At 41.3% G+C, this 119,648-nt stretch overlaps 4 protein-coding genes across 7 annotated transcripts; 2 read left to right on the plus strand and 2 right to left on the minus strand.

The window, feature by feature from the left end:
• Positions 1 to 650: 650 nt before the first annotated feature.
• IQCE (IQ motif containing E) lies at positions 651 to 28,916 on the minus strand. 2 transcript variants are annotated; one of them, XM_062588198.1, is made up of 23 exons: positions 28,850 to 28,916; positions 27,823 to 27,870; positions 27,128 to 27,170; positions 25,753 to 25,893; positions 25,316 to 25,447; positions 24,301 to 24,371; positions 23,519 to 23,632; positions 22,777 to 22,827; positions 22,179 to 22,249; positions 21,878 to 21,950; positions 21,429 to 21,478; positions 18,495 to 18,652; positions 17,935 to 17,990; positions 17,401 to 17,612; positions 16,532 to 16,636; positions 15,599 to 15,701; positions 13,263 to 13,403; positions 11,509 to 11,532; positions 10,292 to 10,405; positions 9,089 to 9,219; positions 8,454 to 8,587; positions 6,895 to 7,005; positions 651 to 4,168 (listed from the first exon to the last, which is right to left on the minus strand). In XM_062588198.1, exons 1-23 carry the CDS (start codon positions 28,889 to 28,891, stop codon positions 4,038 to 4,040), a joined length of 2,256 nt encoding a protein of 751 aa, XP_062444182.1. In that variant the 5' UTR covers positions 28,892 to 28,916; the 3' UTR covers positions 651 to 4,037. The 2 variants fall into 2 exon arrangements, with proteins under 2 accessions (XP_062444182.1, XP_062444183.1); XM_062588199.1 differs by having other exon boundaries at positions 652 to 4,168; positions 8,454 to 8,572; positions 13,287 to 13,403.
• A 310-nt stretch (positions 28,917 to 29,226) lies between these two features.
• On the plus strand, positions 29,227 to 38,448 carry BRAT1 (BRCA1 associated ATM activator 1). Of its 2 annotated transcripts, none has more exons than XM_062588495.1 (13): positions 29,227 to 29,410; positions 29,671 to 29,825; positions 30,550 to 30,697; positions 31,631 to 32,003; positions 32,103 to 32,222; positions 33,385 to 33,476; positions 33,743 to 33,861; positions 34,343 to 34,529; positions 34,924 to 34,997; positions 35,541 to 35,640; positions 35,923 to 36,021; positions 37,050 to 37,228; positions 37,469 to 38,448. In XM_062588495.1, the coding sequence occupies exons 1-13, from the start codon at positions 29,233 to 29,235 to the stop codon at positions 38,198 to 38,200; spliced, it is 2,556 nt and encodes an 851-aa protein (XP_062444479.1). In that variant the 5' UTR covers positions 29,227 to 29,232; the 3' UTR covers positions 38,201 to 38,448. The 2 variants fall into 2 exon arrangements, with proteins under 2 accessions (XP_062444479.1, XP_062444480.1); XM_062588496.1 differs by having other exon boundaries at positions 30,553 to 30,697.
• Positions 38,449 to 59,253: 20,805 nt separating this feature from the next.
• AMZ1 (archaelysin family metallopeptidase 1) lies at positions 59,254 to 66,974 on the plus strand. Of its 2 annotated transcripts, none has more exons than XM_062587845.1 (6): positions 59,254 to 59,557; positions 60,257 to 60,424; positions 61,321 to 61,449; positions 61,869 to 62,032; positions 62,188 to 62,364; positions 66,411 to 66,974. In XM_062587845.1, exons 1-6 carry the CDS (start codon positions 59,254 to 59,256, stop codon positions 66,972 to 66,974), a joined length of 1,506 nt encoding a protein of 501 aa, XP_062443829.1. The 2 variants fall into 2 exon arrangements, with proteins under 2 accessions (XP_062443829.1, XP_062443830.1); XM_062587846.1 differs by having other exon boundaries at positions 62,257 to 62,364.
• A 5,818-nt stretch (positions 66,975 to 72,792) lies between these two features.
• Positions 72,793 to 119,281, minus strand: GNA12 (G protein subunit alpha 12). Its single transcript, XM_062587847.1, has 4 exons — positions 118,847 to 119,281; positions 105,697 to 105,912; positions 81,112 to 81,162; positions 72,793 to 80,089 (listed from the first exon to the last, which is right to left on the minus strand). Exons 1-4 carry the CDS (start codon positions 119,165 to 119,167, stop codon positions 79,520 to 79,522), a joined length of 1,158 nt encoding a protein of 385 aa, XP_062443831.1. The 5' UTR covers positions 119,168 to 119,281; the 3' UTR covers positions 72,793 to 79,519.
• Between the last annotated feature and the right edge of the window lie 367 nt (positions 119,282 to 119,648).

Consider the following 119,648-nt stretch of genomic DNA (forward strand, 5'->3'; position numbering starts at 1 on the left):
CAATAGCCTGGTTAGACACATTTTTCTCCTGCAGGTTATTTTGAACAATCATGATGGTTTGCTCTGAATCTTTCATCCGATTTTCATTAGTTCGGTAACCGATCAGTGTGACTGTTGCAACTGCAAGCAAGCGGCATCACAGGCATAAATGAAACTTCTTGTATGTTGCACAAAGCCATAAATACATCTGAGGCAACGGCATGACTTTTTAGTTTTAGAACTACTTTGACAGGATTCTTCTTTAGAACGAAACACTGTTGCCAAGACTGAATGCAAAAGTCTTACCTCTGGCAGTTCCAAAAGGCTTTGGTCAAGGAGGCCATTCACTCTACTGATGGGGTGATTTTGAACGTACACTAAGGAGAAATTTCACACTCTATATGTTTAGGAGTTAACTTTTTGCTAACCTTTGCTAACCTGTTTGTCTTGCAGAATGAAAGACACAGGACTAGTCAGAACTGGCTCAGCAAAAAAGTTGTAAAAGGTCAACCTCAGTGCAAAGTGAACAGCAGAAACACGGCTCCCTTGCAGCACAGGCCAGAGCAGCAACACAAATGTAGTAACTGCAGCAGGAATGCAGGAACAATGAAGTTACAAACTTTAACTTTATTTGAAAGTTCAGCAATTGGGAGAAAATACATCACAATTCTTTTAAGTATTAAACGATCCAAAAATAAATTATGTACAAGATTTGCACAGTTCTAAATATTAAAATGATCATAAAAATTAATGGCTCTTTCTCATGTGCCAAGATTAATACTTTCACATTTCAACTATCTTAAAAGTTGCTTGTGTAGGGATTATTTTTATAGCTATGTAAAAAAACCAGTATGTTTATCAGATTTGGATGCCACAGTCAATATTTACACGCATAGGCACTTAAGGACAAAAAAGAGATCATCAGGAATGGCGTTTCATGAAAGTCAGATTTCTATATTCACATACAATCACCACCTAAACACTACTGTGAATTCCAAAAGGTTTTAAGAACGTAACATTAACGCATACCAGTAGAATGGGAAAGTACACTATTAGATTAGGTAGGTTACAATGGAGTTTAATTTTAATTCAAGACCTTGACGCCCCCACAAGGTTATCAGTACTTTCTACAGAAGTTGTTTTTCAGAAACTGAATGTATTTGTATAGGGCCTATCTTGACAGGTCAGAGCCACATAGATTTTATTGTCCTTGCTCCCTGTTGAGTTGAGGAAAGGTACCATTTACTCTGAAATTATATTTTTCTTCCTTCATTGTTCTACACTTCTTCCCAGATTTACAGGTACTTGTATTCAGACGCACAACCACAGAATGAAACCTACAGTGTCAATCAGTATTCCTTTCAACATATTCCACTAAAGTACAAACAGAAACAACATTAAAGGCTACCAATACTGTGAAGGTTTCTCTTTCTACTGTATCGCACTAAACTTCTGATATGCAGTGATCATACAGTTAGCTTCCAAACTAATACTAAAAACTTGCACTCCACTCAAGCGAACCTAAGAATTTTTTGTGGCTGTCAGCAGACTTGAACTTAGGAAGTTCCAGACAGATTTTAATTCATTCCAGCAGATTTTTGCTCCTTTTCACTCTGATTTTTCTCTGTGACTTTGGGTCTTACCAAGATGCTCTTCCCTCCCTATCCTGGAACATGCCCATTAACAGTATTCCTGCTAGCAATATCCTCAGTTAAAATGGAAGCCTTTCTACTCTGTTTCTACTTCCTAATACTTTCACAATAGTTCTTTACTACATGATAGTAAAGTAAAAAAATGCTTTCTTCATTTTATTTGCCATCCAAGTATTTCCCTAAAGGATAACAGCCACGTAGCTATTTTGTACTAGTCTTGGTCCTGGCACACAGTACATACTACTCACTCCTTAAGGTTTAAGTCCTAAGCTTTAGTTACTCTTTCTGGAGGTACCCATGACAGAGTCATGGATGGTTACAGACTTGATATATTATACATAAGCAACTCAGTATCGCTCTACTTCTATTCGGGAAAGCAACTCTTTTTCACAACATGACTTTCATAAAAAGAAGGAAACAGCTCTCAGCTTCTGCCAAGAGGATTTTTTTTCCCTTTTGTTCTTTTATTTATTTTTTATCCTTTTGCAGATGACAGTCATGTGACTGAAGTAAAAGCAGCAAAAACTCACTCAATGAGAGCGTAAATGACATTCTTCAGACTGCTTTGGTATGGAGAGCTCCCAAAACCACCTTTGGAAATAGCACAGGCAGCATTTCCACTGATGGGATTAAATGAAATCAGCTGTATTGTGCTGCAGCCATCCAGTTTCCTCTTTGGCTGCAAGTACTGGCATGAACTATGATAAGCCTCAGATAGTGCTTCATTGGAATCAAAGAACTGAGATAGCTCTGACTTATTAGTATTCTGCAAAACAGTGGCAAAAGATTTTTAATTTAAAAAAGGAGAAGGGAAAAGGTGATAAAAATCTTATATTTAAAATTGTGCTTGCTGTTTATAAGAGACTTCTTGATGACAAAGAAACCATTAGAGTCTCCATCAACCTTCACTGTGTGTTTGTAAAATTAAACTCTCCTTCCAGCAAATATCACATAATTTATTTGGTTCACCTTTTAAAAAACATTCTAATGCTTAGGAAGGATGTTGGCATGATAGCCTGGGCTGTAATGTCCTCTTTCCAGTCAAGAAGAGCTACAATGTGCACACCAGATCAGGAAAGACTACTCTGACCATGTTCTCGACAGCCTTTTCCATCTTTGCTTTTTCCATGGAGTCTGCTAAGAACAATGTCAATTAGTGTTATTTCTGGAGGTAGCTTCAAGGTAAATTATAAGACAACCTACCCCCTTCTGTAACTAAACCACCAAACTGTGTGGATTGTGTTTTGCATACTACGCTTATCCCAATCCACGTCCCTCAGAATATACCAGTAGTGCCTGTGCTTTCCAGCAGACAAGTCTCATAGTTTCACCTAGTGAGAGAAGGTGGCTGGGCACTATGAACCCTTTCTCATCCGGTGACTTGACTTACTGTGCACCTGCAGTACAGCTGATGGATGCATGTGCAAAGATAGCACTGAGAGAAGGGATAAACAACAGCAAAGCAACATTAGACCTAAAACCACTCAGTGCTCAGTGAATGAGCAATCTAGCGACATTAAAGTTTTAGTCAATTGATATACACTAAAATAGGGCATAAAGCAAAGTATCTTCTACGTCAAATGTTTCCACATGTTAGAGATGACCCTGCATTATCCACTTGTATTTGTGATATGTAAGCAGAAAAAGCAGTCACAAGGCCATCCTTCGCAGAGCACTCCTGCTATTACGCACCTTCTCTGACAAATATAAAAAACAGATTACACGAGCAGATATTTCAACTACAGAATAGTATCATACAAGTTATAGCAAACACATTTGGAAAAAGCAATAAATAAAGAAAACCCTGCAGATACAGTAGGCCTAGAATAGCCTGACAACAGAAGTGGCTTTCTAAAAGCCTTAACAAAGTCTGTACACACTGCAAATATTTAGTACAAAACTCCCAAAGCATGTATTAAAATATGACATAATAGCATTTTTAAATAGAGAGGACCCTGTAGCAAATACAAGCTATTTCCCTCCACATACATGATCTGAAAATTGAAGCTAAGTTATTTTTCACTTTCTGATTAAATAAAGTATTCTAGTTGATCTGAAACAAAATTACTTTGACATGAAATAGCTTAAGGCCTTATTGTTTTCATTTAAATTTGGCAATTGAGTTTACAGTCCTCATTGCAAGACAAAACATTAAAATGTTTTATTTTAATTTCTTTTAAAATCTGAACTCCCTCTTGGTACCGAAAGGATAAGGATAGCAGTCAGTCAGTGGGTTTTAGCCATGTAGTCTGCAGAGAAGACACATCAAACAGAATGATTTATTTATGGCTGAAATAATGACAACCATAGGCTAATACTCTCCCTTTTTTCCATGCTTGATATGCTTTGTCTTGGCATAAATATTTTTGTGAATCAAAATTCAAAATCATGAGTCCATTACCAAGCTTAAAAATGAGTATGGCTTTTCTTCATCCTTCGCAGTGGAGAGACAACAACAATATCATCAGAATCATCTGAGTGAGCTTCATCCATAGACAGTGTGAGTATGGGCTGTGGCTGCTTCTTAGAGGATCTGGCTGAAATAATTGCAAAGGAAACAATAGCATCAATAAACAACACTGACAAAAACAAGCCCTTCTGGGAACTGTAATATTCTCTGGGCCATTAAGTTTCCAGAATTATGAATAACTTTGATCTATCTTTTCCTGCATGTAACTATTTCCTTTCTCCTTTAATGAAAGAGCACAGCAAGTGTTAAGTTGACATACTGACCACGCGTGATTTGTGTTATTGTCTTTAAATCTTTGCCAGTGGTTACACACCATGAAGTAAAGCAATCTGATACTGCAGCCATTTCAGGTCATAAAAAAAATACTTATTAGAAGGCCAGAAAAGGAAAAAACGACCCAAGCATGCTTAAGCTAAGCAGAAAGGTCATGATGAGAATTTCAGTTAGACATGGATAGAGAAATGGGAAAACAATGAGGAAAAAGATGGAAGCTCTCAGTGGCAATGTCCTTCCTTCTTACATCTATGAAATACCCAAAATATTATTCACATGCTATACTACCATACTTAACAAGGAAAAAAATATATGACCACAACATGTATTGCACTTTTGTTTTTCTTTTTTGATTCTTTGCTATTTTTTGGATAGTTCTATACTCAACTTAATGATATCTCTATGCATCTCATTTATTCAACCTCTGAATAAATGCTTAAGACATGAACAGGTAGACCCCTAACAATTCCAGTAAAAACTGGAAAATCTGGGGGACCGAATTGGCACATACAAGACCCCTAGCATCTGATCAGCAGAACCAGCAGCTGTAATTCCCTCTGTAAGAGATCCATGACCTGAATGATGACAGCTATTAATACCTATTTTTCAGCTCCAAGTACCAATTCTCCTCTTGGTGGAGTATGGTGTTATGCTAGGAGGTATTAATAGCTGTCTAGCTAAATTGGCTTTTGGAGTAATGCGCTAGACTGGTCATTCTGCAGTTTGGAAAGTACATTAAGCAAGGAGCTTGCTAAACAGCTGAGTGATTTAAAGCTATTAGCTTCCTTTAGCTTTAAGTCATGCAGCTGTTGAACAAGCTCTTGCTTCATTCATTCCAAGGCCAAACTTGCACTGTGACCTCTAGATCATGTAATGATCTTAAACTTTCAATGAAAATAGATTTTGCAATAAGTCATTTAGTTTCACTATCCTTCTGGCATTATTTTGAGAGGAATTGTAAACATGAAAATGTGTTTTAAAGAGCCTTATATATTTGCTAAACTAAACGCATATAATCCTAGTTTAGTGTTTTGGCCTTTTAATATATTGTTTTCATCAGGTTAGATGCCTCTGTGTTTAAAAAAAAATCTAGCAAAAGGCCTACAGCATTCAATACTGCTTTGCTTGTCATTAAAACTTGCACTTCTAAAACAGTTTTGAAGACTATTATACAGTTCTCAGAAACTAGTAAAGACATTTTTGCTGCTTCCCAAAAAGCTGAACATATAATAACAGTGCAGTCTATGAAATTTAGTTTCTTTCTATCAGAGGAATGGCAGGGAGGAAACATATGTCCTGTATCTGCCTATCAGTCTTGAATGAGAGTAGCATTTTTTTTTCCTGCATATTACTGTTCACTCGATGGATACAACTGTTAACTAAATTTGAGGCTTCTTTGAGATCATAATGAATTTAAACATAGCCCTCAACACTAATCAGTGTGCTGACCTCTTCTCAAACACAAAGTTGTCACTCTGAAGTATATTAAATTGAAGATTAGGACAAGAAAATCTCAGACATCAGGAGAAGATATTTGTGGCATGGTCGAGATTTCTTCCTCCTCCTCAAATTTCACTTAACCATAAAGTCACGTGTCTCTACTTCTGTGGGTTGAGCTCACTGTCCGTATAACAGCTTCCTTGCATTCCTCCATTTCATCCACAGGCTCTCTGTCTGTCACCCCTTTTTCTAATTCGGGGCTTGTTGCAATCCCCTTTATTTATCTCCCATTCCAGTTGCTCTTGAAGTATGAGGTTCTCTTTGTCAGCAACCTCTTATTTCATCATGAGACCAATGGCAAGCCTGGTGCCTACCATTTTTGCCTACCCCCCAGTGTCAAAGATCAGTGTATGGCCTATTACTTATCTAGTCCTCTTTCCACCACAGGTATTCTCAATTTTTCTTCTTCTCTGAGAGATCAGTCTTTTCAGAGAGGAGAAATAGCTTGTTCAACAGCTGCATGACATGAATTTGATTGCTTTAAATCACTCAGCTGTTTAACAAGCTCCTTGCTTAATGTACTTTCCAAGCTCCAGGATGACCAGCATAGTACATTACTCCAAAAGTCAAATTGCTAGAGGATTTTTACATCAATCATAAACTAGGAATGACAAATGTGGGGCTTTTAGTTACCTTTACCATGTTGAAGCCAAATGGATTCAAATGGCAAAAAAATCCCCGTTGCAACCAACCAAGTAGCAAAGGATTCATATTTCTTCACAGAGGCGGCATTTACGCTAGAATGCTATGCTTCCTTTGGTAGGATTTTCTGATATGTCTTCTGGGAGAGGTTGGTTAAGCCGAAGCACTGAAAGTAATAGTTAACAGAACTACTTTGGACTAGGCCCCAGAACTAGTACTTTTAGGCACTCATGCAGTTACAGAAACACACATCCAGTACACTTCTTCAACAGCTAACTAGATAAGTTCAATAGTCTTCCAAATTTTGAAAACATGTCCCATATTAACAGCAATAAATGTAACCCTCTTTGCTTCCAATCTCTCCTTTTTGGTATTTACCAGATGAAGACTTCAAGGAAGAACGGTTGAGTTCTTGTGGTTTCCTCTCTACCCCTTCTGGTATAAATTCTTCCAAAACATCTTCACTCATCACTTTTCTGTCTTCATCTTCTGCAATAAAAGTTAGCTTTTGAAGCTTCAAGGCTGAACAGTGACAATGCTCTACTAGCAGTGAAAATTTCGCATTTATCAGACAAGCTTCATCTTACACCCTTCTTTGAGTCTTGTAAGTACTTCTTCAAAGGCACAAAGCATTTTTTTAAAATGATTCTGGTTTTGGGGCAGAATTTCACAATTCATCTACTCGGGGTTTAGCCTGAGAGCACCAAAAATAACTACTTCAGTTAAGCTTAGGGAAAACAGGATGCTGCAGGGGTTTCTTTTCTGGATACCTTCACTAGACATAACTAAAATCACTCAAAACTAAAACATCTTCAGAAAAAAGTACTATCTACTTCTTCACCAAGAAGTATAACAAGCTCCTGAGTATGAATACAATAAAACTTTCTACATGCATTTTCTTCCACTGAAGGGTAATCTCTGTATTCACAACTCAGGCAGATTTGGCCAACTCCCCATCTCATATCCTAGAGGAACAGCCTAGGCTGCTATAGCATGCTCTGTTTCTCAGCAAGTCTGCAGGGACTCTCAGCTTTTCACTGACAAAAACACCACAATGCTTCTTAGGTCACTCTCAAAACTGCTCTTTTTTTCCTCCAAGTTGTCCATAAAAGCATAAAATATCCTGCTTTGGATGGAACAAGCCATTTTCTGTTTATTTTTAACTCCTTTGAAGGAGTCTATGGCTGTCTTATCTGCATCATTGTTTTGCCTTTTCTACTCAGTACTTTTAACATCCCCTTTAAAGCCTTTTTGGATTTAACTCTATCTTCAGATGGGCAGCAATGCAGAATTCAAGAAGGAAACCAACTTGCAAACAAGCCATTAATTATTATTATTATTATTTAATTCCCAGTTTGTAGTATAGCAGTACTAGCTGGCAAGGTTATCCAAGACCTCATTTTTCCCCCTTACTGCAGGGACTGAAGACCACTGGAAAACATGACTAAGTACATATGGCTGACTAGGAGAGTTCTTTTTACCAGATGTCTCTCCCCTTAACAAGCTAATTTTTGAAGGTGAAAATGCTCTGAACTTGTCTTCAGCTTAATGCCCAAAACACAGTGGGAACTACCATATGACAGCTATAGAGCAAAGGAGAAGGCTGAAGAGGAAGTAGAGAGGCCACACAGGGGGAACACCATGTTTCTCAGATAACTATTCACCCCAGAGAGAGACCTTCCAAACCACAGCTGTGACAAGCAAGCAAAGTACTGTGAGGAAGCTGGTACTGATACTGTCAAGGCTTCTATTTTTAATTAAAGGACTGTACTTGCCAGTATAAGCAGTATGTCATCAAATTAAAACAATATACATGCAAAAAGTGTAAAAGTGTGCATGTGCACATGTGCCTGCATATGCAGATACTGTCTTCAAAAATTCTGTGTGCACCCGCTCAAAGCCCACATACTTTTGAACACACAGGGAAATGAGATTACCAGGAAGAGGCAATTTGAAGATTGAAGAACGTTTCTTGAGTGCTGGTGAGATTGGCTTCTTCTCCCTAATGTTAATAGCAGAATCTGCTTTCTCACTTGTTGCACTGGAGACAGAGGGCCTGCAAAAAGACAAACTAGATAGAGTAAGGCACAAAACAGGAGTTGCAGTCTGTCTTCAGAGTGTATGCAGAAAAGTTGCTTGTGTTGCTAGTCTCAAAGAGGTAAAAGCTTATCACTTGCAAAGTGAATTCAGACACTGAAGTGAGGTGACTACTATGTGACTCTCCTTTTAACCACAGCAGTCAGTATTTAAGACTTTCGGAGCAGTAAACGAGAGAAGTAATTTTTAAGACAAGAGTCACCACAGACCTAAGAAATAGGCAAATTACTATGCTCTTGCTGAGCTAAGCCACTGGGCTGCATGCAAGGCTCTATTCTAGCTGTTCCTTTTTCTTCCTTGACATAACCCTTAATTTTTACATAACAGTTCTTTGGATTGACTTACATGAAGCTATTATAATACCAATGAATTTCATGGAAACTGAGGGTTTTTTTTTAAAAGAGTATTATTTTACTAAAGTAAAAAAAAAAAATCCTGCTACTGCATTTTGCAGAAATACCTGTTCCTGACTTACCTCTCCTCTAGTAGTCCTTTACGTGCTAAATGAGCCCTGAAAATGGACTGGATGAATGTTGTAATCTCCTCTTCCTCCTTGCAGTCAGAAGACAAGCTCAAAGAGTTTGACCCAAGAGACACGCAGGAGTTCTACAGAGCAATCAGATCAAAGAAAACTAACCTTTTACAAATTGCACAGAAGCTTGACAAAACCTTTGACAATTTTACTTTTGATTGTGGAAATGGTATTAACTGACAGTAGAGCAAATATTCTCATCTTTAAGGTTCTACAACACTAACTCAGCAGTAAGATAATGTTATCATCATACAAGCTTTGAAGCATCTGTATTCAATTAATGAAAAAATGGACAGCTGCAAGGGGGAAGGAAACTTTCTAAAGCCATAGGAGGTAAGGCAGCCTCTACAAAGGATAGGTTTTCTCCTTGTATTAAGCAGGAGTATTCTGGCCTAATAAACAGGTCCAGTTTGCTGAGATAAAAGTGCATGTAAAGTGTAACCAGATGGCCAACCTGGATGGAGAATTACATATTAATTTTATCTCACTCACGGTCTAAAGGATGTTCAGATAAGTTGGCAAATGATTTACAGAAACTAAATGTTCAGTTGGTAAGGAAAATTTTTCACATTCAGAGCTGAGCAATCTGAGGAAAGTGTGATGTAACTGAAGACACTGCAAGCCTTTGGCAGAGTGTGCCACATACAGGATTCCTTTACTTTTCAAGAGAAAGATGGTCTCTAAATTCTTATTTCTAAAGTGATGAAGATTTGACTATTACTACAATGACTCACTGAAAACTTGGATGCAAGTATAGCTTTCAAAGGCGCCCCATATTAAGGAGTTAAAGGGTTATTTTATTAAGCTGATGGAGACCCTCTCCGCTTTCCTTCCTTCCCCTCCTCCTCCCACCCCCCCCCAAGAAAAAGAGGAGATTTAGTTACAGTCTATAATGCAGGGAAATTACAGCTTTACTTCTAAGGAAAACTGCTAAATAAAGACAGTGGAAAGGAAGGCGAGGGAATGAGTTTATTATCTTTCTGGAATTACAAGGGCACTGCCAACTAGCACATTAAAACAAAACCACTGCTTGATTCAAAGAATTATAAAGAATTATAAAGATTCAAAGTATAGTATCTTAGACAGTAAAGTAAAAATAACTGGAAATCACTAAGACAGATTATACACATTTGCCCCAACAATTACCTTGCTTCCAAGGTTATGCATGTTTTGAGATTTTGCATCATGCATCCCGTTACTCAGTAACAGTTTCAGCCGAGCTAAATGTCCTCTGAAAGCTGCCTGAAGCACAACAATGGTCTAGCACAGAAAGAAATAAATGTTAGCTCCCTTGGAAGATGGCAGCTACAAATTAAAACAAGAATCCAGAGGGAAGAGGTATTATGGATAAAATAACTGTTTTCCCTGCTCAGTGGGAACTATTTAAGGTCTTGACTTTTTTTCACATCTAAGAGGCACCCGTAACTACTTCACAGGTATTCTGCCACAATCCAGAAGATCTCCAGCCTGTAAGGGATTGAAAAAACCCATAGACATACAACTCCATGGTTTAAATTTAATCTGTGAAGTTGTACGTGATTGATCCTGTCAAATGCAACTAAGTTCTAGCTGCCAACAGCAGCCTGTATTTCACAGATAGAGCAATGCGCTCCTATCCCATCTTAGATTCTGGCTACACAGCAGGCTCTGTGGTGCTACGTTACAATCAGAAATCAAGTCAAGTCTTGCAGACATTGTGGTGTTGTGCTGAACAGAAGCCTTTCCTCTCTGCTGAGAGATTTACTCGATTCTAATTGACAGAAAGCATCTAGATGTAAAACAGCACACTTAGGTCACTTTGTTAGAATTCCTTCCAATTTCTGAATGTAGGATTTCTAATGTTCTAGGAGAAACATAAGATACTGTGTTGTGCTATTCGAAAAACAGCCTAATCAAAAACTTTATGCAAAATATTTATCAAAAGGTGACTAGTTTGTCAAATTAAAATTCAGTTTCTCCAAAATACTCACAGTTGTTTCATCTTAGCAGAGACTTCAAACTCCTACTTTAAAATCTTTCTGAAGAAAAGACATCACAGAGCAACTGAAAGCATTATTAGAATTATCTAACATAGAAACACCTTCCTGTCTTCTTGTATCAAATTTTGTTCCACTTTTTCAAAAGCATTCATCCTTCAGAAGGAACCAAGTATAAAAAAGTTGAACCCAAAATTTAGACAAATTATCAAACAAAACCAGGATGTTACAAGGTAGATCATGAGCCAATTTGAACAGCTAACATGCTCTTGGTGCAACAGTTCATCTCATAGCAAAACTTCTTTAAAAATAAAAAGCAATTTGTTTATGCTTTCATGTAAATTAAATCTGATTTACTACTCTGTTGGGTGTCATAAATACACTCACCTCATCCAGAGCAATTTCTTTTTTCTGAAATGGAAAATGTCTGAGTTAATGTCAGGTATATATGTTTTCTGTAACAAGGATTTCCCAAAATGCTTTCATTTTTTTCTTATAAATCATAAAAAGATCAATCAATCAAAACACATAAACCAGAACATATATCTCATCTTCTCCTGAAAACTCAAACTCCAAACTTTAGGAAAAAAAAAAGCTTTTCACTCTTAAAAGCAGCTTTCTGAAATTAGATCTGTGGATAGTTGTTTCTCTTTAGTTTTGTAAGAAGTAATAACATGCCCTTCCTCACGTCCTGTGTCTTACACACGGGAAAAATGCAGCACTATGTTGTTTGCTAATAAAACAATATTTAATAATAATGTTTTGTCCTATATCATTTTGTCTTTTTGACTATTCTTGAGACCACAAAACTTCCTGTATTGCTGTGGATTTGTACAAAGGTTAAAGCACCACAGAAGTGAACTTCTCAGTCATACCTTGTAAACTAAGTTAGTCATTTTAGACACACGCTCACGTATAGCATATCTAACCTGAAAGAAGCATAGATACATTATATATATTTGCAAATTTCTGATCTTAACTCTCCAGGAAAATATTTTATATGACCTTTCAGAAGAATTTAATTCCTCCTTATTTCAAGCATTTTATTTTTTCCATTTTCCAGCAAATTTTGCTCTTGTCTAAAAGCTTGCCACAATTAAAAAAAAAAAAAGAAAAAAGAAAGAAAGAAAGAAAATAACGTTTCCTTTCTTAAATACTATTCTGGTAACCCATAAAAAGAGGTGTGCAGGTGCCTAACACTTTCTCCCCCTCTTTGCTAGGATTCCAGGTCATATTGCATCTCCTTTCAGACACCTCTCTCTGCATGGAAGTTAGCACTGTGGCAGCTGGATGCTTACTGTATGTTATGTAAGAAACTCAGTCCAGATGAAAAGGTGTTATCTGAACTGCAACTCCCCAAAATTAGAACAGCACCATTTCACAACTGAAGAAAAAGTTCCACTTTTAGTGAAATTACAACACTTCTGCATTTCATTTTAAAAGCAATCTCAATGGAAAGTGGACAATGTTTGATTAACACTTTCTTTAATAAAAAAATGAAATAAAAAAGTCATGAACTTTAGAACTCACTACCCCTTACTCTCACTAGCTTTAGCTATTGTGTTATTCTCACCTTTACCCTCAATTGGAAAGTTAAAAAACTTTCCCCAATATAGGCTAAAAGCACTGAGTAGTCTGTCCTTCACAGAGTATCCACGAAGAGGGAAAAAGTCAAACAATTATCATGAAAGCTTCAATCAGTGTCACAAGAAATCAGTTCTGAGAGAGCGCAACAGAAAGAGAGACAGAGATAGATCAGGAGCCTTCTCTGATGTGGCATGTTAAAGGCACGGACACATCAGCAACACACTGGGCTAATAAGCATGAGATCTGCTCCAGTCCTAACACTGCAGCCAAAATGCAGTGGGCAGAACTCCGTGAGAAGAGGCTTCAAGGAGGTAACAAAAGCAACACTGCTTCAGCACTGTCACAGCCTCCATAGTCTCCGTGCTCATCCAGATTCCCCCATTCAGCAAACGGTCATCCCACAGCAGCAAGCAACAGAGTCCGAGGGAGCAAAGGCAAAAGAAGGGGCAGTGAGGAATTGAAAAAGGTGGTGGAAAAGGAGATGGTGGTAAGGAGATAAGCAGGTACTTCCTAGATTCTGAAATGACAGCAAGATTGGAGAAGGATATCCTTACTTCTTCCTGACTGGAGAATCTCACCTTCTTTCTGTACATCTTCCACTGTCTCTGGATGAGTTTGGCTGCTTGCTCCCTGCTGCGCTCTTCTTTGCCTTTAAGCACGCAGACCAGTGAAGACTGAGAAGAACCCTTAGTACACTGAAGACACAAGTTTGAATTATGTGAGATAGGCAGGTTACAACTGACTCAGAGAAATCAACACCAGAAAGTTGTTAAATGCTCATCTTGCCTAAAAGGTGGAAGGAAGTTTAAAAAGAAAATTTTAATTCTGAATACTGCTCTGTTCAAATTCATCGTCTAGATGACTCTCACAGTAAAAAGACATTCCTGCTCCCATTTCAGTTGTTAACAGAGCATGGGAACCAACAGGTTTTTATTTATGTGAGCTTCTATTTTTCTAAAACAACGGGAGCTCCCAAAATGGAACCTACTTGCTTTGTTCATAAAAAACAGTCTGTATGTTATTGACAGTGACAACTACTGTCAGGATACCTGATTCCCAGACAAAGACTAATATTAATTAACCTGGGTGTTTTCTTACATCTCATCCTGGCAGCTGTGGCCCCTAATCAACTGCTTAGCTCACTGGTGTGTTGGCCACCATGGAACAATAAGGAGACAGACAGCTTTGTAAAAATTGGCATAATTATTCTACCTTGAACAAATTAGTTATTTGGAGGAAAAAAGAGAGAGTTACTAAGAACAAAACAAGATCTTTTTCTAGTTATTCCTCTTGAGTTGTGGTTGCACATTCCACCTCTGGACATCTGATCTTTTGATTCCTTACAATGACATCTAGAATATATGGTCATCTAAAATTTAAGGCTGAATTCACATCAGTCTCACAACTACTTCCTATAAAAAACACTGAAGGACTCTCAAGTGATAATCTTAAAACATTAGTCAGCTCCTGAATCACAAAGGAGATGAAGAAAGACTTGCTAGGGAAACAATCCAAGCAGCTCTTAATCTGTAACTAGGAAAAATGCCCTAACCAGAAAGCCCAACTGTGCACTTTAACAGAAGTTACGGTGAAAAGACCAAGTTGGCAATTATTAGACATATTTAGCTGTGCCCACCAAATTAATTTTTTGCAGATTCTCTTAATTTAGGCTTACAAAATGCATCTATGATGGACACAAAGACCCCACCCCCAACTGCTGCAGTTCACACAGGCTTACCACACCACTGTGTGAACACACAAAATCTCTTGCCAAATTGCTGGCCATACAATTACATGGCAAAACAACAAAGAACAGTCACTATTATAACACATGAAGACTTAGCGTGTTTTGAAATACTTAATACATAATGTCAGTACTTAATAAAATGAAAATGCTCACAAAAATCTGCTTGTTTATAGTCACAAAACTAATCGTCTCATCTCACTTGCATTATAACTGCACCTTTAAAAGACTAATTTAATGTGTTGGTGTAAAATTCTTAGTAGAGGAACAAGAGATTTTATACAATCTGAGGAAGACTCCTGATTCTGTAAAAAGGATTTATTTATAACCTTTAAAATGCTGAGTTACAGGCTTAAGTTTAGCAAATGGATCACATTATTTTAAAATGACAACCTACTATTAAAATGAAAAAGTGGTAGAAACTTAGAGATAATTACAAATAATGAGAGCATTTCAATAAACGGGTGGTTACTGGCCAAGAATATATATAGTCTGCTGAGGAAAAATGGGCTGTTTATTGGCTGTTTTTTAGAACTCAAGTTATTTAGTATTCAAAACATCATCTAGCATCCATCAGCCTATAACGCAAAATCTAAATCCAATTCTCATGAAACTGTACAGTATATCAAGAAACAGCAACCTCTTAAACCAGTGGACATTTTTATTCATATTTCAGTATTATCTATATTTCAGGGTCTGTTTATTTTCAAGTACAAAGTAGTCAAAATCCCCACTAATACTTTTCATCTAGTTTCTAATAAAATGAGACTAACCTGACCACACTGCATCTAAAATCATGTCTGTCAATCCCTGTTCATCTCCATTGGCCAATTACAACTACATTTCAAAGAGGGATGGAAGGTTGTAAAGATATCAAGTTTCCTCATATTTCATGAAAATAAGCAATTGGTAAGTGAGGCTCCATTTAAGCCTGCACAGGAAGAATGGCTGCCCTATAAACTCAATTATATTTATTAGATAACAGAAAATCCAAGAAGACATTATGAATAGCTCTACTCTATAAAAATTTAAATTCAAAGAGGATAAAAAAGACATATCTAGCAGCATCTACCAGCTATACAGACTTCATCAGCTCAATTGGTAAGATATTAGATGCAAGGAGAAAAAAAATAGCTGGACCTGTACCTTATTAAGCTTTTCCATTTTATCATCTGCCTCTTGTCTCTTGTCTTCCTCGAATTTAGGCTCTGATTGCCCTATTTTCTGCATAGGGTTCTGGATTTCCTCTCTGTGGCGAAGAGATAAGGCAAAGATACACAGTTAGAAATTTTTGATGTTACTGGTTTGAATAGATTGGACATAGAGTCACAAGGTCGGGGTTTTGGTTTTGTTTTGTTTTATTTTAAGGCCAAAGCAGGAAACCATGCTCGGGATACCATTATACATATATCAGATAGTAACAGACATGGAACATCAATTTTCAAGATGTGATAGCACAGCCTTATGCTAAAATTAAAAAAAAAAAAAAAAAAAAAAAAAAGCCCAAGGTTACAATGCTACCCTTGATCCTATTAATAATGCATCTAGCTCTGAACTGATGACTGACAAATATGAAATGCAGCAAAGCCCTGTCTTATATAGAAATAATGAAATCAATTTTTCTCTTTTTTTGCCACAATTGCATTGAATTATTACCAACAGTTAAACAGAACCCATGTAGTGAATGAAATGACATATTGACAGGTGTCTAAAAACAAAGGCTAAGATAAGGTTAAAAAATATATATATTTTTTCTTCATAAAGCAGTAAAAAAAAAGTCTTTGAGTCCAACATGGTAGCTTTGCTTTTTCAAAATATCTTAATTTATTTGTTTTTATTATAATAATTTTATTATAATTTCTACTATGCTTTTCAGTCACTCAATTCCTCTAAATACTCTTTTGGGGATTCCTGGTAACTTACTCCATCGCTAGCATTATCATTTAAGCAAAACTAGTTCAGCTGCCCACAGTTCAGATGACCCCCTACAGATTCTGAGCTGTTTCAGAAGAGAACTGTACTTCAACAGGCATTTTTTTTTTATTATTCTGAAAGAAACTTCTATGCAGAAGACAATACCTTAGTGTCTGCTCTTCTTTATTCTTTTCCTTCCTCTCATCCTGCAACCTCTGCAGCTCCAGATCTGCTTCAGCCTTAGCTTGCAGCAACTGCTTGATCTCTGATCTATACAGGAATAAGGAAATCTAGGTAATACTTATAGCACTCATATTTCAAACAAGAGCAGTTATTTTTTGTTTAGACTTCTAAATAAAATTGGTTTGTTCAAATTTGGAAGGTAATCAATTTTATTTTTTTGCTTTTAAACAAAACAAAATGCAAACATAGTTTGTTCAGAAACAAGGCATGCTTGCTTTTCGCATGCTCTTGCTGTGCATTTTGTTCAGAGGTGAGTTGGCACAGAGGCAGAGCATCTTATTAACCACACACAGTTGTGTGCACAGCTCTGCTCATGGTCAAATTAACCTGCTTGCCCCTGTGCAATGACACACTAGAATTGTGTGTCATTGAACAGAACTAGTCTAAGCAAAATAAGCTGCAAATAAATTGCTTACTGAGGAGAAAAGAAGACATAGTACCTCAGAAGGCAAGCTTAAATGGAGAAAGTGGCAGATTAGAACAAAAGCTTGTGATGAAAAAAACAAGAAAAGACTTTTACAGCAAAACACCTGTAACAAGTGCCGCATAAAGTGATATGCAGCACTTCCTCTCACTTGCCTTTTTTCTATATCATAATTTTACAAAGCTGATAGAACTAGTACAAACCTGATAGAACTAGTAAAAGCTTTTGAAAGAAAGAAATTGAAGGTACCCTCAAAACTTTATCTTTTTGCTGAAAATGTGAAGAACTTACTACATAGTTTCATACAGCAATAAGAAATATTTCACACCTAGGTAAGGACAACATCTCAAACAAGACCTGCACTTACTCTTTACTGACTAGGAGATTCTGAAGTGCTCTCCTATCACTGTTCAGCTTCTTCACTAGTTCTCGAAGCTGTTGACATTCCTCACTGTGCCCCAGCTGCTGAAAGGCTGAATGACCCAGGTCTGCAGCAGGTGGAGATGACACTGCAAGTAACTGTGATGTCTCACTATCTGCTGATGATAACCTGGTGTTGTTCTCCATGGCATCTACTTTCTAAAGAGAAGAAATTTACACAGAAAAACAAAGTGGAACAGACAAGAGGAGCAAATTTAAATCTAGCTTAAAATAATTTCACTTGGGCCAAGAGAAAACAAGAGTCAACGGAAGTTAATCCCAAATCCTGCATTTATACGTAACAAATATGAGGGGGGAAAAGGTGGGGAGGGAACATGGCGCAGATAGCAGTTTACATGTAGAAGCCAGAATGCCCAAGCCTGACATATGGAAAGATTACATGCCATGAGCACAAGCTAGCAAGGTTCTGTATTTTCTTCTCTAAGAAAGGTTAGATGGCCATGTGATTCTGATCACTCACTTTTTCCAGTTCTGAAATTCGTCTCATCAGCCTCTGTTTGCTCCACTCACTATAATCTAAACACAGTAACAAAGGTTTAAACATGAAATTAAACCACAGAGTCAAGGTTTTTCTTGTTTTTTTTGAAACTTCTATCCATACAGCAAGACCACCTAAAGACCACTGAACCACAACTTTAAAGATGCAGCAATGAGAAAATAAGAATGGTCTTGAAATATCTAACTTCTTACACAAGGTATTTCAGAATTCAGTACAAACCAATTACCTTGATCAGTTTTTGACAGCTGAAAAACAGCTTTGCACTGAAACCTTAAATCCTCAAGTCTAAATGAAAGGAGCTGAGGCCTGACTGGAACAGCATCTCCACATGTCAGAGATCTGCTCTTATAAGAAATTCCTCATTCCAAACTCTACCGCTTCTGAATTTGTCCTAATTCCCTTTGTCTTTGTCCTAATTCCCTTGTTTCTGCTATTGTAAGGTCCTGCTCATCCTTTCTCAAACACTTCTTTCAAATGCATCAAAATCCCTGCCCCATGTTCACCAACTTTTCAGCACATACTTTTTGTTTTATTGGAAGCAGGACAACTGCTCAGTACTTGGTCTAGATCTTCTTTCAGGCTGCGATTCTCATCCTGTAATTCCTTGATGTTCCTGGATAATCTCAGGACAGCAGCATTCAGGGCCTTTAGTCGTTTTTGGGTATCTCTGCCCTCTGTACTTGGAAGAGGCCAAGAACAGAAAGTTAACTTAAAAGCAGAGAACAAAGAAGACATATCAGAAAGAATAGAGTAGCCCCACTATTCAAGCTGGCTTACTAAGTTAACTGCCTCAGCTTCCTCCCTCACAGCATTTCTCAACACTTGATTTGAGGAATCACTCCTCAAATTTACCACTTGTTCTTTTAAGAAAAAAACATTCCAAGACCATCTTGTTCAACATCTTCACAATTGCTCTAATTATGTCAACTTAAGAAGAGGCTCAACTTTGACAGGTAATTTATTACTTTAATTTCCTCTCCTGCTCTATTTGTTTCCCTAATGCATAAACAAGAATGCTTTTATGAATTTTATTTGTTTTTCTAGTTGTTTTGTTAATCAACTTCATAATACTTTATCAGTGATCTATATGCCACAGATTAAAAAAAACAACAACAACAACAACAACAAAAACCACTTCTCTTCAAGCAAAGTGGAAGAGAAGACTCTTCTAAAATCCCATTCAGGACAGAAAACTTATTTATGTGCAGACTAAGATTGTGACAGAAAAGTATACACACAAGGGAATAATTTTCAAATCCAGCAAAGAAATACCGTTTCAGATAACTGTGAATGCTACTCGAATGTAAAAGAAACCACCCCTGAGAAAGAAAACCCCAGAGAAATTTCTTTCTTTAAGATATATTTCAGTCAATGAGAGATTTGAAACAGATTTGGAAAATACAGCTAGCATTGATGTGGTGGGAATGACAGGCACCAGAAAAGGCAAAGCCTGCAAAGTGTTAAAACTGCTTTAAGTATATTACTATGATTTTGCCTTTTTAATTTTCTAAGAAAAGGAGGAAGAAATCTCAGCTTCCAGGTGTTCAAAGTTGTAAATTCTGTTCACAAAACAGATTCCTAGTGAGATGAAATACTCGCTTATTATTGCTATGAGAAAGTTCTTAAACCCTCCTTCTAGGGAGAAAGGTCTAAACTAATAGACCTTGGACAAATGGCACTCCTAATGACAATTACAGAATGGGTTGTGAAGGAATCTTACATCCCATTCACTGTAGCAATTACAAGGTAAAGGGGGAGATAGTCCACAACTAGCATATCAGAATGAAAACCTGAGTCTAATCTACCTCTTGGAAATTAAAGAGAAATGAAGCCATCAAAACAAACAAACAAATCTGTCCAGATCTCATGGATGACTATGCATAAAGCTGTCTGAGAAAGGAGCCATGGAGGGGGGAAAAAAATAAAGTGACAGAAGTGATATGATACAAATCTTAACTGCATCACTTACTACTATTATTTTAGGCTGATCCAAAACTAAATGAAACAATTGTGGAATGGTAGGTAAAGTGGAACAGACTATACTGAGGGCTTGAAAGGTTGCTTTGTTTTTAAACAACAGCTGGACACTACAGCTTCACAGATGAGACAGATAAAGAGGAGCTAAATGTCATTCGCTTCAGCTAGAAATAATGTAGACAGGTGAAAGAAGTACACTCCTACAACTCTTGCTATATGTCATAGTCCTGACCTTCAACATCACTTGTTATTCTAGTGCTCGACCTCTCAAGAAGAGACTGACAGTCATATAATCAAGAGAGACTGCCTTGACCATTGCTTTTTGAAGCTGTGAATAAATGAGGACAAGGAAGAGACCTGATGACTCATTTTCACCTGTAACTAAATTAAGTGTGATGGCTTTCAGCCTTGAGAGGCAAGTCATTACATGCCTGAGCCAAAAGAGATGAAAAATTTTTAACACACTGACAAAATAAATCCCAGTTTTTAATTCACAGCAGACAACAGATTAGGGAAACAGAAGCAGTATAGATAATGACCCACAAAGAGTTCTCATGCGTTTCTATCAATTTAAATAATTACATCTAAAATTAAAATAAAAAAAATAAAAATTAAACTTGGTCACTACAGCTTTACTACAGCTTCACATATAAACATGTATATGCAGTGTCCACATCAAAATTAAAAATAGTTCCCTGTATTTAAAACAATGCTAGGAGGGCAAGCAAATTTTGAAGGGCTATTGTATGGTAATGGTAATCTTACCATCCTACCAAGACACTACTGCCCTCTTCTCAGAGGGATTAACACTCCATTGCACAGATGCTCTTACTGTAATTTTATCTTTTGCCTTTGTGCTTTGATTTTTATTTTTCTCTCACAGCATGTTTGTCCTCATCCCCATCCGTATACCTGCACATCAGAGACAAGCACTACTAGATGCTTTCTGATGGTGCCTTACTAGTGTCGCATATGGTATCTCACAAAAGCTACCGTGAGCAGTGGATGTGTTTCTCTGCACCACAGGGAAATAATTTTTACTCCTGAATACCTTTCTTCGCAGCACACATCCTGAGCATGGTACAGAACTAACTTATGCATACAGTACCAAACACCTAATGATTTTTTCTTTTTTTTCTTTCTTCAATCAACAATGATAACAGAAAAGGTTCATTATTGGGTAAAATAGATGTTTACTTAACTGAGATAAAATTTCAGAACTTTTGTGGAATTTTTTGATAGTTCTAGTATTCTTTTCCAAAGCAAGTTACATTTATCTATCAACAAGAAAAATAATGTGACTAAGCCATATGCCCAGGCTATGAAGTCAACTATGGTAGTACAAAAAAAGCGAATCCAGCAATATAATGAGAAGATAAACTGTTCCTATGTAGTTGCTTTCCATCAGTTAAAGTAGTATATGAATGATATACTGAAAAAATATACAGAAGCATTTGCCTCAAAAGAATTAAACATACTTTTTCCTCATAGTCTCAGATTTTGCCAGGAGGACTTGGAGACGATGAACCTGTGAAGTACAAAACACACATTCCATTAGGGAGCTAGCTGCAGGAAGCTGACACTGCTAAAGCAGCACATCTGTTTGGTAGGTAAAAACAGAACAAGACTTTTTGGATAGCAGTAGAGGCAATGATGGCATTACTAAAAATTAGGCTACTATTATGTTGGTATTCATCTAAACACTATACTTAAGGATGCACATTAGTTTCATTATTTCCCCTCTTTAGTGAATATGCTCAACTTTCTTCAAAAAGGTTTTTCAGCTCTGAGGACATCTGTGAATAGCTGATTTCCTCAATGTCCAGTGCAGCTCAGGAAACATGTCTAAAATATTCTATTTACACTTCAACTTAACAGCTGAACAACTTCTTATCCAGCTGCCTGCTGAGGGCCTTGTCAGATGTACCTCTTCATAGTAGGTTTCCATAGCTATCCTCATTTCTTCCAGATTAGTGGTCTTCATGTCTGCCTGGCATTGGCTGAAAACACACGAAGGCAAAAATTAGTCCAGTTAGACTAGCAAAGAAAATGCAATACAGGTGTATAATTTCTGAGTGGCTTATAATTTCTAAGATGTTCTCTGAGTTCATTGTGATCAGGGTTTAATTTGCCTTAAGAAACCAAAGAATACAAACTAAAAATAAAATGGCTTTCAAGTTCCCTTGATTATCTTATCCAATATGAGCCCCTCCCCTCCAAAGTCATACTTGATAGTGTTGTCTTTTTCCTTGCACTGCTGTTCCAGCTTGAGAATCTTCTGCTTTAATGCACTAACCACCTACAGAAAGAACAAAGAGCTCATCAGTCCTATAAGAATCTGTTTTCTCGTACAAATTCCACTTCCCTAAAATCTTGTTCTCTCTTTAGAAATTCTACCTAATCAGACATGCTTATTCCTACATACTTCAGTGTTCAGTAAACCATACAGACACCTACTATCCTGTAACAAAGAGGACACTAAACAAATCAATCCCTAACTTGTATCTATGATTATATAACCAACTTAAAAACATTTACACACAATCATTAAACAAAAACAACCCTGCCTATCACTCTGGTAAATTCAGAGCAGTAAATAACAGGAAGAATACTGATGCAAACAATTCATGATGGTGACTAAGGTGGTTCTTTAAGTTACCGTTAATCTTTGTTACTGGTTTCTTATCTGACTATAAAAGTAAGCTTACATGCTTCCCTAATTGTTTATTCTTTTATACTTCACTTTATTTTTCTAATTAGTAGTGGTTCAATTTGGCAAAAGAAAAAAAGAAAAATCAAAGCAAAAGGTAGCAAAGAAACAGTTACCCATCCATTATTGTTCTTCTTTTCTGACAAAACTCGTGCCAGCTCAGAGCCCTGCAAGAAGACAATAAAGTGAGTGACTGACTTTGCTGCCTTATTCTACAGATTGCTCTCTGACCACAGATAATTTTCTATTCTGTTCATCTTCATAATCATTTCCTAGTCCAACAGCTTAAATTCCAAAGTCCCTATGCTTATTGTTTTGTATTAGTACACTTCTCCCAAGATGTAGAGCAGTACCTAGGAAAAAAACAGGCAGAAGGACTTCAGTGAAGTTCAGATCTCCTGACTATGATCCTAAATGCTTCTCAGCCTCATAGGTCTGACAATAAGATTCATCCTTTGCTCTCTGGTTCAGGTCTCAGGACTACATGCATCAATCACTGTGCAAGAGACTGACTCCCTTCTACTCTCAGGTAAAACATTCAGAAAGCAGGCCTCTAAGAAGATGACAATTTAGTTTTACCTTTCAGAAATGAAGATTATCATTGCTAAATAAACTTTTCTGCACAGTACGGCATGATCTTCCCCTGAACTGAACTAACAGGTGACTTGGAATGGTGAGCTAAGATACACAGAACAGAAATCACTTCACACCAACTACCTCTCATATTCAAGCTCATCATTCCTAGCAACCAAAACATTACACATTTCTGATACTCAGTAAGATGAGAAGAGGACCCCACTGCTCAGCACTATATTGCCTGTTCTGCATTTTACTCCACAAAAGATAGTTATAACTTACCCTGGAAGTATCCAACAGCTGTTCAATCTGTTTATCCTTTCTATTATTCTCTTCTTCCAGCCGACGGAGTTTTGTCTTCATTCTATCTCCCTCATTTTTCTGAGCTTGTATTGTCTAAAAGAGGGAGAAAAAAAATAAATAAATAAAATCCAAAAAGCAAGTTCATCTCAAGAGACACAAATCACTGAGTTTGCACAGGGAAACACATTTTGATGCCAATAACAATCCAATTACAATGACCAGGATGAAAATAAAAGAAGGAAAAAGAAAAAGAGGTCATCTCACTGGACTAGGCCTGACATATAAGGGAGGTGACAAAGCAAAGACAGAAGGAAAAGATTTAATGGAAAGACAACCTCAAAAAAATGATCTACAGCAACCAAGATATTTGGCTACATATACCTTTAGTGTTCGACATGCCCAGTCCTCTTCTTTCACACACTGCACTAGGAGCCGGGAGAAGAAAAAGGGAGGAGGACAAAGAAACCAAATGCAATGAACCTTTTCAGTGTTCAGCTAAGGCCATGGCTGGGATTCAGCACTGAGTATACTTCAAGGCTTCCATATCCAGTACTCAGAAGTATCTATCACACCATAAGAATAACGAAATTGCCTTGAACAGACACAATTTTAGTTCAGACCTTGCATTACAGATACAGAAATATTTGGTTGATCTCCCATTTGTAGGATCCAAAGTATTCTGAACCAACAAGGCCTGGACATCTACGGACAGATGGAGTAGTCCTACGACTTTTACTATGTGAGCATCAGAGAGACTGTACCTTCTTCAATTCTATAATTTCATCATACATATCTTCTTTTTCTTTGTAGTCAGGAGTTCCAGGAATGTAGCCTATAGAAAAAAAGGCGTGCATAATAATTGGATTTGAAAGAGGTATTCTTCCTAAACAAAAATCTTACAGTTAAAGGAAAATACCTAGAACAGCAACAAATTGGAAACTAGCTGCTTTTTATAAGAAGTAAAATCAGTTAAAAAAAAGATTATTATAAAAATGCAGATGTCACCATATGAACCTTCTGACAGAGTTTATCACAAATTTCTCCTAAATATTTCTCTTTTCTCTAGTATTAGATTAAAATATCCATCTCAATAGAAACATACACTTCATGGAAAAACATATCCTTCTAATCCCAACAAAATAATTATAATCTTCCAGAGTTGCAGGAAGCTACATATTACCAGCAACAGTTTAAGTACCATTTTAGAGGGAAGTGAGATGTTTTAAGTGTACAGTTCTCCTTTAAGGAAACAAGACCAGAATAAAAATGTTAATTTTGCTTCTCTAATAAAACTCAACTGATTTCAATATCACAACCACATAATAAAACACTTTCTGGAGAAGTAAAAGGAGTTCAATTACACAGAATTTCAGGCAAGCAGATGGTTTCTATCAATGGTTCCCAAACTCCGTTTTGTAAAGTAACAATAAATTCTTTACAGCTGGCCCATGGAACCATATTATGTTTACAATGTTTTCAACTGAAAGTGCATGGCAATTTGCAAGAAATTCTGAAAGCTAACAGTGATTCATTGCTCAAAAAAATGTAGGAACCCCTGTCTTATCTAATTTAAAAAGAGTGAGAACCAGCCTGATGGGAACAGCTCAATCTCAAAAAGTATTCCAAGAATAACATTCTGACGTATGTATTTTAATACAGGTTAAACTGAAGTGGCTCTTGCTTTACTAAAGCTAAGTTCTTAAACAAACAATGCTGGGCTTTATACTGGGGGAAAAAAAATCACTAACTTATCTACCATTCAGGTACAGAGCTTACCATTACTAGAAGAACGAGAATGTTTTGGCTTCTTCATTCCTAGTGCTTCCTTCAAATATTCTGGTGTGCTACTAGAAATGCTAGTTTGCACATGCCCCATGTCAACATCTGATCTGAGAGAATGGTTCATTCCTGCCAACAACAGAAATGCACCAAAACAGAAAAGCCAGGGATAACTGTGGATTAAATTGGTGAATTTACTTGAGAACACAACACAGAAAGCTCCAGATGCTGTTAATTATACCCACTATAAATTCCAGTGTTCAAGATCAGATAACTCAAACTCAACTCCAAACACCCAAGTAAATAATAGTGAAATGAACTCCTATGAAGCCTCTAATCATATACAAATCCATGTTTCTTCAGCATTTATATGTTAAGCAGTCCCCAACACCAAATTTTATTCACATATGGAGATGGAATTTATATATCGATACCTTGTTTCAGTGATCCCAGCCACATCTGTCTTGGATTTTTTACAGTTGCACTTTCAAGATGTGCACTGCCTGCTCCGTGCAGAGACCTCCAAACTGCAGGCTTCTTAGGATACAGTTGTGTGCTAGAGCTGTATGGAGACTCTAATGCAAAAGATAATACTTCAGCATTGCCTTAAAAAGCTCAAGGCTACAAGAATTCTTCCAGTCTTGTGCCTCCAGGTTCCTAGACACAGTCCTCTTCATTATAAAAATACAGTTTAACAACATACTAAATCCTGGCTCACACAGAGCAATGGGACATTCACCTAAAAAGCCCAGGTTAGAAAAGAAAGAAAGAAAAGGAAAAAAAAAAAAAGAAATCCAACTCCAAAAAAATAAAGAAGCATAGAAAGCGGCAAAGTAACATGATCCAACATATGCAGAAATATTCACGTGTAGCTGGAATATGCACCCTTAAGATAGTTCCATGCCTAAATTCATATATTAAATTGTCCTTTCAATGAACATACGCCCAAATGTCCTATCAATGTGCACAATACATATTTCTAAACAGTAACTCTAGTAACTCTATGGCTAATAATCCACTAGCAATTTTCTTGCAGTCATCAAAGACAGAATTGACCTGAAGCAACTGCTGGGGAGTTCCTCACATGACTGCTTCAGGTAAGGTGGTCAGGTTTAAACATTCACACTAATTCTGCTTTAAATGATTAGTATAGATGCATGCTATATGGGTCAACTAACTAGTCTTTAATTATCAAGAGAAGCACAATCAGAAACATTGACTGGAATGGAATTAGAATAAGGAAAGTAAATGAAAAAGTACAATAAGAACCATAAAACCCAGAAAAAAATGACCTCCCCAATAAATCTGCAGCTTATTAAACAAAAGATCCAAAGATAGCAGGACATAATACTCTACATTGTACTTCTAAGGTCATGGGAAAGAAACAACAAATGAAACAGAGAACCGTTTAATCTATAACCACAGATATCTGCTGGATGGTGGGATGCACAGCTCCAGTAATTCTAGATTCTTTCCACATAACAAGCATCAGTATTTCTTCAAAGAGATCAAGAGAAAAAGAAATTCAAAATGCTGGTCATTAGAAGGAACAATGTGAAATGAAAATAGTATATGCCTGGAGTCAAGAATTACAACTAAACCATAAACTTCAATTTTAGCCTACAAAAGCCTAAATTTGCTGTTTACAAAGCACAAATGTGAGATAGATTTGCTCTGCACACACCAGTGAATAATTCTAGAAAGAATCACAAGATGTTGTTTCACATAAATCTTCCAGACCCCATGTCCCATGGAAATCTATCTTGTTCTGCATAATGGATGCACAAGAAAAGATTTTGGAATTCTTACTTGGTGATTTTGAAGGCTTGTGAAAAATTTTCTTCTTTAATTTCTGAAAGAAAAAACAAACATTTCTGTGTATTTAAAACGTTCCACTCCTCCAAAATTTCAGCATATTACCTCAAGATTGGCTTATATCTCCATATTTACTGGGGAATAGCTGCTCTAGTAACACAAAATCTTCCAGGTAGAAAACATAAATTGTAGTATTAAGTATATGCAGAGTAAGAGAAATTGAATGTGGCCACAGTAACAGTCATCAAAATTAAGGTGATCCTACAGATGTTTTATGCCACAACATTATCCATTCATGCTTAGAATGCAAAGTATTAAATATGAATAGCAGCCAGTCCAAGATGATCACAGAATTGAGGATCACCTGTAGAACCATTTAGTTAATGGAAAGATTTGTTCAGTTCCATCAGAACACTGCAAAATGATTACTTAGGGCCCATAACTTGGTAAACAGTGAAATGATGCCAAACAGTTTCCAGCTCTCAGTGTTCAGAATGTAGAAGCTAGAAGTGCACCTGGAATTATATGAAGATTCTGTATCAAGCTATGTTGCAATAACATATGATCAGCTCTACTGTTTTTAAAATCTACTATTGATCACTAAACCTCATGTGGATGTGGTATGTGCAAAAACATCCTGAGAAATCTTTTTAAGCATTTATCTGCAACATGCCATTAGTAAAACTCACCATTTCTGCATCTGATTCATAGGTTATCACAGACAAGCTGTCATCTCCCTGGGAAACAGATACATAAACCATGACATTTGCTGTTCTCCAGGTAATTGGTTATAATATATGCCCAGAAAACTGTATTTCCTCTTATGATCATGACTAAGTTTGAGTGCAGTAAATTCCTGGGGGCAATCTGTCACTGATTTTGCAAAAAAAACAGCATCACCTGCTCTAACATAAATGTTCTGAGAGATTTGGTGCCAGTCGCTTCAGACTTGAACCACAGCGAGACTTGGGCACTCCAGTGCGCAGCAGCACAATCGCTGCACTTTCGGGCACCCCTCCAGAGGCCCTGTTTCTGCAGGAATTTCTCCAACAGTATTATTTAGTTAAGCAGCAACTCATCCATCTGCCACTTCCCCCCTCATTTTTTCCTCTTCCCTGTGTATGCTATGGGAATGTATAGCAAGTCAGACTGAATCACAGACTGGTAAGGTTGGAAGGGACCTCTGGAGATCATCTAGTCCCACCCTCAGCACAGCCCACCCACGACCTTGGCATTAGCAGCACCACGCTCTGACCAACTGAGCGAAACCTGCCCCCGTGAAGAACTGACCCCGCTAAGAACACTCAAACTAAATAATCAAGTAACAACAAAAACGCTTCAGAAATATTCTTAATTTTTCCTCATATTGAGCTAAATGAGGAATTATCCTGCTCATCAAATGTGAGCATACCCAGAGAAGGAAAATACAGAAAAAAAAATCCACTTTCCCTTTTCATGGTGTGAAGCACGACATGAAAAGCGTGTTTTCTCTTGCTGCCGACGAGTGCTGACAGGTAGAGCACCGCTCCTGGAAAAGCGCACCTCCGTCTCACAGCAGAAGCGGCAGCAGTGAGGGGATGAGGCACCCGGCCGGCAGCAGAGCGGCGGCGGGCAGAGAGGCCGCCCCGAGCGCAGATGGCGCACCGCGCAACCGGGGCAAGGCGGCGCCGCGAGCAACCCGCCGGGCCCAGCCCCCTCCCCGCCGCCGCTCCTTACCAGCTCCCCCAAGGCGGCCGCCTCGCCGCCCCCCCGGGCCATAGCGGGGGCGCGGCGAGGCCTCCGGGGGCGGCGGCGGCGGCGGCGGCGGCGGGGCCGCCTCGGGCCGCGGTGCCCGCCCCGGCGCAGCGGCGGCCTCGCGCCCGCCACTTCCGGCGCGCGGCGGCCATGGCAACGCGCCGCTCCGCACCCGGCCGGGAGGCGCGCGCATGCGCGGAGCGGCCGCTCGGCGCCGGCTCTCCCCACCCGCGGAACCGCAGCGCCACCGAGCGGCCCCGCGCGCGCGCGCGCTTCGCGGCCGCGCGAGCTTCGCGACGCGCGCTTTACGGCCGCGGCCGGGTCGCCCCTGGCGACGGCGGCGCGGGGCCGGCGGCGGCGCGGCCATGTCGGCGCTGGAGGCCTGGTTCGTCGCCCGGGCCCGCCGGCGCTTAGCCATGACCCGCGAGTGCGGCCTGCTGCTGCCGCGCGTCTGCGCCGCCCTGGCCGACCCCCGGCGGCCTGGCTCCGACGACACCTGCCTGGAGAAGCTGCTCGACTGGTTCGGGGATCTCAGCGAGGCCGGTGAGCGCCCCAGCCCGCCCGGCTGCCGCGGGCCCCGCGGCCGTGGGGCGGGGAGGGCGCCCCCGCCGAGGGCCGGTCCCTGGGTGACGCCGGGGAGGGGCCGGGGGAGCTTTTCCGTGCCTGGGGCCGGTGCGAGGCTTCAGGCCAGCCGGAGTTCGTGTCCCGTGGTGAAATCGGTTAAAGCCCCCGGGAGCCGAAACGAGCCCTCCGGGGCTGTGAGACAGGGACAGGGACTCCCCGTGGTCTCTCCCCGTCGCTAGAGCCTACCTTGAAGCTGGTGCAGGACAACCCCTGCCTGACGGAGCTCATCGCCGCTGTGCTGGTGCTGCCGGAGCCGAGTCCGAGCATCCTCTCGTTTACTCTGCGGTTAACGGGGCTTCTCGCGGCGTCGGAAGACTGCTTTCAGCACCTGCAGGTGAGTCGGGTACCTGCTGCCGCATGGCTCTTTCCTCCTTCCCTTTCTTTCTTGAAAACAGTGGAAAATACGCATACACTGCTTGTGGAATTTATAGCACGTATCAAACAGATCAGCAAACAGTAGCTTGTTACTGCAGACGGGATCATGCTATTCGTTTTCAGTTCTCACGTAAAGCTGCTGTCTTCTTTTTTCTGTTGTGCAACAACAGCAGTAGTGTGGGGTGCATCTCATTTTCAGTTCAATAACAGTATTTGGGATAACAGCATCTTCTAGCCATAACTGCACAATATTACATCCATGGACAGATCTCTTAGATCTAAACTGCAATAACAGTTGGTGTTTTCCCTCGGTAGTAAATTGACAGGAAATCTCTCATTGATTCTCCGTAAAAATGAGGGAACATTTTAAGCTCTGCTTTATACAGTGGCATAGATACACAGTACAAAACTCAAAACCTAACGGGCTGCCTTCAGGGAAGAGATGAATGTAACAAAGCAATCTAATGGAACTGATACATACTTAAATTTTCCCCAGCATCTTAAAAAACAAACTTTCAACTGAGTTTGAGATTCTGAATATTTTCCTCCCTACTTATACTTCTAGCAGGAGAAGACTTTGCTGCGTTATTGATATTATTGACTTGAGATGACTAAGCAGTCCCTCTGCTCTTCTCAAGACCCTTTGCTTACTGTTTCCTCTGTGTGTTCTCCTCTGGCCTCAGCAGGAGAAGCTGTTAGTCAGGCTCTTTGGCAAGGATGGGCCTCTGAACAGTGTGATGTGGAAAGATGCATCTGTTCGAAGTGGCTGGGTGGAAGGTGTGCGCAGCATGATGCAGCACCAGCCTGCCCTCCACTTCCTCTGCAGTGGTGGTGAGTACTTTCAGAACTAGTAACTCCTGAAATCCTTTGTGTCCCTTCCATTCCAGTCTGTTGCTAAGATGTTAAATGAGATGGACAGCACGAAGACCGCGTGCCAATATGGTTATTTTGCTTTACTTACGAAAAAAAGGAAGTAAACTGTGGAAAAAAAACTGAAGTTATTGAAAGAGAGTTTCTTTATCAAACTAGTTGTATATTTCACTTTCTTCAGCACCAAAAATGGTGTTTTTTTCAGGGGAGGAAAAGGCATACCTTATGAAATGTGGGATAAAAAGAGCTTGTTAGAGACCTATTGTATTCTTATTTGTAATTCTTACCAAAACACACATTTTGGTATGATTTTACTTCAGAAAAACAAACTAGGGTTCAGTTTTCTGTAATACTCACATTTGCAGTCGCCCTGTCCTTATGCAGGTAGGTAAGTTTTCCTGCTGCTAACACCAGATTCTATGTATGGAATCTAGTCTTTTAGACTGAATTGGTGTTAGCCAGGAGCATATGTGCTCCATAGGTTATGTGATAGAAAAAGAAATACTGTTGCTGTAGTTTCCTTTTTTTCCTACCAGTCACATCTGCAGATAGTACAAATTCCTCCCATAAATACACAGTGAGTGTACTGTCAACTCTCCTAATATTACTAACATTACATCAAAGGCCTCTTTTGTTCCTGAGTTACTAATACTACCTGAGCTCTAAAAATAATTCTTCTTTCTTTTGCTTTTTGTTAAGGATGGGCTGACCCTGAGTTGCAGTAGAGACTGCAAAAGAAATATATATATAAAGATAAATATGCATTTAAATCTGTATGGTGCTTTAATTAGAGCGATACATGGTGGGACTGCAGCAGGGCTCTGCCTCACTATAGAAAGGGTTTTACCATCTCCCTCCACGCCCCCTTCAATGACTTGTTTTGTTTTGACACAGGAGGCATAGATGTGATCTTCACTCTGCAAGGAGATCCCAGCCTGTTTGTTGCTTCAGCTGCCAGTCGGCTTCTGGTACACATGCTCACCTTCTCTCTAGAGTCTGAAATGACTAAACCTCTCAGTGTGAAGGACTGTGACTGGCCAGTGTGTGCCCAAATGATTATAAAGCATATAGAAGATTCCCTTCAATCCAGCTCTGTCTCTCAAATCGAGCAGTCAGTAAAGCTGTTAACTAGTTTGTTTGGCAGTTGTCATGCTCCATGGACTGAAGTTCTTTGGTTAGGTGTAGCAAAGCAAGTAGAATCCTTTTTGACGGAAGAGTCGGTTCAAGCAAAGCGCATGCTCGCGGATCTTTTGCTTAACATGGCAAGGTGAAGATCTTTTGGGAACTTGGATCCGGTGATGAGAAATACCTGTTTTCCAGTGTGTATATTTATAGGATACATTATTGACACTTTATTTCTTCCTAGGTCTCCTGTGTTTTGTGACACTGAAGGCAGCTTTTGGGCTTTAGTGACATCTGCTCTGGAACGTTTAACCCCTCTACAAGCAGGTCCTCTGGCAGTGGGAATTCTGAGGCTCTACGAATGGTAGGAGTTGCTGCTATGAATTTTTTGCAGCGTGCAAGTGTTTCTGCACTAATATGTCTGGTGTCTTTCTGAGAGCTGTTGTTTTCTCTATGTTTTTCACTATGTTCCTTAACGCATAAGACTTGTTGGCAAGACCATGTCCATAGTTAAGTTTCAGACACTGATAATTAGAATAATACAGTTTCAAAGACAGGGAAATGAAAGAAGCCAATGTCATGCTTCTAGGTGCACACTTGCATCTTATCTAGAGCCAGCCAGTCTCTCAGGCGGAAATAGCAGACTTCTTTAACTGCATACTGACAAATTTGATTAAGGTAGACACAATTAGACTGCATGTCAAATTCATTATTTTCTCTGTTAAGTTTTATTTCACAAAAACAGGGACTAGTGTAGGAACTTAAAGTGCTATCCAAAAGAAATTTGCCATGTGGAGACATCTGCCAACAGTCATAGAATAATTTGAGTTAGAAGGGACCAGTGCAAGTGATCCAATCCAACCTCCTGCTCAGTGCAGGGCTAACTTCAAAGGTAGGTCAGGTTGCTCGAGTCCCTCTCCAGTCAAGGTTCAAATATCCCCAAGAATTGCAATTCCATAAATTCTCTGGGCAACCTAATCACTCTCAGTATGAAAAATACTTTCTTTATATCCAGTTGGAATCTATGCTATTGCAACTTATGACTATTGTTCCTTGTCTTATCACTGTACACCTTTGACAAATCTGCCTGCATGTTCTCCATAACTCTCATTTACATGGTTAGAAAAAGCATGAAGAAATCATCAGATGTTAAAATTAATAAGCACATGCAGATAATGACTTACATGTAAAATAACAGCTATGTCTTTAGCTGTTTTGTTGAGAAGAAATGCATCCCTTTAAACCACCTTTGCACACTAGATCCCATTTTTTCTGCTATCTGCATTGCTTGCTGAGGCTGCTTATAAATTCCGTAGCCATTTCTCTTCAGCTCTTATTGTAGCCAAGGATGCTTAGAAGAAGGCTTGAATCCTGGTATTACTTTAATTGCTCTTCTGCCAGTTGCTGGCTTGATTAGAAGCCTAGGTGAAAAATACTGTTCTCTGATCAACATCTGGGAGCACAAGGTTTGAGAAAGAGTTGAAGCATTTTTGTTTTGTTGTTGACTGCTGTTTCCTCCTTTGAAGCCCACAAGATGTGAGGATTCAGGCACTGACTGTTCTGCTTCAGCCGATGGACTGTATTTTAAGAGCAGCCTCCCAGCCTCAGAAATATGCAGGTACAGTGGTGACAGAAAAGTTAAAGACTATTCTGCTTGCTTGGATTTTAAGTATCTGGTGGGGGAGGAAGAGTGGAAGAAGTAAATGACAATACCAGTGTTTTTGGTGAAGTTGGGCATCCTGCTGACTGATGAGAATTGCATTTGAAGGGATAGCATTCAAATCACATCACTTGAAATTCTTGGTGAGCTTACATACTTTAAAATCACTGTCCTTTGTACTCACTAAATAGCAGCCTGAGCTCTTCTCTCCTTCATTCCTCCAGGTTTGCTGGATGAGTCTGTCACTGATCCTGCCACTGTTGAAAGTCTTCTGTCCTCCAAGTCATCCTGTGCTAGTCTCCTGTGTCAGACTCTCCATCATCTAGAGGAGCTACTGTCTCTGGTAACATTCAGAGAAAATAAAAGCCCAGGGATGAGACTAGTTTTTGAAAGACAGCATTAAGATTGGTTGCAGACTTGTGCAGTAGGAGTTTACAGAACATGGAGAAGGGTTGAAGGTGGGGGCTTCTGTATGTTAAAGAAATCTAGCACATTAGACTACAAATAAGAGAAAAGAAGAATACTAAGGCTTTTAAAGAATGAATGCATTTAGTTTCAAATCCACAAGCCTTGTTACTCATACCTTACCTCTCCTGCAAATATTGATCCCATGAAAAATGAATAGAACTGCTTTCCCAAGGATTGATAGGAACCACCTTCCATTTGTGCAATAGTTCTCTGGGAAAGCTCGTAGCTGTCACCCTTGTGGTCCAGTAAGAACGAGTACTAGAAAGTGAAGTTTTTGTCCAAGTCCTGCCCAAGAACTCCTGGTTTATATGCATATTTGAGACATTTGTTGGAAACTTGCTTTTCTTCCTTATTAGGTTCATTTGCCAGTGGATTTACCTTATACATTGTTGCTACACTCTTCCACGACAATATTACAATTCTGTAATGGCCTCCTAATTCCAGCTTCTCCTCTGGGAAGCAAGATAAGCCAGATCTTGATTGGTTGCTTGAGAGTACAGAGGTCAGCTCTTGATGTCCTGGCTGTGCTCTCAGAGCAAAAGGGTGAGTTAATGTGCTTTAATTTTAAAAAATTTTGGAAATACTTGACCAGTGTGTAATTGCAGATTTTTTTTTGTTCCACCTCTTCACTGAAGTTTCTGAGCAAGAACTACCTTTTACATTTCTGAAATTTGTTCATTTTTCCATTCCTTCTGCTGTGCTGGTTAGCCTTAATTTCTGTTGATAAGCTAGAGCGGGTAGTGCTGCAACTGAAAAAAAAAAAGTTTTAATTACTGGTTTTGAGAAGTTGGATGTTTTGCCTTTGCTTTCAGGACTGTATTTGCTTTTTTTCCTCCAAAATGCAGTTTTTTAATCCTGTATCTTTCAGTATTTCAACAGTTGAATTTTTCCGTTCTCTCACTATTAGACATTTAACTCTCATTTTTCTATGTTTCAGGCTGTGACGCACCCGTAGAAAGTTTATTTGATGTCCTTTTGTCATACTTGGAGAGTCCAAACACTAATCCTATGGTAAGTGTAGGAGCAAGGACGGAGTCAAGCTTGCTCCAGTGGAATGAAGTTCTGATAAATAGTCTGACTATTGTTGCTTCTTAAAATAGTTTGCATTGTAGTATGTAGGAGGTTTGTTTTGATTCTAGGTGGTTTGCAGGTAGTAGCTAAAATGTTAATGAATAATTGGATGCTTTTAAAAGACAGGAGCCATTACATCTGGGAGTAATGCCAACATACTAAGCTTGACATGGCCTTTAAGTATCCAGTTGTAGGTGGTAGGGTTTTTCGTTATTTTGTCAGAATGGCTCAGAAGACAACTGCAAATCAAAACCTGGAGAAACTAGCAGTTTTTATTACTGACTTGAGAACAGGCATGTTCTAGGAGCTTGCTTGAAATACTATATAGATGCAGATGCATGTGGCTTACTTCTTAATAAGGATGGATATTTGTTATTCCTGGGAATTTCTCTGTAATTGGAGGATAAAACAAATTCTATCTAGTATAAAGGCAAAAAGAATTTGCTTCCTCCTGTGTTAAAGTAAATCTGCCTTATGTTTCAGGTTCTGAAAAAATCATTCCAAGCTACATCCAAATGGCTGGTGTGCTTACCTGAAATTGCCTGCTTCAACAGCCAGTGGCAAACCAAGAAGATTTTGCAAGGTAGCAAAACTAAAAAATTGGGACAAAGAGCAGCTAGCAGCATATTTGAAATCTGCTGTCACTTACCTTTCCCCCTCAGAACACCTACAACTCAGCTGTTTGCAATTACATTGAATGTAGGTTTAGTAATCCCTGTAGTGCATTGGAGATCTCTAGGGGAAGCACATAGCAGCAAAAAAAGGGATTGCATCTGATAAAATGATGTAGAGGCTGTACAGTGATCGCTTTGGTAAGGCTTGTTACTTTTCATGTCAATCCAAGCTCATCACTTGGCTTTTACAGATGTATTTCTGGTGCTGCAGAAGCGTTTGTGCAGTCCATGCTGGGAAGTAAGAGATTCTTCTCTGGAGTTCCTCACCATCCTGATTAAAGGCCTAAGAGGTATGTGTAGAAATATGATGGTTCAAATTGGAGGAATATTTCTTTTAATGCTATAAAAGTTATTGAGATTTGTGAAGCATCCTCCAACGTATAATTGGAGAGAAAAGAAAAACAAAGTTTTTATTCTCAGATCATAATCAAAATCTTCCAAAAGATTAATAAGCTTATACTACTTTCCTATTAAACTCAGATTTCTATGTCCTCTTCAGTGACAGATTTAGTGAATTGAACTGAGATAGGTTGAGACTGTTCTTCAACATACGTCTAAACAGGTGACAGTCCTTAATGGCAGATAATCTTTTCCCATTTCTGTTTGCTCTGTACTGGAATCTGCTTCCAATGTGTGGGCTAGGGGCTGAAGTTTGAGGTGCTGTGCTGCAGATCATCTCTGCATGCTCTGGATTAACTAGTGATTTGCCACTTTTGCTCAGTGCTTAAGCATTGCAGCAAGTAGCACTAAGGCTGTATCAGTTCTTCCACAGTAGTTCTGCAGTGTTGGAAGAGAGAAGGATGTTGTCTACTACTGCTGTCTCCAGGTCAGAAAAGAAGTATCCAGGACACTCAGCTGTGTTAACAGTTCAGCCCGGCAGCAGAACCCCTCACTGGTCCTGCTTCAGTTGCATCTAGTTTGCTTTGCCAGCCTCTTGAGAACAAGAAGAGAAAACTTTTTCTTTTTTCCCCTCCTTTAAGCAAGACTATTCGTTTGATGGGCTGAAATAGTGTCCCTGCTTGCCCAAAGGAAAGGTTTTCTTACCCTTAGAATAACTGTAAATGGATTTTTCCAAACTTCACCATTTAGCAGGGCTTGACTGGAGGTCACCAAACTGCTACAAAATAAGGAGCCTGACACAGAGCATCTGTACTCCTGTGAGCAGCTGCCTGTTGTCTGCAGCAACTCAGCTCACTGGCAGCTGTCCCTGCAGTCAGTGGGCGTCCTTGCATGACGCAGAGGACTGTTTGCATTGGAAACAGCTTCAAGCTCTGAGAGAATAAAGCCTCACTTCTTTGGATTGCTGTCTTGTTTACAGACCAGGATGAGTTCAGGCAGACTCTCCTCTCTTCGGAGGTGCCGAAGCTTACAGAAGATCTTCTTGAGGACCCAGAGAGTTATGTACGAGCAAGTGCTGTGACTGCTGCAGGACACTTGACCTTCATTACTTACTCTGTTCCAGAGTCACCTGTCATAGGGAATCAATACAATAAAGAGGTATGATAACTTTGTGTAGCCCACAGTAGCAGAATCAACCAGAACTACACATCAGTTTGCTGTTATATTATTCATAACTTTCTTGAAGTCATCTGCAGTCTCACGCAGTCAGGTTTCACAATCATTTAAATAAGGTGCTACAGCAGTGACAAGGGACTAGATATTTTACCTGTGCTATTCTTGTTTTTTTACATATTTTTTTCTCTCTTTGTGTATTCTCTTTTGTCTTTTTGTATTTAGAACACTCTAACAAAGCTTCAAGAGATCTTGTCTACAGATCCAGAGGGCTTTCCTAGGAGGGCTGTGATCAGTATTTTCACCAAGTGGCTAAGAAAAGGCTACACAGGTCTGCTGCAGGATACAGAGCAGTTTGTCTCTAGAGTGATCCAAATTGCCGAAAGTGACTTAGACTGGGAAGTCAGACTTGGTGGTTTGGAACTGGTTGAAGTTTTCTGTGTCCAGACGCTTTGCCGACTTGGCCGTCCTAAATGCCCATATGCTCCTTTCTCCTCTGCGTTCACTAGCTCTGTTCGTCAGAGTGAGTCGCTGCAGATATTTTGCCGAACAAAACTGTTTGGCTTTTTATTTTGTTCTTTGTGTGACTTTGACAGGCCAGTGGGTCAGAAAGCTTGTGATATACTGCTTGCCTTAAGATCCAGTTTTTATCCAAGTAATGCCCTAAAGGATTGTCAAGAGACTGAAGATTTGTCTGCAGGACATGGCATTGCTTGGTTACAAAGGACACTAAGGCAGGGTTGTCTGGCCCAGATCTTCCCCCCAGGCAGTGGTCATGAGGTTGACTTCCAAGATCCAGAGAGCATGCTACTGGCTTTGGGAACGATAGACCTAGAAGAGCTGCATGATGATCTAAACAAAAGTAGTGACCATGTGGAGAAAAGCCCTCAGTCACTCTTACAGGACATCATTACTGCTGTGGGGACTGTAGAGGAGAATAAAGCTGACTGCTACTGAAGACATCAGCTTGGAGGGAACAGTGCTTCAAACCATTTCTTTCTGAAGGAGAATTTTTGCTAGTCATGAAGTCTTTCTTGAGAGAGTTTCAGAAGAAGGGCTACTCTGAATAGAGAAAAGGATTGTTTTGTTATTTGTTAAATGGGTCAGACAATCTATGATTTAATATTGATGAAAACTTGCTGATAAATGTACTTTATAGTTAACTGTCTGAGCTGTTTTTCAAAGTAAATATATTAAGAAATACATTTGTTTTGCTTTTAATTTGTACATCCTTTAGGAAAGCACAAATGTGACTGAAAACAAATTATTGCATACTCTTTTTTTAAAGACAGAGTAGCTAAACCTTTTCAAGACTGTCTTTAAAAGACATTTTTACTCCATCCATCTCATTCTAAAACCAGAGTTCTCAAGTTCTCTGTTGCATTTAGAACAGAAGGTGTCATTTGAGGAATTACAAGTGAACTGGTTTTATTTACCTGTGGAAGAAAATTTATACTACTAACACAGTACTCTGATCTCAGTGATGAAACTAAAAAGCTGACAAAGTTCTTATATTGTGCTTTTTAAATTGAAGTTAGGAGCAAGCCCCTGTTTGTTGACCTTTGGTAAGTGCTCCTGTCCTTGATTCCTAAAGGACTAGGATAGCGCCTAACTGATAAAAGAGACTTTGACACCTGCAGCTGTTCCATGATAAAATTAATCTCTGCTTAGCTTTGGTAAACAATTAGAAAACAGCAGCTATAATGAGAATGACAACACTGCTTTCTGGAGGAAAGATTTGTCGGCTTTTAAGAAACTCCAAGACTGTAGTTCGTGACTTAATCCGGTGACTTCTCTTTTGCTGTTTAAGAAGCTCTCTGTAATGTGAAGAAAACAGTACCTTTAGCAGTAGGTCAAATCATACTGTATTTCTTTTCAGTACTGAGGTGTTACTTAGCATCCTGTATTTTCCCTTAGCCCAATATAGGAGGCAGGAACACAACACTCCTTTTAGTCTAATGGAGGCTCTAGCATTGAATGCAGTTGAGACACTCATAAAATCTTCGGCTTTACATCCTTGCAGCAGTATGCTGGGGTTAGATGTAGTTTAAATGTCTTGCTGCTGAGGCTGGAGGTTTACTCTGTGCCTTTTCATGAAGTCAGCACGTTTATCTATCACTCTGCCCACAGCTTTATACATGACAGAGCCCTTGGGTATTGTAGCAGCAGCTGTTCTTGGGAGAAAGAGGCTTCTGCTGCTGATACACAATTCTACTTGGGCAGCAACTACACATGGCAGGAGACAGGAGATACTTAAAAACAAACAACAAATAAGTGGGCCTTTTCCTGCCCCTGCGTTTTGCTCCGAACTCGAGAAGGTTAATAAAAGGGAACTGCTTTTAAAGAAGTGTGGATTGTTTGTGGATGTTTAGCAATCCTGTCTGATGAAGAAGCTGTAATTCCAAAACTAATACTACATCTTGGCAACAGGGCAAATAATACACTCCAGGAAAGCAGATAAGCAGGTTGCTGAGGGGGATTTATTCTTCCCTTTCAACACTAGAATGCTTGACATTTCAAGGTTGCACGCTTTTAGAGATTCCAAGGAATTATTCAAATATCAACAAATTACTTGTTACCCAAAGGAGAATCCACTGCATATTAGAGAGGGCTCTTGACTCTCAGTCCTAGTCACGTTTAAGGGAACACTTTTCCTATTTTATATAGGTTTGAAACTACAGGTTGTAGTTGCAATCCAAAGTCCTTTTTATAGGCAGGATGGCTTGCACCAGTAAAAGTCAAAGTTGTACAACTAAAGGGCTAAATGGCTCATTATCTTTGGAACAGGAATTAAGGGATTTTCTTTGAAAAAAAAAAAAGGAAAAAAAAAAAAGGTTTCCATCTCTAGCAATTAAGCAACTCACGCTGATTTTGCACGTCTTTCTTCTGATCTCATTATATTCCTTGCTTTATGTTTTCTCTATTTCTCTGGTTACCGAAGCAGGTCTCGTTAGTACTGAGATACTGGGACTGACATCCTGCACCTGATAATTGGGAGAAAGCTGAAGAGTTATGAACATCTGAGCAGTGTGAAGAGTGAAGTGGCAGGGAATAGAGAGAGCAAAGGAGATGATAAGAAAAATCCACTGATTCTTTCTGCAGAAAAATAAGATGGCAGTAGTTTTTGTAAACCGAAAGTTTAGCTACCCAATTTTTAAACAAGCAGAAATGTCTACTAACGTGAGTTCCCTTACTGTCTTACCCTCAGACACGTAGATGAGCAAGCCTAAGAGAAATCAGGACTATATTTCAGCAAGAGAGAGACAGACAGACAGCTAATGGTATCTGCATTCACATATCTGTTTTTCAAGACAATGTAAGAATTGCTTACTGGGCATTCAACTGCAAAAAACCTTATCTTTTCAATTCTCTCCATAATCATCTCTCCTAGACTTGTCACAGCCCCGGGGAAGCGCTACTAAGCTTATGGTCTCAGGTCACATTCAGGCACATACTTGCTCTGCAGCAATACCTACTCCAGGAAGTATTCTCTTTTCACCATGTTAAGAAATCATGTGCAAGCCCTACCCCACTTACAACACTAACTCATTTTCAACCTACTTCTTACTTACCAAAGCAATATTGGTACCTTTGTAAAATCCTTATCCCAACCAGGCAGCTTTCTGCTGGGTTAAGAATTTATGCTGTTTGGTAATTCTTGCTAAGTATTTGTGATCGTGATGCAGCGAAAGGAAAAAAGAAGCCTTACTCACAGTCCTGCAAATCAGACTTGTTACTCCAAACACATCCTGACATTTAGATCAACAAGTACTATTGCTAGTCACCACTTCATAATGTCAAAACGCTGGTTCCTCCACAAACCGTGCACACCCAGCACACTGCTGTCACACTGAAGCCTGCTGGCGTAGAGCAGGCAGTGCTCTGCAAGGGATTCAGTTATGGAAAAGGCAGAAAGTTGCAAGCTCCCTTTCTGGGATGGGTTTCTGTGGAAACTGCTGCTTTTACACGCTTAGAATTGTAACTGTACAATTCCTGTAGGAGACAGGCACCCCAGAGAGTGAGTTTTTCGATACACACACGACAGCTGATTTAACCAAAGTCTGTGGCTTTTGCTGTGATTTACTTTAGTGGACAGCAGGAAGTAGCACAAGCAGTATCAACACAACATCACAGACTAGAAAAATCTAGGTCTCCAATGGCTGATACTGTGAAAGAAGAAGATTACAAAGCTCCCTTTCACTCTTTTATCTGAAGTGTGCAATATAAGCTCTGTTGCCTGATCTGCATGCAGGTATGAAATTCCTAGAGCCGCTTCCAACACATTTCAACTAAGCTCTGCATAAAGGATTTATCCTTTTACTGCCCAGCCTTAAACAGAGGCAGTGGAGAACAAGCATCTTTGGCTCAGCCCTGCACTAGTAATGGCTTTATAAAAGCTGCCAAAGGAATGGCTGTTTGTTTTTTGTTTTAATATACTAGACATTTAAAAGTTGAAGACTATTCTCTGCCCAATTATACTAATTGCATAACTTTTAGTCAAAAAACAGGCCCTAAACATCTAAGGCTGTTGCTTTAGTTTAGATATATGTGATCTGTGATTACAGCTCTGCTCATGCCTGTCTTTTTGAAATTTCTTGTGTCCGTCTCTAGTACAAGCTCTACCCTTCAGGACACATTCATCAAGGCTTTTAAAAGCCACTGTGTGTGGCAGAGGAAACTTGTCAAGCAGCTTCACTGCAGAAGTTCTCAGCAATTTACAATGGAAAAATGTATCAGTAGCAACACCCTTCCAGGCTGCGTCATTTCCCTTTACGAGCAGTGGGTTTTGTCCTCTGCTGAGAAATAGAGCGCCAGTGAATGCATCCAGACCTCAGCCTGCGTCAGACACTTCGCTACAGGCAGCACAGATCTTCCTTATAACCTTGCCAGCCACACGCTGAAATGGAAGTGGAACAACCTGCTTCTTTAAAAGTGTTTTGTCTGCACAGAACAAGAAGGAAATAAAGCCGATAATGTACAGCTGTAATGAAAGCACTAAGGCCACTCATTACAGACACGTGCTGCTCATGGTGGATACACTTATCCTCAGATGGAAGCGGAAATAAACAGTCTGGGCTAAGAGTCCCTGCAATACCAGAGGTGCAATTGCACAGCTGTTCTATTTAAAACAACGTTAACCTGAAGAAAACTGTATTTCAGACCATTAGTAATATCAATACCAAACCTCTGCTTAGAGCACAGCAGCTCAAAGGAATATATTTACCATAAATATAACAGGGCTGGGAAAATATCTTTCATATTACACTTCGCCACATGATTGCCTCCAAAATAACCCTATCTATCTAGACCAAGCTGCTGCCCCAGCTCAGTCTGCAGTTACGTGGTTGTTATTCTCCATGCAAAAGCAGGAACATTTAGCTTGAGCCAGAGCATGGGACCACTCCTTCTAGGGACGTTCCTTGGTTAGGTCAGCTGAGGGGGGTAAGCTGCTCCTGCAAAGTGCTAGATATTGCACTGTGTAGGACTGCCCTTTTTCAGTCCTATTTTTAGTGCTAGGTAGGAATTACCCTTAGGAGCCAGATACATCTGCAAATCTTCCCATTCTCCCATTTCATTATCTCCTGGTCCTCGTATTTCCAATCATCTCCGTTAACCTGGCCCAGCTAAGCTAGTTGTGAATAAAACCTTGTTAGGCTGTTAGCAATCGCATGTGCAATTCTTCTAATGCAAACAGGCCCTTATGCAGACTGGGCAGAGGTGCAGGTGAGCGCTGGAGCCTGTTGCTTTCAAATTCAAACACTGTTCGTGAGACCAATCTTGTGATTACAACTCGCATTACACGCCAACAACAAAAAGCGGCAGTTAAAAACATGGCAATGGTTGCTAAGTGACAGCATCCATACGGGCCTGTCACCACCACGAGACGAACAGCTGTGGCTGCACAGCAATCCCATCTTGTCCATATCACTGGGAAAAAAAGCTGTTCGGCCGGGCATTGGCAGCAAGCAGCATCCAAAGCTACGGTGCTGAAACTCTTTGAGTGAAGACATTTGTGCTGCCACCGAGTAACCTTAGCTGTGGCCCATCAGAGTATTTTATGCCAGTGGCCTCTACACAGGTAGGAAGCGACCAGGAAAAGTCACCGCCTGGCTGCCAAATGCAGTGAGGAGCCCACAGCCGTGCAGAGCTAGGCACACCCCCCGAACGCCGACTGCGGCGCAGCGTGCGGTCTGTACGCGTACGACCAGGCAATCAAACGGGACCGATCGTCTTCGGCTGCCAATGTAGTATGTCCTGGTGTGGAATATCCCATCAGAGCACATATGTTCACATTTACTTAATAGCTGAGTATTAAAGCTCATTATGCCCTCTCCTAATGAATTCTTCTTTAGTGCCATCCATAGAAACCTCCATTTCCAGTGCTGGACGTAACAGCCCTGATCTGCTGATGGCTCTAACAGTACACAAGTGCACGTGGTTGCAGTGAAAGCTCATCCCCATGGATAGAAACAGCTGACTCCTGCCTTTGCTCACTATCTCCATGCCAGTGTGCTAAACACTCCTGCTTTGCATGTTTTCTCAGGTTAAAACGTGAACCATTTCCATCTGTTACCTGTAAATGCAGCACTCTCTTCCTAGCTGTTCTCCTTATTCCTCATTATTGCTTCTCTGCAACCAAGAAGAAAATGAGCAAGCCTCATACTGGCCTTAAAATGCTGCCTCGCTGCTGACGGTGAATACTGCCGTGCAGACACAGGTCTGACTCTTCAGCAGCATTAAATTAACCACCTCAGAGGTGGAGCACGCTGTCTGCCAGTACGAGCGAGCGGCACTGTCCTCCGCAAACACTGGGGTGCGGTGCTGGCGGCGGAGCACCCTCGCCTTGCCGTTACTGCAGACGGAGCACCACGGGGAGGGTGGGGGGCACCAAAAACCCCTAATGTCCTGCCCCAAATTGCTGTCGAGAACTTCTGCCCAGAAGGCCTTAGCCTTGCCTTCATCTGTAGTTTGGGAGCATCTTTTCCAGCCTTTGTTTACTACAATGAGATCAAAGATCCATCTCTATGGAAACGTCTCTGCTCAAAGAGTTTCAGCCCTGTAGCTTTGGATCCTGCTCGCTGGTTTTGGCACCGTTTTCTTGAAACAGAAGCTTTAGGATGAGATGTATCAGCATTTGGGTCTCTACATAACTGGTTTGATTAGTAATAATTGATAACGCGAGCAGCGTGCATATGCATATAAATTGCAGGCACATACAGAGCCAAACTTCACAGCAAGCGCAGGGGTTTCACTGCAGATTTTCGGAGAGTCCCTTTGAAATGCAGAGTGTGTGTGAGGGAATGCAATGGGCAACACAGTCAGTAGACACACACATCTTGTGATCTGCGAGCTTGAGCTCTTGGGCTTGGATGGGAGGGAGCAACCGTACCTGTTGCATGCCTTTATTAGCTCCTGTTGCACTTCTGCGGCGGCAGTCCATGCAGAGCGCAGCTACCCAGCTACACACCGGTACCCTGGCTCTTGCAGCTTCCAGGTTGTTTCCCTGTGCATTTCAGCAGGTGCAGGACACCACTGTACATGCTCTTTGACGGCTAACACACTGCACTTCGTCCCCACATCCGGAATTTGGCAGGACGGTCAGCAAATCTACAAACCAGAATGATGTGGGCAGAGTTGCTGGAGTCCGTGGCCATTCACTCTGCACAGCAAAGCTCAGCTCAAGCCTTGGAGGAAGCAGCTGTGGGGCTTGTTTGGACTTGCTTAACAGAGTTGGCTCATGGCACAACACCCAGCCCTGCAAGAGGTGTGAATTTGGCACGTGAACGCTCTTACCTCCAGACGCTGCAGGCGCAGGGTGCACTGGGCTGCTCCATTGATCTCCCTGCTGGCAACACCAAGCTCCAATCTGTTCAGCTCCACCACTTTCAAAACTAATTCCTGGGAGGGGAAGGAAAAAAAAGAATTATTTCAGACATGCTTTCCTATATGTTCATTCCCCATTCACCTCACTCCATGGCCACACACACAAACTGCCATACTGGGGGCAGGAGTGACTAGCTGGGAGGAAAACTACCCAAATGGTGGCTGCAGTTGGATGTGGACCTGCAGCCTAACAGGAAGTCCGGGATTTGGTTTAAACCTCAAACAAACAAAGGCCAGGACAAAAGGAAGTCGAATAAAAGTCAAGCATGAGACTCATGTTTGCACACACATGTCCCAGGATGGACAAACAGCAGAAAGCACGCTAGGATACACGAATGCCAAACCACAGCTAGTAGCACATCTGATGCTGGAGAACATCAGATAGTCCCTGGGGTGGGAGGGAGCCTCTTCTCACAGCACCGCTGGGGCAGATCCTGCTCCCAAGGAAGTCAGAGCTCGCCTTGCTCCTGCTTTCAGCAGCGGTGAGCCCCCAGTTGCCCATAAGCATGTAGAATGTTATTTTACAATCATACTTTAAAAATTCAGAACAGCAACTGTGCAGAGACCAATCCAGCTGACAGCATTTAGCCTTATCCTAGGGCACAGGCAGAATATGCGAGGCATGAATTAATACCGCATAAGCTGCGCCATGCTGTGTTTCATGGCTTAATTATAAAAGAGAGAGCAATAATCAGGGGATCTGTAGGGCTAATAAACGTCCCGAGAACGCCGGGTGTGACACAAGAGCTGCAGCCAGTGCAACAGGACGTGAACGTGTTTAAAAAGCGCATTAGTCACACGCAGCGTACTAATTCACAGCTGGTTTCCTGTGACAGCACTTTAGCTACCTTCTTAACATCACTGGGCCCAACTGGATCATCACCCAGCCCAAAGCAAAGCGGCAGCACTCTGTCCGCGAGCAAAAGTCACCGCCTAGCATCAGGCCACAGAGGAGATGAGTCCGGCCACACACGCAGACATTCGCTCAGGCAGAAAGCTCTGCAAGCTGGTGTCTCCCCCTTGCCTTACGCCTCCGTCTCCGAGCGCAGCCCCATGCTAAGCCCTGGACCAGCGTTTGGAGGATTCTGGGTCACTAACACTGTCCGCCAGCCCACGCAGCATGATTCACCTAGCAAAGGGCAGTGCAAGGAGAAGATCAGGCCCTAGGCAAATTCTCCAGTCATCTCTGCAGTAAAATGCTTGAAAGTGCTTCTCTTTCTTAGTGCCTCTGAATATCTGTTTTGTCCATCTTGTATTTCATCTCCCTGCCGTTTTCAATGACGCAGACAGCTCGTTGTGGGGCTGTGCCTCTCATTCATCGACCTTCATTTTCAAGCAGATCTTCAGTACAGGGTACTGTCTACAATTAGATTTTTGAAAACTCTCTAATAAAGTTTAAAAGGGAGATATCACCATCCAGAACCTGCCTAACCTGTGCTACCACACACCAGGCCCCAAAGTCCTTTCAGACAGGTGCCGATGCCCAAATCCTTTACCAGTGGGTGCCATCAGCAAGAAATGCTGCAGGACTGGTTGCCAGTCAGGGCCACATAAAGAGACACTTGAAACTCTCCCATACAGCCCCTCCTGCCCAATAATTTATTCTCATAGAGAGTTTCTTTCCTGCAAACTTCTCATCCATCAGACCTCTACAAAGGACAACTCTTCATATTTCTCTGCACAAGAATCTGCTATTAAACCAAAACATTTCAAATGAAACATCTACTCTTCTCTGTCTAATAATCCCCAATTTAACTACGTCCTACTTAACACCTCCTCCAAAAATCAGAAAGCAAGGAGCTATTTCTGCTGGCCTGGATAAGGGAACTCAACTGAACCCCAGGGAATGCACAGACCAGGTACTGGGCAAGTTTAAAGCCTGGGATGAATTGCTCAGATGGCAGCCTCCTTCCTGGCTGCTCCTAAATCCTAACCAAGAGCCCAGAGGCAAAAATTCTCAAAATTTTCAGCAGCAAAAAATAGAAAATTCCTCCGTATTATCCCTAGATTTTCTATTCCAGGCCAAATCTGTGCACCGCAGTTACATTCTCCTTGCTGTAAAAGTGTATCTGCCTCTTCAGGTGCCTCTGTGGCCATATGTGGCTCTGTAACACAGGCTTCCTCGTGGGAATCATGGACCATCCACACTGACTTCCCACAGAGAAGCTTCAGCCGTGAAATCAGTGGTAAAAGGGGAAGACAACCCTGCATATGGGCACAGCGTGGAATAAAATAATTTTCCTGAGATTGGCACAAAGACAGATTTGAACAAGCTGATGCCTAGACCCTGGGTGAACAACCCCTTCTCAAGGGTCTGTAGTAACATCAGTGAAAAGTCTTAAATCTGAATAAACCCACGGTATTTGAAGCTGCCCAGGTTGTAAATGGAAGCATAACCTAGTGACAGATTTGCAAATACGTGGCTCCACTTCCCTGAAGACCTTCTGCTCAGTGTTTTCATCTTTGCCTAATATCTGTTTTCGTTTTTTCTTCCTTCCCTTATCTTTGCATCCAGCAGCAACTTGTGACAGCAGATTGCTCTTAGTAATCAAAGAAGGGCAAGGCTTTTCTTGTTTATTTTTTAAACTCTGTGTCAGCCAAAGATTGTTTGCGTTAACGTTGTTCCCAAGCCTGCCAATACGGCTCGGACGGTGCCAGGATGCAGCGGAGAGGGAGACTTTTGCTGGTCCGGCACGCTTCCAGCCAGAGCACAGGCGTTGCCGTAGGGACGCTGGTGCCTCCAGCCCACCTCAACTCCATCACCTAGCAGAAGGCACCTGCTGCTCTTCTCTTCTCTCCCCCCTCCCTTCCTACTGAAGGAAGGAAATCATCCTTCAGTGCTCTTCATCCTAGCTGTTTCACCCAGATACTTGAAGGGAGTCACAGAAAAACCTGGGTACCGCACTTCTCGCCATGCCTCGGTGCGGTTCCTCCCTAGGAAGGGCATCCATCGCAGGGCAGGGCGATGGACCGGCAGCATCCCCGGGTGTATCCCTACCCTGCTGACTTGGGTAGCGCCCAGAGCAGCAGCTGGGCACAGGAGGAGCCTTTCCACAGCACCAGTACAATACTCCACATTTTTCTTTAAGGATATCACAGTGAACGAATGACACAGAGCATTTCATCTCCCTTTTATCCTCTGATGTACCTACCAAGCCAAAACACTCTTTTTCAGGGAGCAAGCACAAAGCTCTTGTGGTCTTATCTGAGATGGTCTTTCAGGCTCTCCTGTTCAAAGAGAATGACTGCTTTAATAATTGCTCCTCTCCTGCTGCAGACCATCTACCTACCAGAAACATCACGTCTTTAGCTTGCAGAGAAAGCCAGCCTCTCCCCAGAAGAGCAGCACACACCATGTTCTCCCAGTGACTCCCAGGACTGTAAGTCTCATTCTCCACCACAAACTGGTTAGTCTCGTTTATCCTCTTCCTCTCCGTCACCATTACCATGTCACAGATCTCACTCTTTGGCTTTTGTGCCAATACCTGCTGGCAAACTTTACAGCCACCTCATTTTTGTAGAAGCAGCACCATGAGACTAGGTTCATGTTTTTTGGGTGCTCCCTAATTCTCCTCCCTGCACACAGCACAGTCCGAAGGTGAGATAAGTCCTTGCACAGCTGCCGCAGGGCCGATGGCAGTACAGTAATAGCAATACAGCCTTATGTAGTGCTGCCTAAATCTAGGTCAGTGCTTTGTGGCTGGAGAGCAGAGAGAGAACAAGAGATGAGCTCACATGGCTCTGTCTAGGCTGATACTAATCTCCAACTTTCTTAAAGTTTGGTTGTGTGCATTTACAGGTTGTGATGGCAGTGTAGACTCCCTGAAACTGAGTCACCTCTTCAAAACTCTCCCAAGACTACAAAGACACAGAAATAGCACCACAACTTTAAAACAGGCAAAACTCCAATAACTAGAGAATATCTCATACCTGCAGCAAGCAATTTGCTATCTGAAGAATAACTGTACAGGTATTCAGAGTATAATCGCACCAGGAAGGAGTCCCTGGAAAAGCTGTGGATCAAACAGAAAAGGCAAGCAAAGTTGCAAAAGGTAACAGGAGCAGAGAGGGGAAACCATTTGCCTCTCATCTCACCACACAGGTCAGTGGCAGAACCAAAAAGGCTGCAGAGGTGGCCAACTTCTGTGGCCAGGGGGTTGCTGGACTTTCCGCAGCCTCATGTGAACGCGGTTTGATTCACCCAGAGATACCCAACCCAGGTCCGTACCGTCCAGGCTCATGCACACCAGTAGGCCAGTTTGACCAGCCAGGAGAATAAGGCAGAAACAACTGCTGAGCAAGCCAAGCCTGATCCGTGACCTGCCCTCCGGCCACCCGTGCACTGGGCAGCGCAGCTTCTGCTCACAAGAACCCTGAGAGGCGCAACTCAGTGCTCAACTTCTTCCATTTTTCAGGGCTCCCAAATTGCATGGGGTCACAGCAGATACGCAGGGGCTGTCCTCCAGGACCCATCCAGCACTGCCACAGCCATCCAGCAAGGATTTAAAGTACACACCAAAAGCTCATTCTGGCTCTAAAGCCAGATGGGACAATTAGGTCACGTCTCTATGTCCAGCAGAAACCATCGTATTTCACCCTTCATTGCTGTGCTCAGCCCACTAACATGTCCTTGGCTGAAGCTCATCTTGCAGAAAGGCATCTTATCTTGATTGGAAAACATTAACATATGGAGAAAATTTCACTTTCTTTAGTAATTTGTCCCAGCAACTAATTATCTTCATTCTTAAAAAATTAACACTATTTTCTCATTTCAGTTGGCCTGGCTTCATTTTGCAGCTGTGGCGTTGGGCCATACCTCTTCTTTCTAGCCTAAGCAGCTCTTGGTTACCTGTCTTTTCTCTTTGTGAAGCTATGTATATAATACATTTTTTTTCAGTTAAACAACCATAAACTCTTAAGTTCAAATTTTAGACACTGGTTGGGGATTTTTTTCATTCCACTTTGCACTAAGGACACAGTACTTCATGGGGTTTCCTGCACTCACCCACTGAAGGCACACAGGTCTTCTTTTTAACATCCTTCTACTCTGAAGCAACATATCATGTCTTCACTAGGAAACACAACTCGGCCTGAATGATGGAGTCTGGAGCACGGTAATGGTTGCTGCTGCCCACTGCAGAGAAAAACCACTCGTGAACATCATGTCTCTGCTGTGACCAGCTTTAACCACAGCTGAGCAAGTGCTGAGTGTAACCGTACCAGTGCCTGGCTTCATCCTGTTCCATCCCAGCCTTTAATCTCTATCTCCAAACCTTTGCACATCTGCCTTTTAGGACTTCTCGTGATCTTCTCAACTGATTTTTGACCCCCTCTCCCTCCTTTTCTCCCTTCTTTAGGCTTTCTGTTATACTGATCTTCTCTTAATAAAAACACCCACCTCCTAAAAGCTGCAGAGTGAACATGCGGCTCCTCCCTCATCAGTCTGTTCCTGGTCTTAATCTTCATTAACCTGTAAGCTCTCTAGGGCATGGACTACCCAACTCCTCCCCTGGGTCTGCCTGGGACAGTGGAGGCTAAATGCATCATTATAAGAACATTTATTGACAACACATCTTTAAGCATGCTGATGAGTCAGTGGTCTGTCAGCTAAACCAAGTATTAAATAGTAAGTTTAAATGCAATCAGTTTTTTATTCCCCCCCAAAAAAGCATTCTTGGAACACAGTATATCTGGACAGTATTTTTGTCTGGTTTGGTTCATAGCTTCCTCAAGGCAGGATCCAATTCCATGGGATTTGTGCTGTTCAGAACAGGCTGATGATATACAATCAGCAACATACAAATAGATAATTTAAGTTAATTAATGCCAATAAACCCTAATTACAAGCAGCAACCAATTAAAACAGCACAGAGGGCATCTCCTGTGCTTGGGGCAGCAAATGGAAAAGCAACGCGCTCTTGCAAGGCCTTACAACTCAGTCCTGCCCCGCCGTATGCTGCGTTGCAGGAAGGTTTCCCACAAAGAGGCTTCGCTAGCAGCCGTCACTGCCAGGTGAAGTTGCTGCTTCTCCTCCCACCCTGACTATGAGAGCAGCAAATAAGGCAATTTTTCAGCAGTGATGATCTCCAGGCCTTAAGAGCAATGCAGATCCCCAGGATGGCAGGCTGCAGCACACCGCGATTTTCCTGCTGCTGCACTTGCTAACCTCTCAGCATCGAGCACAGCAATCTCTCCATTTCTACAACTACTTCAGCTCGGGGCAGGGGGCTTCTCTGCCGGCTCTTGCAAGGCCCTTACTTGTGCTGGTCTATGCCAGCAGGATTTGATCTTCAAGGACCACTACGACTACTAAGGCTGTAAGACATTTATTTCCTAACTTCAGCTTACACCACCTAGGGACAAGCTTGGGTCCCAGCCAGGATGTTCCTTTTTTCATTCCATCTAGGAATGGATGAAATAAGTGATCAAAGCACTGGAGGAATCAAAACATAAAAGCGAGAATAAATCAAGGAATGAAGAAACGGGGCATCACTCCTCTAACACAATTAACCTTTCCAAGGGCAGACAATGTTCTCAAATTAAAGGACGTCCTGGGACAAAAAGAGCGCATCTCACGTGGGCGGGAGGTGCCGAGCGAAGCATCAAGGCAAACGCGAGCACCGCTCCCACGGAGGAGCCCTCGTCCGGAGGAGCCCTCGTCCGTCGCCGGCACAACCACATAACTAGTGCTCCCGCCTCCCGATGCCCCCAGCGTCTTCCGTCCTTATCAAGCGAGGAGATTAAAGGGCTTTCCGTCCTTAGGGCGCCGTCTTGTCGCTCGGCCCTCTGCTCTTTCGGGAAGCTGCTTCCCAGAGGGAGCTCCGGCTTCGCCCGCGCTCCGGCCAGCCGGCGGGGCTCGGCCGGAGCCCGGGGCTTGCAAGGGGCTGCGGACACCTTCTCTCAGACCTCTCCCCCCCATCTCAGTTTAGGGGGTGACGCCGTCAGAGCGAGCCCGCCCCCCCCCCCCGCGCTGCCGGAGCAGGGCGCCCCCCGGCGGTTGCCCCGCGCATCGCCCCGTCGGAGCCCGCGGCGGCGGGAGGCGGCTCTCGGCGCCGCTCGGCGAATCCCGTGGGCTCCCGGCGGAGGGGCCGAGCCCCCCCCCCCCCCCGCCTTGCTCCCCCGTTTTCCTCCTCCTCCTCCTCCTCCTCCCGCCGCCGCCGGGCTCCGCTCCGCCTCGCCAGCCCCGAGCCGGCGCTGCCGCGCGTCCCCGGCCTCCGCAGCCCCGGCCCGGCGGGGTGAGTCCAGCTTGGGGCCGCCGGGGGGGGGGGAGGGATGGGGGTGGAACCGGGCGGCCCCCCCCGGTGCCGGGGTCCGTGCGGCGGGGTCTGCGCTCGGGGCAGCCTCCGCGGGTGATGGGGGTCCCACACGGGGCAGCCTCCCCCGGGTGATGGGGGGCCCGCCAGGGGCAGCCTCCCCCGGGGGTGGCAGCATCCCCCTCCCCGCTGCCGCGGGCCGCGCCCGGCGCAGCCTCCCCCGGGTGCTGGGGGGCCCGCTCGGGGCAGGACCCGCGGCGCGGCGGGTCCTGCTCTGGTCTGCTCCTGGGGTGCTGGGACCACGCGCCCGGCCTCCTCCCCGGGGCCTGGATGCTACGGCTGAGTGCAGCGCACCGTCCCCAGGGCTTGGGGGCCGCGGGCCGTGGCGGTGCCTCCTCCCCGGGCTTTGGGTGCCGGGGGAGGTGCACGGTGCATCCTCTCCGGGTGCTGGAGGACCCATCCCTTCCCCATGCACTGACCCATGGGATCCCCCTGGCAATATAGGGTTACCTGCCTCATTCCCAAATCAGCAGGGCCAGGTGGGTCCGGTATGCCAGGAGCAGGACCCACTTCTGCAGCATTTCCAGAACATGCCTCTTACCGAACAACCCCCCAGGCTGGCAGTGCCGTCCTAGGGTTAAGATATATACAGGTAGTTATTAAGAAATCACAGGGTTGGGGTCTGGCTTGCCCCAGGCCATGCTGGCTTTGTGGCTCCCTGGCAGCGGTATTACTCTGGTGCCCCTCGCTCTCCTTGGCTGTAAAAGGGATGCAAACATCCCCTACCTGGCGGCAGCGCAAATAAAGCACTTTGGGTCCTTGGGAAGAGGTACAGCATTACAGTGCATTTATGCTGCATGATCAACCACTTTTTTAATGCCCGTGCTCGAGGGAATATCTAACCGTAGCCATACCTGTTCGTGCATTCATCTGTACAGAAACTCTGCAATTTCTTTCCTGGCTATCGCTGGGGTTATCTTGCGGAAACCATTTAGTCTGTCTAGACAAGTATGATGAAGAGCAGAGTGCCCAGAGCTGTGAATGGTTTGAGCCTGGATATCTCTGCAGGGCTATGTCTGTCATACAGTACTGCTGCTCTCCACTTCTGGGTGCTTTTGGCTCTCTGGTTATCAAATATGCATGAAATATTCAGTAAATTGTGCAGGTTTGTTTCCTGTAAGAACAAGGAAAAAAAAGAACGCAGCCATCACACAGGTGTATGGAAGGAGTATTATGAAGTGTTTAACCAGGCTGAAATGAACAGAGAAAATCATACACCACTAAAAACGATGAATAAATGGGTGGTGAGTGGGAAGAAGGGGGAAAGGCATATACATTCATCTTACTTTCTGGAAGGTAGCACAGATCGGTTCATTAATGTTTGTATGGCTCTCAGAGATCCTCGGATAGAAGGCACTATAAAAAATAGTAGCATTATATATGAGCATAGAATACATAAAATCTTCAGGATAGAAAGCTGATACTGTGGGTAGTGTATGTCCTTAATACATACTCATACAAAGAAGGGTGAATTGAAAACAGCAGCCTTGAACATAAAACAGCATTGGGGGAAAGTGGATGTATAGATGTTTTTTAAAACCCTGCAAACATCTGTCTCCATCTTAGGTACATAATAACCTTTACAAATCTAGTCTTTAATCCTGCAAACCTGTTCGTATATGAGTTGTCTAGCTGACTTGTCCAAGTAGATGTATCAGAAAGATTCATGTGAGGGTGAACTTCCAGGATTGAGCCTTAAAGGCGATAACGTATCAGTCACAGTCACAGGTAGATTCTTTTCCAAATAAACGCGTGTGTGAATCCCGAAGCTTTCTACAGCTCCAGGAATAATGACTCATTCCCAGAGAGACCACACAAAGCATCTGTTTCAGTGTCACAAACATATTCTGGAGACATTATACATATATGTTATTGGGATCTGGCAGTACCTGAGGCCAGAAGGATCTTATCTAATTTTATGGTCTGGAACACATGAAGATCTGATTCATTGCTTTGTAGCCATTTAATGCAAAGTCTCTTAATGCAAAGTTAATGCAAAGCATCAGTCTATGCAAATGACGGTGTTTAGGTCCTTGAGGAAGGTGCTTCAATAATGAGAATTTTATTTGTATCAGAGTTAAATGCTCCCACGTCTGCGTGTCCTCTCTTTCTCCCATTGCACTGGACTTCCTTGTCCACTGTGAGCTGAACTTCTCAGTCAAGAAAAATCTTTTTCCATACAGGTCAACAAATTGGGAAAATTGCTTTTAGGCCATTTTCTGTATTATATAGGGGAGGAGAGAATGATCTAAAAGTAGAAGTGGCAGATAACATTTGCAAATCTCAGAAAAGGAGCTATTAAGCAACTAGGGCATTTGTTGATAATTAGCCAATGTTTGTTATGTTTGCTCTGGGCTTTTCATTTAAGTTGACGGGCTATGAATTTTCTGCACTATCACTGCTTATTTACAGTACAGCGCCTAATTTAAGCAATTAATCAGTTTTAATGGACTTGGCTGATGTCCCACTGACATCCAAAGAGTCCAGTTAAATGAATCTGTCTCTAAATAGCTCATAAGAGTTGAGGGGAGAAAGAAACCAAATTAACGTTCCTTCCATGCATCTGCAAGTCTGCAGTGTATATGAGAGAGAGAGAGGTAGAAATGACTTAAAAGTTGACTTATAAAATAAACAACTTTAGAATGGTCAGCTTAAAATATGTATATATACAATCCAATATATACAATGTTAAGACAAGATTCCATAAAATCCCAGACAAAACTGGTATGCACTGGGTGTCTTTTTCTGCACCAGTACTACATGGGGTCTGTTCACTGAGGACCATTTCTACCGTGTCAGAGTACAGCAAAGAACTTGTATGATACTGTATGATATTGCCATGGCTTTTGAGCATTACACAGTGTCAGCCCCAGCCACATCTATCCAAGAAAGCAATATCAATATAATACAGAATAAATGACATATCTGTGAATTACAAAAAGAATAATTCATAAGTAATTTTCAATTATAGAGAATAATTTATAGGCGCCTGATTTGCAAAGAGAATAATTTATGAGTAACTGGGATTGCATATAAAAAGCCTTTACAGGTTCCTGTGACAAAGGGAGTGACTGACTGCTCGGCTCTGATGTGTTGAGCCTGGAAAAAATACCTCTCTTGGGTGAGGGCTGGCGCAGCGCAGCGCGTGCACCCTGGCGTGCGGCTCCGAGCCCGTCCTTTTGGGATTCCCGGCACAGGGCGGCCCCAGCCGCACCCCCGCTGGGACCCCGGGGGTTGCCCCGGTGCCACAACCTCGTGTTTTGTACTACAGAGGTGGCACAGCCTCTTCGCAGCATCCAATAACAGGGTGCTCTTTATTTTGGGAAAAGTATAATGTGAGTAACTGGCTGCGGGTTGAAATAATAAAATGCAGACTGGAAATAGGATTTTTTTTTGAGTGGGAAGAATAGAGAATGGAGAGGAAGTGGTGTCTTCATTTGCAGATCTTTAAATTGACATTGCTTATTTTGAGGATTTCCTCAAGTTCAGCTACAAGTTACTGGCCTTTTAAATAATAAGGCTTACTCTCTCCTCTGCAGGACTCATGGATAAAATTCCACGGTTTGTCTTTAGGCAAGAGGCCTGAAAACTAAAAAGAAATATATATATGGTGTGGGTTTTTTTCTTTTTTTTCTTTTTTGCTTTAAAGGTTATGACTCTACTCAGCTTGTTCTAGGAAGCTTTGCTGTTGATTCAAAGTATATTTTATTTTTGTTTTTTTTAGTTTCTCATTGCACCTTTGCTTTTCTTTTTTTTTCACGTTGTGATTTCTCCTCCCTATACACCTGAAGGCACGCGGAGGCGCTGGTGCTTTCACGTCAGCATCGCCACCTCAGTATTTTAAACGCTGAGAAAAACCACACGCCTGTCCAAGATAATGTGCCATTCCTTGCTGAGGCACTGCATCACAGCACGCCCGTGCTCGTAGTTGGGGAAAGCTAGTACGGGGTGACTGTTCCCTTTTAGGAAGCCTTGGGAAACAACGTATATCCCACAGCTTTGGGTACACACTATATTCCTTTAGAGAGCCTGGGGGAACATACGCCAACAGACTGTGCCTTCATTGTATTCAATGTTGCATACGTCCACTCTTCACTACTTCCCCCTTAGAAAAGAAAAATCTGTTCACTTTCCCCCCCACCCCCTGCATACCCACACTACATTTACTTACCAGAAAGTGCTGGTAAAATCAGCTTCCGCTTCTCAGAAATCTTCTTTGACAAGAGTGGTCTCAACCTGGACCATCATGAGACTTTCCTAGGACAGTTGTGCAAAGTACTGTATGAGTCTGCAAAGCTCTTCCTTGATTTCCTTGGAAGTAATAGACAGGCAGATCACACACTCAGTGATCTAAATACAGTTAATAGTTTCCTTGTGTAAGTTCTGCATATACCAGTTCATACAGAATAAGTGAAACCTTGTCCCTACTAAAGCCCATGGCCAAACTCCTGATGACTTCAGTGGGGCCACGTATCTCATTTTACCCTCCAAAGTTTGGAAGCAAGTCAGAGCTGCAGAGCAAAACAACCTCACCTGAACTCTTGTTTCTACCTGTAAAAATCAGCAGAAACAATTTAGCAATGCAAAGAGGTGGCCGAGAAAGCGTTGCAGGTCTTATTTCTAAGCTGCTATTGGATTAGGCCTCTGTTACCACTTCAGGTCCCACTGTGCTGTCTGCAGTCAGGTGTTAACGCTAGCAAAATACAAAGCTTACAGGAATAAAAGAAAGCTGCTTACTCATTCCCTCTCCTTTGCTATCTACTAGTAGTGCCAAAAAAGAGCATAAAAATGAGTCTTTTTAAGGACTGCTTGTGCACCCAAGTATCTTCCCAAGGGTTACTTGGTTAGATGTAAAGAAATTAAATATTAATTTTATTGGACTGCCATCTTTCTATTTTAGCACAAACTACCAGAGCTATCTCTGAGTAACTGAGGAAAGAACTTGCATCCTATTTGTACTATTTTTTTACATATTGAATTCACTGTTTTATCACTGTTCTCAAGAGCCATTGAAAGTCACTTACTTGACAGAGGTGGGCTGCAGAGCTACTTAATCAATTCCTTCTAAAAATATTTCACATCTTTCTTTTTCTTTTTCCCCTGTGGTTACATACATGTTGTCCAATAGTGATGGTCAACAGCTTACAGTTTTCTTCAAAAAGCTTGTCTGGTTTCTTTTAAAATAGGCTTAACTTGCCTAATAGAAGATAGTACTCCTTCCTAGAAATGCAGGGCTCGTGTGTGTACACGTGTACTGTCATTCTGCTGTAGGCAAAGTGATGGAGCCCTTGCTTGTGTCAAGCTCCTAAGGCTCAAGATGATGATCAATAGGATTTGTTGACCATTTTCCAGCACATGCCTTTTGTTTTCACAGCATAACTCAAAGACCTAAGGACTTTCTCTGTAAGCTATGCATTTCAGACAATTTCTGGCTTAGACTCCCATATTGCTCATGGATTTCTTGGGTGGAAATATGTGCAGTAAATACAATGCTCCAGAACAATTTGGATTCAGTGTGCACATCCTGACCATGTGTGCAACATCCGTATATTGGTCAGTCATCCTGTGGTATCAGCCTTGCATGCACCATGGAGTCAGGGCAATGCAAGTGGAGTCCTCATAGCCAGGAATCCAGATGCTGGTGGCTCTGCCAAAGGACTGTTCCAAAATACTCTAATTCTACTTGACATGATCTCCTTGCAAAAACAAATGCCTTTGGAAAACCCAGACATACTGTAGCCATAGGGGTAGCACTTTTTCTCTCTCTGCTTTCTCCAAGATACTCACTAGGATCTTTATAGGTGCATATATTGCAATGGGAAATAGAGGTCAGGTGCCTGATCTCTGCAGCTTTTTGGAAAATGCTGGCCTTTGTACCCTGGGAAGGATATTTCCAGGATGCTATGAATTAATTTGTCTGCTGTGGAATGTTATTTGCTCCTTATTTACCACTTAGCATCATCACCAACATTCTTGATGCTAACATAGCATGACATGAAGTTGCTCATGAAGTGACATGATGGCAGTGGGCCAGCCCATAAGTATCTAGCCAGAGAAGTACAACAGGAAACACAACTGATGTGTGCCATGTCCCACCTGCCCATCAGGCTGGCCATATCTTGTTGCCTGACGACAGCGCTGCGAGTTAGCAAATGACCCAGGCCAGTACCTAAGAACAAGGATTAAAAGCTGTTAGAGGGAATTGTCAACAGTGCATAGCTGCTTTTATTGGTGTCCAATCAGTCAGAAGTTTAGGCTTAGGGCTGCCAGATGGCATGCCCTAAAAATAAAGGCCAAGGTCCTCTTATTTCCTCCTGACCTGGATTTCTGTGCCTTTGAGAGCCCCAACATTGGTGAGTTTTAGCTAAAGCAGAAAGGAACACCACTTCTCAATGACACACAAGGGCTAGTGCAGATGACTGCAAATACACAGGAATATTTGCTATGTTATTGGGATGGGTCACCAGTGTCCTCCCCCCCCCCCCCCCCCCACACACACAAACCAGATGATTTAATTTGGATGTCTGGTAGCAATAATGGGGCTACGCATTCTTGAGCGCCACCCACTGTTACGTTTCCCATAAACCAGAGATATATGTGGCCCTGATGCAGAGCATCCTGCATCAGCTGTAGTCACACAAAAGCACAGGGCTTTCGGCCAGGTCCAAGCACAGTACAACCAATACTCAGTCAAACCTTGTGGTTGGGATCTTGGGACAAACTGCTCTGAGAGCAAATGTGTTTTGCAAGGCCATGTACTGATGGTTGTATCCACTCCTCCAGGCAGTGCCACAATCTGTGGCACTCTCCAAAATGCTGCAGTGCAAACATGCTCAGGAATTCAGCTTCGGGCCCCGGGCTCTGAAGGATGCTCTGATCTCGACCAATCCAGCCCTGCAGGAGCTCTACGCCAAAGCTTTCTCTAGTGCAGAGAAGCTGTTCCTTTCCGAAGCCTACAACCCCCAGAGAACGCTCTTCTGCACGCTGCTCATCAGGACGGCTTTTGACTGGCTCCTTAGCCATCCCGATGCCCCTGAGGACTTTGAAACTTTCTACCACTCCATGTTGAGGAGGAAGCAGAATTTCTATCGAAAGCACATTTACCTGCAGCCTATAGGTAATGCGGGTTAAGGAAACGCAGTGTCTTGACTGAGCTACCCGGAAAGACAGGGAGGGAGGTGGGTGGTGCTGAGTACATTAATACCTATTGGCTTCTTCTAAGCACTAACCTGTGAAAGACAACTGCCACTGTAGAGATAAATTTGTAATACCAAAGGCTCTGACATGCCTAACTCTAATCCAGAGTTACAAGCTGTGATGACAACTGTCAGTAAATGTCTCCTATAAATGCCATGTATGCCTTTGGGTAAGACATGCTATGAATATATATAGAGAGATATAGATATTTAGGTAAAATAATGTTGGATAAAACAGCAGTTCTGGAACTCCTCTTAATTTAAAAGCCCATTTATCTTTGCAATATCCCTGCCAGTTCATGAAAAATAGACGTTCTCCCTTGCCCTGTAGGTTAATTTTTCTGCACGACTTATCTCAGAGACAACCTTCCTAGAGCATCTGCTCTGTTTCGAGAGAGAGCGGTCATTCCTTGAGCAGCTCCTCTGAAAGAGCCCCCGTTTCTCCTTCAATATGTATATAACCATCACCAGATGTCTACCACATCCCATAGTAAGCAATTAACTTCAGAATGAGACAGCCTTTCTTCTCCCCAATTGCTGCAGCCAGCCCTAGAAATCCCCTTCAGACCTCATGGTTCACCCTGACTTCAAGGAACTGATCATAGAGCTTCTCTCCGTAGACTTAATCGAAGGGCCTGCAGGGCTCTCGCTGCTGGATTCCCTCCAAAGCTGCGTCGAGTCTTTCTTCCTGGGCCTCCGTGTAAAGTGCCTCCCCTCCATTCCCATCTCTTCGATTCACTGCTGCTACCGCCACAGCCAGGACTCGGATCGAGTGCAGCTGCACGCAGGTAAGGTCTGGCAGAGTGGAGCCAGCAGAGACATCAGCTTGTGACGATGGCATGAGCGCTCCCTTCGGAAATGCCTGAAACGTCCCTCCACCACCAGAGCAGGGAGGGGGGAGGAAGGGAGTGAGAAGGGAGAAATCCTGTTGCTGTGGAAAACCCCGAACTTTGAGCCTGGAAACAAGAATAAAAAACAAAGCGATTTTCATCATATTTTCCTCTACTGTTTGCACTTATCAGTATTGTTTTGTTTAGATCCAGAGCTGAAAAGTGGTTAAATCAGCTTGAAGGCTGCAGATTTCACGTACCCTGAGCTCTCCCACCTCTTGTCCAAAGCCAAAGTAAATTTGTGGCCTGAGTGGCACGGGTGGGGACTTCACTGGCCTTTCATGTTAGGAAATTGGGGTTCAAGTGTCACATGGATCCCTAGAGAGATGGGTTTACCAGTTGCCAAACTCCTGCTGCACAAACATCCCTTTGAAACAAGCAGTTTCTGGGTACCTGGGGCCGTCTGCACTCAGCAGAGACCCAACGCCGCAGCAATGGGGCTGCTACAGGCTGGCTCTCAAATGCCTGTAGGGAAATTCCTACAGTTCCAGGCACTTATTTCCATGGATTAGTGCTGAATTCACCCAGCAAAAAAACAGGAATCTACCCATGGTTTTTCTTTGATTTAACTCGGCGCTCAGCACCACCTCAAAGGAGGTTTGGTTTGCTCAAACTCCAGTTGGAGGGAGAGGGCCATACAGCAGTGATTCTCCATCCAGGATACTGAGTCCAGCAGCTCTGCCAAGCTGTGGCTTGGATTACAGGCTCTTTTCTGTTAGCATGAGGAAACCTGGCTCTTGCAGGCCTTCCAGGGATGCTTCACTTTAATGAACATCTCTCTTGTGTTTGACCAGATGGGATCCTGAATTTCCTGAAGAACAACAAGCCCATGGATGCCCTGTGTGTCCTGGGACTTACACTGCTGGACCTTTATCCATGTGAGACCTGGAGCTTCACATTCAGCAAATTTCTGCCAGGACAAGGTGGGATTTGCATCTGATGATCTCCTAGTACAGAATGCAAAAAAACAACAACAACAAAAAAAAACCCCAACCAACCAACCAAAAAACCCCACCAAAAAGCCTTCTCCGAGAGACTAGAAAAGCTAAATCTTATCCTCAAAATTTCATTCAGCTCTCTAATAAGAGGAACTGCGTATTTTTTTCCCCTTCCCCCTCCCTCCAATTTAAAATTAGGGGAGTTAAGACTCAGGATGCTGATTTAGGCAAAGGAGCCTGATGTACTAGACACCCTTTGGGAAGCATGTCCTGATGCATGCTGTGCAGTGAAGTGCAGTGTGCTAAACTGGACTATGCTACAACAGCTTTCTTTTCATGCTATCTAAGGTGAGAGGCAGTCACAAGAGAGCCAGTGCCTCACTTGCATGTGCCTCTCTTTACAGAAGTAGGAGTCTGCAGCTTTGCCAGATTTTCTGGGGATTTCCCCCAGGCTGGTTGTAGCAGCTTGACTCCCATCGCGCAGAAGGAATGGTTGTGCGAAGTCAGCAAGGAAAACAGAGACCGGACATTGCCGTTCAGCGCCCTGGAGATGGTCCAGTGCTGTAAGGTAGAACTAGCAACCTCCTGCACCCCATGTTTCTTGCAATGTAGGATTTGTATTTCAGGCCTGGGTAAAACCCACCTTCGCCCCACAGAGCAGGGGTGGTAGAAGCAGGAAGCTTGAGTGACCATGTGCTGCTGTGATCTTTGCTTTCCTGAAAGGTGACCTGCCATGAGATCTGCCATCTGATGGGGCTGGGGACCTGCCGCTGGCTGCAGTGCATCATGCAGGGCGCGCTGAGCCTCGACGAAGCCCTGCTGCGGCCCCTGGAGCCGTGTCCCATCTGCCTCCGCAAGCTGCAGTACGTCGTGGGCTTCAAACTCGTTGAGCGCTACAGGGTGAGAGACAGACCCAACAGCTCTTCCTGGAGCAAGAGGGAAAACAGGGAGCACAGCCATCAGGCAGCTCACCCCGGGCTCGGTGCGAGCTGCTAAGAGGCCTAAATAAGATGCCTAAATAAGAGACAGCCTGTGACTGTCTCTTAGCACTTTACTCAATCTCCAGAGCTTTCAGCTGCAGTGTTCACAGAAAGAGACAGTGCAACAGCCCTACCCCATTTTACAACTCTGGAAAACAAGGCCAGGAAGGGTGGGCAGATTTCAAGCCAGAACAAGCGTGGCCAGAGCTGCAGTCAGATGCAGCGATTGCCACCTCTGCGCCCTTTCCTATGTGCCAGCACAGTTTTCTGCCTCTTCAGGGCTGCTGGGAACAGAGAAAATATTAGCTGGGTTCTTTGCTGCAGTTCCTCTATTTAGAGATATAACGAAGGATCCCAACTTATCAGATATGGTACTCCATAATAAAGGAAGGGCCCCAAACTGATCTTTCACCTCTCCCCCCACCCCAAACTGCTACCACCACATTTAGGCACCCTCAAGAACAGTGCTAACACTGCCGTGGCACTCAGAAGGGGTTTCTGTCTCTGTTGTCTGCAGAGCCAGATTCAGTAGCCAAATGGCTGGTGGATTATAAATAATCCTACCACTCTCACTCCATAGCCATCTGCTCCTTGGCTGTAACTTCCCCCATCTGACATGCATCATGCTCAGAGACAAGATTTTCCATGGCTGCTTATTTTAAAGCCTGTGGATTTTATCTGTAACAGATCCATGCAGAACGAGAACAGGGATGCTGCTCGTTTCATTCCGCTTGCAATCAGACTCTCGCACAGAGGCACGTCAAAGCGTGTGGCCAAAGAACAAGCTCGTGTGGTTTTGCTGCTTGCCCATGTGTGCACTGCACTGCTGGACCCTGACTCTGTGGCCATTTGGCCCTTGCTTATGTCTGAGAAATCCCCCAAATAGCTCCAAACACCAGAGGAATAAACAGCAGCCTGACCTGTTAGCATCTAGTTATTGCTTCCTAGAAGAGAACGGCCATCTGCATTAAGCATTTCTAAAAATGTTGTCCCTTTGCAACTGCAGCTAATGCTATAATTGGCTCAGCATCCTCTGGCCACCATGAACCCAAACCAGAAGAAGGATAAACTTCCCAAATGCCACATCTGCTTCCTTGACAATGACAAGCTTCACTAGACAGAGCAAAGCCTGAATACTTCAGCTGTGATAATCTCCATAAGGGGCTTTGCTACTGCCTTGAGGCAAGAGGTATAAATGCCAGAGATAGGTAAGATTGTTAAACAACTAGATAAAAGAAACCACAGAGCATTTGGAGACTCTATCAGATCAGAAAGCAAAGTTACTTGCAAATCACGTTTTGAAGGGCCGTGGCTGGTCAAGGGCAAGTTCGAAGTCATGTTTGGAGAACTAGCAAGAGTCACCCTCTCCCACGACATAACAGTCCCAGACTGTAATAAGTAAGGGAAATGCCCTCTTCCTCCCAAGAAGCAGGTGAAGCTGCTAAAGTCAGTGACCGAGACATGGGTATAGGCAGAAGAGCATGTGGGACAGGAAACCAGTTGTTAGATAAGGGGACGAACCGCTCGGTGTTTATCTGAGTTGCACCTGGAAACATGCGGCACTTGGAGCTGCTCACTCCAGTGTGAATTATCTTGAAAACTGAAAGCAAAACAATTCACACTGCGTTTCCTCATCACGACCACGGTTCCCAGCTGCTCTAGTTCTATCTAGCACACACATTAGTTTGCAGTATTTGTAGTGGCCACACTGCAAAAAACCCAAAGCCTGGGCTGTTGCTGGAGCTTGGGCGAGCGGCACAGATCCTCACTGTGTCACCGGCAGTGTCGGCAGCCTTTCACAAGTTCCCTAGCTTAGGTGCAGACACTGCTTCATCAGAGCTAAACTATTGACATTTGAGGACTAGAGCTTGGCTAAGGGCAAGGCTCATGTTTTCAGCCACAGGGAACACCCACCCTAGCTCACCCCTGTTGATTCTTGGTGGACTGTGTAGTACAGCTTAGACTTGCTCTCAGGCACAGTGTGGCTGCATTGCTGATGGGCTTGCGATACCCCAGGCTTGAGAAATTCCTATGCAGAATCAATCTGATTGGCTTTGCTAAGGATGTACTCTCTGGTCAGTGCAGAAAATAGCACTTTGCCTTAAGTATTCAGCAAACCAGAGGTACCTGTAGGTACGCACAGCCCGGCAGTCCCTACCTCCAAGCACCACCATCCCTGATGGCTCTGGCATAGCAGTCTGTACATCAGCCACACTGAGAGAAGCTGCTGCTGCAGACGGATGCAGACTGACCCAGTGCTCAAACTGGAGCCCTGCAAAACATCAGGCAATGGGTTTTATTCCTAGCCATTTACTTGGTGTGGGCATCCATTTAAAATGCTCCTGCAGGAAAAAAATCATAAGGAGGTTATCCCTTTCTGGTTAAGCAAGAGAACAGAAAAATGAGGCTGCAGCTATAAAAATACCTTCACAACTTTCAATCAAATAAGCCAGCCAGAGGCTGAGAGACAGGAAAGATTTTTTTTTTCTTTTTTTTTTTTTGAGGTGATCTTGGGTCAATTATCCCCTGCTTTTGACTTAAATAATCCATCCTCATCTCAGCATTTTCTTAGGACTCGTGCTTCCTAACAGTTGCATTTCTTTCTAAAATTCACTTGTCTTGGGAATCTTAAGAGATATTATAACACTACGGGCTTGTTGCAGCTTTCAGACAGACCCTGGTCTGGCTCCTAGCACAGTGTCTGGTGCCTTCTTTGTTTCCTGAACCCAGGGGGAGGGAAGGGACGCTGGAGGTAGGATGAGGCAGGAGGAAAGTTGTCCCTTTACATTTTTTCTTGCCCCAGAGGGAGGGAGCTGGGCGGATTAACTTGGCTGAAAGAGTCCATTTTACTCTTGTATGAAATTCTTCCCTGAGGCTCCATGCACAGACTGAAATGAGAAACAGGGCCGACTTCTCCCACTCACTCGATTTGAGCTCTTTATCTTTTCTGTCACTTGCCTAAAGAAAGAGCAATAGGGGAGGAGAGAGGGAAGGGAGAAGTGGGAAGCTGTGGGGAAAGGGAGCTCTGTAGGGCTGGGGGATTTGGTGCCCACTGCTGGCACAGGACAGCCCAGGGCTTGCCCTGAGCCGAGCACACCCGGACCCATCACGGCGCACCGCACGCCGGGGAGATGCTCGACTTCATATTCCTTAACTGCCACCAGTGTGTTTCTCAGAGCAATTGCAAGGCTGTGCAAAGGCATCAGCTGGGAGCTGTAGAAAATAAAGATAAGGAAATAGGCCACAAGGGTGTGAAAAAGCAGAAAAAAAAATACACACGCACACCCCAAACCCAACGCATGCCAACAAGCCAGACAGAGATCACCTTTTATCCGGTGATGGCTGGAGTGCTGTGATTCATTCCCCAAAGCTTAAGGAATAAATGTGCCAGAAGCAACCCCTTGTATGCCCCACTGTAGTATTTAATATTTAGAAAGGAAATTGTCTCAGACATTTTCCTTTCATTAGTTCTTTCCTGGAGCCCAGCCTTCCCTCTTGTGTGTTTCAGCTTCAGAGGCAAAGAGCTGTTCTGAGCCATAAAGTGCACATTACCATAGGAGTTAGTAATACGATGAAACAAGATTATTCATCTTTATCTCAGGAGCCTTAACATTGTCCCAGCTTCCTCCAGAGTGGTACCAGCTTGGCTCTGGCCGAGATCACGCACCACAGGGGGTGGGAGCTTGTGCCATTTCTCTCCTACCACCCGCTAGTGGGGTGGATACAGCCCACATCTCGCTGGGAGGCAGCTCTGCCACAGACAGGGTCTCCAGAAAAATGAGGGAGCAAAAAGCCCCTGCTCCATAGGGTAACCATGAGTTGTCTGAACCCACCTTCTAGCAGAGAGCACTGCAGCACCTCAAACCAAGGCACCTGAGATGCCTAGGTTTATCCAGCAAACCTTGAGAAAGGCTTACCTGTTCTCTCTCGTTCTCTAAAATGAAAACATTTCTCCTCTCATCGCAGAAGCTCTACGCTTGGACACAGACCGTGCTGTCCAGCTGGCCAAGGCAAGAGTCAGCAGAGCCGTCGGCCTCCGAGGATCTCCTTCCGTTCAGCTCAGACTCCGGCATGTGCTGCGAGAACGACTCCGAGGCAGTGACCTCCTTGTCCGAGCCGCTGACGCCCGACACGTGCAGCCAGGCCCTCTCCATCGGACAGGAGCTGGAGCAGGACGAGCGCTCGTGCTTGCCGGCAGAGGTACACAACCAGCCACAGCTCACCGCCCGGCCCACGGACAGCATTAAGGAGTACGAGCTGTGGCTGGAGACGTGCATCGCTGCCCTGGAGAGGAACGTCTCCGAGGAGGAACTGGCGCAGGTAGACCAGACTGTGGATGCCCTGGCAAAGTGGGAAATGTTTACAGGACAACTGCCTGCTATGAAGAAGGATCTGCCCTTTGCTAGGGACAACACAGGGCTACGGAAAGTTCTCGGAGACAAATTTTCCTCCTTGCGGAGGAAACTGAGTTCAAGAAAACTGTCCAAAGGGGAATCGTCCCCTCACCGCTGGAGGTGGGAGGAAAACTAGCGCGGGCCTGCCTTCGGTTGGGCCAGCTCTGCTCACGCGGCTTTGGTTACATTATTGCCCTGCTTCTGATCTTTCTCAACACAAGTTGTTGCTATCAGAGAGAAACAGGAGCTCCCTGAACAGGAATAAAAGGTGTTTCTTTTTCTGAGATTCCTAACATATATTTTTGATGCAATCTGTTGTTCTCTAAGGGCTTTTCTTACGCTGGCCTAAAGCCACAGTGCAGCTCCAAACCCATGCCAAGTTCTCTGTAGGCACTTGTATTTTGAGGCCATGTTTCGTTTTGTCTGAAGGCTCAACACCAGACACATCCACGTAGGCGCCTGGGCCGTCCGAACTACAGACCCAAGTTAAGCCAGGGCAGCTCTCCTCCACGCACAGAGCTCCCCTCCGCTTCCCGTTTCGGTTTGAAGCACGGGTGTCGCTTCTCCCTCTCGTTTGCCCCATCACCAAATGTTCCTCTCTATCCAGGTCTCTTCCCCCTCCGCCAGCAGCGCTGCTGAGCACGGCGAAGGCTGACGTGCTCCTGCTCGGGGCCAGGGGGAGAGGCGTAGCGCAGGCAGAGAGCACAGCGAGTAAAGCCAAACGATCCCTGCCGCTGGTCCTGCCGCAAGGAGCGGTGTTAGTGTGACGACTGTCTTTTGGCGGATGCACAAGGGGATCTCCAGAACTGCTCCCAGGCTCGGAGCCGTGAGCGGTAGCTGCTCGCTTCCTCTGCAGACTTGCATAGGAGAGGAAAACCTCTGGAAACATTCACACACTCGTCACTAACTCAAAAGGGAAGTACACGTAGATCCCTCTCTCTGCGCTGGAAAGCTGAAACACTGGCCCTGTCCCTCTCCTCCGGCACGGTGGGTCACCCACCAAAGAGGAACGGGTGCTGGGCTGGAAGGGCAGCCGCAGAGCCTGCCATGCCCTCGCCAGGGCATGCCAGGCCTCTCGGTTATTCGTAGGGGGAGCTTGAGAGGCCAGCGGGGTTGGGGGCTCCGGGGAAGGCCGACCCTCTCCATCCCCGCTTCGCTCAAGCTCAGCGCCGGTAACGCTCGCAACGGCCCGCGGCCAAGCTTCAGGCTTCCCCATCCAAAAATACCTTTGAAACAGCAGCCGCAAAGGAGAGGCGAGCAGGGAGGCCTGAGTCCAGCTCGGTCGGGAGGAGAGGGAGGATGTTTCCTGCAGAGCGGCTAACAGCTTTGCCTTTCCCAAGCACTTGCCCTGTGCGGAGAGGGCCCCCGTAACCCTGCCACATGCTTCTGGAGCAGGAAGGCTCAGTGGAAGACACTTGAGAAAAATTTGGGATTAACTTTGGGCAGGTGAGTAGAAAAGAAAATCTGTGTTATTAAATTCAACTGGATTCAGGACATAAAAACGAGCTTCACATCAGCGTGATTCATACAGAGAGAGAAAGGGAATTCTGCCTTCAGGATGGATGATGGCAATTCCTGGAAACACATTTTTTCCAGGCTGCGTGCCGGGACGTGCTGCAGCCGGAGCCGCGGCTGCCGCCCTCTCCTGGCTGCCTCAAAAGCAATGGCTTGCTCATCCAAGACATTCTTCAGAGCAGCAGCAGTTTTCCAAACCAATCCTACTTGAATCATAAAGCCATGTACTGCCCCATACTTGCTCTTTTGTTCCTTTCATGGATTTACTATTTTAAGCAAGGGATTGCTTTTTTGGTTGGCCTCATTTGCCCTGACTTGATTCTGTAGCAACTCATAAGGCTGAACTTTAGAAACTTTCCAAAAAGATGCCATAAACTCAGGATGACAGAACTGCCATAGGGTTAGAGGAGAGGAGAGGCAGCTTTCTACCATAGCAAAGTCCAGAGACACTACAGAAAAAGGGGTGGCTACAAAGACACAGCACAAAAATTATTCAAAATGCCAGCAGAAGTCACAGATGGGAAACTCCTTATATGACATTCAGTTCATAGACTAATGATAGCTCTGCTGTGAAAGCAAGAATTTCTGGGGAAGAGTTGTTGCTTACTAATAACAGCAATTTTACCATCGCTGACAGGAGCCTCACTTACCAGCTCAGCTCATCCAGAACCGCTCCAGATAAGGAGTAAATGGGAATGGGAAGGTAGAGCTTCACCTACCAGCATGGAAAGCTCAGCGATGTCCACAGGCAAGATGCAACTTGGTAGTAACAGATGGAAAGTGACTGCTAAGTCTTCAGGTGGCTGGAGAGGAAAGAAAGCCCATGCAATATCACACTGCAGGCTTTTGCTCATGCAAAGGCACTGCTGTGGAGATGGCTACCCTTCGCATCAGCCAAGGTTTGCACTGCTGCTGCTGTGCATGAGTGCGCAGCACAAGACATTTGGTTCCCGGGTCTGGTGGCCACTGTTCCCTGGGAGTCTGAATGCTGCACTGCCCAGGAGTTTCTGCTCAAGCTCCCAACACAGGTGTGCAGAGCCACAGCAATCGTCCAGAGTCAACAGCATTGGAGGAAAGCATGGAGAACAAAACATGTAGCTGAGTAGTGCTTAGCACCTATATTACACATGGTCTGTCAGTGTGAGCAAGGACCCTTGCACTTCTCCCCAGCCAGCAGTCACAGCGGGATAAAGTGACTGGCCAGGGTTGCACAGAAAATCAAGGTCATAACCAGGACAAAAGCACAAAGGTGCCCTTCTCATCTTTTCTGCTCGTACTAAAGCTGTAGTGTAGCAGAAAACTGCCGATAGATGAAGAAAAACAAATCAAAGATAGGTGCCTAAACAAGCTTCCATCCCCTTTAAATGCCAGTCTTGCTGTTAAGTAAAACAGGTTTCCGGGGAAATCGTCTATCCGGAAGGGCGCGTGAATGGCAGCATCAGTTGCAGCTAGTAAACTGCTGACTAAGCAGAACAAATACAGATGAGATATTTAGGAGTCATTTTTAGAAGGCCAAGCATGCACCATCCACAAGAAGTAGTAGAGTACACATATATGTATCCAGAAATTACTCGCAATTCAGCGGCCAAGGTCAGAAGGGTGGTTATAAGCAAGTGAGGAACAGCATTTCAGTGTCGTATGTAGTGGGTGGGAGAGCAGGTGTTGGTGAGCCTTCTGCAGAAATGAGCAGGGCACCAGGCAGGGCAAGGCGGCTAGTCCCAAGGGGCTGCCCTGTCAGCTGAAGACCTGCAGAAAACTGGTCATCTTGTTCAGAGTTCGTTCCTGGGTCTCCTCATTACCTGGCTGCTGCCTTCAGGAGAGCCATCAGCAAAATCAAACTACTCCTTTCTGAAGCTGCTGTTATTTTTCAGGTAACCACCCCTAGAGCAATAGTGCAACATGGATCCATGTTAGACTCATCTGTCTCACAACCTTTCCAACACCGTTCCATCCTGTGACTACTTCGAGCACCTTCCAGGACCACAAAGTGACTCCAGTCGTACCCCGTCTGTCCTATGCTCGAGATTGCTAGTTCTGAAACAACTTCTGAAGTCTATAATTCTGCGCAGAGTAGAAATCACAGACTTTCAATAGCTTAACAAGTTTATAAAGACAAATTTCTACTCTCAAGAATACATGGGCAAACTATTTCACTCCTACCTGCAAAACAAGAAGTTGCTGGATCTGAAGCGAGTGAGAGTAGGACGCAAATATCGTGGAGAAAAAAAAAAAAAGATATTCTTTGCTAGTGAAAAGTAGTGGTGAAACTGCCTGCAACAACTTGCAAAGATGAGAGAGAAGAAACTGGTGTCTTCCATTGGTGCTTCATCAGCAACATCCAGCACTTTCTCATTTACCAATAGACATGACTTTCTCCATCTACTAATAATTGTACTTTTAACCAAAATCTGTTTGTCATGCACAAATATGCTCTAGAAGAAAGTTATTTGGAAAAATGCCTGAACACTCCTCCAATTAATTCTTTCTCTGTTAACACTGTGCAGCTTCCCAGGATGCCAACCAGTTTGGGGAGAGTGGGAAGAAATCTGGTAATTTTTGTTAGTAACTGAAAAAATTCCCTCCCAGGTAAGTACACAGTAAGGTACCAAGAGATACCAGATTGAAGTTGGAAATCACAGGGATTTAATTTCTCTCAATTTTTTTTTAAAGGTGCTTATGAACATTTCTGTAACTCCTGCAAACCTTAAGCCCTATACACTCCAGTGGAAGTACCAACTATGTAGTCCTGCCCCGTATGTTTAGAGAAGCCTTTCACTGCGAAATAGTCCTATTTCCCCTTTTACCTTCCAAGTATTAGATTATTAAAAATGCAGAAAAGATTCTCTAGTAAGAGGCAAGCATGCTGACCCACGGAGGAGAATTCAAAGCTCGTATACTGGCAGCAGCACTGAACAGATGGTCTCACCTGAAGAACCAGCTGCTTCAGCCTCTGCTCTTACAGGACAACATCTGTTCAGCTGAAGTACAAAAAGATAGTTTTGCTGTATTTAGCAGGATAGCTTGGGATGTGGGAATCCTGGCAGGTAAGAAAAAATAGCGTCACTAAGTTATCCCAATTCAAGCATGTCACCAAGTATTTCAAGTTAAATCCACTGAAAATGGGGCAGTTAAACACCTGCTTATGACCACTGAGCAGGGAAAGAATATCTTTGGCTATACTTTTCAGTGACAACGCATTTCTTATTTTGGTTAAAGCTTTAGAGATTGATTTGGACAGCAGAGAAATTCCATTAAAACAAAAAAAACCCCAAACAGATTTGCAGCACAGAAAGGTTGCACCTTAAAACCACCCCTTTCCCTGTCTTTTGGTCAAGCACCTCAAATGCCTGGCTTGGCCTCTGTTACAATTTTAGGAGGACTGTAATTCAGAAGAACATTTTGGCCCAGAAAAGTTTTCTATTTCCTTTCCGGGGGCTGACCAAAGAGATTGCTTGGAGTTGCTGTTGTTCATTCGTACCATTAGTACCTGAGTACTAATCAAATTCACATGTATGAGATTGCACTTAGAAGCCTCCTATTACTATATACGTAATCTGCATTTGAGCTGACCTTATTTTCAGAGAAGCTGAACACTGATTGGCACCCTTGGGAAAAATAGGCTTAGTCATTCCCCAAAAACTTAATGTAGCTGAGAACCTAACATTTCCAAAGTTTAGTAAAAAGGACAAGGCTCCATGAAGTGGTTCAGACCGTGCACCTGCCAGTGCATCAGCAGTTTGCAGAAGAAGCACTTACGATTTGCGGTAAGAATCTGTCCGAGGTGACCTTTCAAGCGCAAGTGAAGAAAGGTTAAAGGCATTCCTGAGAACTGGAGCTCAAATCCTGGTAGACCTAGTGGATGCCAGGATGGCAATACCGTAAGAAGAGGCTCCTGAAGACTCTGTAAAGGTCAGTGGGTCTCCATAGTAGTAGGATAGCCCAGCACACACGTAAGCAAGTCTGACGGAGGGGACCAGGCATCAGGAATGAAACAAGTATAACTCATGTATCAGACCCTACCAGTGGCAGATAAATCAGTTTAACAGCTGTTGCTAGGTAAACAGGCTTAATATCTTCCCTGCCTGAGTTTCAACACACAGGCACAAAATCCAGCTGCATCTCTCCTTCCACTTCCCATCAGTCTGAATGTCTAAAACAGCAAGTGAAATGCTACAGATGAACAAGTTGCGAGTTCTACATAGGGCGATGTTTCACCAGCCTTCAATTCTTGGGCACATTCAGGAAGATCAATTCAGACCAGAATTGAAGAGATGGGAGATATATAAAGACTACACAATAATATTTTATTGCATGAAAGCTGTAGTTTCATGCAGTCCATGTTCTAACTTACTCAGAAAGCAACTATTTTGCAGAAAATGTTTGAACAAAGCAAAAAAAAGTCACTCTCTAGACGCTGTTGAAAGATAAAACCCATAAAAAACAGTATAACAAGTCAGGTTTTAATAGATTTATAAAATTCATATATACAAAACAGTAAACTAAGTCACCAAAGCTATAAAATACACTTTTTACACATCACAATATAATTTTATCTAGTACACAGTTTTCATAAATTGAAACTATTACAGCAAGTAGCTGTTTCTATGTGGATGCTGTTTTGGTGCTAGAAAGACACTTATGTGAGCAGTCTAAAACTGTGCTTTTACTTTATGCATTTTTCACCTTCTTTTAGTTTGTAACTGTTTTTTTTAAAGTACTTTCTTGTGAATTGTTAGAAAATTAAGGCTAAATTCAGGCCCTTCCTGCCCAATGCAGTGAACTGGTTTAAAAAAGAATGATATTGCATAGTATGTGTGTTACAAGGCATAGGCACAACAGAGCAAGTAAATTGCAGAATAAAGGATAACATTTCAATTAGCTTCCTATCTACTCGACTGTGTCACAAGATAACTTAGTGTTTTCTCAATTTGCTTTCATACATATTGATTCCATAAACAAGACAACTCATCACAAGAGCAATAAATACTAGCCATTTTGTTAAGTGGACTCCCCAGAAATACTGTTCAATGTGTATCACCAATTCAAGCTCACTGTACGTTCCAGATAATGTAACATGTTCACTGGAAAAACATTCTTTATCCTGCAGACTGTAATGGCTACAAGGTGAATGGAAGTTTGAACACAAGTTGTCAACCCTATGTCTACCAAGCATGCTTTCCAAGCCTTGTGAACTACCAAAAAATCATTTGTCTTCCACATTCCCCTCTCTCCCTGCTATCTTCCCCCTCAGCTTTTGGGCTAATTCACCTGCAAACAAGCTCAGCACAAAAAATTTATGGGAAACATCAGTTGCTTCCTTCATAAGAAGCTCTTCCTCAGGTCCTACTTACCTCCCCAAAATTTTGCTCTCCTTCAAACTGTAGTTTTCACTTAAATAACAAAAACGGTCTCTTGGCTAGCCATTCCCCTGAAATACTTCTCACAGTTGGGTATCTTGAAGAAAGGTTAAATAGCTGTTAGCATGGAGTAAGACACATTGTCTGGCCAGAGATCTACATACCCTATCTGAGAAGGAATTGAGTTTTAGCACCCACTTATGAGCAGATGAAGAGAGATTTACAATGGAAGGGTGTGCAGCGACAGCACTGCCAGCACGCTGCCGTTAACACGCACAGCCAAAAGCTCTCCTGGAGTCAGTCAAAGCGTCTGGGGTCAATGCAGATGGCATTTCATTTCAATACACAGTCTTCAAGCACCATCAGCTTTTGGGATCTGTTTCAAAAATAGCTCCCCTCTCTTGCTCCCTTCCAACATACTTTGGCTTTTTACCAGAATGCCCATCTTGGAAGTCAGTGCTGCTCTTTCTTGACTCTGATTATTCTCACATCAGACAGAAGATACGACCTACGGACATGTGCCAAGAGCTTGGTTGTGATACAGTATGTCAAGCCAGGTACAGAACCACCAGCACTGGCAGTCTAGTACCTCCATACTCCTCCCCACCCAATACTAAGACAAGCATATCAACACATAGACAAGCTTTAACACTGCTTTCCAAATGCCATTAGAAAGATAAAAACTTAAAGAATCAAGCTAAACTGTTCAACCACTAACATGAGCAAAGAGATAGCATCACCTGGTTAGCAGAGCAGCAGTTTCTGCTCCAAATATCCTGGATTTACTCATTTCCATCCAGACAAGAAAAAAAACAGTGTTTAAAGAAAAGAAAAAAGTAGTGTTCAGAGCACAAAGCAGAGATCACCCTAGCTAATTAAAAACAGGTAATACTAAAAAGCACTGGGTCTTACATTGTCTTGCCAATATACTTCCTCACTAAGCTAGGCAGTCCTCATCTAGAAATGCGTGCAGACAATATTAATTCAGCCCAAGTCTGGCGCAGACCATGCCAGTCAAGACTCTTGTCCTATAATGAATGCTCCTTAGAACTCTGTTAAAAACTCATTTACAAAATTAAGGATAGATATTCTATATTTGCTACTGAAACACCCTACCCACCACTTCCTGTGTTACAGAATTAATAAAGACTATACTGAGGTAAAGAGTTGGCAGTGCTCTATGAAATCCCCTGACTACACCACACGATTTTATACTAGAGAAATGACATAAAAGAGATTAATAATAAACCTACAGGAATCAATATAGTTTTCATTAGGAGATCAAGGCTTAATTTATATGACAAGCTGTGCTGTATGGAGGTATTTTTGCACACCCTTTTTTCTCAAGTTGGCATGCATCAAATTATTCACCAAACCAGCAAGTACCATTGAAAATTTGATGATGTAAAGAAAGCTAAATCAGGTGTCAAAACTCACCATATGAAAATCATAGGGGCCTTTTACAGAATATCTATAATTCTCTGCAGCATATTTTTTCCCCCCCAGGAAATTTGAAAATGTACATATATATAGAAAAGATATCAAAATGAGGAACTTAAAATCCAGAAAGACAAGTATCTAAAGGAGGCAAAGGGCACATTTAATAAAAAAAAAATTCTGTGGAATACAATTGTCTTATTAGAAAAGCTGCTAATTTCTTCAGTGGTTCCATCTCCATTCTTCTGATTTCCTTCAACTCTAGAATTCTTTTTTTCTATTTCTAAATTACAATAATCAGAACTGCTGAGGATCTGGGGGAGAGGTGGGAAGGGAGAGAAGAAGTGCTCCAAAGAGATTCTTTTTCACACCAAAAACTACTTCAGCTATCCTAGTAGAATGAAGTTTTGGTCTGCAGTGCCACATATAGATGAGCTCTTCCTTCACCATTTTGCTACAGTTTCTTGCAATTAATACATATTTCTCCACTATGTCTGCTTGGCTGAGGTTCAGGTTTTTGTTAGCTCTGAAAGCCTGCAAAAACAATCATCTTCAGGAGCTTCTTCATGCTTGTATCAGGCCTAGTTCTAAGTTTGACTGCAGCACCTTTAAAACCTAAATATATTTATCAAAATTAGCGAGTCAGATAATCTATGTTGCTGTATTAGATGAAATAAGACCAATATTTAATGTCAAACTAAACACATCTTCATGAGCTGTAATGTAGAGTGGCCAATAGTCAGTTCCATAATTTTAGTATCTTCAACATTAAAACTATACAATTGCATTAAAGTGACAACTGCCTGTTAAATATGTCATTTATATAAACTAGTTCTGCAAAAAACTATTCTTCATCTTTAATTCCAATCCACTATCTCAATTGATAATGCCATCTAAAAACTAGCCTGTTCAAAAGACGATAGCATGGCAATTTGAAAGAATGGTACTGAATGACACTCAATATTAAGTTTAAAGCCTTGTTTTCAGGACACCAAATATAAAGTAGTGTTTGATAAAAGAGTCCCAATAGTTATTCTTTTTAAATTGCAAGATTGCATAAATCTCTCCTGCATGCACATGCTGCAAGCACTTCCTCCCTTTGTCCTTGCACAAGACAACACATTTAGAACACCCCACACCAATGACCTGTGGGTGTCAGAGCAGGGACAGAAAAAAGCCTTTTTAAAGTAGTTGTTCAAGGCCTCTATCTGATTATCATCCTGCCTGTGACCCATTTCCTGACTAGTCAACTGAACAATAACCCTATAAAGTTAACAAAAAAAGATGTTCTCTCCAGCTGTGTTTGCCTGCAAAGTTCTCCAGGATGTCACTTAAAATAAAGTCACCAATTGTTTCTTGTGAAAGCACTGAGCAACGTATCAAATCTGTCCTGAGATGTCTGTACAACCTAAGCTACTTAAATTCTGTGTTAGTAATTAACTGAGTTACCATAATATTAATTTCTGGCTTTCTTGTACTACAACTTACCTTGGAAAAATAAAAACACACAAAATCCCAGCTGTGGAAAGAAGTAGATCCTGTATTTAGCAGCAGCAGAAATATACCTGCCACTTAAAGAAAAAAAAAAATCCTTCTGCCTCAAACAGTCACAGTCAGATCTGTTGCAAACTTGAGAAGTGCTTGACCCATGCAAAAAGATTTTCTTAATCTTGTGTTCTTATTGCGAACCACTAATTCTAAACCAAAGTCAGAGAGAAAACAGAGTCTACAAAAAACAGATTCTACAGAGCCAAAACTACTGATTTCCATCTGCAGTCTAGAGCATCATGCTGAGGCCCATTTTATCAACAGAAAGAAGAAAGGCAGTAGTGGGCCTGAGGTCATCAAACTGGTTCCCTAAAACTCTGATTTATTGTGCAAAATTGCCATATCATATAAAAAAAAGTTTTCTAGGAAGCCTGACAGCTCAATAAAAGACATCTCATGCTGTTTCTTTTCCAGGTGCAACAGATTAAATTACTTAGATAAATATACATTGCATTATTAGCTCTGTTGTTAGTTTTAAATCCATAAGGTGATTAAGGATACAAAACCATAGAAGACCATGAAGAGAAAAGCAAAACAGGAAATTCCATGCTATGCCTCCCAGGTAAAACTACAGTAGATGCAGACATAAAACTGAGGTAATTCTCTAGAAAGATACAGATGAAAGGGAATGTTTAACTCATTTGAGGACACAAACATACAACCCCTCGAGAAAACTTAGCGAAGGAATAAAATCCACAACAAACTAGGAAATAAAGTCAACTCCTAGCGTCCTGTGTGGAGGTCACTACTAGCACTCTAAGAATATTTGAACGTATTAGAACTGTAACTTAGTCTCAAGCAAATGGCTTAGCTTAGAGAAGTGAATCCTCTACAATGAGTAAACTGTTATTTGCTCAATATGTGTTGAAACATTTACCTTTTCAAATGTAATAATCTTAATTTTTGCCCATCTGAAGACTGAAGACTCATGTGATACTTTCCCTTCAAGGTTAAATATGAATAAACATTAAAAAGACAGACTTGGTCCTGACAAAAATAAGACTTCTTACAAGGAAGCTAATTCCTGTCTAAGTTCACTAAGTAAAAGCTTAAATTTAAATTAGATTTTCCTGTCTGCAACTTTTAACTTGCCTATTACCTCAGTACTATGTGTGTTATATAACATGATAGAATATCCACATCTTTTTCACTCTGAAGTCTGCACAAAAAGCCAATAGATTGCTACATTAGGAAACTACACACCGATACGAACATCTGCAAACTTCAGAGGAAAAAAATCTCCAGATTTTATCCAAATCAACATGAAAAGACAACTGAACAAGATTTTTTTTTTAGACCACATTTCCCATGGAAGTATCAGCTGAAGTAAAATGTTGCTTGTTTTGACATGCCATTACAGTCTCAAAGGGGATAAGAACTCCAGGGAACCTGCTGACTTTGTACAGGTATAAGCAGCCCTTCAGGTTTTATTCTTGGATAAAACTATGACACAAATTGCACAGTAAACTACGTTTAAAAATTATCTAAAAGATATGACTACAATGTTGAGATAAAAAGCAGATCTTAAGTCTGTCCATGTACCCCACTGTAATAGAAAAGATCTGATATATCTGTACATGGAAAGGCACCTGATAGTTACATGAGCAGAAAAAGCTAGGAACTAACAGTTCATATACTAACATTATTCATAGTCTCTTGCAACTTCACACACAATCCATTGCCTGAAACGGGCAACTCTAAACTTGACTGTACTCATAATTACATGTGCATTAATACAGGCTAAAGATCCCATTAAGACACAGATTAAGGGCTAATTTTACAGCAAGGTCCTGCTGTCCAAATACATCAGTGCAGTTGTAAAACTGGGATCTCTAGAGTGTTCAGTCTTCCTATAAGGTCAGCTTTTGGGAACTAATCAAGCAGCTGCTGTACTACTAAAACCTTTGCTTAAGAGTTTAATCAGCTTTCACACTTCTGAATACAGATAAAGCCTTGTCATGTGAGATATTGAACCTTCACAAGTGCTGCCAACTGCAAATGGGAGAGCAGGGCTGAACTGCCATGAAGTACATCTCACTACAGCACCTGCTGTGCACATACGTCGTCAGATGCTCTAGCACAGGCTGCTTTACCACAGAAGTCTGTTTCCCCATGATGTAATACTCCTTACACATAGTGCAAAATAAACCCTTCTCCGTATCAGCCAGGTCTTAGACTTCTCATCAAATTTACTCCAGTACGGGTTTCCTTCATAGAGACTGTCCAGACTTTTGCTTCAGGAGACTCCTGCAAAATCTTCAGACAAGAGCTATGCAGCCACCTTAAAAGGGGGACTCTAGATCCTTGGCAGAACTGAATATGCACACAAGATCTAGTTATATACCCAAGGGTTAAGAACACAACTTCATTAACATTCTCCAATACAGCTACCAATCGTGTTATGTTTTAGATTAGTTTGATTAATTCAGCACCTCCAAACTACAAAAAAGGCAGTTTGTATGACTAGTGTCTCTGAAAATAAACGTATTCATTTAAAACAAAGTGTCTGCATTACATGGTTTGTCAGAGAAAAAAAAATTTTTCTAAGAAGGCAGAAGGTGGTTATGTTATTCAGTATACCAAACTAGGTACAGAACACCTACAATGGCCATGTTTCAGTAGTGTTTCTAGTCCAAATGATTCAGTAGCTAACATCAACATTTGACTCCTTCGGCCTATAGCTCCTCTGTTTGGACTGGCTAGTTTACAGCATTCCTGAGCCAAGTGAATAGCATGGGTCCTACACCACATGCAAGGGCCATAAAGAATAAAAACTTTGATCTAACCCTCTCATAAATTTTAACAGAATATGGGCTGCTCTCCTTCACTGCAACATAATATCCTTCAGATTCTCTTGAAGGATCGTGTCCTTCACGGCATGAAACACAAAGCGGATGTTTTCAGTGTCTATAGCAGTGGTGAAGTGATGGAAGAGCGGCTTACTACGGTTTCTTCTCTTTCTGTCAAAGCACTGCACCAGATACCGCTGAACATCTTCTAGCCTGTGAGGGTCACCCTTAAAGTCCGAGAAATACTTCTTAATGCTGACAGTCTTTACTTTCTCTACAAGAAGATCCATCTTGTTGAGGAATAGGATGATAGAAACATTAAAGAAAAGCTTGTTATTGACTATTGTCTCAAAAATATTCATGGACTCCACAAGTCTGTTTGTGCGCCTGTCTTCCATAAGAACCTGATCATATTCACTGGAGGAAACCATGAACAAAATTGAAGTTATTCCATCAAAGCACTGGAACCACTTCTGACGCTGAGATCTCTGTCCACCTACATCCACCATCTTGAAAGGTATTTTTTTAATGATGAAATCATGCTCTACTATTCCTTTGGTGGCTTTTCTAGCCAGCAAAATATCTTGTTTGCTGGGGAAATAATTCTGCAAAAGAAAGAAGAAGAGTGTCAAATGTCTACTGATCGTTTTTTAATGATCAGCTACCAACAAAGTGACGGGGGGAAAAGAAAAAAAGATCGAAAGAGCCTTTTCAGGAATTCATTGCACAATGGACTCAAATGACATCAGGTAAAGAATGAATACTCAACTTCAAAATAACGAACAGTTGACTAATTATCTCAACACATTGGTAAACAGCTACCAGAAGACTGAGACATTTGAGAAAAAAAGATACAGGACAAACATTCACATTTTTATCCTTCATCCTCCGATTTTCATGCTGAAGTTTATTTTATCATTATGAAATTCTTGCCCACAATGTTATCGGCATGTATGCAGTGTTCGGTAATGTGCATCTCCAAATCATCACTGATTAATGTTTTTGAAATTGAATTGTTCAGAATTCATTTGTTTTCGCAAAGCATATTGTGAAAGCTTTAGTGAAAACACATCTTCCAAGTCCACTTAATGATCAGTAAGTATAGCAACATGTACTACTGCAAGTGGTGGCCCAGCTCACCACTATAAAGCAATCTGTTGTTCAGAAAGTTAATGCTGTTATTATTTAGGAAGATTATTTCCTATTCTTTCTCCTCCAAGTCTCCTGACAGTCACTCTCGTTACTGATTTTGAATCTTAAAAGTGAAAGAAGGAGGTGGGTTTTTTTTTTTTTTTTTTTTTTGGTAAGGTTTCATTCTGCTACCTTAAGTAGCAGCAGCCAGCAGGTCATAATGAAAAGTGAAGGAGATCCCAAGACTGCACACAAGGACTGATAAAAGAAGAAAATATGCATGAATACAGCTTTCATAAACTTGTATCTGCTGTCTGTCAAAACAAATAGCCTTCAGTTTCATAAAGCTAGAGTTTACTATTTCTAAAATAAAGTACTTTGATGCAGTTATTTCAATACAAGTTTTTTTTTTTAAAAAAATGTTAAGCTCGATGGGTTAATGATTAATGCCTTGTGTCCTTGAGCTCTTCTTGTCCAGAAAGAAGTTTTATCTTACCAGCTGACCAATTCGATCCAGGTTATCCAGGAAGTATTTCACCGATTCACCCTGTGAAAAAGGAAAAAGATGGGAACTAAACTTGTTTCTAAGACAGCAATTTAAATTGAACTATAGCATCTTCACCTTCCAGCATGCACTGAAGTCTAACATAGAAATTTCAGAAATCAAAGTTTCAACAACATCCTGACAATGCTTAAGAAATCATACTAACAGAAGTACTACATAGCTGAATTCACATTAGCTCTTGGAATGAAGTGGAACAGTTACAACACACTATGGCAGTGTAGACAAGGTAGTATTTCTTCTGAAACCAATTCTCTATTGCTTCAAGGAACATCAAAGTTTGGAGTGGAGTACTGAATAAACGCTCAAAGTTACTTAGTGAATCTTTATAATGAGAAGAAAGTGTTATTAAAGGCAGTTCTTTGCTTTGGCTAAAAGAATTAGTTTTTCCCTCCTACGATGAATGCAGTTAACTCACACTAAGCAAGAATAAAAATGAAATGTATTTATCAGAAGCCAATATACTCTGTTTTAAAATTCCTGACAATGAAGAAAAGCACATCCTAGACCGGTTGGCACATTTGTAGAAAAGTGGAAGATTTAAGTCATCCACAGCTTGTTATTGTAGTGGTAATTTAAGTGAGACTTGTTTATTGAAAACAAAAAAACAAAGAAAACAAAGAAAACTCCCAAAACAAACAAAACAACCTTGAACTCCTCAAAAACATTCTGAAGGACTTTTCCTTCTAAACAGTTTACCTTTTAGGCTCAATGGATTTGCTGATGTTATTAGAAGATCCTTTAGCAGTTATATTGAAAAGATCAACGTAGGTAATATTTATAAAGAAAATTCATTCTTGTGTGAAAATGCCTAAGTTTTTTTCAACACAGTTGCTTTCACGCTGCACTCAAGCCAAGTGCTGTTTTACATTAGTGGATACAAGAAAGCCTGCACATACTTCTAAAAAGTAACATAACTGTTTCCATGTAGAGGAAGACTTCAACTTTCTTTTTGGAATGAAACTATCCCTGGCAAAAGCCCATTCTCCTTCAAACACCTCCATAAAATTTCTTCGGATGAAGTTGATCTGTTAAGTTAGCAAGCATTCCTCCCTGTTTAGGACACTAGTCTCGCAGCTACAGCTGCCTCATAGAAGAGAGAAAATAAGAAGTCCTTCTTCTTTCTAATATTCCTAGGTAACGAGCACGTCACACAGTGCAGCCCAGGGCCAAGCCAGTAACGACCAAACTGACAGTGCACACCCTCACCACATTCCTAGTTCAGAATAAGAATATTCTTGTAACATCTTCTCATAGATTCAAAAGGAATAAAAATCCTTAAATTATACACTCTCCTCCATACCATAGTCTTGAGACAGCAGAACTAAATCATTCCCTTCCAGCGCAACTTCAGAATGAACTATTGCATTGGCACTTTTTTTAAAGAATCCGACTGGAGCTGCTGTACAATACAAATACACACTTTCAGCATAAGGCATAGACACAAAGGAGCTGCAACTCATCATCTCCTAACACATAAAACCAGAGGTGTTTCTTCAGAAAGGAGCACAAACTTGTGTATTTACAAAGAGTGGCCATATATCACAAAAGATTTACAGTAGACTGCTGGTAGAAAAAGAAAAAATGACTTTTTCTGGGGAGGGTAGAAGTTTCCAAAGAACAATTGCTCTAAGAGCTTCCTTACTATCATGAATTTTCATAAGGTGAAAGTAATTTCCTGTATTTTTTGGCACTCTGTTGGATCAGAAGAGATATCGCAGACCACATGAGTAAGAAGAAAGGTCTTCCTGTGCAGCATTAGTCATATTTAAGAGATGGGAGAGCCCAAGAGGAAAAGATCATTGAAGTTAAATAATAATAAAAAAAATCTATTGTGTTTTGTCCTAGACAATGTCTTTAGATGTGGGACATGACTGTGAACGAGCCGTCTCCGATGCAACTTGTTCTTTTTTTTTCCACCGAGCTGCTTTAAGAGCCCTTGCCGTGTCCGTATCCCCTCCCACGCTCGGAAGAGGAAACAGCTGTACGCATGTAAACTGCTGGGACACACAAGCAACTTCACCTGATTTATAGCTCATGCCTCTCCTATTTCCTGCCTCGCACACCGATTATTTTAACATTTTGCACACTTAAAGAAAAGGATCAGATCAATGTAAAAATATATGATCGTTTCTTCAGTGTCTTTGGGAAAACAGACGGGCTTAGTTTCCTGCAAAGCTCTTAACAACTTGTAAATAAGCCAAGCAATTCACTTAAGGAAATTTTAAGCAGTCTTTGCACAACACTTGGACAGCCAGGGTGACAAAGTCGGATTGCTGGAACAGGTGTGAACAGTGCACGCAGCAACCAAGAGGGCCGAATCTGAATAGTCTGTTGTAGCACAGAATTGAAAGATATCCAGTACTTAGGCCAAAATACCTCTTTCCAGTCAAAACAACAAAACCTTCATGAGCTCCAGAGGGTTCAGAGTTAAGAATAGTGCAAAACATTAAAGCACACAAACTTGAAGGAAAAATATAAAACCCAAACAACCTCCCCCCACCACACACACACAACTTCAAAGACAATTCCCTGATAAAGGCCGTAACACAGGAATATTGTACCGTGGATTCAGTTCCTGCTCCAAAGACAGCTGGTGTAACCCTGCTCTACACCTTAGGTCTGATTCACAAATTGCCTCTTTTGAGAGGCTGGGGTGCTCTGTGGGTATTTAGGTTCAACAAGCAGGCATCAAGGGACAACTGCAGACAACATCAGAGCGTTAATCAGTAACATGGACTTTATTTAAATGAGGAAGAAAAGAAGATTGAGTATTAGGACTTTTTTTGTATCAATACGTTTATTTAGAGCAATTAGATTGGCCAAACACTCATTAAACTTACAGGTGTTTTTCCCTTTAAACTATAGGAAATAGATAGCAATATTAACTAGCTCTAAAACTTAATTTAGATAGATACCAATGTTGTACTTGAATACAATCTGAAAATCCCTCAATTCAGGAAAAGCTTTTATTGTTTATGTAGCGCTACCTCACATGCATAGGGTGCGTATATACATATTTTCCACAAACACAGAGGCATACAAATACTTTTAGATTTTAATATTATTTTACCTTAAATGGAAAGCAGATTTTCCATCTAAAGGTAAAATAGTATTAAAATCTAGAAGTATCAGCTGCCACTCATACGTTAAACATTTTTTTCTCTTGAAGACGCTGACCAGAAATAAGCTTTTTTGGCTTTTTCAACTCAAATTCTTTGGGTTTCTCCAAAGTCATCCAGCCATTCAATGGCATTCTAAAGCTGGCTTAGCAGTTCAAATGTACTCATGTTCCAGATCTTAGCTGGTTACTTCTGGCTTACCAGCATGACTTGCTATAAAAGTGACAGCAAATATAATAGTTAACATTTGCAATTGAGTCAGATACTTTTAATAACTTTTATATAGATTGTCAATCTATGTTAACTATTAAATGGTTGTAATGAAAATATTTGAAATTTTTTTTTAACTTTACAATATGTTTGAACTATGACTGCAAGCAGCAAAAGTAGAAATCAAAGTAGTCAGTTACTTGTACTATTTACATTGTATTTATAATTAAATATCTAAAGACACTCACAAAAAGGTGCATTTGTTAAGAATGTCTTGGGGATGACAAAAAACAAACAAAAGCCCAAGTTAAGATACGTCAATCTTTTCCAGGCTAGTGTATCAAGAAAAACTGTAGCAAGTTCAAGAAACTTCCCTAAGATCAACCCCAGTCACAGAAAGTTGTCCAGCTTTGGTTTTCCAGATTTAAGAAGGATTCTTCCTGTATTTTACTCTTGGAACATTATTTCCATTTTTAAAAATATTTTGACAATATTCCTAAATAATATTTCAAAACTGAACGACTTCACTGCATCTCAACTGGCCCTATATTTAGGAGCTGAAGCACCATTTCCTAACAGTTGCAACAGATAGCTCCAGTGAGTCAAAGTATGTCTGCACTAGGATTTTTATTTTATTTTTTTTTTTTAAACACTGATGCTCTATTAGGACATTTTACATTCAAAACTTGCATCAACAAATCACAAGCAAGATGACTATTATCTATTTCGCTGTTGATACAAACCAGCTAGCTATTTTTTCCTGGAGCATAAATCAAGCTGTCAAAACGCTGCCTTCCATCTATGTCCCGTATTGCCTGGGACAGTGCTGGGGGACCTCCAAGTTATGAATTTTACATAATTCAGATACTCCTTTTTAGTACACAAGAGCATAGCGTGGACCATAAGTCTTCCTTAACTTCTTGCTTGCCACACAAGAGTTACCACAAATGTTCAGATGATTCATTCTCTTGCTGCTAATCTCTTCTCCCTCCGCAGTACATATCCTCTGAATAACAGTTTTGCCAACTGGGACCAAGAGGAGGAATAGAAGATGCTGTTCCCATTGTTCAGGGGATGAGTCACCGCACATCTGGGAACTGGGGGAATCGAGAAACACAAACAGGACGCCCAGAAAGAGCCCACAAGTTCCACAATGCTGCTTCACGATTGGATTTTATTTATTTATTTTAACTGCCTTACCCACATTATGAAGCTGAAGCCATAGAAAATAGAGTACACTTGGATTAAAAAGTGAGCAGTGCAGGAGAAAGAGGAAAGGTTAAAAAAAATATATATATACTCTTGCTCTCTGAAATAATAACCTAGAGCTCTATCTTTCTTCTTAATCCTAGACTACTTTGAACAAGTAATATTTTCAAGGAGCAAAAGCCACAGAACTAAGAAGGAATACTCATTCCCTTTTATATATTTTGTACTATTTGAGAACTTCCTTAACATTAGCTCCAAATGCATTACCATAAAAATGACTTGAGTTTAATATCTCAGTGCCTTCAGGCTAGATTCGTAACACACAAGAAATCTCCCCAAAGAATTATTGTAACTAATCTGGCATCGCTTCCTTTGCCATTGATAACCCCATTGTAAAAAGCAAGCAGAAAGAACTTGGGCAAAGTTCCTAAGCTCTTTTTACTCCATGAAAATAAGTGCACAACACATCATATGTAGATCACTTCAAAATACCCACATAAAAATGCAGCTGTAAAATAGGTTGTGCAAGGCTAGAATTTACCAACTTGTTATTTCAACCTTCAGTCAGTTACTCAAGGTGACAGTTGGTTAGATCACAAATGATAATAAAACATACTATTCTCTAATTACCTAAAAGGCTCATTTCAAACTTCCCCTTCAGAAAAAAGCCTTCCTCTAAAATCTGTTTTAAACCAAGAGACTTTAAAGTGAACCCTCTGTTCCAAATTGGCTTTTTTCCTTCCCTTGTCCCAAGGCCCTTTTGACATAATATTAATTTAGCCCTTCCTGACCATTCTGTCTCTAGCTGCTAAATTTAGAGTGAACAATTTAAGGTAGACCTGTCAGTCTTAGCCTGTTTCAGATGACAAATTAAACCACACAGGAAGGAAATGTTATACCTCAAGGAAGCATATAATACAGATCTAACAAGATTCCCACAAATATAGAAAAAAAAAAAAAACAGGAGAAACAGATACTGTAACTACCACAGACTGCACCTGAATCTGCAAGGTGGAAGCAAAGTGACCTGAACAAAACAGCAGCGACATTCTCACCACACCCTCCACGCTCAGATGGTGTAAAACACTCAGCAGTAGGGCTGAGAAACACAGAAGAAATACAGAAGACCCCAGAAACAAGACTGGTAATCTCCCAGTGCCAAACTCTGAAATCTCAAATAGCTGAATGCAAGAGACTATGTATCAATACATAATGTCTTCCAGAGTTGCCCTTTGTATAAGGTGCTATTTGATTATGACCGCCAAAGACATGTAGTAAAATATAAAGCAATTTTGCAAGTAAAATCTTTGTTTTTCAGGCAAAAATACTGGAAACTTCGTATCGCTGCACTTCCTGGGATTTTGATCAGCTGATGTTTGTAAAGGGTTTGAATGTTATAAATTCAAATGTTTTATAAAAGATATACATGGCAGAGGCCCAAAGGAAGAGTGAGGTTAGCAGCACAGAAGAAAGCTAAGACAACCAAAAATTAGTATTTCAAAATGTTGGAAACCATACAAGATCAGCCACTTTTTTTGGATACTGGGATTAGAAAACAAAATTCCAGCTGCAAAAAGACAAGCAAAGTTTTTTTTTAGTTAGACCTACTCAACATAATGAGCAGCTAACATCCTGCCACAATAATCCATGTAAACTTTTTCCCCAACCATGGCTGGGTCCAAGGAAATTAGAAGTCTTTAAAAAAAACCCTGAAAAATTAGGTTTAAAATTCTCCTGGGGGGCAACTGTAAAGACACCCCCATCTTCACCCGCAAAAAGTCTGCCGGTTCCTATCCAAGCTCACTGGTAACTGAGAATGGATTTACTGCTGTGTGGACTGTATTCTGTTCTCTGGGAGAGCTGATGAATTCTAAACTACTCTTTTCCAAGGAGATAAGCATGTCTGCGCATGTTAAGAGCTCACTCAGAAGGATGCTGAAGTAAACCCAAGCTGCAGCTGAAATGCCCATTCTGCATCTTAATTCTGTTCTACAAACATTCCACATCCTGCCTGGACACTGAAATTTACTGGCACAGGGCAAGCAATTTTTTCAACCAGTCACCAATTACTAGGTAGAGACTAACCATTTCTCCTTATTTAAGCCATACAGAATTCTAACTATTAAATCTCTCCAACGTTGTTTAACTTCCTCCTTAACAACAGACTAAGCTATTGGCTTCCATCCAGTGGCTCCAGCGCTTATCCAAGTTGCTGCTATCTGTACCCTACAAACATACCAACTACAGAAAAGAAGAAACTTGGAGCCAAACAGTACTAAAAACTACATCTTCTTTCTACTGTCTAGTAACACAGTTCCCGTACCACATGTTAAAGTTTAAAAATATTTTAAAAATTCATTCTTTGTCAGCTCAGCACAAAGGGGCAATGCAAAAGTCTGTTCATCTGACCAATTCAGGATGGCTTTCCACTGGCTCCGCCTGCCTTCTGATGTTGTATGCGTTATGGCAGGCAAAAAGAAGTAATTGAATATTTATTTTATTTCTCCAGAAAATCTAGGCTAATCTGAACGTGCATCTCCACAATAAGAACTGTAGATCCCTGCAACCGAGTGGAATTTTAGACTGACAGCTACAAAATCCTGTTAACAGAAACAGAGTTCTTGTGGCAAACGCGGAGCAACTCCTACATACACTAGCTCCCCCGCAGATACAGACATTTTTGTAACAATTAAAAACAGCGACTCTCTTCAGAAGTGTCGCAAGGGAAGAAATTACAGTTTTCCTGAAATTCTAAGCATTTCTACACCCACAGAACATAAAGGATATGAATAACTCCTGATACTATGTTAATAACTTTGTCCAATTTTCTCAAATACATGCACTAGCAACAGAGCCTGGAGAAGCAAGGGAGCTCTCTCTCAACACACTAAGGCTGGCTTATTCCACACTGCAAGCTTCAAGAGATCTTAGCACAAATCCCCTTCATTCTGATTTTACTCCTACTTACTATCTCTTCTTAACCACTTTTCCTCCTTCAGGTTTGCATTGCCTGGAAGAAAAGCAGGTGTTAATAGCAAAGAAAGCAGTACTGGCCACCCACAAAACGCTAAGCACAAGCCAGTGCAATACAAAAGGGTTGTTACCGGGGTTAACTCATTTTTCTTTTCCTCTCTTTACTTTCTGTTCTAAAGAAATTCTTAGCCAGTCTTACAGGCACGTGATTTAGCACTTCATAGCCTTCCCGGACTGGCAGCTAGCAAGATTCAAGGAGCAGATGACAGGAGATACACACCCAATTCACAGGGAAGAAACACAGTTACATTTAAACAACAGTCGAAGTCTGATTGCCCTTTCCAACATCAGCAGCGTGCCCAGCTCACCCACTCATCCTGGCACGAGGGGACGAGAGACCTAGTCATAAGCGTCCCGGGAAAGGATTCCTTCCTGTTTCCCTGCCAACTGCCTAAGCGAATCATTGTCTAAAATTACTGCGAGAGCCCTTTCATCTCGGGCACCGGAGGTTCTCCGCGAAGCCGAACTAACGTCTGCCAACTCAACTTCTGATTCTGAGCACAGACAGCCAGCTAAAACGCGCGAGAGAAGGCGACCAAAAGCAGCAATCTTGCCACGGTTAATGTAAAATCCAGAGCTGTAAAAGGTGCATCCACAATCCAGCTCAATTACTAGGAAATTATCCTATTTATTCTCAGTGGAGAGCTGCCACACAAAAATATGCATTTCCAATGAATGCATCAAAATTCAGAAGCAACTGGATGTTTTTACCAGCCTGTAGGAACCATGCATAATCACATCAAGTGACCCTAGTTCCATGCTTTGTTTTCAGCAGCTCAGCATACAAACCTGGTATGCACTATCTACACAAGACATCTGTAGAACTATAATAGTTATTAAAATATTACCTTATGAATTAATCTAGTCAGCAGTGCTATTTGATTAAGACTAAATCGTAAGTTTACTAGTGAGTTTCCCTTTCAAATCTTATCAGATAGTGGAATGGGAAATAAATATCTTGAATCTTGTGGGCTGAAAAACCAGCTAACACCAACCATGAGAGAATGTTGAGCTTGGACTTTTCCATGGCAGGCAGCCAGCTGGAAAACTAAGCAACTTGAATGCATTTACAGCAGGCATAACCTCGAGTATCTCACAGAACTGTGCTTTCTACTCCACTTTTACACCAATGCATTTGTTGCTAAGCATCACAATGCTTCAGCTTATATGGTTCTAAAAATACCAGCTCAAAAATGTCTTACTGAAATTTGTCTGGGTTCACATTAAGATGACGACAAAGACTAGAAAGAATCTGTTTACCCCCCATCCTTATTTAAAAGCTTATTTTTAAAACAGATTTCCCATTTTCTTAAAAGCATTTGTCTCTGTGCAAACAACCAAGAGGTTTTTAAATGCAATGTACATTAAAATGATGATCTTGCAAGATTCAGAAAGTATTCAGAAAGATTCAAATACAGCCTAGTATTTGAAATGGGTTAGATTTTAAGTAAAAAGGGAATTGGAGTAAAAACGCAAGCTAACTTTTAGCTACACTCAGGTGTGCATTTAAGAGTTTGTTTCCCTTAAAAGCAATTTAAGTGTGTAGACTCCAGAGTGCAGAAAAATACTCCAGTGTGCTTATGCCGCTCTTTGAAGTTTTACATCATGCCTATTATCTTCAGTTCTCAATAGGGTAAACTATATCAAACGCAAGACTTGCAAGTCTTTGGGGGATTCTTCAACCTAGTTTCTGTCTATATTTTCTGAAATATCTCATTTGCCCTAGAAAGGAATAACTACTCCTTTTCAACAAGTTTGGTATTTGTAAGTACTAAGAGATCAACCAAATTTTAACTATGAGGTTCACTGTTTTTGTCAGTTCTTACCATGTTTCTCAAATCAATATAGTTTCACTGTTTACTAGCAAATTCTCAGTACTGAGAAGCTACTCAACAGCCACACATCTTACCATCACTCACTCCTTAGACTGACATTGGTATCACTTTCTAGTAAGTTTGACCATTACATATCCCTGTAAAACTCCTCGACCAGTGATGACAAAACTTTTATCATGTCATATGCCAAGAACACTTACTGCATTAGTTCACAGCAGTACTCCGGATCTTAGAGAGAGGGGTTTCACTTGGTGACTGCCCTCCCACTAACCTCATCTCTCCTGTTCCAGTGCCAGTGACAAGACAGCAGACAAGTGATAACAAACCTCTCGCAACCTTCAATGATCTGAAATAGACTTTAGTTTCCATTCACAGTTAAGTTTTCTCTGTGATCTGATTTATGGTCATTATCTCAAAACACCTTTCATTTAATTATATCTAGTCATGGTATATGAATGATTTCAAATATTCTCTCCTCTATTGTAGGTCATCGTGAGGGGAGAAGTAGTTCTTCAAAATGTTCACTTAAACCTTAGTGCTGTTGATGCTTTAATATGAAGATTTCTAGAACTTAAAATTTTATTGTTTCATTTCAGAAATTGTTCTGAACCAAAAGATCGCTCAGAATTGCTTTTTTCTGTATTTTTCTACTTCAGTCCATCCTACGGCACCATTTTTATCATTAATTTCATTTATGAAATCAAAATTGGAATGGACTTACCCGGTTATGCCCTGCTGAAAACTAAAGCTATTCAATAAAGTTTCAAATTCAACAAAAGATTGATCATTCCTGACTGAAGACTCATAAAAATCCATCGTAGGTGAGGGTGGGGCTGGTAACCATATTAACAATTGTTTTAGTAGTCCTATCTTAATGTCCTCTGACACAGTCCTCAATCATCATAAGGCTACTATCTTGAAGCTCCTGCTCATTAAAAATCACTCATCATGCAGGAAACCCTCCCATAAGTAATATGAAAGCCACGTATCAAATGGAAAGCTTTATTTTTATTTACTCTGAAATGCATCTCCTTTATATAAAATCAAGCACTATAAGAATCTTTAAATTAACCTAAAGAAAATAGTTAACTAATATGCTAAATAAGTGATTTGGAATAAATGATTTAGTTTCCACCCTTAAGGCCTCATCCATATTGGTAACTTCACCAAGTCACAGTGGAACCTGATGGAGGCTGAACAAAATTCTGCAAGCTGTTGAATAGATTAGGCTACAAAAAAATTCCAATTAAAGCCCTGGTCATATCCCACTGAACTGTGTACAGTCATATAATCACATCTAGAGTACATGTGCATGACTGGGAGAAAAGACTGGAAGAAAAGGGCACAGCAGTTTCTTCTTTTGCCTCCCACCCAATAAATCCACACACCTAACACCATTACTAATTCAGTCATGTACTCTGACCAGATTGAAATTGGATGGATCAAAGTCTTAAATACACAGAATTCAGAAATGAAGTTAAATAGAAAACAGTCCATCATCAAACCATCATTTTTTCAGTTTAAGATTTTACTGAGTTTTCCAAAGTAGAATTAAGTGAGTATCAAGGAAAGCAAGTCAAAATAAGAGGCTTTGGGGGTGGGGTGGAGAGCAGACCTTCTAAGGACAAACACCAGCAGTTTGTTCAGGAGTAAAGCCAAATGAAGCACAAGTCTGCCACAGTCTGAACTGCAGGAATCTGTGTTGTATACAGAGGAGACATTTGAAAGGTGTCAATAAATTACTTCTCAGAGCAACATGTTTTCCACCTTCCCCAACAGAAAATCTTGCATGATGTTTCCAAGAAGTTTTCCTCCACCAAGATACTAAGTAAATAATAGAGCAAATTATGTTCACTTCATAGAGCTTAAGTATAGCTGCACACTAATGAGAAGATAGAGATCATGCCGTCTTCTGCTTTTGTAAGAGAGAAACGCTCTCCCAGCTAGCACAGCTTCAGAAATAGGAGAAGCAAGGTGGTTAACTAAGCTTAATCTTCTCATTTGAGAAGATAACTTCACAGCTCTGCTTCCTCCATCAATGTTCAATTATCATCTGGTCAGTTTGTGGCAGTAAGGAACCTCTAGAGATTTGCTGCAACAATTCCACGTTCAGATGTGTCCTTAAGTCATCTGACTATAAAAGCCTCCATCTCATCACTATAAGGCCATGAGATGAAGTTACACAGCTATAATTTCAGATAAACTAAAAAAAAAAAAAAAAGTCAAATATTTATGTTTCTTTCCTCCTCTTGCACACTCTTCCTCTACGCTTAACACTCGTGAAATACAGTCCTGACTTTGGACAATATCTACACACCCAGCTACTCTGAAAATGTGCAGCATGAACATTTTAAAAACTACTGAGCATCCTCACGATACAGAGAGCTATTTTAGCATCAGGCAAGATTTATAGAAGAGAGGAACAACTGCATGGATGAAGCATCAACAGGGCAGTAAGATATGATTCCACAATGCTCTGGCCAGCACCAGTTTTAAGGAGTTTGTCTTCTCCACTGCGATCCCAGCTGCTTGTTGCTTCACTGATGCCACCCATATCATTATCTCTGTCTGCTGTACTAAGTGCAAGGTTACACCGTTTCAGATCAGCTTCCCAATCTACAGCATAGCTTCTAGAAACAGGTGTGCCAACATAAGCAAAAACACAGTGTAAAGCAGCATTCTTAACCAGCATTTCCACTAAATACTCCATCACAAAACTATAGCCCAATTTAAGTCCAACCTTAGTATGGCACAACATTCACTGTCTTCAAGCAGAGCAGGCTTAGTAGGCAAGGTAAGATAACACAAGAGAAGTTAGTTACGGAAAGTTAGAATCATTACAAGAAGCTCCAGCAATGACACCAAGGGTTACAGAGTTGGCAAGAATGCAGCACAAGCAACTGAGCAGGTTATCAGTGCCTGATATCCTACCTGCATTTGCTTTTCAACTTTCTGCCAGATCTTATCTTTTAAGGAGCCTAGGCTCATTAAATGCAACGGGTCAGCACTGAAAATAAATTAATGCCAACTTCAAATCTCTGTTCTCATTAAAAAAAAAAAAGTAAATAAATAAATAAATAATTCAGGAGATACATCAACAAGAGTGCCTCACGAAAATAGATCTAGATTTTAATTTATGTTTTGCTCATCTGTGCTTTTTACTTCTGGCTTTTCTGTATATGCTAGTTTGTAAGTTATGTATGATCAAGAAAGAGTTCATTACCCATTATCCCATTAAAGTCATTAAAGGCCCCTTTGAAAAAGCCAGAGACTCCCAGCCCTTAATCTCTTAATTCTCTAAAGTGTTCTTTTAGAGAAAAAAAATTTTTTTTGGAAAAACACCATAATCCCCTTTTCTCACTGTATTTTATGAGGGAGGACAGGATCCAGTCATAATAGGAAAACAAGCTGTTTTACCATGGAGAATGTATAAATGAGGTAGAAAAGGCTGCCTTACAGAATTCAAACTTTCTGAAGGGCACCTTCAGCAGGACTCTTCTGGGCACACAGTGAGTCATGTCAGGGAATCAGGCTATCAGAAAACTACTGACCTCTTTTTTTTTTTTTTTTTTTTTTTTGCCTAACTCCCTAAAACCACCTGCAGGGTCAGACAAGTGCTAATATCAGAATACAGGAAGTAGCAGGAGCTCTCTTCTCTTTGACACAGTTATGCCAGCCTTCTTTGTATCTCGAAGAAATACAGGTAGCTTTAATATACCAAATAATAATAATAATAAAAAAAAAACTCTGAAAACCTACATCACTGGAATACAAATCTAAGTTTCCATTTCAGCATGAGGTTTGTGATCGAAGATTGACTCTAGTTTGACAAGTGGAGCATTGCACTAGAAACAACATTCTGTAATTATTAATGTATATAACCCTGTATAATGCAGATACTTGCTGCAAATTGAATAAAAGTTACTGCGTTCTCATGCGCTAGCATGGCTTTAACCTGTGCATATCCTCATTACACTATACATATTCTCTCTTGCTTTAGCGCATAATTGCCATTAAAATTCAATGGGAAGTGTTTATTAGGCTCCCTTGGTTTTAAAAAGAGCACACCTTTAAACCTACTTTACTTGCTCAGATTTCTGGAACGTTTTCTCATTACCAGGAATCTCTGCAAAGAAACTAGTTGCCAATTTCAAAGTCCTTTGAATTGCTGAGATCCATTTAAAACTTTCTGAACATGGTAACTAAACAACATAATCAAAAGTCAAAGTCTGCTTACTGGACTGGATTTGTCTCTGCCCAGAATTTTCCTGCACACTAGGAAAGGGATAAAGAGATTACTCCAGTGGTTTTTAGTTGCAGTTGGGTACTGGCTCAGACAGCCTGAACTGAAAGTTTCCTTCCTTGTTTCTCACAGCATGTGCCAGCATTTCTTGATGGGAATGCAAAGATTAATTACAGCTGTACTTGCTCTGAATAAATCCTTATATTCAATACAGTCCTGCAAGATTTAGAGTAGTGCTAATTAGGACTTAAAATAATTTTGCAAAGACAGGCATACTGAGTATTTTTTCTAATTATTTTATGCATGATAAAATTAAAGCTTCTTTGCAGAAGCAGGGTTGCATTTATTCGCAAGAGTTAGGAACCCAAAGGACTCTTAGTCTAAAAATTCAAGATTTTATGTTTCAGTAGTACTGCTAAAGGTATGACATGTCATTGCAACTGCTACCACAAGCATACAGAAAGAGGCAAGGATGAGTAAAGTATTTATTCTGTAAGTCTTTTAGGACACTCAGACAGCTCTCTAGCAGGCTCAAGAGTTTTTTTTAAAAAAAAAAAAAGAAAAAAGAAAAGAAAAAGAAAAAAATGCTCTTAATGAAACGCGCAAGTAAGAAGAAAACTTAGGACTGAAAAAATGGCAATCGTCAGGCAAGATGCAAACAATGGTAATGCATTTTCAACACGGGAGCTGCATCTATGAAGTTGTTTCTCTTGCCCACCTTAACCACACCAAAAACAGTCAAAATTTATTGGCATCCAAGGACCAAAAGCAAAAACTCCAACAGAGAGGCTTACATAGTACCATAAAAATACAAGCCTTTTTATCTACCTCCAAGAATCTAAAGTTAAAAAAGTAAGACCACACAAAGTCTAAATTTCAACCCACTGGAAGCCATAGACAACAGGGCATTAATGAAGTGTATGAATGCAGTGTACATTTTATAGACCTTAGAAGTGATTTGGCCCTAAGTTTCCGATCTAAGAATAAAACAGATGAGAATGAATTTGCTATACAGAAAACCAGTGAGTAGCACAAGTCTTTTTCTATTAGTTTTCTTCAAAGTCTTGCTGGGTTTTCATATGGTAGGCATATCAATTTCTTTTTAATGACTTTTATTTATTATGTATGATCTGCTTGTTACTTTCCAACTTACTCTCCCCGGCACATGCAGACTACAATTCGGCTATTGCATTTTGTCATAATCAAAGACCAGGAGTAATTCACGGCAGGAATTCATTTATTTTTTTACAGAGCACTTTGTATGCTGGCCTTTAATCCTTGATTGAGACTATTAGTAGGTACTTAATAGACTGTTATTCTTCAACATTCTTCCCTTTACACTATTTTGAAAAGGTCATAATTATGAAAAATAATCCTGAAGTTTTTATTATTTCTCCCTAATAGTAGAAATCATTAAAAAAAAAAATCTAATAGGTGCTCTATCCATCGCACAGATTTGTCTGTTGAGTGTGGCTCTTCTCATGGAGAAAAGGTATCACACAAGTATATTTCCCTAGAACTCAAAATGATTTCAGTGAAAAGTTATTTATGACCTTTGATGCCCTAAATGGTTTGGAATCCAGCTACTTTAAATGCAAGCTCTTCTTACCTGTCATTCAACAGCACTAAAGGCAAAACAGATTAAGTGCAACATCCCTTGGTTCAGGCGATAGATTACGCCACAGACATCAAGTGTGATGAAGGCATTCTCAACTCTGGTTCTTGTTGCAGTTTAGTCCTGAATTTGAATATCAGCAACTATCATGGCATACCAAAAAGCATACACAGTACTGGCAGAGCCAAATAGCAAGTTGCTCAAAAACTCTGGTGAAAGCAGGCCTGTTTGCACATCTCATTAAAACTTTTATTTTTTAAATACTGCAAATATAATAGGAGCCTGAGCATTTGACTTGCACTGTTTGTCTGTTTGCGTCTATGAAATATTAGCCAATATTGTCAGTGTTTTCTGTGAAGGTTCCCAGATGGGTTTTCCTTGATGTTACATCCTGATTTTTAATAAAACCCAAACCATAACTAAAATGCACCTCCTCTAACAAAAATGCCACTTTTGTTTGGGTGTTTTTACTTCAGATTTTGATCTGAAAAAGTTTCCCTGTTTGGTCTTAGAGAGAGGATTAGGAGCCAGGGACTGCAACTGCTAATCCCTCCCACAACAGGCCAACCACAATGATTTGCAGTATTACACTTAAACAAGCAATTAACTACTACTGCTGTACAAAGATGAGCCAAACTATGTAGCTTTACCATAAACTTTCAGGGTCTCACGGATTAGAGGACAGAACTAGAAGCAAGAATTTAAATCTGGATTTTTGGCACTTAATTGTCATGCTATAGACATAAAACCTTACTTAGATATTTAACCAAAGAAAAACATTTTTGTAATTACACTCACCTACGTATGTCCAAAGCATAGCGTTTTTCAATCTGTATAGATGAAGTCTACAAGTTAATGACCCTTTAAGTTGAGACATATTCTGTCAGACTAAACCACTGTTTCGCAATTCTAATATAACTAAAACAAGTTCAAACAAGATGGCATTCATGTTATTTCTACAATAACAAACAAGCGGCAAATTTAAGGGAAAGCTTAGGTTATACTGCACTATTAGTTCTTAAGTACAACAACTAAATTCAGAACTGGCCTATTTACTTACCTCAGCTTCACAACTCTTAAAAAAAAAAAAAAAAAAAACACACACACAAACCCACTCCTCATTTTCATTCACTTTCAGCACTTTTAACACTGCATAACAACAAAATATCATGGCTCGGCAACAGTAAGCAAGAGTTTGGTTCGTAGCTGTACTACCAATGGAGTCGTATTCTTTTGATTTTTTCTGAGTCAGAGTGATGTGTCCCATGTAGATTAAGAAAGAAAAATCTGCAGAACTTCCTCAGCAGTAACTCAGTTTCACAGGAGTTATGCAAACTAGAAATATCCAAGCAAGGTTCAAAGCAATTTGGCAAAGAGTTATTGCCTAGTCCTAATTACGTGCATTAAATGGTAACAAGATTTCCCATGCTGGCACTTTGAACAGCATGGCTATTTCCTCTGTATGTCTCACTAGCACTGGTCAAGCCCCAATGGATTTCACTGATGAAATATGTAAGCCTCACAGCTCAGGAAAAAAGAAAAAAAAAAAAAAAAAAAAAAAAGTCTTCCTTACAGAATAAGCAACATTCATAGTCTCTTGTGTAAGTTCATATTCAAACAGAGATCTGGAAAAGAGTAGTATACTAGGTTGGACTTGATTTGCCATATGCTATTTCCCAAAGAGTCCTTAGCAAGTGCATTGTCAGTATTATACACAAATTCTCCTCATTTCAGTGTTGCAGTATATATTTTTTGTTGGACGAAGAGGATAAAATGCTTAGACATGCTTTTAGGGCTAGATCTACCCTGCCCTTAAGTTTATGGTAAACAATCAGTTGCAAAATTTTTACTTAAGGATTCAAGCAATCTCTATTAAAAGTGCACTGCAGAATTCTGATAAAATAGTGCCCGCTACTGTAGATTTCATTCAACGTGCCACTTTACAAGTCATTTACTCCTCATGTCAAATCAGTGCTCTATTTTGCTGCTTTCAGTCTACCAACTTTATAGGGACAGTCAAAGGCTGCCACAGGTGAACATACCCTCCCAGATGCAGCAACAGGTATATAGTCCAAGTCCAGATCTTACATTACTGTTATATCTGGCATTCCTATACCAGAAGAAAGCTGTTCAGGCAGCAGCTTGTCTACTCTCTATCAAGAACCAGTTGGAATGACTGGTGCCTTGCTTCCGTATCACTCGAAATACGGAGTTGGCTGCCTGGGAGGCTTTGAAGTCATCAGCATATCCCTGCATGAGGAAGATGCACCAAGAAAGCTGTACTCACGCAAGGAGAAAGCTCTTAACTAAGCAAGATTTCCAATACACTGTTCTGTCAGCCAAAATTTAGCTACCTTATTTTAAGTATCTGTTTAGAAAATAAACCCACAGTCAACTCATAAGGGAGTCTGACTCCTGTCCTCTTATAAATGCCTCAAAAAGGCAGAGAATGGCAAATCGATCTAAAAGAACGGGCCTTTAAAGCGTTTTCCAGAGTTTTCCAATATCCAAGGCTTCACAGGCTTTTACTATGTGAAGTATTACTGGAAATGTTCCACACAATTCTCTGTTCAGAGATCTAAAAATAACTACAGACACAGTAGTAAGTTTTTTGTCTATATTTGCAAACCTCTCAGGAACCGCTACCTCATGCTAATGGTCAGAGTTAATTCTTTGACCTATTAAAACAGCAGAAACTATTTTGTCAGTGTAGTGAAGATCAATAATAACACTCAGATTAAATTTAAACTGATGCTCTAGTGATGAACCATATATAGTTTGCATATTAAGAATAAGTGCATTAAAACAGGCATTTGCAGACTGCTTGGATGGCCATGCTCTCTCCTATATTATTAAGAGCAGCTATCTGCAAATATAAGCCAGAAACTAGCCTGGCTGCACATGAACAACTAGGCACAAGTGCCTTAACTGCAAATAGGCTTGGGAGTTTAGAGTGAATGGCTCCATCAGTCATGCAGGGATGAAGAGACAATTTGTACTAAAGGAGAAGTTCAAGAACTCTTGAAATACATAGTTATAGACTCGAAAGACTTTGTATTTTGAAGGGAAGCAGAAAGAATAATTCAAATGAAGATAACATCCTGACTAAGAGAAGTCAGGATGGAGACAAAAAAAAAGTGTACTTTAAAATCAAGTGATCTGACAAAATAATGTCAAATTTACTTCAAGAATGATTCCTGAAGCCAGATAATTCTCTTGAAATGAGCTCACTGTTACCTGAGGTTCTGTTAGCAGTGCCAGTACACAATAAATATCCACTCTGACCAAGCTTAAAGTATCATTTTCTTGCTTGAATATATCATTTTATTGCTTGAAAAGCCCTACTTGGCCTATCTTTCTCCATGATTACACAATGCATACCAAGTCACAAGCAGTCAAAAAGCAGCTGACCTCAGTTCAGTTTTTATTTGTTCTGGACACATTAAAATGAAAGCGAATGGCTTCTTAATGGTAAGGGCATAGAATTGGTGACTTGATGCATGAAATTGGTTGCTGAAAAACCCATCTTTGCTCATCTAATAAAGACAGCAGTTGCTGTTCCTTTTGCTTTCAAATAAAACTACTTCTGTAACATCTCATTTTTGCTTGGGTAATGTCTGTGATTTAACATCCTGCTCTAAAGCACGTATAGTAGAAAAGCTTGGAATAAATCTGCTACTATCTCCTGCCACTGCTGGAGAACCACTACGTTCTGCGACTTTGCTCTATATCCTTGATGTAGCTTCTTTGGCTGCATGGAAGTCCAAGCCATCTGCCTCACCCTTCGTCCCCCCAAAACCCTCCTAAAAATACAGGCTGTCCTGTACAAGTTGCCCCTCCCTCCACATACACTGGAGAGCTGCTGCCCTCAGCAGTGTAAGTAATTTTACTCTGGCGTAGACACTGGAAGAACTGAGAGGAAAAAACCCTGACCAAAGTAATTCCTACATTGGCCTCAGCCTCTCTTTTTCATGGCATAAAAAGGAACTACCACTTACGGGTGCAAGAGAGCTTGCAGACTATTGCAGTACATGCCCCTGAACTCCCAAATACACCCAAGTACTTACTATTAAACTCAAATTGAAGAAACTTCCCTCCTTCCAGCTAAAGCATAAGTAGCTCTTCAGTAATCCCAATTTCCTTTAAATGAGGAAGTCATTCGAAAGGGAATTTGTCTCCATCTGCTGGCAAGGCAGAACGACATCCGGTTGCCCAAAATATCAGAGGCAACTTCAGAAAGAACAACTGCTACAGGACATTTTCACACAAGTAATAAACGTATTCCTTTCTAACATACACACAGAAAAAGGGAGAAGATAACGAGGGCAAGGGAGACTAGAGAAGAGTTGCATACTGATTACAAAGGAATTCCTAGTACTGTCGTTAAAAACGAGGACAGAGACTTGACAATGTAACGGATCACACAATGAAGCTTTTGTCCCAGAGCTACTTGGCTTGCACACAAGGAGCGGAGGAGCTCCGGGTGGGGGGGACAGGCTGGGCAGGGGCGAGATGCTCCTGAAAAGCAAGGGGAATTGATAAGTCTGCTTTAAAGACAGTCAGTGGAGCCAAAACAAAAAACAAAACACCCCACCACCACCCCGCGCATCCACCCACTCATTTCTGAAGGGCTCAAAGCCCCAGACAGGGATTTGCAGACAGTCCTTCCAGGCACTGAATATGAAGCAGGAAACACTCAAATGCCTACAGGCAGCTTCTGCACTCTCGGAGAAAAAGCTTTCAGACTGTATGAGGTTATGGTCAGAACATTTTCTTTCAACAAATTTTCCGCTGCTATGTCAGTCATTAAGTTTAGCATTACAGACCATAGGAAGACACCTGTACTGCAATTTCCAGCTGTAGTCAACCAACCAAAAAAACATACTTGCCTTATTTATTTTTACCAAGTCACAAAACTTCCTGCAGAAATACAGACAGTTCAAAAGCAGAAAAATATAATCCTTAAACATTAGGACAGTGCAACTAGAGAAAGTTAATATTATTATTTTGGCTCTAGTACTAAGTGTTTAGTGTTGACTGTAAGGCCACAATGAAGAAAAATCTGTGTGCAAAGTCTTGACTTCAAAACTCTCCAGAAATATTCAGAAAAATCATACCAATGTAAAGCTTCAAATGTTAGATGATGATTTTAAGATTAGTATAAGGATAGTAAACTCAGTTTGAACCAAGCATATTCCATGTAATAGCTCACCTGAAGAAAATAAGAAAGAGAGTGCTGATACAGAGCACTTTAGCCTCAGGTAAATCAATAGAGTAAAGCATTATTCCTCAAGAGTCCAATATATCTGCCTCCTATTAAATTATACCAGTCTATATGCATACAGCCTTTAAATCAAATGGTGAACTGAAAGTATGGGTACATGCACATAATATGCCATTATAAATAAGGCAACTTCTTGAATTTTCTGTTTACACCCCTATAAACGCATTTTAAAAAATATTTTTTTAAAGAATTTGTGCTGCTTCTAATCAACATCTGTCTGAAGAATCAGATGTTTGCTGAATCTAGAAGCGAAGCATGGAAACACGTTGAAGTTAGAGATGAAGAACTTGTTTAGCTATCAAGCCAAAACTAGCATTTGTATCCATGAAATCAGTCCTAAATTTAGGAAGTATTTATTCAATAAAGTGCTTTTCATTCACAACTGAGGTATTTTCAACATCTCCTGGTGACCCAGCCTGTATAGTAATAACAGAACCTAGGAACTCCAAGTTGTCGCTGCCAAAGATGCATGCAACAGGACTCAGTTATAAACAGTATCTCTTTTCTTTTTTTCTTTTTTTTTTTTGGTCAATAGTGCAGCGATGTAACGTACTACAGGCTGAGAGCTCTGGGGCCTGCAGCAGTTTCAATTCCCCCAGTAACACAGAACAGGTTATACGAATGCCAATCAAAAAGAATCATGATAGACCACTACCATGGTGCTGAAGACGATAGCATATTATACGATCACTTGCATGCCTGTGTGTCTGAGTTTTGTGGGGTTTGGGTGTGCTTTTTTATTATATTTTGGTATTTCCTGTTTAAATCATGCACTCAAAGCCAGAGAACGCAGAGGTAGGCTTACTGGACTTGGAATGCTATTTATTCAAACCGGACTTTTTTTTTCCCCAGTTTGATGCAATTTTATTGCTGATCGGTATGGGGAAGAGCCTCCCACACGATCCTAATCTGAATCTCTCCTTAAAAAAAACAAAGCCCTTTCTTGAACATTGTGTTTCCCAGAAAAATAAAATTCTTAACATGCTGCTGATGCAGTTACTACTACTTACTATACTGGATTCTCTGATTAGCTGTCTCATGTTAAAATCAAGTCCCCTATGGCAGGAACCATGCTTTTGTTCTGTGTTGAACAGTGCTTAGAATGGCAAAGTCTTACTCTGTGGCTACAAATACTAGAAATTATGAAACAAATAATCTCTCATCTCTCCCTGTACATCCTCCTGCAGTCCCTAATGCTGTAACATTTAAGTTGTTAGATCTTTAACTTGTTAGGTCAAGGAAAGGAGGTTTATGCAACCATCCTCTGACAGTTTTACCTAGTCATTTTAATCATTCTTTAGCCATTTGCCAGTTTCAACATAATTCAGAGATAGCTTTCAAAGATTATCTCCAACAAGACTCAAACAGGCATCTTAGTAGTGCACAAGGATGAGTAGCTAAGGGTTGCAACGTAAGTTTAACTACAGCAGCAGACACTAGAGAATGCACACGGAGCTGTAACGTGAGGAGACAGACCCCAAGAATCCCACTGATGGCTTTTTTCCATGTCTTCTACAGCTATGTCCAGTAAGAATCTAAGGGGGACTAGACGAAGTCAGGTTTCTAACATTTACATAACTCATTCAATTAAATACTCAAAGTTTCCAGGTCTTTAAAGTTCCACCTTTAACTGTCCTTTTTTTTTTTTTTTTTTTTTTTTTTGGGGGGGGGGGGGAGCTGAATGCAGTTTGGGGACAGAACACATGAACACATGAAACATTAACTATTCTTTAATTTGTAGGTAGAATTCTAAGTTAAAATCCTATACGTAAATTGAAATAGAACAATTAAGAAGTCATCCCAAGAACTAGTAAAAGTGATATCAAGTTGCACTGGTAAGTATCTCGTTCCGTTATGAAAGAACATAGCTACTCTCAGGAGTAAAAACACAAAGCAAAAAACCCAGTCAACCCAAGTAAGTATTCTTCAGTCATTTTTAAAGAAAGTTATTCTATATCTAAGAATTTAAGACCTTTAAGAAACAGCACAATTTTACTCTAAGGGTAAAGAGCTCCAAAAAAAAGTAGTACAATACTGAAAATTGTGAAGATCAAATAACAAAGACTTGATAGATGACAAGTCCTTACCACTAGGAAACAGAGATAAACAGAAATGTTCATTTTAATCTTATCTGTAGCTACTCCATCAATTGCAGTTATTTCTTTTAAATCAAAAAAAAACCATAATGCTGCTCTTCCTGCAATTAACATTTTGACATGAAATGTGTTTGAGTTACACTGCTTATGCAATTACTTTTTAGAAACTTTACCAAGATCATGTGAGACAGACAACATAAAGGATACTCTTGCATTTCTGAACATGAAAATACAATGCAACTTCTTCAGAGGAAAACAGACAAGTTTATTTTGTTTCCCTTTTAAAGCTGCTAAGCAAGTATTTAAGTGCCATTAAGTATGAGTATACGCTTGGAAGAGAAGCAACCTAGTGTTAACTCAGGGAAAGAAAAACAAATCAAAGGAATAATACTACAGAGCATAGGTACATGATCATGCAGTATTACCCTCGGTATTATGTTTAACTACCTGCTCTTCTTGAATCTTGAATTTGAGGTGTATGGAAACCAAGATTTTAGACTGCCTATTTCCTTCTTTACTGTGAACGGATAAACAGACTTCCACCCACCCAATAAGTATCAGTCCCCTATTCCAGTAAAAGTACACAAACTAATCCCAATTTACAGAATCAAAAATTCTGGCTAAGCAAAAGAGACAGCTGACTAGAATTCAACTTTTAGGTCCTAAAGCACAGTAGTTTGTTTCTAGTGATTCATGTAGCACTACTACTGATTGCTTAAGAAAACTGAAGGAAGAAAGAATGTATTTTGGACAAGCCTCCTCTACACTCCAGTTCTTCTAAGACGACGACATTGAACCTTTCATAAAAGTTAAGTGGAGCAGCCCCACTTCCACTACTGTTGGGTTCACTTTGTTAGAAATTCTAAAATATAAACTCACAATCTCAACCACAAATTAGTAAGCTTCCTTCTTTGAGTACACTACAGATGCAAGTTAGGCAGAGCACACAATTTTGTATCCTCTAAAATGCTTTTAAGCAATATCACAATCTTTTCACTGAAACAGTTGCTCATCTAGTTAAATTCACAATAATACTAGACACAGAAAAGATAAATGCTTAGTGAATATTTGTCGTCTTTAGTAATGACCACATTTTGGAGAATTCACAACTAATATTTCATTCAGTGTATTCTTGAGTCTTAATACCTAGCAAAGTTCTATAAAAAGAAAAAGCAGCATCTTCTTGTTTAGAGGAAGAAAAGGGAATAGATTATAAACAGCTGTCAGAAATATATTCCATAATAGAAACAGTTATTTTGGCACTAGAGCATGAAAATCTAACAGCAAGAAAGCAAGGTAGATAGCACAATTTTACTCAAACCTTACTGTCATCTTTCAATTGGTTATCCAAATTTCACTTGCAGATGTCAAGATGAAAAGAAACAGTTCAAGAGCAGCAGCCTGAATGGGTGTTGCATTCACTTAAGAAGATCTGCATCAGGAATAGTTTGCCAGTATCAATATAGTGCAAGCTGGCCAGACTGGAAAGTTACAAATTAAGTGTGCCTTCATCAGTGACCTACTATGAACAGACCTACTGAGTTGCTAAAATATTTTTAGTTCAACCAATTCCTGCCTTTTTTGGTTCCTCTTGCTCTTCCAGTTTATCCAGTTGTGCACTTTTCCACTCCCTCTTACTGCCATGTAGTTTTTCAAGTTTGGCTTCAATTACCACTTGTTTGTGCTGCTGAAGTGTTCAGATTTACAGCATTAGCACAACTGAGCAGCATTAGTGCTGCTCATATGACGGCTAAATGTTGTATGTAACAAGCTATCTTTCAAATGAAGAACTATTTATATGGAGGGAGACTTTTTTTTTTTTTTTTTTTTTTTTAAGAAGAACTTAATTCACACAAAGATGGATGTACTCACCAGCTGATACTCGCTTCGGCGGCTAAAGGCTTCTTTGATTCCCGAGTCCCTCCACAGCGCACTCAGTGCGGGTACATACAACTGGAAGGTGGCTGGCTCTATGGGCATTCCAGCTTTGTTCTCAAAAGCCATCAAAAACATTCCATGCTTCTCATTCTCTGTGTACTGCCAAGGGATCCCCAGTTTATCCCGTGCATCAACCAGAACCCTGCAGCCCTGAAGAATGATTCAGATAAGAAAGTCAGTGTTAAAAATATTAAACTATAAAAGAACAAGGATTCAGAGGTACATGAAATTTACTTTTTTTGGTACTATTCTAGTGAGACTGAACTCAGGAGGAGGTCATAAATATCGGTTCTTGCAACACCTTCACCAAAAATAACACAGAAAGAGCTTACTTGTGTAAGGAACCTAGCCATAATATATCTCTGGTGGAAAAAAATAGTGGCAGCAAAACAAAGACCGTTAGAAACAGATAAAGGTAAACATCAAATATGTAAGAAAAGTGTCTGAGAACTAATGCGTGACCCTACCCTCACAGCTCCAGTTTTAAAAGTAACCCCATGCCTGAAACTGTGCAAGATTTATTTCCAGTTTTCCTCGCATTTGGATTTTAGATATCAATAATGATACACTAGCTTTCTCAAGAATTAGAAGGCCAAATACCATTAAAAAAAAAACTAATGAAAACACAGACAGTAAATTCCAGTGAAATAAAGTAATTGATTTGTGGGATCTGTCTGAGCATCTAAAATTGAGGAAGCTTTCTAACTTTCAGTGCGATATGCAACCGTCAATTAAGTTAAGCCTTTAGGTATAAAAATTCAGCAATACCAAACTAAGATGATCCTAGAAACATCTTGCTGTAAGGAATAATTTTGACACAATCCACTTGAACTCTATAAACCACGCTTTATGAAAACAAAGCTATACAAGTTTGCAGGGTTGAAAATTTGCTGTAAATAAGCATCTTCCTTTGAAACACCTTTGGTAAATAGTTACCTCCTACGCTTAATAGTTTCAGATAGGCAACAGTTATTTCTCAGAAGGAAGGACCATCTTAATGGAGACCTCTGTTAATGCCAGCTTAGCATCTTAAGCACCACCTAAATCACAAGTAAAACCTGCAGGCTATGTTAAACTACTTTTCTCATTTATTGATCTTGTTGTTTAACAGTTTATGAAAACAATAAAATAAAAAATAGAATTGAAGTTCTTTTCTGTGGTTATGCACCCAAACCTCCAGATCACAGAGGGGGCATATTTTAAGCCATCAAAATTGCAAGTATGTTCCAAAAGTGCAGTTTCTCCCAAATGTAAATATTTATGATTTGCCAATAATTATTACTTTCTTTCTACGATGTGTCGCATGTATTTCCACGATACCATGAACAGACTAAAACTGAGCATTTACAAACTGAAGTGAATTAAATATCAGACGGAACTATTCAGTATTCCCTGCTCTACTGCACTGACCAGAAGCCTACTCTCATGACCAGTTACAGACTCTAGCCCTTTATCAGTGATCAGTAGATCTCCTTTATTGAAATGGTGTCAACAAATACAAACATGAGGGAAAAAAGCATACAAGGTTATCCTTGACTTGCAGATGTCTGTACTACATCTCAGGACTTTACTATCGTGGGTGGAATTCAAAGTCAGTGTCACCCCCCTCCACACAGGGAACTTAAACATTATATTTTTCCAAAACACTGCAGTAACAGACTGTAGGAACATTGCTATTTCTGGATATGGAAATGGCAAGGCTGCTTCTTGCTGGTGAGAAGTGGCATTTATTAAAAGAAAGGGTTAAGTGGACTGTTCTGGGCTGGCCAAGTACTCGCAGCCCTCCAGCCCACACACTCCAGCTCAAACCTCTCGCCATCTCCCTCGCTAAAGCCATCTCCCTCGCTAAAGCCATCTCCCTCGCTAAAGCCATCTCCCTCCCATTTAACCTCTGGCTTTTCTGCCTTGCAGCTCTGCAACTGATTTAACTCTCAACCATCTCACCACTACCGCACTCCTGTAAGAGCTTCTCAGATGAATGATCACATAAATTTTCATCACGATAAACTGGTGATTGGACATCAAACACTGTGCATTTCTCCATACTGTCGCTCTGCCTTTTACTGCTTCCACTGGACATCCCTAGAGACTGTCGTTAAGGAAAGTTTCATCATTTGTTTGGAGAAAACCACAGAACAGAATTTCAATAAAGGGCGTAGCGACAGCTCCAGTCCCAGAATAGTCACTTATCTACTGGTTACAGCTCCTTGGAAATGCAAGTTTGAACCTCCATCAGGCAACAGAAACGGAGACCCTACATGAATGCATTAACTGCCATAAAGTTAACCATGGGGAGCACACAAGCATCAATGTCGTCTTTGGATTGTTTCGGAGGAAGAAAAGGTTGCCACCAAACCATGTTTAGGGCCTGATCTGGCACAAATAGGCAGATTCAAATGCACAGGCATCAGCATTAGCACAGCCAAAACAGAGGCCAAGACAGACACAGACAGAAGGATAATTTTAAACACTGAATGAACATCAAAAATACGAAATGGGTTTGGAATGTCCAACGTATATCCAAAGCAAAAGCACTCCTCACAATCAGAATACGCAGAAGAGACCAATTTTGAAATATTTAGATAGGAAATCATGAGACAAAGCTTTACATCAAAATCAACATAACCAGTGTTTCTTCCAGTCCAGCTCTCGGCAGTCAAAAATATTTGTGACTAAGCAATATCCCGAATAAAGCAAATCCAGACTTAACATTTCTCCATCTTTGCACAACAGTTCTATAAATGCCACAAGCAGATGTCAGAAGGAAGAGTAGAAAAAAAAAATCACCGAATTTAGATGTCACACATCACCACTCTTGCTTCAGAATTACTGGTATTGTTGCTTTTCAGCTGCCATAGTAAGAACTTGCTAATTCCTGCCCCTTTCTGAGGGGGAATTAATGGGCAGTACAAGCTGCCAGAGGAATGGAGCTCTTTCTGGAAACACGTTCAAAACACTTCCCAGATTTCTCCAATAGGAGACAAAGGAAAAATTACAGATTTTTCCATCTTACAAGGTCACCAAACACAGATACCACTATTTTTAAGTTGGATATAAAATTCAGCAACAGCCAGGTGCCCCAACGGTCATTTTTCTTAAATTCCATACCACCATGAAGCGAGGCTGTACGGAAGTAGAGAATATGTTTATGAACAGGAAGAGTCAAAATTATATTCTGAAACAGTAGGTATGAACACTTTCCACCTGCTTTTTACTACTTCCCAATACTTCCAAAAGTGAGTCAAGTCACAGTTCCAATTAGCATCAAAAAGACAGTAACTGAGGTCTTCAAGCTGTTTCTTATGACTGAGAAGGCTTAGCATGAAGGAGGGAAGCAGGAGGCTTTAACTAAAAGCCACAGTTTTGCTGAAGTGAAAGATCCAGGCTTTTAAGAATCCTCCTTGGCCTTCCCTCTGAAGAAGCCAAAAATACACTAGATCAACTGACCTAACATCTAAAAATAAGACTCACCAAATGCACAAAATTTATTACAGCTAGCATCCCAGGAAGCGTAAGTTTATTAACATTAAAACACACCCTTCCTCATCTCCCCCCAGAAAGTCTCCTGAAGAGTAACGGCTTCTGCATACACGGCAGTCAAAGGGCGGGAAGCTCAGAGACAAGCACAGATAATTACCGCTGCACTTGTGGGTTTTCTGTAACGGCTTACCAGATGACATCTTTTTAAGACGACAAAGGTATTCAAGGGATTTAGAGAATGAAAAATAAGGGCTGTCATGGGAGACAGCCAGACAGTTATTTTCTCCATAGGCAAAAGTGCTTAGAAGTAAAGATTGCATTTAGAAGATTAGATTTAGTTAGAATTCCCAGAATCTGTGTATTGTAGAATAGACTAGTTTAATATATTTAATAATAAAATATGCCAAAACCAAATTTAGACTCTGACATCACAGGTATAAATAACAACACCTACTGGATGCACAACCCTCCCTCCCACATTCTAACAGTGAAGGTAACACTAGACCACTTTTATTAGTGTTCATTACACAGTAAACATTTCCAACACTTAGGACTTTTTTCTGATTTTCTACTCCTAAAGAAATTACCAATTCTCCTTTTCCACTTAGAAAACTGAATATTGCTGACTATTTTCAAACTGGAACATGAGAAAAAAAATGTAGGAAGAACTCTTGATAAGAAATAAATTTCTGACCAACTCAATCGATCTATGGGCTTTGTGCTGTAGTCAAAGCAGCATGCAGAATAAGCACAGGTGGAAAAACTTGAACTTTATAGATAAGGAGAGTGTCAAGTATTAGAGAATGGCAAAAGAGCAGCATACTGGAAGATCAGCATCAGTGAGAAGGAAAACAAGATGTTCTCTGTTCTGGGTTTTCCTAATAATTTTTAGCATATTTACGTCACCATATAATTCCTGGGTATACAAATAACCTGAACGGAGAGAAGGTACAACTAGAAAAGGAGCAGTGTGACACACACAATCCAACTAACGAATTATCTTCTATACAAGCAGGCATTAAATAGAGCAAGAACACCACAGTTTGGAAAGAGACAAATAAGGAGGAATGTATCAGAGGTCCATAGAAATTATAAATTGCATAGAGAAACTGAATAGAAAAAAAATATTCTTTTTTTCCCCCTTGCTACACATGAATTAGTACAATAGAAATACAGTTATCAAGCAGACTGGAAACAAAAGAAACTTTTTTCTGTACACATCCCACAGTGAGAAAAACTCATTTACATAGGACATTGGCTGAAAGTATGAACAGACTCAAAAAACAATTAAGACAAATTCATGGAAGAAAGGTCCAAAAAAAAAAAAAAAAAACTTATTAAATTACATTCCAGATACAACCTCTGGCTGAAGAAGTTTCCAAAACCAAAGGCTGCCAATAACTGGAAGAGTATACCAAAGGAAAGTATCACATTGCCCCGTTCTCCTACTTTTTCCGTAAGTTGGGGGAAAAAAATGCTAGATCCCTGGTCTGACACAGCACAGCTGTTACATCCTAAGCAGAGTACTTGCTACTCACTAGAAATATGAAGGTTTTATGAACCTGTACACAAGTTTTTATTTCTAGGACCTACTAAAATACATTTTGTCTCCTCTGCTTTTGAGAATATTCTAGCATTGGAAAAAAAAATCAAGCTTGTTTTGCATTTTTTAAATAATAATTTTGGTGGCAATGATCATTTTCTTTAAATACCTGTATTTCAAAGTTGATTTTGTGGGAGTTACTAAAAAAGTGACCACCAGCTAATTTCACTTAAAGCTACTAATGAGCACCGATTCATGAGAAGTGACCATAGTATTTAAAGAACAGTTTGGTAACAGAAAAATCTCACATCAGTAGTTACTATTAAACAAAACACAGCATTCATATTTGATTTCATTCACATACTCCAACAGTTGAAGGCTTCATTATTCTAAAGCTAATCCTAGAAATCCCACATCCTTTGCCAGACGGACTAACTCAAAGGGTGCGTGAAAATAACACAGCTAAGTCGTCAGACAACAGAAGTAGTAGGTTTTGGGGGCACAAGCTCATAAGCGAGGGTTGGTTCTTCCAGGCACAAATGGACAAGTAGGCAAAAGACTTGATTATTCTAGTAAAGTGTCTAGCGATAACTTGCAAAACTACTTATATCAACCAGAACAGTCTCCTTCATTGAACCCTCTCACAGCCACTTTTAAGGAAATCTACTTTGTATGCGATCAGAGATAAGAGTAGATACTACATACAAAGTGGTTTGCTTTTACCATTAAATACCTTGTTCAACCTCATACCAAAGTCCTAGCTGTCCAGCATCCCTATCACTTACATACACTGCTATTACAAGAGAAAGTGCTGAAGGCAGTCACCTCATTGCTCAATGTTGGATCAGCGCACTCCAAATCAGAGCTATTAGGCAATACTGTCATTTCCTGTGGCTGTAAACCAATGCTAACACTGCAGTGAGGGATTTAAATGCATTTCCTACTGTGAGTTATTCCTTAGTGTTGTTGACAAGAAATCGGCAAAGTTTGGGAGATCATAATTCAGAGACCAACATAAATCAAGGGTGCTTCCACCTTGGTAAGACATCTCTAATACATCCCTTGCGCAGTGGAACATCATGAAGTCACGCAGCTGTGCGAGCACAGTTTCAGCTGGACTGGCAAGCCTCTCTGCACCTAAATAAATTCCGACAGCTTCACGATCACCAGTGCCAATACAAGAGGGGAAGCAGAATCTCACAGCCATAGATGGATGCTGCTGAAGGGGCCAGTTCCAATGCTTACTGACAAAAAAAAAAAACATGATAAAATGTAACCTATGTGTATTTTTAGACTATGTCTCTTAACGTTCTAAAAAAGACATTTTAAAATACCAGTTTTAAAGATGAAGTTATTACTATTTGTAAATAAAGTTGCATGCACTTTTCTCAAATTTCCACCTGGAATCCTGGGAAGGTGGTCATCACTACTAGTAAAGCTAGCAGAAAGACAATCAGACTTTTACTGTCATAAAAGCATTAACAGTGTCTTTATTTGATCTACCTCCTTCAAATGTTATAATCAAGTAGCAGCAGAGAATGCCATTAAGGATGAGGTATCATGTTACAGAGCAGTCAAACAGCTAGGTACCACTAAAAGGAGCATCTTTCCTGGTTCCACCCTCTCCTGTTAGATGGCTTTGTCATTTGTCTGAGCCATGAGTCAATCCAGTGAACAAATCACCACCAAAAGCCTAGTCACTTAAGTAAAAACTAGTTTCTGTCACCTATATTGGTTCACTAAAAAGTGAGACAGTCACAAGGGTAAGGGTGGGATCATCACCAGCAAGCCAACAGAGAGGTTCAACAGTTATGCATATATTTTCACCATTCACATATTTTGATATTACTCAGGTGAGAGTGGGGTAAACAGTAAAGATACTTGTTCAATATCCCCCAAAACATGCAAAGAGAGGAAAAGCATCATTTACTTAGCTCACATGAACACAAACATTAAGAAACATTTGGTTTAGCCATCGAATCTTTGAATTGGTAACAGCAGAGATGCCTGCTTGTCTGTGAACTCTGAAAAGAGTCTTTGTCTTTGGCTAAATCCAGCAAGATGACGATAAATGCAGCAGAAGAAAAATAATCTCACTGCAAGCTTTACTTGTAGCAAGGCACAAAGTAGGGAGACGACCAAACTCACAGGAGATGACTGGTGGAGTCCTTAAAGGCAGTTCTAAGTGAATGATTTCAGAACTACATTAGCAGGTTTTTCATTTCCTAGAATTATCACACTAATGTCTAGCTCATAATTATTTTGTGCTCTGCTTCATCCCATGTATTTGTCAAGTTTTGAAAGACAACACCATATTGCTACCAGGGCAGTCTGCTAGGAGGGCAAGTAGACATGCTTAAAAGGTGTCTTCCTTTCATCCAGAGCAGAGTGTCTTCAGTTCTAGGACAAGACCAGTTCTTTACCCTCAAGATGAAAAAAAAAAAAAAAAAAAAAAAGGAAAAAAAGAAAAGAGGTGAGTGAAGGAAATTCATCTGGAAACTCCACAGCATGTTCTTCCTTTCCCTTGCTTTTCCTCTTATTTGTATTGATCCTACTTTTTGAAATTATGTGTGCTAGTTTGCCTTTACTCTCAAGTTTTCTTGTAAGCATTTCTAGTCACATGATTAGAAAATTCCCTTGCCAATACCGCTTCCAAATTAATTATAAAAATATATGTATATTCAACCCATTGAATATACGGCAACCTCCCAAATTTAGTCACGCAAATGACTGAAGTTTTGTCTGGAAACCATCAAAGTACGTCTGCAGTCTCCAGGGACTAACTCATGTTCCGCAAGAAAAGTGACTACATCACAAGAGCACTGTAAGCTCTATTTTGGAAAAAGAATTAATATTTAATCACTATTTACAACTACTTCTCTTCCACTGTCCACCATGATGAAGAGATTGCTTTCCTCCAGCCCAATCAAGAGATAGCCAACTGCGAAGAGACTACCAAAGCTGACAGAACTTAAATTTAAGTCACAAACTACATCAGATAGAAATTACTATGTTTCATTGATTATATGAACCTGGAACAGAACAACCAACACAACGCAAAGCATTTTATGTTTTGTTTTTAAATGATTTTTTGAACAATAGTTTTCCTACTTAAAAAGGAAAAGCACAGAGTGAACATAGCCAGATTTAAATATTATTTGTCTCATGGAGCCTTTGTACTTAAACATTAAATTTAATGGGAAAAATTTTCTAATTAGCTGCAGATCCTTGTCATTCTTTTTAAAAAGAGCTATCTCAGTAGAAGAGAGTGATATTGTCCTGTGACAAACTACTCAAGCCATATTCCAGGGCTGTAGTAACAGACTGACTGTCATTATTATCAGCTCCTGGGTTACTGAATTCATCTGTATGCAAACCCAAGAAAGTGTGGAGTCAAGTCAATTTAAATAGTAGCTAGAATTCACATAATGGAAAGACATATCTCCCCTACATTTTTAAGCTATTTTAAGAAATGTGTTTGCATTATAAAGGATTGCCCAAGCAATAAGCTCACTTAAGTGTAGCCTGCAACCTAGTACAGTGATACTTTTTTCCAACTGCTGAGTCTGTTTTCCAGCTTGAAGCCCACCGGTTACAAGTGAGGATCCCCCCCAACCCCCAATTCCCCAAGGTATAGCTGTATTACAGTCAGACAGAAAATATCGCATAAGCACATTCAAGGTATACAGACTACCATGACAACACTGAGATGACACCCAGTCCAGGTTTCAGTATCAGTTGCAGAAGTCCAAAGTTCTTGAACTGGACTTCAGCATAAGTTAGTCATTTTGCCAGGCTTTGCTGTTACTCATACTCAAGCCATCAAGAGAAATGCTCTCAGGTAAGCCCAGGTGTACTGCAATTACACTCCATCATCCTGGAGGATATATCCTCAGGGAGTTCTCATGTTCAAAAAAAATTTTTTTAATTCCACTCAGAGCCCTCAAATGAATTACAGAGGAAAGGACTACGCAGGAAACGTGTAACTTCCAGACTTTTCAATTCTGTAGTCATTCACTATGATTCAGGCCACATACAACAAGAATACACTTAGAGCTGTACTCAAACCTTCAGCTGGACTTATTAATTTTGACATGGTCAAGAATACTACCAAAAAGCCTGAACAGATTATTCTTCAGGCTTTCCAAAGCTGATTTTTTCCCCCTCTCTTCAGATTGAAATCTCCCAAACATGCTGGTGCAGGTACCAGTCTGGTGCTTATAGGCTGCTTTAATTGTTTTCTTATGCAGCTAAACTAGTTTTTTTTTTTTTTCCCCAAGCAGTATAATACTCTCATACTTAAAACAACCAAAACTATTTAGAAAAGAAACATCAGAACTGTGATTCACCAAGTCCCTAAGCTCTTGAACTGTTATCAAAGGAAGTAAGTACAGTAGCAGCCCCTCCCCATCAGTTTTGGATGGTATCAGAAGACCCACGGCTTCAGTTACTGTTAGGAGTTATCAAAATGCACATGTAACAACATTAGCCATCTCTTAGATCTGAAACTTGAGGTACGTAGGAGTTTTCCTAGTTTCTCCGCATGACCTTGAGCCATCATCAATTCGCACTGCAGCAGCTAGCCCCATCCCGTCCGCTTTCCATTTTCAGGTGGGTGTGCTAAAGCCATGAAGGCTGCGTACTCATACCAGGACATTAACACTACTGCTTTTCAGTCCAACCATCAAAAAGTTCCAAAGAGTTACTTTGAAACTTAGCTTTGATTAACAAGTAAAACCCTAGTTAACCGATGAATATTTACCTTAAACCAAAGCAAAACTAATGTATTTGAAGACTGACCCACAAATGCCAGAAAAAGCTACCAAGGCCCTGAACCATCACCTGTAGTAAATGGAAAAGTAAATTTTTGATCACAGATTTACTTAGTTTCAGCATTTTGTTTTTAACGAAGGTTTTCCAAAGTAGGGGATGAAGATTGGAGAGAAGAGGGTAAGGAAAGGACTCAACATTAACAGGATACCGGAAAAGTATGAAGCTACAAATTCAAAAGAAAGTACAAGTTGATACTAAGATCAATTCATATGTATTTCCAAAAAAGTGTCAAGTTTTCTTCTCCGAACCAGTTCATTTGATTTCCGTATAAGCTGCCCAAATAGTACTGCAATAAGCACTTTAGAAATACCAAGTACTGCTGAGAACAGTAACCCCCTCTCATTCAGAGAGAAGTTTAGTCATGGTTGGGAAACAAAAAATTGACCATTTAATCCCAGAGATTTACACTGCATTTCCAGCTCAGATCTCAGTGTCGCAGAGGCTTAATAGAACCATTTGACAGTGCTGAGAACTATATGGAAAAAGGAGCTAAGGGTGCTGGCAGCTGTACTTCACAGTCACGTAGATTTATACACTTATATATATATATATATATATATATATATATATGATCATTTTTATTTGATGTTGGTCACATATTATATCATGAAAGTTCATCTTCCACCCCTTCTTGCAAGTTAGATATCTGATTAAGACATAGCACATACAATGTTTAAGTGATCTCTGTTCCATTTAGTGTTAATGGATGGTCATTTCAGCCTGAACTTTCTGATAAACTGAAAAATAGCCTGTCTTCCAAATACATTATTATAGAAAGAGCAGCCATCAGATTAATTTTGCTGCTTTGACAACATGAATTGCCAATTGAATGTTGTTCTACAGGAAAACCTGTAGCACAAAGAAAGCATTATGCCATATGATTATCCTAAACTACATGCACTAGCAACATCACTATTCCTCAAAATCTGTCTTACTTGATTTCTCCCTCATGATACAGCAGAATTCTGAGGTGTTATCATATTTCTTTCAGATGGGCAAAAGGCAAACAGAGTATGTTCTGCCTTCTCCCCACACGCCAGTCTTGGACCCCCTTCCCACCAGAACACTCATTTAGTTTCCTTTGTTTGCTCTCCCCCTTCTGCATACTCCTTCCATAGCGACCATTCCTAAGCCACTCCCCAAAGCCCATGGCTGAAAAATCAGCTGTGTGTTTATGGGCAAGAGCTCATCTCTGCCATCCAAGATCAATAAGAGAAGTCTGACAGATGCGTCTACATACATAGAAGGATAGCCTAACATAACAGCTCCCAAATATTGATCTACAAGGCTGTAACTCTCTTTAAAATGGCCAAACAAATTTAAGTTTGATGACTAGGATGCTTGAAAACATGTTCAGCTGACCACAGTCCAAAAAGTGTTGTAACAACTGGTTTTGAAACCAGAACTCCAGGCTGCTATCTTGAAAACCTGGATTCTAGTCTAAATTCTGCAAATTTGCCCAAAGTCATCCAGTAGACAAGTGCTTCAAGTGGATATCTCAGTTACCCCTGCTACAAGATGGTGATGCAAATACTTGCTTTCCTTTCCAAAGTATGATAAATTCTACTGCTGAAAGCTCTGTATCTTCTGCATACATAAATTATGATATTTTACCATTGCATAATTACTTATACAAATCATACCAGAAAGAGCCTCATCAAGTTCTTCTGTTGTCACAAATCACTTCCTTAAAGCCTTCTGCTTCCACTTTAAATAAGTAGTGGTACCAAACACACAATTGCAGTGCCAAAATAAGCATTAAGACCTCTAAGATAAGACTCAGTCATTATTTCTAAGTGTTTAGAAAAAAAACTAACACTCCTCTTGCTGATCAATCTCTTTAATGAAAGGGAAGCTTTTGAGCGTCAACATTCTTACTGTTAATGAGCACCTAATCCACTACACTTTCACTTTTTTTCCTGCTTGAGAGAACTTCAGCTCCACCCCTTAAGAAACCTTCAGCCACAGGATTTTCCTTCCTTTTCCTTTCACTCATTTTAGTGACATGACTTTATCTTCTGCAGTGCTCCTGAAAATAAACTAAAAATGGAAAAGAGAACTAACCAACAATTTTCCTATGCTCTTCTAACAAAAGCTTTTATAGAATAATGGCATTCTTAAAAAGAACAACCATTTTTTTTTGTGTGTGCACTTAAGCACACGTAAAGCTTCTATTCAAAAGAAGTCCGAAAATTCAGAAGTAACTCTTGTTACCCTTGACTTGCATACTTTAATTTTCTATGATTCTCCCATAGCCACAAATCCATGTCCATTTAAGAGCAGAGACCGTCCTACAGAATAACACAGGCAGGGGAAAAAAAACGTCTGCAGTAGCTATTCTAGAGAAATATTCTAAAGCTAGAGAGATGCATTTTTAAGTGAGCTTTTTAGGCATTTTCAGTGATTTTCTGAAATACGATCACTTCTGTTAACTGCACTAGGTATCAAAACTTGTTTCCCCCCAAAAAAATAGTATTTGTCAAGGCTGATTTTCCTCAGCTGCCTGTAAACTGAGGCTCTACCTGCAGACTATCAGCAGCCTTTACGCTCTCCAGTCACTAAAGAAATACAACACAGCCAGTGCTACAGCACCTGCACAAGCACTGAACAAAACTTTTCTGCAAAGGAAAACCAAAGCAAAGTTCCTTCAGCCTCAAAGCTACACTTGAAAACATCGTGCACTACCCAACCCCAACGACTTAGGCTCCCTTGTTTGTAAAGATTTACCAAGCAATAGCTATTTGCTGCTAATATATACATACGGGGAATCTCTTCCTCATCTCACTTTGCAGAGGCATGGAAATTCCTTCCAATGTTGAAGCTTCTCCAGTCCCGACTTAGAGGATGCTCTCATTTTTTTTTTTTTTTTTTTTTTTCCAGGGCGCAGGCCACACCTATATCCTCTTTCCTCTGGGCTTCCACAAAGCTTCCCTCAATCCCTCTCGCAGGAAAGCTTCCTTTGAAGCTCTTCCTCCAGCCCTTCCCGCGGACAAGGCGGCCGCGCGGCGGGGGCAAGGAAGCCGCCCGCCCCCCGCGGCACCTGCGCCGCCGCCGCCTCCCCAGGGCGAGGGCGCGGCCCAGCGACCCCGCGGAGCCGCAGCCCGGCCGCGCTCCCGGCCCGGCGCGGCCCCCCCAGCCCCGCCGGCCGCCGCGGCTCCCGAGGCGGCGCGATGCGTCTGTCAGCGGCCGCCCCCCGTCGCTCCGGGCCAGGCCGGCCGCGGCCCTCACCTTGAGGATGTTCTCGTAGATGGTGGCGCGGAACTCCAGCAGCGCCTTCTGGTCGAACTCGCGGCCGTGGATGATGCGCATCTGCTTGAGGAAGGTGGACTTGCCGCTCTCGCCGGCGCCCAGCAGCAGGATCTTGACGAGGCGCCGCACGGCCCGCCTCTCCCGGGCCAGCATCGCGTCGATCTCCCGGCTCCGCCGGCGCGCCTCCCGCTCCGCGTCGCGGCTCCGCTCCTTGCCCTCCCGCCGCGCCTGGTCCCCGCCGCGGCCGGCGGCCTCGGCCGGCAGCAGGCAGCGGCTCAGGGTGCGCACCACGCCGGACATGGCGGCCGCGGGACGGCAGGAGCGCTCACAACGGCGCCGAGACCCCAGGCAGCTCCGCCAGCATCGGGCGGAGGCCGCCGAGACGCTGGGAGCCGGGCGGAGGAGGAGGAGGAGCAGCCGCGGCCAGGGGCTAAGGGCCGGGCCCGCCCATTGCCCTCTCGCCGCTCGGCGGGGCGGGGTGCAGCCGCGCAGGCCGGGGGAGGGGCGGCGGCGGCGGGGCGCGGCCCGCAGGCCCGACCCACCGCCCCGCTCCTCGCGGCCGGGCGAGGGGGCGCCGCGGGGCGCGGAGCTACCCCCGAGCCGGGGCTCCGCCGGCGGCTGCTGCCGCTGCCTCCGGTCCCGCTGAGGCGCCGCGGGGACGGCGCGGCCCCTCGGTCAGGGCGCGCCGCCGCCTGCTGAGGGAGGCACCCACGGCTCCCTTCCCCCCACTCCGCGGGCTCCGCGCCCCATTGGACGAGCGGGGTGTCGGTCAACGCCTCCC

This window comes from Rhea pennata, chromosome 15, assembly GCF_028389875.1.
Source record: "Rhea pennata isolate bPtePen1 chromosome 15, bPtePen1.pri, whole genome shotgun sequence".
In the NCBI taxonomy this organism is placed as follows: Eukaryota; Metazoa; Chordata; class Aves; order Rheiformes; family Rheidae; genus Rhea; species Rhea pennata.

Coding starts and splice junctions, on each gene's coding strand:
- IQCE (XM_062588198.1), bottom strand. CDS start 28,891: ATGGCCCGGGGGGGCGGCGAGGCGGCCGCCTTGGGGGAGCTG. Junction 22,828..23,518: donor AGCTGTTGGATACTTCCAGG/GTAAGTTATAAC, acceptor GTCTTCTTGCAG/GGCTCTGAGCTGGCACGAGT. Junction 22,250..22,776: donor AGAAGAACAATAATGGATGG/GTAACTGTTTCT, acceptor TTCTTTCTGTAG/GTGGTTAGTGCATTAAAGCA.
- BRAT1 (XM_062588495.1), top strand. CDS start 29,233: ATGTCGGCGCTGGAGGCCTGGTTCGTCGCCCGGGCCCGCCGGCGCTTA. Junction 30,698..31,630: donor CCACTTCCTCTGCAGTGGTG/GTGAGTACTTTC, acceptor GTTTTGACACAG/GAGGCATAGATGTGATCTTC. Junction 37,229..37,468: donor GGAATCAATACAATAAAGAG/GTATGATAACTT, acceptor TTTTGTATTTAG/AACACTCTAACAAAGCTTCA.
- AMZ1 (XM_062587845.1), top strand. CDS start 59,254: ATGCTGCAGTGCAAACATGCTCAGGAATTCAGCTTCGGGCCCCGGGCT. Junction 61,450..61,868: donor CAAATTTCTGCCAGGACAAG/GTGGGATTTGCA, acceptor CTCTCTTTACAG/AAGTAGGAGTCTGCAGCTTT. Junction 62,365..66,410: donor AACTCGTTGAGCGCTACAGG/GTGAGAGACAGA, acceptor CTCTCATCGCAG/AAGCTCTACGCTTGGACACA.
- GNA12 (XM_062587847.1), bottom strand. CDS start 119,167: ATGTCCGGCGTGGTGCGCACCCTGAGCCGCTGCCTGCTGCCGGCCGAG. Junction 81,163..105,696: donor GCCGAAGCGAGTATCAGCTG/GTGAGTACATCC, acceptor CCTTTTTCACAG/GGTGAATCGGTGAAATACTT. Junction 80,090..81,111: donor TGGATCGAATTGGTCAGCTG/GTAAGATAAAAC, acceptor TTTCTTTTGCAG/AATTATTTCCCCAGCAAACA.